This window comes from Elaeis guineensis, chromosome 5 (genome assembly GCF_000442705.2).
Source record: "Elaeis guineensis isolate ETL-2024a chromosome 5, EG11, whole genome shotgun sequence".
Lineage (NCBI taxonomy): Eukaryota > Viridiplantae > Streptophyta > Magnoliopsida > Arecales > Arecaceae > Elaeis > Elaeis guineensis.
The window spans coordinates 29144771-29273111 of NC_025997.2; the positions used below are offsets into that span (position 1 = coordinate 29144771).

The 128341-nt window shown below is 35.1% G+C and overlaps 3 protein-coding genes and 1 long non-coding RNA gene across 7 annotated transcripts in view; 1 reads left to right on the plus strand and 3 right to left on the minus strand.

Moving 5' to 3' along the window:
- Nucleotides 1–14919: 14919 nt before the first annotated feature.
- On the plus strand, nucleotides 14920–31465 carry LOC105045251 (cysteine-tryptophan domain-containing zinc finger protein 7). The gene is made up of 14 exons (XM_010923470.4): nucleotides 14920–15489; nucleotides 16124–16196; nucleotides 16294–16427; nucleotides 16554–16898; nucleotides 17002–18395; nucleotides 18623–19077; nucleotides 19230–21343; nucleotides 21439–21599; nucleotides 25469–25629; nucleotides 26660–26820; nucleotides 27977–28701; nucleotides 28854–29001; nucleotides 29106–29209; nucleotides 31066–31465. The coding sequence occupies exons 1-11, from the start codon at nucleotides 15331–15333 to the stop codon at nucleotides 28166–28168; spliced, it is 5349 nt and encodes a 1782-aa protein (XP_010921772.2). The 5' UTR covers nucleotides 14920–15330; the 3' UTR covers nucleotides 28169–28701; nucleotides 28854–29001; nucleotides 29106–29209; nucleotides 31066–31465.
- Nucleotides 31466–32431: 966 nt separating this feature from the next.
- Nucleotides 32432–53214, minus strand: LOC140858133 (uncharacterized). Of its 2 annotated transcripts, XR_012141481.1 has the most exons (4): nucleotides 52872–53214; nucleotides 44742–45856; nucleotides 35060–40894; nucleotides 32432–32952 (listed from the first exon to the last, which is right to left on the minus strand). It is a non-coding gene; the product is annotated as an uncharacterized lncRNA (long non-coding RNA). The 2 variants fall into 2 exon arrangements; XR_012141480.1 differs by lacking the exon at nucleotides 52872–53214 and having other exon boundaries at nucleotides 44742–46246.
- A 10308-nt stretch (nucleotides 53215–63522) lies between these two features.
- Nucleotides 63523–80114, minus strand: LOC105045248 (cullin-1). Of its 3 annotated transcripts, XM_073257815.1 has the most exons (20): nucleotides 79855–80114; nucleotides 79414–79599; nucleotides 79210–79309; nucleotides 72756–72941; nucleotides 72502–72549; nucleotides 72215–72418; nucleotides 72054–72131; nucleotides 71774–71863; nucleotides 71594–71674; nucleotides 71431–71493; nucleotides 66324–66359; nucleotides 66155–66239; nucleotides 65930–66081; nucleotides 65765–65820; nucleotides 65525–65645; nucleotides 65282–65443; nucleotides 64920–65063; nucleotides 64619–64837; nucleotides 64366–64533; nucleotides 63523–64121 (listed from the first exon to the last, which is right to left on the minus strand). In XM_073257815.1, the coding sequence occupies exons 1-20, from the start codon at nucleotides 80097–80099 to the stop codon at nucleotides 64020–64022; spliced, it is 2526 nt and encodes an 841-aa protein (XP_073113916.1). In that variant the 5' UTR covers nucleotides 80100–80114; the 3' UTR covers nucleotides 63523–64019. The 3 variants fall into 3 exon arrangements, with proteins under 3 accessions (XP_073113916.1, XP_073113915.1, XP_010921769.2); XM_073257814.1 differs by lacking the exons at nucleotides 63523–64121; nucleotides 64366–64533; nucleotides 64619–64837; ... (2 more) ...; nucleotides 65525–65645; nucleotides 65765–65820 and having other exon boundaries at nucleotides 65947–66079; nucleotides 66154–66239; nucleotides 79867–80114; XM_010923467.4 differs by lacking the exons at nucleotides 63523–64121; nucleotides 64366–64533; nucleotides 64619–64837; ... (2 more) ...; nucleotides 65525–65645; nucleotides 65765–65820 and having other exon boundaries at nucleotides 65948–66079; nucleotides 66154–66239.
- Nucleotides 80115–122875: 42761 nt separating this feature from the next.
- LOC140858134 (cullin-1-like) overlaps nucleotides 122876–128341 on the minus strand; it is a gene marked incomplete in the record, with an annotated part of 39216 nt that continues 33750 nt past the window's right edge. The window contains 2 exon segments of the mRNA XM_073257813.1: nucleotides 122876–123371; nucleotides 123648–123815. Of these exon segments, the coding sequence (XP_073113914.1) occupies nucleotides 123270–123371; nucleotides 123648–123815 (270 nt within the window).

The window sequence follows — 128341 nt, forward strand, 5'->3', positions numbered from 1 at the left end:
AGATCTTGTCTAATTAAGTTTGTTATTGTCAAATGATCTAATCTGTAGTTCAATGTCTACCAAATTTGATTCCGGGCAGTAGATATTGATGCAGATGTGGTGAAGACAACTTGGGCTGTAAGAAAGCCCAATAGTGTGTAAGAAAAAGGAGAGCCTAAAATATTGGTGGACCATTGCCATAACATCTAGTGGACCAGGTGATAGGAAAGGCAGCCAACTGAGGTGATGTCTAAACTGCCCCCAAGCGTGTGGATCATCATTTTTCGTTCTTGGTCACGCTATTTTATTGGCCAGGAACATTGACTGCTGCCAATGCTTGACCAGAAAGAAGAAAATAAATGGGTAAAGAAAAAGGAAATAAATGACAGGAGGTTTTACTTTGAGGGGAAAAATAGACTGGCATCCATTATCATGGGATTGCAAAGTTGATAGGGATATATAGTCACATAAATATTTAACTACCATTAAATTGTCATTAAAGAGATGGTTGCTGAGGTTTCAATCCTAAGTCCGGGATTTTGATCGACTTTAATAGGTGATAGACTTGATTGCTGGATGAGCTAGATTAAATTGTTTAGGAATAATAGTCTCGTATCAGATAGGTTAAGAATTTTTGTCGTGCTTGTCTGCAGTTAGACCCATCTATCTAAACATATGCATTTTTAAATAAGATCTTAACATGGTATCAGAGCTCAAGTCTGCGTTGTTAGATGGGACTTAACGCCTGTGTTAGTTTATGTTAACACAAATTAACACGAAGAAATATAGGGGTTGTTCGATGTGCTCTGATGTATGGAGACAGTGTGGGCTCAATTTTGGTGGCACGTCATAAGCCATCATGTACTGGGCTGTACTAGAGTTGGATTCATGGCTCCATTTTGAAGGCCTGGTAGCTACTGTAATGAGACCATAAGTGAAACATTTCAGTGTTGCAAGCAATCCATGGACATTACTAGAATCTTGGTCTAATAATCTTTTTTCTTTCACGGACATTACTAGAATCTTAGTCCGATAAATTATAGTGACAATAATTAGAGCCTACCGGCATGTCCATGCCATCATTTTCATGTGAAATCTTGGTATTATGGGAATATGGATAGACATTAGTAATATACCTCGAAAAAGTAGTAAAATAAAGAACATGCATAACAGATTTTGAAGCCATTTTTCAGTACATGAAAAAATAAATAAATTATTTTTTTACCTAAATGTTGTTAAAAAAATATTTATCTAAGAAAATAGAGATTCTCAGAAAAGTTATTTACCTTCCAAAGAATGAGCTCTTATGGTGTATTGCTTTTTTAGCTGATTTTTTTGGCTATCATGTCACTAGAGTAATTTTAAAGACAAAAGGAGAAACTAGAATCTTGATAACATCATTGATGTACATAGCATTCTAGCCATCATTATTGGACTATGCTACACACACGTTATATAAGTTAATAAATTTGCAACCAAACCTATGTATTAACAATGGTACTATGGTCTATATTCTTGACTGGGAGCATAATGATTTATAGGATCTAAATGCAAGAAATAGTTAAGCTTTTCAACAAGAAAATCATTATAATGACATGGTATACATATTAGAATAGAGATATGTTCCGACATATTAGACTCAACCAAATAGTTACTTAAAAGATTTTGAAAATAACTACTTTTATAAATTATTATAACTAATAATTAATTATTTTCAAAAGATTGTGTATGAATGGTTACATGAAAGGAAGTTTAACATGATCCAAGGTTCTAATATCACCAAAAGATTGCGTACGAATAGTCACATGAAAGGAAGTTTAACATGATCCAACATTCTGATATCACTATGATATTATATGGCTAAAGATTTGATAGTATAATAGGTAATAATCATGTGAGGATACTGAGATGATGGGGGGACTGAATTGTAAGATGTAGCTTATGCAAAAATTGCAAGATCAACTAGTTTCATCTTACCTACTAAGAGGATATGGACTCCATATCCCATGCTGAACCACGTAGCTAATACATGACAAAGTGAATTTGAAAAGATAGGTCTTTGTTGAGTAGGAATTCGAGTTAATTTATCTTAGTAATGCATCCAACATATCTCATCTATTTTTAGGTCATTTAACAAAATATTTAAGTTGATTATTCTCTCACAAGTTGGATCAAGATAGCGACTAGGCTAGGTTAGGTCAAGTAAAGCTAAACCTAAATTAATCTTAGACCACTTATATAGGATCTTACTTAGGCCCACCAAGCAGAGAAGGTTGCTGGTATCTTTGCCGAGTTGAGTGCTACCTAAATTGTGCACTCTCATTGGTAATGTGCACATTTATAAGAGATGAGGTAGCTACTTAAATGACCAACATCTTCTTAATTAGCTCTCCTATTCGGAGTCCATCTAGGAGCATAGAGGGGCATTTAAAAATGCCACCTCACCCTTCTTATTAGGACTCTAGGGAGCTTCTTATTTGGGGCAGACTAGGTTTTCTTGGTGCCTCATTTTTTTTCATAAAAAGGGTAGAAATCCTAGTGGTTCTCATGTCTTTGAGAGAGAGAGAGAAGCGTATAAGGAGATGGTTCTCCCTTTTACAAGAGTTAGAGAGAAAAGAAAACTGTAAAGAAAGCTTCTTACAAGGTATCCCTTTGGCCTATAATTGATAGAGACTCAAAGCTAGGTAAAGCTCTAGATAGGCATATAGATTAAAGTAGCTGAGGATAATATTTCAGAGGATCATGTGTTTTCATAGTCTTGGTGTCTTTTAATAGATATATATTTATCCTATTGTGCATATGATCTACATATTAATAGTGATTTATCAAAAAAATGCAATCTTGTTCCATACTTTTACATTAGTTTGCTATAATATTTCTTTATGTATCCTAATATGTCAGGCTATGAGAGTTTTGATATCCTGCTAAGATTTTACCTATGTAATAAAAAAGAAAAGAAATTTAAACATCCTCCAATGATGGCAACTTATTCTTTTTGGCATCATGTCTCTATCAGTAATGCCATGAACTTACCATAAAATTTATAAATTAACATAATCCCAAGAAATTCATCGGAGCCTTCCTAAACACACCATTTTTATGTGATATCCTTAGAAAATAAGGTCTCTAAGATGCTATAACTTAGATTTAAACTAGGGACCTCTCTGTTGAATTTTGGGAGAGTTTAGATCTTCTCTATTTTTAGATTAAAACTAAACTAGTTCAACCTATAATCATGACCATGTGTGCATTGCATGATTGCCATGATTCCATGTGCTCCATGCAGTCGCACAATACATGGATCCTGATAATTGGGTATATGAAATTAGTCAAAAAGATATAGAAAATGAGTAGAATATGTTTATTTTGGAAGCCCTTGTAACTATAATCTAGTAACAAAACTGACAACTTTTGTGGTAATAGAAAATAAGGATTGTATTTCTATTTATTAGTTTTTGGATACATATTGGCTAATCTTGTATGAGAAAAAACACACACACATTATTAGTAATATGATTATTTATATCCTATCTCAACAACTAAATTGGCTGCCATAAACAAGCGCAACATTGACTAATATTCGATTTAGTCAAACTTGATGAAAGTCAAATGATCTTTGTTGGATTTTATGGAGTTTGATCATGATAAATTTCATTATGTGAAGACATGGACTAAAAGAGAAAAATTTGCTCATTAATAAACGGGGTTGAAAACTTAAGATCTAGCCATGATCAACCATAGTATGTAGGGATAGACCAAGATGATTAAAGCAGTCTCAGAGTTACTCCCAAGTATACTATTATATTATAGGTTAAGGTAAAAGAGACAACCAATATAAGCTATCATTAATAAGATACGATCATCGATCCAATAATTAATATGTAGAGCAACCATGATAATGAATGTGCATAGTAGAGATAATTGGCATCAGTTGCTAAAACTGTCAAGAGTGGAACCAAATATGAATGGTAGTTGTTAGAGTGGGCAATTATTATATTGTAGAATAAATAATGCATAGGTACTCTGTGTGAAGAACCCTTCGGTAATCTAAATCAATGCATTTTATCTTATCTTAATTTTGAATCTACCAATAGTTTCTATTTGAAGGGTAGCCATATTTTAGAATTTATATTGTCATAGTCTTGTGCTATACCCCTTATCTCTATCTAAATTCACTTCCTTCAAATGGTGATGTGATGGTAGGGAAGATACTTGTAAAAATCAAGGCATCTAGATCTATGTTACTCTCTATTCTTCCTTCAATCACAATCTTTTTGGCTAATTATATCTATCTATCATAGTCCATTGACTTGTTACTCTTTTCCTCAACTAGTAAGTTTTTTGGCACATTCGATCCGGACAGGAAGGACAAGCAAATTTTGTAACATGCTTGATGGGTCCCTACATAGTTGCCATCGTGCTATTAATGAAGAAAGATAAGAAAAAAATTATAGAGAAAGCCATAAATAGGTAAATAGACTTCAATGTTGGAATAGGTAAATAGGTTGATTTCTATTATTGAAAGTTGATATTATGTGCCACAATATATTTCAGTGCACATAATTACAAAATCAGCAAATCCTACTATTTTGTTGGGTAAATTGGCTTATGAAGTTTCACAACATGAGATATTAGGATGCTTAAGAAACTTGTCTTACCATTTTTCAGCCTACCTAAAAAAATGGACTCCCGTTGTTGAAGCTTACTCGCACTAGCTAGATCCCTTCCAGACCACGAAGCTTGACAACATATTGGTGCATTTCATTCATGAAAAAAGTGCCAAGTCAAGGGTGAAGTTTCTAGCCGCATTCTTTAGGGGAAAGAGTAGGGATCGCCTTCTCTTTTATTGAGAAAAGACTATCTTTTGGTTAAAGACATACGAGGCATACTCATGAATCTGCCCCCTTCTCTGTAACCTATTTATTTACGGTTCTTTTTCCTTCTAACTTGAGGAATTTGAACTATTGGTGAGCTGAAGGCCTACCTGATGAGTGTTCACAGATATTGCGGGAACTCCTTAGCAGGGTAGGTAAAGGCAAGCAAGAACAACTCGTTCCTTTCTTTCCTTACTAGAGCGATTTTTTCATTTTCATATGGCATGAGGAGCAAGATGAAAAACATCCACCATCTATGGTGTAACCAAGAGTGTCAAGACCCATAGGATAAAAAGCAAAAGGATATAGTATAGCCAACATTTCCGCTACTAAGAAGAAATGCAACTAGTCTAGTAGTAAGACAGCTAGAGAGAAGTAAACTACTCTAAAGCCGGAAGGCAGGAAGTAGAGAATTTTTATCTAAAAGTTAGATTTGCTACACCAGTATCCTTAGAATCTACGGACCGAGACAATGAGAAAGATATCCCTATGGGTCAATGCAGGAGAAGAAAAGATTGAATAGGACAATTAACGATGGTTCAGTCAATATTAGGCTGGTCTTCGAGTCCACGACGGGCTTCAACCATCTTGGTTCATAGATGATTGCTCAAGAGAATGTCAATGAAATTACATCAACATGGTGGCTTTGTCATTGGAACTAATCATCCCTTTGGGATAATGAATGGAGAGTAGCAAGTCAAGCTACTTATAAAGTAGCTTGTACCTACTTCAAGGTATGGAGGATAATCACCTAGTGGATATCACTAGTTCATCATCATCAGCAGCCATCTCACTACAAAAAAATGAAAAATTGTCGACGCTATTTTTGACCTTTATCGATGCAAATCCAAATGGCTAAATGCTAGCATGATGCTTCCCAAAGCGTCGTGGGCGGTTCAGCTATGCATGCATAGAAAAATCTTAAAAGTTAACGATGCTTATCATCGTGGGATGAAAATTTTTAAATTTTTATAAGCATCATTTAGCCCCTAAAATCATAGTTGGCCACTAACGACGCTTATAAGCATCATCGAAAAACCAACCACACTCAAAAGCATCATTGGAAGCCAAGCTATTTATTAACTTTAGATGTTTCCGACGACGTTGATAACTGTCATTAGTGGCAAGGATTAAATGGTCTCCAATGACGTTTGTCATCATAGACGAAAAATCTTAAATTTAACGACACTTATAAGCATCAATTAGTTCTTAAAACCATAGTTGGCACTAACGATGCTTATAAGCATCGTCGGAAACCAACCATACTCAAAAGCATCATCAGAGACTAAGCTATTTATTAACTTTAGGAATTTCCGACAATGCTTATCAGCATCATTAGTGGCAAGGTTTAAATGGTTTCCGACGATGCTTATGATCGCCATCGGCTTTTTTTTGATAAAAAAAATTTTAAAAGTAAGACAAAACCTGATAATAATTTGAAGGGCAAACTACTTCATATGTAAGCATGTAGAAGGCTTCTTATGCGGATTTTATAACAATGACGATCTTGAAATGCTTGTTTTGTCTTTTTGAAAGTATAGGCAACCATCATTTGATATTTAAATCAGTTGCAAGATTTAACACCTGAATTGGAAAATAGGTCAAGTTTGAGCAATAAGAATTTGATGTCACGTACGCTCAAGCTACCAACAATTTTGCGTCTGGGTCCCTCCACAACAGGAAGGCCACCAATCTTGTTGTCCTTCAGACGCTTGAATGCTTCTAGGATCAATTCATCACTATCGATGCTAAGAATAATAGAGTGTACCATTTCTTTCATCTTCTTGAAAGGTGCATTGATAGGATAAGCATGGATGACTATATACCTCTAAACTTTCTACAAGTACTTCACCACTTTGAATGAGAAAAGAGATGATTTTCAATGATATGCAAAAGCAAAGGATCTCATCTACACAGTATTGTATTACAAAATGTAGAAGTCAATTATGAAAATAATTTCAGCTCAGTAACCTTGCAATTTCAACTGCATATATTACTAAACTGGTATCTCATGCATTAATATCAATGTGATCCAAATTTCATGATATTTCTTATGTTTGTGCTTGCCTGTTTGCAAATCTAATACACAATTCATCCCTCAGGTAAGCTTTCCTCTCAAAGGTGCAAAATAGTAAGCAATGGTTACCTTTTAGTAATCATTTGGCATTTGACAATGCTTATTAATTTATTTTTTACCTCATGCATCAGGGCATTCTAATTTTTAATTAATCACCCATTTTTGATCGGAAATGATAAAGCAAAAGTTGATGTCGATCGCATGTTTGATATTCAATACGTAATCATGTACCTAAAGTTCCAAATAGAAGAAGAAATTATCCATGTTTTGTTTTAAATTAAGTAAAATATGCATCTAGGAATTCATTTCAGTTTTCTTAATATGATTATGCATTTTTATTAACAACTGAGTGTTGTAATACATCAAATTTATTAGCTCTCTCGTTTATCAATTTATCATAATTTAAATTTCCCAACAACTTATCATACTCCCAACTATTCGACGTCGATCTCATGCGCACCACACTCGTTCCATAATAGTTTTCGTGGAGCAAAGCTTCAGATACTGTTATTTTTTGGCCCCTTCCAACATTCACCATGAGACCCACAAAGACCTCCATGAAAATTGAAAACTCTATTACTGTTCTAATTATTATCATGGATGCAAGTTTAACGTCAATCCTCTGCTAGCACGCCCCACTTTCATACGGAATATGCTCGAGCTGGCCTCTGCGAATTACCTTCGCCGACCAGCCAATAGCAAGGGAGAGTAGGATCACAACACCACATGTCATCAAGTAGAGTGCTATTTATTTATTTAGTTATTGAATCCAATTACTCTAAAAAGTTCTTGTACAAATAATTTAGTCGCATCTGCCATCGATACATCCTAGAGATACATTGTTAAAACCGATAAAGTATCCTAATTTCAAAAGCCATCCCATTAGCTTCTTTGGAGACGTGTTGAATCATACATGATACTGGATGTAAGTCTCCAAATATCCATCATCAATAGATGGAGAGGCCTCTACAAAGAATCTAGGAGATGATCATTGTTATAGCCCAAATCTCAGTCCACCAAAGCCATTCAAAAAAAAAAAAAACAGAGGAAAATCGGGAAGAAGACTCCCGATAGGAGTCTTCTTCTCCGGCGAACCCAAGCAATTTGGGAGTCCTAGGACCTCTCGAAGTCCTAGACCCTCTATAAGAAGACCCCTCTTCCTTGAGACCGAACATCGGCCTCCTCCCTCTCTCTTTCTCTCCATTTTTCTCGATCGAAGCCGCGGACACCGTTCGGTTTCTCGCCGTGATTGCTCGCCGGTGAGGTCACCGGAGGCCGGGGTGAGTCTTCCTTTCCTTCCTCTCTTCCTTCTCTATCTTCCGTACCTTTGCTTGAGGCGGCCGGCGACGAGTGTCGCCGATTTTCGGTCGGAAAAGAGACCTGTTTTTGAGCATCTTTTCTTTGATTTTCCGGGCCGGCGATCGTAATCGACCGCCGGCCATACTCCTCCGTGATCGGGGGAGTGGCCCCCGTCTGCCGCCGGCCTCCGCCGCGGCAGCCGTGGCCTGAACGGCCCGGCAAAAGGAGGGGACGCCGGTCCCCTGTTCCGGCGCGGGAAGAGCCGAGAAGAAGAAGAAGAAAAAAAAAAGAAAAAGAAAAGGAAAAAGAAAAAGAAAAGAAGAAAAAAAGAAAAGAAAAGAAAAGAAAAAAGAAAAAGAAGAAAAAAAAAAAAAAAAAGAAAAGAAAAAAAAAAAAAAATAATAATAAAATAAATAATATATATATATATTTATATATATATATATGAACAATAAATAAATAAATAATAAATAATAAAATAAAAAATGATGAGAGAGAGAGTTTCTCTCTCTCTCTCTCTTCTTTCAGTCTGAACCCTGACTTTCTCTCTCTGAAATTGGACTTTCTCTCTCTACTTTCTCTCTCTAGATTTTCTCTCTCTTATGGATTTCTCTCTCTCTAAAGTTATTCCTCTAGGATTAGCGTAGTGGAAGGCTTCATCTGATGATTTTGATCGAGTTTAGGGAAGAGTCTGATTTTAAGTGAGGTTTTGATTTTGGGATTTGTTAGATTTAATTTTGAATTAAAATTAATGTAAAAATATAATTTTGGATAATAGGCACGGAAGAATCTCCTAGAAGTTAGTCGATCTGTTCATTCAGTACTCCGTGAAAGGTAAGTAATGAATCATCTTCTCGAGATATTCCATATTTATTCTGAAAATAAATAATTATTCTCTGAAATTATGCATGATTTATGAAATTATGTTTTGAAAGAAAAGTGCTTTTGAAATGTTATGGTATGTCGATTTATGCCATGTTCAGTGAAAAATTATGATATATTATGATACAAAGTGTTTGATATAAATCGGATTTATGCTCTCAGCCTAACTATGTTTCTGTGGGCCCCGCCAATGGGGATTATACGTTGGTACTCAGTGGACCCTGCCAGTGGGGGTTGTGCGCTGGTGTTTGTGGACCCTGCCAGTGGGGGTTGTGCGCTGGTATTTGTGGATCCTGCCAGTGGGGTTATGCCTGGTATTCTGTGGACCCGCAATAGGGGTTAAACGTTGGTCATAGTCGAGGCTGTTGAGTTACGAGTGTTTTGAATCGAATCGGATTTATGATTATATTATATGTGAATATTTAAAAATATTGAATTTGTATTAAATCAGCATGAAATATATTTTTATGTTTATTTGCAGTATTATTCTTGAAAATTATATAATATCTGAAATATCTGGTAGAGATACTTGTTACTTATGGGCTGTCTAGCTCATTACCTTTCTTTCTATTTTTCAGATTCAGATAATTAATTTCGAGCGTGGGAAGAAATATTGGGACAGAGCTTTTAGAGGCGAGATTTAGCATTGTCAACTTCAATAAACTTAGATCTAATGTTTTATTTTAGCAAAAATTTTATTGGATGTAAGACATTTGATTTAATTACTTGAATTACAGTTGAATAATAATTATTTGAATTTATTCCGCTGTGATGCATTGATATCGTGATGAGATGCCTTGCATGCTTATGGAGAGAGTTCTTCATGAGTATGCGGCGGTTGCCGCGACCCTCATTCACAATCTCGGGTCGGGGGCGTGACATAATTAATATGGTATCAGAGCATAAGTGGATAAATTATGACACATAGAATTTGACATAGTATGAGTGTAGGTGGGTAAACATTAGGAATATTGGGACGTTAGAGTATGAGCATCATAATAAACCCATCCTAACAAATAGATAAATGAATCTAATAAGGTTTTACTACTACAAGGTTACCATGCCTCCCCGTAGAATGACAAGAACTACTCAGGGAATTGCAAGAGAGATATCACAACCACGGGATGATAGCACTCCCCATCTGACTAGTGGCACCCTCAGGAGGAGGGAGTCGTAGATCCTAATGGGAGTGCTTCGAGAGCACGTCAGGAACCAGATATGGCTCAGTTAATGCAGACCCTAATCAGGATGGTACAAACACAACAACAATACACAGCAAATGTTTGAACAACAGCAGATACAACGAGATACACAACAACATCAGCATCCACCACCACAATATGGAGAGCAACCATACAACGGAACAATATTTCAGAATTTAAAAGCTTGCTCCTCCAGTTTCAAAGGGACTACTGAACCTTTGGAGGCTGATAACTGGATAATGGAGATGGAGAAGGCCTTCGCTATCCAAGAGTGTCTTGATGAAGAAAAGATTCGATATGCAGCTTATTTACTACAAGGAGAAGCATACAACTGGTGTCAGCGACTACAGCGCAAGCATGAACAAGACGGCGAAATACTTACCTGGGAAAGATTTCGGATTGCATTCTATGATCAGTATTTTCTTCGGAGTATAAGGATCCAGAAAGAGCAAGAGTTTATTTATTTGAAGCAAAAGGGTATGAGTGTGACTGAATATGAAACAAAATTTACAGAGTTAGCAAAATTTGCTCCGAGATTAGTGGATGGTGAGCAAGAACATGTTCACAAGTTCGAGATGGGACTGAGAACTGAAATTCGAAAACAAGTGGTTCCATATGAATTGACAACTTATACAGATGTGGTAAACAAAGCACTGATAATTGAAAGGGAAGTCAATGAAGAACGCATGGAAAGGGAAAGAAGGCAAAGAAAGAGAGCAAAATCAAATGATACACAAAGGCAGAATAATAAAAACATCAAAAGATCAGCTAAGGGAGCAGTAGACAATAAGACTCAACAGATTGATGGTGAGCCGTGCTCCAGATGTGGCAAAAATCATGCAGACAAGGATTGCTATTGGAATACAGGTGCTTGTTTCAAATGTGGTCAGAAGGATCATAAAATTGCTAGCTGCCCGCTAAATACTGAAAATCAAGTTGGCCAAAGAACTTATGAAGGACAACATAAGGGTGGTGGATAGATTTCTAAAAATCAGAGAAGAGTTTATGCGCTTACTCAACAGAATGCACAGGCTTCCAATACAATGGTGACAGGTATGAAAAATTTGAGGACGAAATTTTTTTTAGGGGTGAAGAATGTTATAGCCCAAATCTCAGCCCACTAAAGCCATTCAAAAAAAAAAAATAGAGGAAAATCGAGAAGAAGATTTCGATAGGAGTCTTCTTCTCCGATGAAACCCAAGCAATTTGGGAGTCCTAGGACCTCTCGAAGTCCTAGGACCCTCTATAAGAAGACCCCCTCTCCCTTGAGACGAACATCGGCCTCCTCCCTCTCTCTTTCTCTCCGTTTTTCTCGATCGAAGCCGCGGACACCGTTCGTTTCTCGCCGTGATTCTCGCCGGTGAGGTCACCGGAGGTCGGGGTGAGTCTTCCTTTCCTTCCTCTCTTCCTTCCCTATCTTTCCGTACCTTTGCTTGAGGCGGCCGGCGACGAGTGTCGCCGATTTTCGGTCGGGAAAGAGACCCTGTTTTTGAGCCTCTTTTCTTTGATTTTTCGGTGCCGGCGATCGTAATCGACCGCGGCCATACTCCTCCGTGACCGGAGGAGTGGCCCCCGTCTGCTGTCGGCCTCCGCAGCAGCAGCCGTGGCCTGAACGGCCTGGCAAAAGGAGGGGACGCGGTCCCCTGTTCCGACGTGGGAAGAGCCGAGAAGAAGAAGAAGAAAAAAAAGAAAAGAAAAGAAAAAGAAAAGAAAAGAAGAAAAAGAAGAAAAGAAAAGAAAAGAAAAGAAGAAAAAGAAGAAAAAAAAAAGAGAAAAAGAAAAGAAAAGAAAAAAAAATAATAATAATAAAAATAAATAAATAAATATATTTATATATATATATATGAACAAATAAATAAATAAATAAATAAATAAAAATAAAATAAAATAAAAAAATGATGAGAGAGAGAGTTTCTCTCTCTTCTCTCTCTTCTTTCAATCTGAACCCTGACTTTCTCTCTCTGGAATTGGACTTTCTCTCTCTTGATGGATTTCTCTCTCTCTAAAGTTATTCCTCTAGGATTAGCGTAGTGGAAGGCTTCATCTGATGATTTTGATCGAGTTTAGGAAAGAGTCTGATTTTAAGTGAGATTTTGATTTTGGGATTTGTTAGATTTAATTTTGAATTAAAATTAATGTAAAAATATAATTTTAGATAATAGGCACGAAAGAATCTCCTAGAAGTTAGTCGATCTGTTCATTCAGTGCTCCGTGAAAGGTAAGTAATGAATCATCTTCTCGAGATATTCCATATTTATTCTGAAAATAAATAATTATTCTCTGAAATTATGCCTGATTTATGAAATTACGTTTTGAAAGAAAAATGCTTTTGAAATGTTATGGTATGTCGATTTATGCGCATGTTCAGTGAAAAATTATGATATATTATGATACAAAGTGTTTGATATAGATCGGATTTATGCTCTCAGCCTAACTATGTTTCTGTGGGCCCCGCAATGGGGATTATACGTTGGTACTCAGTGGACCCTGCCAGTGGGGGTTGTGCGCTGGTGTTTGTGGACCCTGCCAGTGGGGTTGTGCGCTGGTATTGTGGACCCTGCCAATGGGGGTTATGCGCTGGTATTCTGTGGACCCCGCCAATGGGGGTTAAACGTTGGTCATAGTCGAGGCTGTTGAGTTACGAGTGTTTTGAATCGAATCGGATTTATGATTATATTATATGTGAATATTTAAAAATATTAAATTTGTATTAAATCAGCATGAAATATATTTTTATGTTTATTTGCAGCATTATTCTTGAAAATTATATAATATCTGAAATATCTGGTAGAGATACTTGTTACTTGCTGGGTTGTCTAGCTCATTACCTTTCTTTCTATTTTTCAGATTCAGATAATTAATTTCGAGCGTGAGAAGAAATATTGGGACAGAGCTTTTAGAGGCGAGATTTAGCGTTGTCAACTTCAATAAACTTAGATCTAATGTTTTATTTTTAGCAAAAATTTTATTGGATGTAAGACATTTGATTTAATTACTTGAATTACAGTTGAATAATAATTATTTGAATTTATTCCGCTGTGATGCATTGATATCGTGATGAGATGCCTTGCATGCTTATGGAGAGAGTTCTTCATGAGTATGCGGCGGTTGCCCGACCTTCGATTCACAATCTCGGGTCGGGGGCGTGACAATCATTTTCCAGTTCACTTTCAATGAAATTTTCTCCACCTTTGGAATAGTAACGATGTATACAAGGTCCCTCCATAGTGTCCTCATTTCAATCAATGGAACTGTCACACCCACGATGAAAGAACCACGTATTGCAATAAGAACTTCTCCAGAATCTTGTATTCCTTCATGATCCATCAAATTATTCTACGGCCATTAGATTTGATTTTTAGATAATTAGGAGATGGAGGTTCTCAATTGGAGTAAAATCTTTTGGAATATAGAAACTGCATGAAGAGTATTCTAAATTTTTTTAATTTTTTTTTATGCATAGATGGTACAAAATGCATGCAGCATTTGCGATGATTTGCTCACGTGCGGAGTCGGATACGATATGTGATTTTTTTTTTTCTTTTAACTTCACGTGTGAGTCAATCATGAACAGTACGTACGATTCTGTACTGTCTATAATATATATATATTTTTAATTATCATAATTTCTCTGATCTTAACCCATGTAAAATCTAATGCATGGTATAAAGCTTACATCACAAAAAAGATTTTTATCAGCATTCCCAAGGAGTCTCCTTGTTCCTAACCATCCACGTACCATAAGCAACTCGGCCAAGTCAACATTTCTTTGGTCAGCATCGCTGCTAAAACTGGCACCCTTGACATGGCCTTCACTTCGCTTTTGTATTATTAATCAGCGGATGACGTCCGGTATATCCCCACGTGGTGTGACTCAAAACCGGTGCCGCCTTACAGCGGAACACCGATCCACATAAGCACACCGCTTCACCCCAAAATGACATTTTTACCCCTGATGCTTAAGTCGGCATGCCCACCGCCGTGGGCATTTCCGTCATTTAAATCTCTTCACGGAACTTTCGGCGTCAGTCCGGAAACTCTTTTATCTATTCCAGAAATTCAAGTCACGGATTGGGTCACTTTCCTGAGTACCTGTAGCGCAATAAACTGGACTAACCCAAAAAAACGCGGCGGTTAACCGTGAAATTCTCGCACAGCTGAGCGAAGCCTATATAAACCCTTCAATTACCCATCGTAGTTCTACGGATCTAACCTAATTAACCGTGAAATTCTCGCACAGCTGAGCGAAGCCTATATAAACCCTTCAATTACCCATCGTAGTTCTACGGATCTAACCTAATTAGTTCAATTCAGTGGGGTTTGGAACAAGTTACCAATCATACGTTGACACGTGGATACGCTTCGCTCATGGTAGGGCACGGAAGCATTTTTGGCGACGTTGCCTTCCGCCCGGCGATCCAGACCGTTCCCGACCGAGATCACGAACCTGCAAGCTTCTATCTTGGAAGAAAGCTGCGCGGTGACGTGTCGCTCTACCATTCGGCAGTGAGCTGGGCTCCACCTGAAGCGGGAGCGTTTCGGCCCCGAGGGTCTTCTGGTTAGATCGCTGCGTGTGCTTTGTCTCCCGACTGCCCTAAATAAAAGAAAAAGAAAGAGAGAGAAAAGCATTTTATTTTATTTTTATTTCTTCCTCTCCTCTCTGGAAGAAGAGAGAGAGCTTCTGTCTAAGCGGAACGCCAAGGAAGAAAAATATCGGAAGAAAACCCTCCGGGGCTTGTCGCGTTCGCGATCTCGCCGCCGTCTTTTGGCTCCCCCACGAAATCGATCTCGGAGATCTCTCGATCGCCGAATCTCTTCTCCTTCGCCGCAGGATTTTGGGGGCGGAGGGACGTGTTGATTTGGCCCCGCTGGACTCGCCCTTATCGGGGAGCGATTCTAGGTTTTGGAATCCGGCTGTGGGGTTCCGGGAGGCAGCGGAGGGAGAGGGATTTGAGCTGGGTTTCTCGAGTTGGGTGGTGGGGCGGGGTGGGTGCGGATTGGGGGGAGGGGTGATTGGATGCTGTCGGTGAGGAGGAGGGATGAAGAGAGGAAGGGGGTAGGCTTAGGGTTTGGGGGGATGGAGGAGAACGAGCTCGAAGAAGGAGAGGCGTGCTCTGAGCAGGAGGAGGGGGAGGACGACTCCTGCGTCGACCCCGACATCGCCCTCTCGTACATCGTAAGACCTTCGATTGGTCTCCCTGTCGTGCTTTATTTTGTTTTCAGAAGAAAGTTTGGATCTTTCGTTTTATTAGGACTGACAGTTTCATGGCTTTGACGAGGTTTGGCTGAAGTTTGTATTTGAAAAAGTTGCCCCTTCACAGTTTTTTCGTTTCTCGCTTCTATATTTCTGTTTGAGCTGGCTATTTGAGTACTTGAAATTGGTTGCTCATGTCATTTTCTGGAGCATAATTTTGGGAATCAGTGGAATTACAACATTGCGTGTGGAAAAAAATTGTGATCTTTTCCAAATTCCATTGAATGCCACATTTCCATCTATCTAGCAACACAAATTACAGTCAGAATTCGTTTTCAGAACTCGTTAAGTTCACCAGCGCATGTTGAAGAATTGCTATGTGTTATAGTTGAACTGTAACCACATTTTTTGGCTGAATTCTGGCTCTGAAAACTGCCTAGTCATGAAGCTCTAAAGTTATGCCTTTTGCTCGTCGAATTTAAGATCATGTGGATTTAAGCATGCAGAATACTCATGCATTTCACATTTATAATTCTCACTGAGAATGTGGTGCTGCTTTTCTTTTCTATGTGCATTTGTATGGTTCTTTACATAACTGGCTTTCATTTGCTTCCAGGATGAAAAAATTCAAGATGTATTGGGGCATTTCCAAAAAGATTTTGAAGGTGGAGTGTCGGCGGAAAACTTGGGTAAGTCAGATTATATAGCCTCCACTATGGTATCAATTTTCCAGTTTATGGTGGTTGTAACCAGAGATGAGGTTCTGAAAAATTGATTGAATAACAGGGACAAAGTTTGGGGGATATGGGTCTTTTTTGCCTACTTACCAGCGTTCTCCAACCATTCTGTCTCAACCTAAAAGTCCACCGAGGGTACCAAACCACAATGCCACAAGATCTCCCTACACCCCCTCATTCGAGGTACATTATTCAAATTCAGCATGCACTAATTTATGTGCCAGTTTAGGTTCCTATAAGAAAAAGAAAACATATAATGGTTCACTAGACTAGCTTTTACTTGATAATTACCATTATGTATCTCTACAGGGAACATATCAGACTCCTTCCATCAAAATGGGGGCATCACTCTCTAAAAAGAGCACTGCCTCGATGACACCATGCGAGAACTCGAGCAAAAAAGACATGGGTATGAGCACACAAAATAATGAGGAGTCTATTCCCCAGCATGATTCCTTGAATAAACCAGTTAATGGAAGTGACCAGAAGACATTAAAGGTCCGCATTAAAGTTGGCCCTGACAACATCTTGGCAAGAAATAATGCTGCTATCTACAGCGGTCTGGGCCTCGACATGTCTCCATCTTCATCATTGGAGGATAGCCCTGATGTGAGTGGAGGGCTCTCACCTGAGTCTCCGTGGACCATTCTCCAGGTAAATTTTGCTACGACCTTCAACTTGTCTTCCATTAAAGAGAACAGGGCCATAGAGTTTGCATCAGCTAATGATTTTTATGTTCATAAATTTAATGGAGCAGGTGATGACATGCTCTCCATTTCCTGGGGGGGTCTTGCTTTCACCTCTTCCAGACAATATATTCCAGTTGACAGGGAAAGATAGTTCTTTCATTAAAAAATGTAAAACTGGCATGCTGTACAAGGGCACTCCTGACAGGTGTGCAGTCCTAAGTGATTTGACACTGCCTGTGAAAGATGTCAAAGTTTACAATGAAAAGAAAGGAAAGTCCATGGAAGAAAAGAATTTAAAATGCGAAGATAGCATAAGCACAATTTTGGATAGGGAAATTGATATTGAAACTGCAGCAGGACAAAAGCTTGTTTCTGATGCCTTGAATATACCACTGTTAGTTGGTTCGAAGAATGCTGATAGAAAAGCTAAAAGGCAGATAGTTAGGGAGTCAGTGAAAGGTGTCACTAGAATATTGGATCACTCAAAGGAACATGAGAAGATAACAGCAAAGGAGAGACTACCAGTGCCTGATATAGTTAAGGATAAACACTTGGAGTCAATGGAAAGCATGGAAAATAATGTAGTTGGCAATTTAGAGAATGAAGCAGCACATGCAAAAGGAAAACCTAACTCAAAAGCAGTGATTGCAGAGAAGGCCTTGGAAGAACGAATTACAAGTAGCAGTAAGGGTACTTCATCTGATTTGCAAAGGGAAGACGGCAGCAAAGTTGAGAAAGGGTATGATCTAGTTAATGGCAATTCGAATATGTTCAGGGGAAAGAAGGAGCACATGGCTGGACTGGCAAATCCAGCTAAACAGATTTCTTCTCAGAAAGCTACGTCTTGTGAAGGAGAGAAGATATTCCAAGGGAAGGACCAGTTATTTGAGGGAAAAAGAAAATTGAAGGGAAGCCAAACTGATGCAGCACCACTAATGGAGTTGTCAAGGGACAACTTGAGTGGTTACTCTTCTGCATCATTAAAAGAAAAGAAGAAAAGCTCTGATGCAAAAGCTAACCATTTTGAAAAGAAGTACAAAGTTTCGAAATCCCATAAAGGATTGAGTAAGGGCTCATCTAAAGAGTCTTGTGGTGATGTAAATGCTGAACAGCTTGAGAATGAAGCTGGTTTGCCAGATTTACATTGCAAAGATAAGCTCAAGGTTCTGAAGTATGAACAGGAGAAAGATCCCTTTACATCTATTGAAGCATCAAAGGGGAGGTCAGGTGATAAAAAGGTTGATAATGCTCCAACCTCTGATGTTTCTGTTAATGAGCCCACAACCATGCCTTCGATGGGCAATGCCCCAGATTCAGGTGCAGCTGCTGCCAGCCATGCTCCTGTTGTTATAAATGAACATTGGGTATGTTGTGATATTTGCCAGCAATGGCGCCTCTTACCTTATGGTGCCAACCCGGATCACCTCCCCAAGAACTGGCAATGTAGCCTGCTTGATTGGCTGTAAGTTTTTCTCTGAATGCACTGTCAACTTAATTTTGTTTACCATTTTCTTGTTTTGTTATGCACAAATTTATATATTAAGTATCTACTATGATATTCTAATTATTATTACTTTTTCAATGTTCCTTTTTCTGAAGTTTGGCAACTAACATCTGATGTTTTTTTGCATTCATTCTTCTAGATTTATGTTGTTCTCTAACTGATTACCATCTGAAACTCTCATATAGGCCTGGAATGAATAGTTGCAATTTCAGTGAGGAGGAAACAACAAAAGCTCTACATGCACTGTACTTGATTCCTGTCCCTGAGAGTGGTGCTAATATGGAAGGTCATCATAATGTTGCTGCATCAAGCATTACTTCAACCAATGCTCTGCATCTCAATCAAAAATTTGAAAATAATATGCGAAGTCTGCCTGCTATTGGGAAGAGAAAAAATGGACCCAAGGATGCATCTAATGTACCTAATCGTTCAATTCAATTTTCAAATCCCGTGAATAGGAACCTACAAGCCTCTAACAGAAGTAGAAATTTGAATGATGCGAACCAGTATCCTTTTGAAACAAGCTCGTCAGACAAAGTTGGTCTTGACCATGCAGGCAAATCAACTGTCTTCTCTGCAGGGAAGCAAAAGCACAAACAAAAGGAGAATTATAAGAATCTTGGCTGCTATTCAAATGGAGGTACCGCCCTGTACAATTTGAGCTCTTCTTCTTATTCTTCAATGCGTTAGACCTACCAGGCAACAATTAATTGCGCCGATGTTCATTTCTTTGTAATAGGCAAACTTGGTTCAGTAACATTAATATATTGTTTCTCTTATACTTTACTGCAGGTGATTTTATTGGAAAAAGTGAGAAAAATTCAAAACCAAAGAGCAAGAGAGAGGTTGATCTAAATGATTTTAGAGCATTTAAGAAAATCAAGAAAGAGGGCTCATGTCATCCTGTCCGAGATTGTTATTCTGACCATGATATATCTGGAAAAGCAGGTTCTGGCATGGCTAATGGTCTGTCAGCTAAGATAATTGCAAAAAATCTCCAGAACACAGATGTTTCTTTGTCAAAGGACTTGAAGTCCGAGATGAAAGGCAGTTTATCTGCATCATCTAAGAGGTTGAACAATGAAAGTCAGTATCTTCCAAATGGGGATATTAAAATACAAACCAATGCGTCAGATGTGGAAAAATCTGAGAAACTGGACTTTGCTTCCATGAAGAGAAAACGGAAGGAGTGGCAAGATGATCAGCACAATCAGGAGGTCCAGGCTACTGTTAATGAAGTTTTAAGACCTGAGATGTTAAAGTTAAAGAAGGGTAGGGTTTCAAAGTCTGAGGGAAAGGGGTCCAGTACAGGCAGGATTGATAAAAATGGTTCCTTGACCAGAATTGTCTTGCCTGCTAGCAGAGAGCATCTACCTGATGGAATGGATGAGGGCAGATATGCCACTGGAAAAGAGCATCAGTTGGGGCCTTTCCATGCGAATGAAACATCTAGACAGGCATTGGACTTTGTTGATCCCTTGAAGAGGGACATGGCCTATGCACAGGCTTCTACAGCAGCTACTTCAAGTTCTTCAAAGGTATCAAGCTCCCGCAAAAGTAAAGCCAACTTTCAGGAAACAAAGGGCTCTCCAGTAGAGTCAGTTTCTTCATCTCCATTGAGATATTCAAATACTGAAAAGCTCTTTAACAGAAGAAACTCAGTGGTGAAGGATGATGCTTTACATGTTGGTTCCTCTCTCCGGGGGAGCCCAAGAAGATATTCAGATAGTGAAGCTGATGGTGGAAGTGACCGCTCTGGAAAAGGAAGGAAGGAGATAGCTTGTTCTGTCCAACAACGACTTATAGAAAATCATAGAGAAGCAGAGTCAGGAGTTTTAAATCTTACGAGAGCATCATTTGATCGTCAGGATAAAGAATCAAATCAATTATCTTGTCGCAAACCCGAAGATGGAATTCACTTGAAAGGGGTTAGCCATGATGATCTGTCAGTCATTGACTTGGAAGAGATTAATGCGGTGAGTGGTACTAGGGGTCTTATGGATTACAAATATCCTCATGAACATCCATGTAAAGACCATATTGAAGATTTAGATATGCTGAATAAAAACCACAAGGTAAATGGTTCTGGTCAACAGAAGTCTGGCAAGAACTCTTTTTCACGGTTCAAAGAGAGACCGAGGAGCTCTAAATCAGACTTGGACAAAGGTAAGCTTAAGGTTTCTGGTTTGTCTACTGAAAACAAGGATTCATATTCTATGAAGAATGGCAGCAGCTGCCAACAGAAGGTTGACCTGAGTTCGCATCAGCATTCTACTTATCTTGAAGATTTGAGGGATGGAAATTACAATTTTCAGAATGATGAGAAAGATTTTTTGGGGAAGGACTCTGCCACAAGATGTTCTACAGGTAGAAGAGATAATGGAATACAAGAACATTGGGATACTCATGGTCCCTCCATGCTTTCTAATCAGCATAAAGATCTTGGCTCAGGAGTTGCAGTTGTCGGAGGTAGATGTGGTAAGTCCAATATCTATGATGACCTACAGCCAGCATTTTCTGACAATGATGGAAAGTCATCAGATCACAATATTTCTGATCTAATTGATCAACGGGAACTGCCAGTTGGAATAGGGAAAGCACATTCAATTTTGTCTTCTGGAGATAAACAGGAAACACATAGTCAGGGCCCTCAAAAAGTCTCTTCACCTGTCAAGGGAAGCAGGTCAGAAGTACCCTCCAATGATGCAGTGAATGCTGATGCATCAAGGGCGGGCAAAGAATCCAGACAGCCTGATAGCCAGAATGGGGTGCACCACAATAGTTTGAGGCAAGGCATCCCAAATGGTCCTGACACTTCAAGTCCAATTCGAAAGGATAGTCATTCTGCTGCATATATTGTCATGAAAGAAGCAAGAGATTTAAAGCATACAGCTAATCGTTTAAAGGTTAGCATAATCATTTCATTTAATTTGCTCATCTTTGAAGCTTACTGATCATGTTGTTTCTTTACAATTGTTCTTGTAAATGTTTCATTTTGCAGAGTGAGGGATTAGAACTTGAAAGCACAGGCCTATACTTTCAGGCAGCCTTGAAGTTTCTTCATTATGCCTCTCTTTTGGAGCCTCTCAATTTTGATAGTGCAAAACAAGGGGATGCATCACGTGCAATGCAGATGTATTTTGAAACAGCAAAACTCTGCGAGTATGCTAAAACTTCATGTTAAATCACTTTTTAGGCTATACTATTTTGTTACTGGGCAATTAACAAAGTGACTTTATTATTATAAAGCCCATAAATCAGATTGTTTGTAAACTTCATTATTGCATGCCAGCCTCTTTTATTCTTGACTCTAGTCATAAGCCTATCGTGTACTTTGTGATTGTCCTAGCTGCAGCTTCTGTGAGCTGTTTTAACCTTATGGTGTTGTATGCCTTTATCTGCTTATGCTGATTTTTCAGTCTCCTTTCTTTAGCAGAAAGTGCTTCATGGCAAATCAGCATATTTGATTTGCATTTACATTGCTTGTCTTCCACTTTGATTGCACTAGCAACTTCTATGGTTGGGTCTTCAATTTTTCCTCCTGATCGAACATCTACAAAGGGTCAACGTCTTTGATTTGTAACTTTTGAACCCTTGAAAAAAACTAACAGAACAATATTTTTGCACCACCATTTCATAGTCAGCACCAAACCTGTTTCAACATCCCAAATAAATTTAATATTCAATATTCCAGTGTGATTGCACATTTGCAAGGACTTTTGGAATACGTCATTAATTTTGCTATACCAGTGCTTAAAGGTAATGATAAGAATACTAATGCATCATTAGGATCAGTTTATTACATGCATCAAACATGAAGAAGCTCCTGATTTTGAATGTGTTGTCATGACTTGATCATGAAGACATTGTTCACTGTTATGATCAGTTAGACAAGATGGGATTTTTAAGTTATGTTAAATGCATTAAGTGAAAAATAATCTTTTCATAATAAAGTCAGGGTTTGACAAGGTATGCCTTGCTGGTGCCACCTGTTTTCCATATTTGTCTAAGTGTGGACAATGTGAGGAGAGATGTAATTATTTGCTTGATATTGTTTGTGATTCGAATGTTAATCCATGATGTGTCAAATGCTTGGGAGCAAGAAATTTGCCCATATATGGACCATTTAGACTGTTGATTTCAAGTAGCAACTTCTTATTCTGAATATTCTCGAAATTCTTTATTATCTTTCACTAGCAGGCAAGGAAGGTGGGGAGGCAGTGGTCTTTTCTTCGGATATTCACATAGATTTTTTTTTTTTTTTTTTTTACTTCTGGTATCCATGGAAATTTCTTTACTGTCAACTTTCACACTTAGTTTCTTTTTCTTGTCTAGGACATTAATAATCCTTTTGTGATAAGGAAATGTATGGCTCAAAACAGAAATAATTCTGCATATCACCTTTGGGAAAGGCAAAAACCTGATGAGCCAACTAACTGGAGAGATGGGGATTGATCCTTAAAGTAGATGTGGTGGGACAATTAAATTTATAGATGCGGTCTGCGTACACCAAAGTTTGGCTCTAAGCCCATGTTATATATTACTGCTGACAACATAATAAAAATTGATTTGATGAGAATAAGTTATTTATAAGTATTTGGAATCATTACGGAATTCCTTGGAAGTTTAGGGATCTAAAGATTAAGTGAAAGAAAATATATTATATAAAATGCAAGTTTGCTGGAAATGAAAATATAATTGAGGCCCTATTAGAAAATGATGTAATGTTAATTCTATTTTCTAAGATTCATTATCTAGAAGGATGTGGATGGCAACCCAATGCCTTTTCAATAAAATGATGATAGGGCTAGGAATGTTGTGTAGGTCAGGAATAAAAGGGGGTCCAGGGCTTCAAGCTTGCAAGATGAATGTTGAGATATGAGAATTTTTGAGGTAATCTTGGAAGTCTAGAAATGATGGGGGTGAGGAATGAGTTTATTTGAGGAGGAAAAGAGTCGCAGTGGTTTTGGGCTAAGTGATGGACATTAAAAGGAGGAAAGGAGTACAGGGGTTGGCATGAAGGAGGAAAGGAGTACAGGGGTTGGCATGAAGATAGAAGGAAGCTGGATTAGAAAAACTATCTGAATTTGCATTGAAATATTCACAGACATGTGAAAGGACAAGGGGTTGCCATGCAGATCAAAGGAAGCATGACTAGAAAAGGTATCTGAAGTTGCATTGAAATATTCAGGAAGAGGAGGGAAAATTGGAGATATCATGGATGGATGTTGTGTGAAGATTTTAGAAAAACTTGAAATGATGTAGGATATGTAGCCCTCAATAAATATTACTAGCAATTAAAGATTTTTTTTTTTTTGAAAAACAAAAAATTGTTGGGAAGTGCTTGATGGTTATGGTTTTGGTATACTTGGAGTGCCTAATATAGAAATCTCAATGTGGGTGTGTGCACATTTGGTTTTTTGTCGACAAGGATATGAAGCAAGACATGATCTTGAATTTCTTTCTTTTTCTTTTTTTTTTTTTTTGCTCCTGTTGCACAAGAACCATCAGTACCTTTTGAATATAACAAAGATGATCAGCTGATCTTATGACCACCATCATCATTAAGAAAGTAGGTTCATATTTTTATGGCATCATCATGCGCTATATTGAAGCTTATACCTTGGCCTCTTTTTCTAATTTGATAGGCCAAAAGGCCAATAACTTTTCAAATGGAAATGTGAGCCATGAGAATTGGTTTTTTATTTGATAATTGGTTTAGTGATGTCTAACATCATAATCTTCCTTCTGGTATAAAGAGAAGTTGGTCATTTTGTGATCGCAGTCATGACATAGCCAGTTGTAGTTGATGAAGACAGGAGTATGAGACAGATCAAGGTTTTGGCAGGAGATGGAGACTGGTTTGATAATATGTAACATTTTCTTAACCTTTTTGATATCAAGGATGTAGGAAAAAGATATTCCCTGGTGCATGTTGACCCATATTTTGAACCTGGCGATCCAGACTGAACCACTTTGATGGCCACTTCATCGGTCATTGATTTGATTGTGTCACTGACCATTCTGCATTTGGATGGCATTATCCTCTTCTTAAGCCTAGTCCCTGCCATCTCTTCCTGCCCTTTGTTTGCCACTCATCTCATCTTGTCTCAATCCAGAAGAGAGCCAAACCTGGCATTCACTTGAGGACAAAAAGAGAAGAGCTATCCCCTAGCCAGCTACAACCAGATCTCTACCAGTGAAATTTGGACTGGAGATTATCCGTCTGATCAGCCAATTGGAAGAGGAACAATTGGATAGGGCCCAAGTATCCCCTCTGATCTCTAAAGTCATTCCAATCCACCACCATCGTCATCTTTAATACCTAAAGCCATTTTGAGAACTGGTGGAGAAACCTCAAATATACCATGACTAGCTGGGAACTTTTGTTGATTCTAGAAGCAACTTTAGTTATCTTCTTAGTGTATTACACTGGCATCAAGGCAAATAACCCCCACTTGGAACCGTTAATTGAGATATTAGAAAACCTAGGGGTTGTGCTTTAGAGTGGGATGTGAAGAAGCACTATAACTGGGATGGGGAAAAGGGGGCATAAAAAAGGTAAACCATTTCCTTTTCTTTTACGTATCTTGTCTCCATGAGTCTGTCACCAGACCTGTGTGGGCATCAGCCATTAAGACTGGGTGGTTCGCATGTTTGGACTGCTCGGGATGGTGATTCAAAAAGCAGTTCATATGGGATTTTATTTTGCGGGTCCAACCCATTTTGGCTTGTGGGTGATGGGTGCAGGCTGACCTGGTCAAATTGGACAGGTTTGGAACATTGATGTTCACAATAATGGAAAATTTTTAACTTAGCAGATAATAGAAAATAGAGCACCTATGGCTTCATGACATTCAACCACGTTCGTATTCAAGTTGAAGTATTGGACTATACTTATCAATTTGAAGAACTGGACTATCATAATCTGCATACTCTTTTGCTGAAATCTAAACTTCCCATGTGAATAAAGAAACATAAATATTTATCTTCAGTAAATTATTTTATTTGGCTGATGCTTGTTTTATCAGATTTTGTGCCCATGAATATGAGAGATGCAAAGAAATGGCAGCAGCTGCTTTAGCATACAAGTGTGTGGAAGTGGCATATCTGAAATCTGCATACTTCAAGTTTCCCAGTGCAAGCAGAGATCAACATGAATTACAAACAGCTCTTCAGATTCTTCAGCTAGGTTAGTAGATCTGCAGCAATTGTTGGGATTTGGGTCTAAAGGTTTCAATATTTACTGTACTTGTCTTATGTTTTGTTTGGCAAACACCACATAGATTTTATACTTAATAGTAGTTGTTGGCTAAACTATAGACTTAAATACTGATCATTCCAGTTAATGCTTTTAACAAACCATTTACTGGAGCTCTATTGGAGTTGTGCAAAAAACTAGAGTGAATGAGTAGATTGTGCTATGAGGATCTCCTCTGCTTGAACAAAAGGTGGAAAATGTAAGATGTCTTACATTTGATCAACTGTGATCTTGAGGGTTCATTTGTGAAGTTCCATCCACAAATGCTCTTACCTTGAGGGAATGATCATACTGTCAGTTTCCTTTGTGAATAGAGTCATTATTTGTTGGATCCTTTCTGGGGAACTGGCGGAACCTTTTCACTGTCTTCAATTATAGGCCGGTGGAAGTATGTTTATTTTATATTTTTAAGTAGTTTTTTTTGCTGATGGAGATAGTAGTGTCTAGGTGTTTGTGAATTTTCATGATAATGTAATTTAAATGTAGATGAAATCTGCTTTCGGTGGAAATGGATGCATAAACCTGCTTGGAGAGGGGTAGTGAGCTGTTGGTTCTTACTGATTTCATGGAATACATAATGAATTTGACAAAGCTTAGTCCTAATCAATGCTTAGTTCCTTCGAGTTTAATGGATAAAAGAATCCATTAATTTGCCAAAGATCTAGTTTTTAAGAGGATATATTCTTTTGATATTCTTTTGTTGATTGTTAAATCTTCTTTTTCTAAAAAAATTATCAATAAAAAATTGTCATGCATGGTATCACATTGTTGCATGTATGAATGTGCATTCTTTTCCCTCTTAGATATGGTTTGGTGGTACCATATGACTGCTTGTCAAGGTTTTCCTTCTGCATTCGTTCCATACAACCATTACCGAACATTATTTCCATTTATGCCTGTTATATGTGGTTAATGAAGAGTCATTGCTAGGATGTTGACAAATGTCCATTTTTGGTCGTAGGAGAGTCGCCATCCTCTTCTGCTTCAGATGTTGATAATCTAAACAATCAGGGTACATTAGGTAAGGCAACATCAGCCAGGGGTGTTAGTTCTCCTCAGGTTGCTGGCACCCATGTTGTAGCTGCTCGCAATCATCCACACATTATGCGCTTGCTCAGCTATGTAAGTTTTGCTAACTTTGAGTTTTCATCAAGTTTAAATGGATGTGAAATAGGCATATAACTGCTACTTGGTAATATATTATTAAATCATACTAGCCCTCCCCCCACTACAAAAAAAAAAAAAAGGACAATGGCAATAATGCACCCACAAACACCCACAGCCTGAGAATACAAACTTATTAACTCACAAGCTATACATTTTAGGAAGTTAGCAGCATCTTATGGTTGACTGTTAGTAGGTGTATCTTTGTGCAATTTGTTGATTCATTTCCAAGAGTCTGACTTGCTATAGTAAGTTGGATGAGACCTTACAATTTTGATATATGTTAGGCTGCATTGATACCTTGAATTGCATGCTGCTGCCTTATCTGATATGGTTTGGATACTGATGTTGGAATACTTTGTAGATACCTACAGGGAAGAAGGGGAGTGCCATTATTTATTTATTTATGTTAGGATGTGTTGATACTTTGAATTGCATGCTGTTTCCTTATCTGATATGTATTGGATATTGATGTTGGTATACTTTGTTGACCTCCAAGGAAGAGAGGGAGTGCTTTATTTATTTATTTTGGGATCAATATTTATTTCTTAATGATGGACAGTTAAGTTTAGAGTTTGCAATTGTGATGTTACTGTATGTGTTATGGGTTATTCTCTGGATATGTATGGTGACTAAACAACGGAATTTGTGGATTTTGATGTTATTATATTGAGTTTGAATTGTGCTACCACAATAACTTGTTATGCTTTATGAATGATTTTTACATGTATTCAGAGGTTGTATATTTGTTTGCTATCATATCTTAGTTAGCTGTATTGTATCCTCCTATGGGTTTGCCATATTCCTGATATCCATATCTTGCAATATCCATATCCATGTCTATATCCATTTTCATGCCCTCCAGGATATATGTATGTTTATGCTTGGTGTCTTTTGTGTAGTCACGAAGAAAATTCATCTAATTTTAGGATTTTGTGAAATCAGCAGGAAGAATACTTCCTTAATTGGCTTAACTGAATGTGGATAGTATGGTCAGGCTTTTTGTTTGTATTAATACATATGAGCATGTGTTCTGCTGTTTTCTCGTATAAAAGATGTGGATGATATTTATCTTTAATTTATTTAAACGTGTCATAAATAAATTTGACTGCAGACAAACGATCTAAATGGTGCATTTGAAGCGACTAGGAAATCACAGATTGCTATTGCAGCTGCTAGTGTCAGCCTGGAAAAGGACAGGGCTGATGCCATGTCTTCTGTGAGAAATGTTCTCAATTTCAACTTTCACAATGTAGAAGGACTACTGCGACTTGTGCGGCTATCAATGGAGTCTATTGGTCGTTAGGTGTTCAAAGATAGAGCAGACATTGTCCCTGTGAATAGAAACAAGAGATCATGTTCTTCTGTGTTATCCTCTGCTATGCTGGTTATAATGGGGTGAAAATGCTAGATTGGTTTCAATCTCACTTCTACAATGGGATGTTCTTCTTACAGAAGGGATTGGATCTCAGCCTCACTTCCTGTAGAATGTGTACAGAAAGATCAGCTTGCTGTCCTTGTAAAATATTCTGTGGCCTATGATGTTTTAGGCATGGAGAAGGGCTTATTTTTTGTCCCTTGCCCCATCAATTATAGAGAGTTGACAGGTGTAATGCATTTCTTATTACCCTGCCTCAGCAACAAGATGGAGATACTGCTGTAGACAAGGTTGTTTCACTTGCTTTGTAGTGGATTCAAAATTTTTGTCAGTGGAAGCATGGTGGGGAAGTGGTGCATGCATGAATTATTTTCCATTAAGCTCTGTCTACTATGAAATGCCCAATATCACCTTGTTTAAAATGCCACAAAGTTGAGTACAGACTAACGTGACCTGTCATGGTATGTAATGTTTTCAGAATTTGAGTATCTTATTCTTTTTCCTGTCTTTAAGCTATAAAAATGTCAAAGAAGCTGTTTTATAAATTTGCTGGTCAACTGCTATAGATGATGCTAATAATTTTGCATTTTACTTTTCTATTTTCTCTTTATAGGTTGTTCTATTGGCTTGTTCATACCCAGGATCAGAATAATGTGATCTGGGATGAAGCAGACTGGTACGGAACAATTAGAGTGTATAAAGACCTTTAGTATGGAGGTTCTCTGACATGAAGCTCATGTGTTTTAACCTTTCCCAAAGAGGTATGTGAAGTGGAATTATATGATTTTTTTGCCCTTTTTGCATTTTAATCTTCTAGATTTATCGTACACTCTATTAATTGCCATATGTTTGTTTTATCTGACAGTGAATTTGTTAAATATTCAATTATTATTGCTAACATAAGGTGGGGAGCAGGAATATTTGTGTGGGGTCCCTGTTGCTTTTGGTCTTCAGACAACGCTCCAACAGGTAAAACTCCATTCCACGCAGTTACACTGAATAACATCTTTTAAGATTTGATAAGAAGTAAAATACATTCATAATCAGAGAGATGGGAAGAGAGTTTTTTCTTTTTTTAAATTTTAAATAAAGATGATATGGTGATGGAAGGCCCAAGGAGAACAAAAGATAGAAGAGGAGAAGCCACTCAAAAAGAATCAAGGAAAATAAAATTCCTGTCCAGGGAGTACGTGTACACTCCTAGACCAAAAATCACTTTCCATCTAATCTTCCTTGGACAAAATCAATATATTCTTTATTCAGGGGAAAAAAAAAAAACCCTTATATCCTCTCTCCAGATTTTGCTAGAAAAGCCCTTAGATCCCCATGTCAACACATTTCTTTTAGGTCCACTTTTATTTTAAATATGTTAATTCTTCTTGAAGAAATTCTATACTTCTGTGACTTTCTGTATTTGTCAGGAACTGCCTGGCTGCTTGACACCAAGATATTTCATCTCCAATCATTGGAGATATATGAATAATAGTGTCATCATTAAAGTTTGCCGTCTTGGTACCAGACCCTGTACTGGTAAAATTCTATTGCATTGTTAGTATGCGGTTCAGTATGGTACGGTAGTGTCAGTTTGGTTCGGTACCGATATCAGATGGTACAGAGTGGTACTGCAAATTTTGGTCATCATTACATTTATTTCTACTTTTAGCAGATATGAGCATATGATAAGTTGTAAGTGATGGAGATTTTGTCGAATAAAGCATGAATACGGCTCACATCTAAAGTTTTCTTTATGCTTGATTTCTGTTGTGTTAGTACTTAAACAATCATTTGTCACATTAATATTTCTTATTTTAATGTTGGAATGCCATCACTGGAATACCAAATTTTTATGGTATTCAGCAATGACCCTTGGGACCTTACTTTTTTTTCTCCCTGCTAATGTTGTTTACGTGATGACCTATTTTAATATAGAAAATTGCCACTATTTTGTTTTTCTTAATAAAAATGTTTATTTATGTTTTAGGCATGAAATATGAGCTTTAAACCTTATGTCGTATGGTAGTAAGAATATATTTTTCTGTCATTTAGTTGAGAAATATTTTTTGGTCATTTAGTTGAGAATTCCAAGTCCCGATAATAATACTAGCTCATCTTTATTGAGAATTCATATTTCTTGCAAGATTTTCAATGCTGAAAATGCCTAAAGTCATAAATTAAATGTTTTTGAAATTTTATTTTTGCTTGAATGATGAAATGGACAATTTTTAATGACCAGATAAGTACTTTGCATTAGATTGGCATCAAATTTTGCCATTAATAGTGGGCTATGTAAACCAAGATCTCGTACAAGACATCATGATTTTATAATTTGAGACCACTAAAAAAACCAATATTTAAATTTGATAATGTCTTGCATATGCATTTAATATTATATAATGGACACCTTTTCACTGCTAAGATAAACTGTTGGTTCAATTCACAATTATAAGTATTTAATTATGTTAAATTTTGTTCTCAAGGTTTATATCTGAGCTGATTTTGGAGTCATTTGGTTGTGGGGCTGATTCAGATCAGAATACTTTCAAGTTATGAAAAGCATTATTTATGAATTTAAAACGCACATCAAGTCCAAATTTAAACTAATGCTGTTAGTGTGCAAATAGCAATATAATTGACTTGGACTAATGGCATGTTTTCCTAGGTTGTACACAGCTGCAGTGGCTTAGCAAATATATTCACTTCCATTGTTTGTAATTAAGATTGAAGTCTTGGTTTCCAAAAGAAACCAGCAAAATACAACCCTTGGGGCTTAATGTGCATGTGTTGATGTGGATGCATGCTGATTGCTTAAATTTGCTATTTTTCAGGTTGGAGAAAGATGGCAAGGTGACTGAGCAGTGAGATAGGCTGCTGTATGCTTTCAGTAGTTCTATTGAATTTGTATCGGGAATTGTACAAAAGAGCACCACTCTTTCTGAGTTGGACGTGGCTACTCCCCATGTGTTTAAATAGCAGCAAAAATGCATCGATTCAATGCATAATAAAAGTATTACTGGTAGCACGAATTATCCATTTGTGGTACCGCATCCTCTCCTTCATCTTTGTCCATGCTCGGTGCCTATTAGGATTAGCTGTGCAGCATAGCAGTATAATTGTCTAGATTTGTTAATACTTGCAGATGGTAGATGTACAGATCATTAACAGTTATTGTAATTGGGTTGTGTTCATTAATCAATAGATCTCTTTATGCAGGCGATTATGTTTCCACATGCCTATTGGAGGTCCTAAATATAAGAATAACAACTGCAAGTCCATGAGGGTTCTGTTCTAGTAGATCCATGAGAATTTTCAGGAACCTAAAACAGTGCCCAGACGTCGTTTGTAGTATCGCGTGAGGCATAGCTGTTTTCAGTTCCTTTTTTAGTGTTTTAAATTAGATGCTGGTCTGCAGGTCATGACTCAAAGCACCTTATGAGTGGTACCCGCTGTCTGAAATAAGCAAAGCTGTTTCAAGAGCAGCTTGTTTTTGGCTCGATCAAGCTTGATAAAGTCTCAGATCAATTACTAAACTGATACAGCTTCAGCTTTCGGACTGAATGCTAAATATTTTAAGATGGGCTGAGTTGGTTGATTGATTCCAGCTCGATTGAACTACATATGTATAGATACGAATAATTAAAAGTATGCTAGATCAGCTGTTCATCATTGTTATCGGTCAATGGTAATGTGTTGATCGGTGTTTCGGGAATAAGATCAGATCCCCCAGTTGTTCATCCAATAAGAATATCTGATAAGCGTTTCTGCTACTGTCTGAAACCAAAAAGAGGGGGGTGCTGAAACCAAAAAGAGGGGTTGCAGAGAAAACAACGGTTCATTTGTCTCCCACGCCTCCACCCAACGCCTTAGAAAACACAAAGGCACTTCCATTGACTCCAACTGGGCAATAATTTCAGTCTTCTTCAATGCACGCGGCCATATTCTCGGAGGCTACCTTTTTGACCGTCTAACCCCCAAAGGACACGACCCCCTTCCCCACATCAAGACAAGTATCCGGAGTTCAATAATATGAAGTTTTAATCTATCAATAATGTAGATCCCACAAGAAACACTTGCCATGAGTTGAACATGTGCATGTCATTGAAACAACACCTCCGAAATCCATGTGAAAGGAAGCTAAAGGCTACACGTCTCGAAAGAAAAGGCAAGCCAAACATAATAAGAAGACAACAGGAGTGATAAAGAAGGATAGAGTTCTTTTTATATTAAACTAAGTAGTAGCACCAATTTTATATAACACACTACAATATATTATATAGATCCCATGTCCTTTCAAAGATTCCTCTCTCTTTGCCTACTCCATTACTACACCACTACCTTCTGTTCTCCATTCATTGGACATCCAAAGCAAAGGAACTTACCATCGGTCCTGCTGGTGAAATCTGGCAGATTCCTATCCACAAGTTTTCAAGGCTCCAGTGCCGAGCAAAGCTGGTATGGGGCAGGTTGAGTTTGCCGGGTTTAAAGATTGCGAAGCTTGGGGTTCGTTTGAAGATTGGGGTTTGTGCCGGTACCAGGAGTCGGATCAATCGGCTAACAGCATGATTCGGTCCATCTCTTTCATGCCGGGCTCGTAGTAATGCAACGAAGAGGACGAAGGAGAGGGAGAAAAAAAGAGAGGGAGAGAGGGAGGGAGGGTTTTCAAATTTCTGAATCTAATATGCTTTGAGACCATCTCTGGATCTGGATCCGGCTCTCTGTTTTGAATATTGCTATTATTTTTTAATTTTGAATATATCCAATGACTTATTTTATATTAGAATCATCACCTTCTCTATCATCATGCTAGAAAGATTAAACTAAATCATACTAGAAAATCAAATGACATAATTAGAGTTTTTTTAAAATATAATGATCATTTAAAAATATTTATGAAACTTAGAGGATAAAAAATATAATTTATGATGTATGGATGATGATGTGGCATATGGGTGCTGATATGGCACTCGATGATTGGATAATTCCACATCAAATGCCATATCATCACTTATGCCACGTTATCTATGCCACGTCACCTATGGACACTGACATGTCACTCAATAATTGGATACTATTTTAAAAAATACCACATCAGATGCCATAATATCACCCATGCCATGTCATCATGCATGTGCCACGCCATCTATGTCACGTCATCTATGAGTGCTAATATGTCTCTTGATGATTAGATACTTTAAAAAAAAAATTCACATCAAATGCTATGTCAACAAACAAAAATTTTCATCCATCATGCCACGTCATCATTCGTATACCATGTCATATTCGTCAGATATTTTTCATCATGTAAATACTAATTACTGCCGGCTAGAATCTTCGATGAGAGAAAGTAGTCGGAATCGAGAAAAGAACTATATTAAAACGATTTAGAAAGTACAAAGACAAAAATTTAGGATTTTATAATTTAAATATTATTTAAAAAAATTAATTTAATTTAAGGATTGAATATAATTTATTCAAAAAATAGAGAAATGATAGAATCAGAGTCGACTGCGGTGAAGAAAGGTCACAATAAAAGTCATGGCCGGAAGCCATGATTTCATAAAATCGTGGCTTCAAGCCATGATTTCACAACATGGCAATTTCGAACGCAACATGGCGGACGGGTGTATAATGCGGAGGGTGAAATCTTGACTTGAAGCCATGATTTCACTGTTAGACGATAATTTAGAAAATAAGTTGAGGATGGGGATATTTTAGGAAATATATAATAAAAAATAATATTTAAAAAAAAATTTCTTCTCAGTAACAGAAAAATTTGGACAAGTTTGTAATAACAACAACAAAAAAATTCTAATATTTCAAAAAGCATTCCCTTCTCCATACAAATGCAGCATAATGGAATATAACCTCATATACGGCCTCCAATTAGTATGTATTTAACTTTGTAGTAAGTTCATTTTTTAAGTTTCATGTATATAAGAAACTAGTTTTAATGTTACCATCAAAAACTAGTGTGGGACTCATGCTACATGGCAAGACTGCCTAAAATGCGAAAGAAAAACAAATATATATTACAAATTTTTTTATCAACTAAAAGAGATATATTATATAATTTTACTCTCAAAACATATTCATCACAATAATAGTATCTTCAATCATAATCCACGTATAGAGCAGTAAAATAGATTGATCGATTAATTTATAAATACTAATATAAATTTATACTTATATTTGAAAGCATGTGCAGACAGTCGGTTACTATATTCTTTCTTAAGAAAAAAAAATATAAGACTATATGTAAAATTATTTGTCACATAAGGTTGCAAAAATATCTACCAAAACAAAAAAAAAAAAAAAAAAAAGGAGAAGTGGCTTTTTTCCTAAAATATTTTTTGAAAATATAAAAAGGATATAAAAGGGGAACAAATACTACTGGCTAAATAATTCATGTATGAAAAATTATGCAAATGCCCATACAGAGACTCATAAAATTGCCCACATAAGGATATCTTTATAAAAAAATGAAGACATCCGCATGGAAAGAAACGGTTTTTTTGTATAGCCGGCCCCATACTTTTCTTTTTTTTTTTTTTTATGCAGTTTACTCTTTTGAAAAATCCTAGCCATCTATTTTCCGGTCCCCACCCACCTTTCTCTGCACTGTAAGATTCAATGAGCATAACAGAAGCAAAATGGATTGTAAAATTTTACATAATCAAACTCTATAAAATCAAACCGTAATTTCAAGAATCTCTTAATGATAAACAATACATATATATATATATATATATATATATATATATATTATATATATATATATATATATATATATATATATATATATAGGTAAGTGTAGAACAATACCTGTTACGCTATATCCAAAATTTTGATAGAGTTTTCACTAAGCACCCAAATATTCATTCTCCAATATTGATCCACACAGGAGTTGATTCAAAACTCTTGCTCCTTAAAATTGGTTAATCTTGTTGAATTCTTTTTCAAAGAATTTTCTTGGGTAGACAACACTACCTAAGAACTTGGCCTTACTTCCTCTCCTCCTAGCCTTCTCCTTTTCTTCCTTTTTTTTTTCTTCTTGTCTTGGCTAATTCTCTTCCTAGACCCTTGTCCTAAATCAGATCTTTTATTCTTAAGAGGACCTTGTCTTAACAAAGAAAGGAAGAGGATTATTGGGACAATAGGGGAGAGAATGTAAGAAAGAAGAGATTGGAATGGATTGAATATCTGGGCGCGCCACCTATTTATAGGTGAAGAGCGGATGCTTGTCCGCAATTTCTGATGCCTTCCCAAGCCCATCTTGCACCCCTCCATTCATCTCACGCCCATTTGAATGTCTCATGACATGTGGATAAGCATCAAAAATTAATTCGAAGAGACATCTTTTCACAGAAGGACTCTTCGATGCCAAATTAATTCATGGTGTTTTTTTCCAAAGTGTCGCGAGGCTTGAAAGGTGCGCCAACTCCATCCAAGGGATAGAAATCCATTTGATGGCCATCCAATGGCCAAGAAATGTGGCACCCAACTAGATTAGGCATGGAGAAATTAAGAGACCTTAACCACTTGGACTCTAAGTCCAAGTGGTGCCAAGCATAAGGGGGCGGCATAGGTTCATGCTTATCTATTTGTTCCAATGACACAAGAAGTGATTAAGAGGTAGAAAGACTCTTCTGTGCCTCTTAGTCATCTGAAGTCCACGCCTCATATCAATTTTGCATGGAAAAGTTTGGATAAAATCAAGGAAAAGGCACCTCACACCAATGGTTGCCATTTGGCATTTGTGCACAAAGAGAGAACCCATGTGCCAAGAGAGAGATTCTCTGGCACGTGAAAGCCTGATGGTTAGTGCCAAACCCCTTGGCACAACCAGCTAAGGATCAACCCAAATCAGATCCAATCCATGCATGAGTCTAATTGGATTTAATTAGCCCAATCTAGAACCAAAAAATCGAATTCGATTCGATTAGGAGCTAGAGTTCGTAACACGTGCTAGAATATTTATCCTGCAAATATAATCTAATCTAATTAGATCATTGATCAATTTTTTTTGTATGTGATCCATTGGATTCCATATCTAGCCAGCAGTAGATCCGAGTGTAAGTTGATCTGATTTGATTAGAATCACTTCTAACCGATTTAGGTCCAATCATACTAATCCGATTTTAACAATTAGAATTTTTTTTAATTGATGATCGTATTAAATTTTTTAATTCGATTAAATCTATAAGATAAAATTGACGTTAACAATATATCATGTTTATCCAAAAGATATAGAATTTTGATTAAAATATCAAAAATATCTTTCAATGGCAAGTTGCTGTGTAATTGAATCCTACTATCATACTGCATTCCGAATATAACTATGGATATGAAATCTTGTCAAATCCAATTTCATATTCATATTTCTCTCAATTTTATAATGATGATTTGATTAATAAAATATTAATTTTTTTTTTAATTTTTTATTCTATTTGGATCAAAGTGTTCTTGAATCATCATTTGATTAGAGCAAGTAGGATGTGATCTCCTCTTACCAGTAGTGATCGATTCTATATGAATCTACTCACAACCTCCATATATAATCTACCATATCTAGAATATTCTGTACATGACTAAATCATGAATGAGTATGGTTCGAAATATAGATTTATATATATAAGATTCTATGAAAGTCTCAGATCAAAAGATTACTTGCACAACTCCCACTAAGAGAAACATCTTCTGACAAATAAGTAAGACTATAAGATATTCTCAAGATGGATCAATTTGGTGAACTAATTCTCTAATGAGTACCCACATTCTTGTATTAGTATCTCACATAAGTGATTATGAGATCAATCATCCTCTCCATTGAGTATACATAGGATATGTCAATCTTACCGAAAATATTGATCTCTGACTCAATAATCCATCAACTGAAAATATTTTAGATCTCACTGGCATGATCTCATCATAGTCCTAAAATCATTGTCCTAATCTATAGGGTTCACCATAATCTTAATAAATATAAAATGCAGCATATGATGAAACACAAATACTTTTTATTTATCCATAAAATGTCAAGTACATGAGTCAGAAAGAATAAAAGAAAAATCCATCAAAATACAAATTTTGATTGATTTGTAGGGTATTATTCTTTCAATCTCCCACTTGCACTAAAATCAATCGCTCTTATACTTTAACCCCATACAATTAAGATAGTGATCGAACTGCTGCTGTGGTAGAGCTTTAGTGAATGGGTTTGCTATGTTGTTCTTTGTATCTACTCGTTCAATGACTACATCTTCTCTCAACAATCTCACGAACAAGGTGGAAGTGCCTTAGAATGTGCTTGGATTTATGATGAGACCTTGGTTCCTTTGTTTGAGCAACTGCTCCAGTATTATCACAGTAAAGTGGTACTAGGTTATCAATCTCAGAAATGATATCCAATTCAGTGATGAACTTCTTCATCCAGATAACTTCTTTGGTGGCTTTACTTGTAGCTATGTACTCTGTCTAAGTAGTTGAATCAGCTACAGTCTGCTGCTTGAAATATTTTTAACTCACTGCTCCACTATTTAAAGTAAAGACATACCCTAAAATAGATTTGCTATCATCTGGATCTAATTGAAAACTAGAGTTAGAATACCCTTCTAGTTTTAAGTCAGATCCATAATATACTAGTAAAACATCTTTAATCCTTCTCAAGCACTTAAAAATATTTTTCATCGCTTTTCAATGATCCTTTCCTGGATCAGCCTGAAATCTACTGGCTATGCCTAAGGCATAAGCAACATCAGGTCTGGTATATAGCATGACATACATAATAGACCCTACTGTCGAAGCATAGGGAATAGAACTCATTCTATTCCTCTCTTCAGATATCTTAGGAGACATCTTCTTAGAGAGATGTATGTCTTGACTCATGGATAAGTAACTTCTTTTACTTTCATTCATGCTGAACCTCTTCAGCACAAGGTCTATGTATCTAGACTGAGACAAATCTAGTATCCTTTTAGATCTATCCCTATAAATCTTAATACCAAGTATATAGGATGCTTCTCTCAAATTCTTCATGAAAAACTTGCTTGATGGCTATAACTTGACCGATTGTAATATTGGGATATCATTCCTAATGAGAAGTATGTCATCTACATACAATACTAAGAAGATAATGGCACTCTCACTTATCTTCTTATATACATAAGATTCATCCATATTTTTTATGAAGCCAAACTCTTTGACTGTGATATCAAAATAGATGTTTCAACTCCTTAAGATCTGCTTTAATCCATAAATAAATTTTTTAAGCTTGCATATCTGATTTGCTCTTTCACTTAAGATAAATTTTTCTGACTGAGAATATAAACATCTTTCTCAAAGTAACTATTAAAGAAGGCAGTCTTCACATCTATTTGTCAAATTTCATAATCATGGTATGCTGCTATAGCAAGCATACTTCAAATAAATTTGAGCATGACAACATGTAAAAATATTTCATCATAATCAATACCTTGCTTTTGCCTAAAATCTTTAGCCACTAATTTGGCTTTGTAGGTTTCCACTTGATCATCTGCTCCAATCTTTTTTTTATAGATTTATTTACACCCAATAGGGGTTACATCCTCTGGTGCACCAATCAAAGTCCACACTCGATTGATGTACATGGAGTTTATTTTGAATTTGATGACTTTCAGCCATTTGTCTGAGTCTCTACTCATGACAGCTTCTGAATAGGTCAGAGGATTATCATTCTCATTGATGTGGGCTTCATTAATCTCAATAATAAATTGTATCTCAGAGGTGCATTTTGCACTCTATCCAACCTTCGGAGAGGTGTGTATAGTGGTTGTACCTCATCAATGGGTACTTCTGATTGAGGAATATCTTGTGTATCTTTTGTAGGTCTTGAACTCACTAAGTTTAATTTTTCTCTCGTTGTCCCCTTCTAGAATAAACTCTTTTTCTATAAAAGTGGCATGCCTACTAACAAAAATCTTTTGTTCAATAGAGTGGTAGAAGAGGTATCCCATACTCTCTTTAGAATATCCTACAAACAAATACTTATCTGCTCTAGTACTTAGCTTATGTCCAAATTTTTTTTTAACATAAGCCAGACAGTCTCAAATCTTAAGATATTTAAGATTAGGCTTCTTACCTCTCTATATCTCATATGAAATACTGGGCACAGATTTTAAAGGTACTCTATTCAAAATATATATTACAATCTCTAGGACATATCTCTAGAAAGAAATAGATAAGTTTGTAAAGTACATCATAGACCGCACTATATCTAATAAAGTGTGATTCTTCTTTTCTACTATACTATTTAATTGTGATATATATGGAGGGGTCCATTCAGAGAAAATATCTTTTTCTTTAAGATGATCTAAGAACTCACAAGAAAGGTATTCACCTCCTCGATCTGATCGAAGAATTTTAATACACTTTTCAGTTTGCTTCTTGATCATACTTTGATACTCTTTAAATTTATCAAAAGCTTCAGATTTATATTTTATAAGATATTGTTGCTCAGCTATGCAACCCAAGAGGAGGATGAATTAGATTTTTAAAAATTTAAAATTAATCTAGAACCACAAGGATTAAGTAATAAAAGGCAAGTTAGTTGAAGTGAGTGATTTAAGCAAAGTGAAGATATTAGATGCAAGAGTGCAAGAAGAAAAAAAAATAAGATAGAAACAAGTAAGTACATCACAAACAATCAAGATTTATAGTGGTTCGGTGCCAACCTTGCACCTACATCCACTTTTCAAGCTCCTACTTGGGAATTCAAATCCACTAAACCGTATTCAACAAGAATACAACGTCGGTACCTCTGACTCTAGCTATTCCAAGCTAGAACATTTATTTTTCTGATACAACCCAATCTAATACAATCCGATTCAAGATTCGGATCAATCTTTTCACATTTTGAAATCCTTCCAAAATTAAAGATCAACTCAAAAACAGAGTATAACAGTTAATCACACGAAAATACAAATGTAGCTCCTTTAATGAGCAAATAAAGCTTTAAATATACTTTACACAATCATGAACAAGTTTTTCTGATTCTCTTCAAGGTTGTTAAAGACTTGAATGAGCTCTTGAGGGGTTGGTGAACTTGAAATGAAAGCTTCTTTAACTTCAAGAAGGCTCTTTGCTTAGGGCTGAAATGAATGCTTGAAAAATCTTGTTTATTCCCTCCTTTAAGCGTCTTTTATAGCTTCAAGTGATGGTGGACAGTGATCTAGATAGTTTTAGAGCCGTTGGAGATCATTAAATGAGCATTAAATGCATCAAAATGAGCTAAAAAACTAACCGTTGCGGAGTTTTTCCATCGCAGGGGTTGACTCATAGGGTCGACTCATACACATGAGTCGACTTCTATGGCACAGAACAGAAAATGATTGTTCTGTAATTTTGACGTGCACAGCAACAGAAGTCGACTCATAGGGTCGACTCATGCACAGGTGTCGACTCATGAGGTCGACTCAATTGGATGTGTCAGTCAAAAAACAGCATACCGTTCAGCCCCATTTGACATGAGTCATCTCATGGGGTCGACTCAATTTTATAAACATTATTTTCTTTTAAAATACACATCCAAAAATATTGAGATTGCCTCCAAAAGATCACAAATCTTCTGTTCTTGCTCTTGAGGCTTTCGAGTTAGGACTTGGTGAAATTATGATTTTGTCCCTGAAAAATAATAAATCTTTTTTCAAGCCAAAATCATTAGTAACCCCCTCAAATACTTTATAATTATCAAAATCAATTCAAGGAGCAACAATCTCTCCCTTTTTGATGATGACAAAATACTTGAGCAAAAGCAGAGTATAATATATTTAAAGCATTGAACATAAATTTCAAATTTATGAAGATGCATCACTTAAACATCATAGCTAGTTATTTAAATAAAATACATTATGAGTAGTTTGAAGATCAATTTAAAATTTGCTTATTAGATCATTTGCTTTGAAAATTGCTGACAATTTTGGTTCTTTGACACATTTGCTTTGATAATTTTGCTCATTTGCTTTGACAATTTTGATTATTGCTCTCGATTCTATTTCTCTATTACTTATTGCTCGATCTCAATTTTTGATTCTCTACTCTCCTTTTTTGATAACATCAATTAAGATCTTAAGAAATTTTGAAGAAAGAAAAAAAAAGATAACATAAAGGACATATTTTCTCTACTCTCCCTTTTTGATATCATATTTTATTTCTTCACTCCCCCTCTTTCATTGTTTATTTCTCTACTCCTCACTATAGCAATTATAAAAGACATATCAATTTACTCATTTAGAAGATATTACTATACATGATATTTCATCACATATATATGAGTCATTTTTCATATCTTATAATTAAAATATTTTAATTGATCCCATTCATAAACATTAATCCAAAGACATTCATTGAAATTCAAAGCATAAAAAAATGTATATATCAAAATGTGACTGAATACATTAAGTCAAAATACGTAGATCATACAAAAATCATGGATAACAACTATCCAAGAGTCAATCAGCCAAAAAATACAAAGGCCATAAAATAGATCCTAGACAAAAATAAAAAAAAGATTAACTATTCTAAATCTAATAGATATCATGGCTAAAGAGATCAGAATCTGAAGAGTCAGAGATATGATGAGGAGATGTAGGATCAAATCCACGAATACGATCTTTACCACGTCTGCCTCGACCACGGGTAGAAGTACCGGTACGAGTAGAGGGACGAGAGGATCTTGGAGCCTGGGAAGCTACGAACTGTGCTAGAAGAGAAAGTCTGATGGTATCCAAAAATCCAAGGCTCTCGACACAGACTACATCAGGGTACTAAACTGAGTAGAGACAGTCTCACTGGAGTCCCTGATCTCTCTCCTCAAAAAGTCAAATTCACTCTCTAAAACTCTTCAAAGTCTAGCCGCCTCTGCAGATAGGTCTGAGACCTCCATGATATCCTCATGCAATTGGGGATGGGCTAAAGCTAATACCTGTCTCTGCAAATCTAGAACTCTGCCCGTCAGTCTCAGAACACATCCCTCAAACTCTTCAATCGTACGGACTGAGCTGTGAGCATCTGAAAAATAGTAGAGATATGAGGGATCATGGTCTGATCTAAAACAGCCTGAGAAGTCATCTCTGAGCAAAACCTGAGGTGGCAAACTGCTGAGATAAAATGGAGGCAACATGCTGGGACATCATCTCAATCTAATCGTCTACCAGTCTGATCTCTGAATGATCTACTCTGCTCTCAGACTGTGATACAGAAATATACCTCTTCACAGACTCTAAAGGACCAGCCTCGTGATCAGACACGAACTGAATATCAGGAGATGCTCTGTGATCATAAGGAGGTGAAGATGATCTCTCCTCCTTTGCTCTCTCCTCAGCACTCTCCTCAACACCCTTTGACCAATCGCCATCAGTCTTTGAAAAACCTATGCGGTGCAGTGTGCAGTGGTTGATGGTGTCGGAATGAGATAATCTAGCAACTGCCTCCCCTCAAAATTGACTCCAAACCTCCTAAAGATCAGGGTGAGTGCCATACCATAAGGCAAGTGAGCCTTAGACCTGTTCAGGGTCTCCCTCATGGCCTCAATCATCAGAATAGGAAGGTTCAAGGGGATCTAAGTGATCACATGATACATGATACAAATATCCCTACCGGATAAGAGGTCATGCCTGCCACTCCCAGGGACAAAGAGCTTGGTCACCATGTGATGCAAAAGCCTCATTTCCACTAAAAGTATCTTGGTTTCTAATTTATTTAAACTTTCAGTAAAAATTCTTTCTAAGATAACATTAATTCCTTCTTCTTTAATTAGAAGCTCCATATTAGTATAGCCTTCACAAGGCAAGTACAGAATTTATCCCAAATACAAAGGATCAAGAATAATATCGACATCTTTCACTGTAGACTTTATTGCTCCATTGAAGTAACTTAAATTCAAATAAAATTGTCTGACCATATCAACATAAGTATTTTCTTTCAATAGACAGTAAAACTCTCATCCTTGATTTTTAATCTTTATTCCAATGGAGAACCCTTCTTTTTCGAAAAACTTAAATCTATATTTTTTTCGGATTTCACTTTTCGATCAGAGAGGGGTACCTTGCTTGGGCTAATTGGAGACTGTGTAGAAGCTGAAGCAGGAGTTGGAGCTGAGATTGGAGCAGAAGAGGGCTCGACTGCCATTCTTTTTCTACGCTCAGTCTCTTCCAACCTGCGAATAAATTTTTTTCTCTGTGGGAGCTTCATTTTGGGAGCCATTTGGATAAGAAGGACTTGCAAAAAGTTTAGGAGACTAAATGAGGTGGAGAGAAAAAGATTCTAGTGGAAAAACCAAGATTTTGGAGAGGTGAAGCGTCGATTTAGAGAAGAGAGGTAGAATCTAGGGCAAGCTCGAATCGCCCAAACAAGAAAGAAAGAGGAGAGGAAGTTGGTTCCTAAACGGGCGATTTGAAGGATGAAAATTGATGGGAAGAGAGATTTGAGAGAAATCTTCGATTTGAGGGAGAAGAGAGGGAGAGCTTTTGGTTCGATGGGAGGAAGAAGAAGGGCTGAGTCGGCTCAAAGAAAATTTCTCAATAAAAAGAGAGAGTCCGAAGGATTTTGACAGATTCAAGTTTATCCTAGGATCGATCCTGGGGGTAGACTCATGGCACAGAAAATTTATAAGAATGATGAAAAAATTTGAAAAAATCTAAAACTTTGAAGAAAAAGTATCTACCTAGAGATTGATCATGTGAAGTACAGTTTTGAGCTTTTAAGAATAAAGAAGAGATAAGAATTGAGCTCAACAAATTTGGTTCAATGAATTTTTGGCATTAAGAACTTGGAATTAGAGAGATACTTAAGCTGATAGATCAAGGATTCCTAGTTCTCTTCTAATTTCATAAAATCTATCTTCACTTAAGGTCTTGATAAAAATATCAGTCAATTATTTCTCAATACATACATAGTCAAGAATTATATTATTATTTTGAACATATTTTCTTATGAAATGATGTCTAATTTCAATATGTTTTGATCTAGAGTGCTGAATTAAATTTTTAGTTAGATTGATAGCACTAGTGTTATCACATCTTATGGGAGTTTTATTAAGTTTGATGCCAAAGTCCTCAAGTTGTTACTTAATCCATAAGATTTGAGCACAATAACTTTCGGCTGTAATGTATTCGGCCTCGGCCGTAGACAGTGCCATCGAATTTTGCTTCTTGCTAAACCAAGAGATTAAGTTAACTCCAAAAAATTGGTAAATTTCACTAGTACTTTTTCTATCTAATTTATATCCAGCAAAATCAACACTAAATATCCTATTAAGTCAATTGATGAGTCCTTAGAATATCATAGTCCTAGAGTTTGTGTACCATTTAAATATCTAAGATTCTTTTAATTGCATTCAAGTGTGATTCTTTTGGATTTGATTGAAAGCGAGTACAAAGACATACACTAAACATAATATCTGGTCTACTAATAATTAAATACAATAGAGAATCAATCATACCTCTATAAAATTTTAAGTCTACATTTTTACCTCCTTCATCCTTGTCAAGCCTACATGATGGGCTCATGGGTGTATCAATTGCTTTAGAACCCTCCATTCCAAATCTTTTGAATAGTTCTCTTGTATATTTGCTTTGAGTGATGGAGATTTTTTTCTTTGTTTGTTTGATTTGGAGTCTGAGGAAGAATGTAAGTTCTCCCATCATGCTCATCTCGAACTCTCCCTGTATGAGCTTAGTAAAATCTTGACAAAGAGTTTCATTAGTAGACCCAAAAATAATATCATCAATGTATATTTATATAACTAAGATATCATCTTGATTTCTTTTAATGAAAAGGGTTGTGTCTATATTTTTTCTTGAAAAATCATTATTAAGCAGAAATTTACTTAGACTTTTATACCAAGCCTTAGATGCTTGTTTTAAACCATATAATTCTTTGTTTAATTTGAAAACATGATTAGGAAAAGCATAATTTTCAAAATCGGGAGGTTGTGCTATATAAACTTCTTCAGCAATATATCCATTTAGAAAAGCACTTTTGACATCCATTTGGAATAACTTAAAATTCATAAAGCAAGCATATGCAAGTAAAAGTTTAATTGCTTCTAATCTAGCAACAGGTGTAAATGTCTCATCAAAATTAATTTTTTCTTCTTGATTATAATCTTTTGCAACCAATCTTTCTTTATTCCTAATTATATTTTCATGTTCATCCAATTTATTTTTATATACCCATTTTGTGCCAATTACTGGATAATTTTTAGGTATTGATACTAAAGTCCATACATTATTTCTTTCAAATTGATTAAGTTCTTATTGCATTGTATTTATCCAATTATAATCCTTTTCAGCTTCATCTATAGTTTTAGGTTCAAAATGAGAAATAAATGCAAAATGATTGTATGCATCTCTAAGAGAGGAACGAGTTCTTACTCCATGTGTAGGATCACCAATGATCAATTTTTTGGAGTGATTGTGATCATACCTCCATTCTTTAAGTAGATCATTTGAGCATTGAGGTTGTTCTTGTTGTTCTTTACCTTCATCCTCTTGTTTGTTTTCACGTTCTTCTTTATTTTGAATTGTTGAGTCTTTTAGGGTGATCTCCTTCATCCCTTCTATAAGAAGATCTGCATCATCAATACTTTCATTTTTTTTTGAAGGAAGATCGTTAGTTTCATCAAAAATAATATATATTGACTCCTCTACTACTAAAGTTCTTTTATTGAAAACTCTAAAAGCTTTGCTAGAAGAGGAGTAACCAAGAAAAATAGCTTCATCAGATTTTGCATCAAATTTTTTTAATCTTTCTTTATCATTGTTCAAAATAAAACATCGACAATCAAAAATATAAAAATATACAATGTTTGATTTTCTTCCTTTCCAAAGCTCATAGGGAGTTTTCTTTAAAATTGGTCTAATTAAAGCACGATTTAATATGTAATATGCCGTGTTAATTACTTCCGCCTAAAAATATCTTGGGAGGCTATTTTCACATAGTATGGTACAGACTATTTTTTTGAGGATTCTATTTTTTTTTCTACTACCCATTTTGTTGGGATGTTATAGGTACTGAAAAGTTATGGTCAATACCTTTTTCATCACAAAACTTTTCAAAATCTTGATTTTCAAATTCGGTTCCATGATCACTTTAAATATTTTGAATTGAAAAATCTTTTTCATTAGTGACTTTTCAATAAAATTTTAAAAACATATGAAAAGTTCATCCTGATGTGCCAAAAAGAAGATCTATATAAAACGAGAGAAATCATCAATAATCACAAAGTCATATCATTTTTCACCTAGACTAGTAGTTCTAGTAGGTCCAAATAAATTCATGTGCAATAGTTCTAATGGCCTAGAAGTTGAAACAATATTTTTAGATTTGAATGAGACTCTTGTTTGTTTACACAGTTGGCATGCATCACAAATTCTATCCTTTTCAAAATTTAATTTGGGTAAGTCGGTAACCAATTTTTTTTTAATAAATTTTGAAAGTGAATGCATGCTAATATGTGTAAGCCTACGATATCAAAGCTAACTAGTCTCATTAATCTTGACATTCAAGACTACTAGGTATTGCATGTTTATTTTAGAAAGATCATTCAAATCTATCATATAAATATTATCATGTCTATGTCCAACAAATTTAATTCCTTCATCAATAGGACTAGTTACTATGCAAAATGAACATTCAAAAATGACTTTTTATCCTTTATCACAAAATTGACTGATGCTTAATAGATTATATTTCAAACCATCTACTAACAAAATATTTTCAATGTATTTGGAGGGAGTGATACCAATGTTATATTACCGATGATCTTTCCTTTGCCATTATCTCTAAAAGTGACCATCCCTCCATCTTTAGCATCAAGTGTGATGAATTGGGATTCATCATCAGTCATATGTCTTGAGCACCCGCTATCAAGATACCATTTTCGATTTATTCTTTGGGATGCAAGACATACCTACATACAAAAATCAAGTTTTGACTTTGGTACCCAAGTTTTCTTGGGTCCTCTTTGGTTAGTCACAATGGTTCTTTTGGAACCTATATTTTCTTCACATTAGAATTTTTAGATTTATTAAAAAAATATGTATAAAATTTGTGTCCTACTTTACCACATTTAAAGCAAGTAATATTTGTAAACTTGTTGCATAATGAGTTTACAAAGATATTTTTCAGAAGTTTTTGTTTCTTTAAATGGTTATATCCAAGACTGGCTTTATCATAAATGGTCTTTTGATTATCAAGTATCATTTGAAGTTTATTTGAACTTAAAGTAGACTTTTCAACCATTGGTTTTAATTTGACAATCTCATTTTTTAAGTTAAAATTTTTTTGAGACAAGATTGATTTTTTATTTGAAATAATCTCATTTTCTTTTAATAAAGATTGATTCTTTAATTTAATTCTTTGTTCTTTACTCTTAGCTTCTTTAGTTCATCAATTAGATCATAAAATGCTTCATGAAGTTCTTCAAAAGTAAAGTCATTAGGAGTTTCAGTGTTTACCTCATTTTCATGTGCCATAAGGCACAAGTTGGCTTATTCATTTGAATCTTCTTCTTTGGAGCTTGACTCATCACTTTCGCTCCATGTAGTCATCATAGTCTTTTTCTTGTACTTCTTGGGACCCTTCTTAAGTTATGGACATTCAGACTTAAAGTGTCCCGACTTTTTACATTCATAACAAATAAAAGATTGCTCCTTATCCTTCTCTTTGCTATGTTCTCCTTTTGTAAGTGGCCTCTTCCTCATTTTTTATCTTTTTTTCTTCAAAAATTTCTTAAACTTTCGAGTAATGAGGGCCATTTCTTCATCCTGCTCTTCATTTTTTATATCATCGAATTTCTCATCAAGTTGAGCAGTGGATTTGAGGGTGATTGTCCTCTTCTTTTTGACATCTTCTTCTTGATGTTGTTTCATGCTTAGCTCATGTGTCATTAGCGATTCTAGAAGCTCCTTCAAGAGTAAGATATTCAGATCATTGACTTCTTGGATTGCGGTCACTTTGGCCTCCCAAATCCTTGGTAAAGACCTAAGAATCTTTCTCACGAGATCACCATTAGAATAAGACTTACCAAGACTTTTTAAACTATTAATAATATCAGTAAAATAAATAAATATTTCAGTTATTGATTCATCATGCTCCATTTTAAAGAGTTCATATTTATGCACAAGCATGTTAATTTTTGATTCCTTCACTTGATTAGTTCCTTCATGAGTTACTTCTAATCTATCTCATATTTTTTTAGCTGACATGCATGTTAAAACATGATTGAATTCATTAGCATCTAGAGTACAATATAAAATATCATGGCTTTTATATTAAGTTGAATTTTTTTGTCAACCTCATCCTATTCTTTTTCAGATTTGGTTGATTCTACACCATCAATTATTTTAGTGAGTGTGTGTGGTCCATTTACTATGATACTCCACATATCATAGTCAAGTGGTTGAATAAAGATTTTTATTCCAACTTTTCAATAGGTATAATTTGAACCATTAAAAAGTAGAGGTCGGTTTGTGGACTGCCTCTCGGTTAGTAAAGTACCAACTTGAGTTGCCATAGATCTTTAGCTCTTTGATGGTTAAATCAAAGTAGGGCTAGAGCACCGAGCTTTGATACCACTTGTTGCCCAGCTATGCAACCCAAGAGGGGGGTGAATTAGATTTTTGAAAATTTAAAATTAATCTAGAACGATAATGATTAAGTAATAAAAGATAAGTTAGTTGAAGTGAGTGATTTAAGCAAAATGAAGATATTAGATGCAAGAGTGCAAGAAGAAAAAGAAAATAAGATAGAGAACAAGTAAGCACATCACAAACAACCAAGATTTATAGTGGTTCAGTGCCAACCTTGCACCTATATCCACTTCCCAAGCTCCTATTGAGAATTCAAATCTACTAAACCATATTTAACAAGAATATAATATCAGTACCTCTGACTCTAGCTATCTCAAGCTAGAACATTTATTTTTTGAATACAAACCAACCCAATACAATCCGATTCAAGATTCGGATCAATCTTTCACATTTTAGAACCCTTCCAAAACTAAAGATCAACTCAAAAATAGAGTATAACAGTTAATCACACGAAAATACAAATGTAGCTCCTTTAATGAGTAAATAAAGTTTTAAATATACTTTACACAATAATAAAGAAGCTCTTTTGATTTTTCTCAAAGTTGTTGAGGACTTGAATGAGCTCTTGAGGGGTTGGTGAACTTGAAATGAAAGCTTCTTTAACTTCAAGAAGGCTTTTTACTTAGGACTGAAATGAATGCTTGAAAAATCTTATTTATTCCCTCCTTTAAGTGCCTTTTATGACTTTAAATGATGGTGGAGAGTGATCTGAATAGTTTTAGAGCTATTGGAGATCATTAAATAAGCATTAAATGCATCAAAATGAGCTGAAAAACTAGCCGTTATGAAATTTTTTCGTCACAGGGGTCGACTCATAGGGTCGACTCATACACATGAGTCGACTCATGGGATCGACTTCTGTGGCATAGAATAGAAAATGATTGTTCTGTAATTTTGACGTGCACAGCAATAGAGGTCGACTCATAGGGTCGACTCATGCACAGGGGTCGACTCATGAGATCGACTCAATTGGGTGTACCAGCCAAAAAACAACGTGCCGTTCAGCCCCATTTGACATGAGTCGACTCATGAGGTCGATTTAATTTTATAAACATTATTTTTTTCCAAAATACACATCCAAAAATATTGAGATTGCCTCCAAAAGATCATAAATTTTTTGTTCTTGCTCTTGAGACTTTCGAGTTAGGACTTGGTGAAATTACAATTTTATCTCTGAAAAATAATAAATCTTTTTCAAATCAAAATCATTAGTAATCTCCTCAAATATTTTGTAATCATCAAAATCAATTCAAAGAGCAACAGATACACATATCCGAACTTTGACAAATCATCAAAAAATATGATGAAATAAAAATATCAATAAATATGATGAAATAAAAGTATCCATCTCTGGCTTGAGTTATCATAGGATCATATATATCTGTATGCACAAGTTCTAATAACTCACTTATTCTTTCTCCATATCCAGCGAATGGAGTCTTGGTCATTAATTTTATCCATAAGATAAGATTCATAAATTTTTAATGATTTATAATCATAAAGATAAAGAACTTTTTTTTGTATAACTTATTAATTTTTATCTCACTTATATGACCAAACCGACAATGCCAAAGTAAAGTATTATTTATATATTCTTTCTTTCATTTTTTATTTTCATCAATATAAAAAATATTATCATTAAGAGATAGAATTAGAAGAACATTATCAATAATGCCATCACAAAAATGCTCATTAGAAAAAGATATGGAGTAATTATTACCCTTTCCATTAATTTTAAATCCGTATTGTAATAACAATAGTACACAAATTATATTTCTAATGATCTTAGGTATATAATAATAATTTTCTAACTCTAAGATCTTTTCAAAAGATAACTTCAAGAGATATGTCTCTACAGCTTCAATCTGGATGGACTCTCCTCTAGCGTCGTAGAGCTTGAAGTCATCTTTCTTCAAAACTTTAATTTTCTATAGCCCCTGCAATGACTTATAAATATGAGTACTACAGATGGTATCCAATACCCAAGAGTTTGATATTGAAGAACTTAATAACAAAATAGTATATATCTCATATATACTTTTTGATGCAATGCTTGCACCAGCCTTTACAATTGCAAGAAAAGCTTTACAATTCCTGTTCCAATGACTTGCTTTATCACAGTGAAAATAGATATCTTGTCTGGAGGCTTTCTTCCACTTCTTTCTCTTTATGATGCCACCTTTAGGGTTCAACTTTTTCCTTGAACCCTTCTTACTTGTCTTCTTTTTAGAGATCCCATCTACAAGAAGAAGTATAGTCTTTTTTTTCTTCATGTGGCTCTTAGCTGTCTTGAGCATATTTAACAGCTCAAGCAAAGAGGTATTCAGTTTGTTTATATGATAGTTCACAACAAACTGAGAAAATGATTCAGAAAGTAATTGCAGGATTAGATCCTGACTCAACTCATCATCCATCACCAAACTTAATTAATCTAATCGAGTGATCAAGTCAATTACCATGAGAACATGATCTTGTATGGATGTATCTTCAGTCATTCTGATATGGAATAACTACTTAGATTCTCATATCTAGTAGTTCTACTCTATTCATCATATAACTCTTTTAGATTGAGCAGTATGGACTGTGTATCCATGCCTTCATACTGCCTCTGTAATTCATTACTTATGGAGGCCAGTATAATGCATTTAATTGTAAGACTATCCTCCGACATATCTTGTATGTGGCTATCTTATCCTCTATAGCATCCTCTCCTACTGGCTCAGGGTCAAGGGCATCGAGGATATAGGAGATCTTCTCCTGAGTAAGCATGATTTTTAAATTCTCAACCAGTCTACATAATTGAAACCGATCAATTTATTAAATTTTAAAATTTTATGCAATGATAATGAAGATGCTATGTGGAATTTAATCTACATAAATAAAAAATATTACATAAATAAATAATTCATGATGACATCATAATTAAATAAGATCTTCTATCTAATTGTGTCTCTCACTATTTTATCGAACATCATAGCCTACTTCTATGATGAACAGGATATTCTAATTAATTTTCTTAATAGGATTGAGATCCTAATTCCTCATAAAGGTCTTGTGGTTGACAGTAAACTTTTATGAGTTCGTAGGTAGGAAACTCTTTTCAATTGCATCTCATGTAATTCTTAACTTTATCTTGACCTCTAAAACATTCATAGCTTTATGGTTACACAATAAACTATAATATTTTAGTTAAGTCAGATCTTTCATTTTTATACAGTCAAGTTTGAATATTGCTGTCATTGTAATTGCACAACAAAGCAGTATATCCAAAAAATACTGAAAGATTTTATATGCACTAAGACTATATTACATCTGTCCCCATAGTAAGCTTTGTGGTTGCACAACAAACCTACTATAATTCTTGTTATAACATTGATCTAGATGAAGGAAGGCCTTGAGTAGTGTTTTCAATATTAAGATTTTCAATTTCAAGATCGCTTAATCAAATTGACCAGATAAGTAAATGGGAGGATCTCCGTTGTTTTTCTTAGATACCAACAAGTTGGCCAGATAAGCAAATGATCCTAATTAAATAACCATCTTTAGCATTTTTCTAGATACCAATGAATCAATTGATAAAGAATTGGTTAGCCCATAGTTGCTGTCACTACAACTTAATATAATTTTTATGAGAATTTTTCTCGTCTTATGCATAGTCTAATATGAACATATAAAATTCAACTATATATCAATTTAAAACTATGATTCTATCATATATATATACAAATTCATATCAAATAATATGAATACATAATCGTACCAAGATTATTGACATAGCATAATTTAGAGCATGCTTTAATTCAAACACTATGAGCATATAAGCATATGATTGAACCAAACAAGGTCTGCTCTGACACCACTATAGGGTTCGATGAGCATAATGGAAGCAAAATGAATTTCAAAATTTTGCATAATAAAACTCTATAAAATCAAATACTAATCCCAAGAACCCCTTGATGACAAACAATCACATACATATATATATGTAGGTAAGTGTAGAACAATACCTGTCATGCTATATCCAAAATTTTGGTAGAATTTTTACTGGGCACCCAAACGTTCGCCCTCTAACGTTGATCCACATGAAAGTTGATTCAAGACTTTTGCTCCTCAAAATTGGTTTCTCTGAATTCTTTCTCAAAGAATTTCCTTGGGCAGCCCAACACTACCCCAGAACTTGGCCTTACTTCCTCTTCTCCTAGCCTTCTCCCTCTCTTCCTTTCTTTTCTCCTTATCTTGCCTAATTCTCTTTCTAGACCCTTGTCCTAAATCAGAACTTTTGTTCTTAAGAGGACCTTGTCTTAACAAGGGAAGGAAGAAGATTATTGGGACAATAGGGGAGAGGATGTAAGAAAGAAGAGATTGGAATGGATTGAATACCTGGGTGCGCCACCTATTTATAGGTGAAGAGCAGATGCTTGTTCGTAATTTTTCATGCCTTCCCAAGCCCATCTCACGCCCCTCCATTCATCTCACACCCATTTGAATGTCTCATAACACGTGGATAAGCATCAAAACTTAATCTGAAGAGACGTCTTCTCACAGAAGGACTCTTTGATGCAGAATTAATTTATGGTGTTTTTTTTTTCGAAGTGTCTTCAAAGGTGTGCCAACTCCATCCAAGAGATGGAAATCCATCTGATGACCATCCAATGGCCAAGAAATGTGGTGCCCAACCAGATTAGGCATGGAGAAATTAAGAGACCTTAACCACTTGGACTCTAAGTCCAAGTGGCACCAAGGATAAGGGGGCGGCATGGGTTCAAGCTTATCCATTTGTTTTGATGACACAAGAAGTGATTAAGAGGTAGAGGGACCCTTCTGTGCCACTTAGTCATCTGAAGTTCACACCCCACATGAATTTTGCATGGAAAAGTTTGGATAAACTCAATGAAGAGGCACCTCACACCAAGGGGCGCCATTTGGCATTTGCCAACAAAGAGAGAACCCACGTGCCAAGAGAGAGATTCTCTAGCATGTGGAAGCCTGATGGTTACGCCAAACCCCTTGGAACAACTAGCCAAGGGTCAACCCAAATCAGACCCAATCCAAGCATGAGTCTAATTGGATTTAATTAGCTCAATCTGGAACAAAAAAATCAAATCCAATTCGATTAGGAGCTAGGGTTTGCAATACGTGCTAGCATATTTATCCTGCAAACATGATCTAATCTAATTAGATCTTTGATCAATTCCTTTTATGTGTGACCCATTGGGTTCCACATCTAGCCAGCAGTAGGTTTGAGTGCAATTTGACTTGATTTGATTAGAATCACTTCTAATCGATTTAAGTCCAATCATGCTAATTTGATTTCAACAATTAGAATCTTTTCTAATTGACAATCGAATTAAACTCTTTAATTTGATCAAATCTATAAGACAAGATTGATATTTAGCAACGTATCATGTCTATCTGAAAGATATAAAATTTTGATGAAAATACTAAAAATATTTTTGAGTGGCAAGTTACCGTGCAATTAAATCCTACGATCATACTGTATTCTAAACATGACTATGGACATAAATCTTGTCAAATCTACTTTATATTCATATTTCTCTCAATCTTATAATGATAATTTGATTAATGAAATATTAAAAATTTTTTCTAATTTTTCATTCTGCTTTGATCAAAGTCTTTTTGAATCATCATTCGATTAGAGCAAATAGGATGCGATCTCCTCTTATCAGGAGTGACCAATGTTATGTTGACCTACTCACAATCTTCATACATAATCCATCATATCCAAAACATTCCATACATGACTTAGTCATGAATGAGTCTGAACCAAAGTATAGATTCATATATACAGAGTTCTATGGTGGTCCCAGGTCAAAGGATTACTTATACAACTCTCACTAAAAGAAATATCTTCTGAAAGATAAGTAAGACTCCATAAGATATTCTCAAGACAGATCAATTTAGTGAACTCATTCTCTAATGAGCACTCATATCCTTGTATTAGTATCTCACACAAGTGATTGTGAAATCAATCACTCTCTCCATCGAGCATACATAAGATGTGCCAGTCTTACTGAAAAAATTGATCTCCGACTTAATAATCCATCGATTGAAAATATTTTAGATTAAGATTTTAGATCTCACTGGCATAATCTCATCATAGTCCTAAAATCATTGTCCTAATCTATGGGGTTCACCGTAATCTTAACAAATATAAGATGCACCATATGATGAACATAAATACCTTTTATTTATCCATAAAATATCAAGTACATGAGTCACAAAGATTGGTATTCACCTGGTTCTTTCCCAACCCCTTTCCCCCTCCCTACCCCATCCCTTCCATCCCCTCCAATTCATTGCCTTTATACCAATCCAATCCCTTCTCTCTGCCATCACCCCTCATTGGTCTGCCATCTCTTTCACCGCCTCCTTCCCTCCCCTCCTCCCACATTTACCGCAATCTGTCTGCTTCTCTCCCAATCCCATTCCCCCCTTGCCCCTCCTCAAATCTTCTCATCGATCGACCACCTCTTTTTCGATCCTCTATCCCCCATATTTGTTCCAACTATCCCCTTTGCCCGTCAACCTCTTAGACCAAGCTAGTCCGACAGCTTTTGTCGATGCCCTTCACCACTTGCATCTTGCATTCATGCCGATATCTGGATTTTAAGGGACCTCATCGGTGGAGGCTTTGGCGATGCATGATCTGATACTACCGTGTTTCTCTATCTAGTCTATTCTCTCCCATAAATTGACTAGTTTCAGATGAGTTTTCTAGGTTTTGTTTTTTTTTCCTGATCTAGACATCTATTCTACTTTTTTTTCCATATTTTTTTATTTTTTCAATCATCTCCTTCTCTATAACCTTCTTTGGAATCCTAACCTTAACCCTAACCCTAACCCTAATCCTTATACCAACCCTAATCCCAACCACGAACCCTAATCACAACCAATAATCTACTAGCACTATCCATCAACCCACTAATCTAAAACCCAATAATTGAACCCATTAACTGATTAACCCAAAATCTACAACTTGCAGACTGCTAACCCATAACCCATTAAACCACAACTCATAACCCTACTTAGCAACCTGATTACTCGAAATCTATTAACATGGATTGTTAATCCATTAACCCAGATCTGCTAACATGCTAACCCAAATATGTTAACCCATCAACACAAATCTGTTAATACAAACCATTTACTCAATAACAACAATCCATCAACCTAGACCGCCTAACCTTTTTTCTTCCCTCTCTTCTATCAGAATTCTCCTCATTTCTCTATTTTTAATCTCTAAATAAGAATGAAAGGCTGCTGCATCTGCAACAGCAACCCTCATTTTCTTACATTAGGATATGCTATTCCTAACTTCTAAATGGGAGTGAAAGGTTATTGCATTCGTAGTAGCAATTCTCCCAAACCTCTCCCTCGGATGATCTCTTTCTATGGGTGGAAGGCTGCTATATTTACGATAGCAATCCTCCCAAACCACTCCTTGAGATGATATTTTTCCATTCATTGATGAGAAATTTTCTCTCATATGATGGCCTAAAGGATTGTAAGACTGCCGCATCTTCGGCAACAACCTCCTAATAAACTGATAATGGAGCAAAGTTCTTGAGAAGAAAATAAAAAAACATTACATATGTCCTCTTCTATCAAGTTGTGATAATCCGATTGTGTCCCACCGTACAACCACCCCTATATATACACCCATCCCGAATACAATTGATCTATTCATTAGCTTCTCCATGTTTTATTATCCTATTAAGGCCAAAACGTCTTCCTTTCCATTCAAATAAACTTTGAAGGGACTCCACTCTTTAATAAAGAGGTAATGAGCGCTTTTGTCATGCCGCTCCCCGCCCTACATGCAATCGTTCCCCCTCTTTGCCTCTTTTTGTTGATTTGACCAATTGCTGATATGAATGATGATGCAAACGATGGCATGGCGCAATAGGTGGCATAGGACGCTGATGTGTAGCTCCAATGTGAGAGGTTGACATGGCGATGGTGACGACATGTCAGCTTTGACATGGCATCCATGCTGACATGTCATGCTGATCCAACATTCTTGACATGATGCAGAGTACCATGCTCCAATTACCATGACTATATACTTGAAGCACTTCGTACTTTTCAAAGGGATTGTACAGATCATGTTATGTATAATTTTTTCACTGTACATGAGGAAGTTTTGAACCCTCTTGTTCACTGTATAATTTTTTCGAGTTTGGATGCAGTCGAGATAGATAAGTGCCTTATGTACAATCACGTCTAACCAAGACATTTTTCCTTAGCTGAGACTTTGCAAGATATCATGGAACAAAAATCATATGGGGCGGCACTATAAAATATCATATGGGGTGGGTTTCATAATTTTTCATATTTTTTTTAATATCAATCTTATAGAATAAATTTAAAAAATTAAAGATTTTTTCTACTGATAGAGTTATTAATCCCATAATTAAAAAAATATGGCATTCTCTTTATCTACTACATGACCATATAATACATACTAAACAAATTAATCATTAAACAAGTTGATTCATAGCTACAAATAATCGATATGCAATTTTTTTCAAAATATAGAGCTCACTAATATATAGTATATAGTTAGGTGATACACGCTTAGTAAATTAATTATTTAACAATCCAATATATATCTTCAAGCAAATTGATGCATAGTTTTCGAAATATTATATTTACTAGTATATACTATATAGCATGATGATATACACTCTGAACTTCTTGATACATGCTGCAAGCTTCTTTGATACACCTCCAAATAATGATCTAATCCATACTTTCAAGATAAAAGTACATCTTGAAAACTATGTATTGATTTACTTATAGGTATGCATTAGATTGTTGCCAAGTATATATCAAAGAAGCTTGCAACAGATATCAAAAAATCAATGTGTATATCACCATACTACATTATGTATATTGGTGAACATGATGTTCCACAAACTATATATCAAGTGCTTGAAGGTGTGTATGAAGTTATTAAATGACTAATTTACTAAATATATATCACTTACACTTATACTATATATTGGTGAACTCCATATTCTAAAAATTTTGTATTGATTTATCTATAGATATGTTTTATGCCAGGTATGCATTAAAGAACCTTGCAGTATATATCAAGAAATCGATAAGTATATGTCACTATACCATATAGTGTGTACTACGAAATATAATATTCTAAAAACTATGTATTAATTTATTTAAAGATATGTATTGAGTTGTTATATAATTAACTTGCTAGTGTGTATCATTTGGCAGTGTATTGTATATTGGTAAAATCCATATTTCAAAAACTATGTATTGATTTATTCGGTGGTGTGTATTGACTTGTTTGAGGATTAATTTATTAAATATATATCATTTGACCATTCAATATATATATATTCATAAAAAAATATGATGAAAATAAGGAAAAAAGAATATATATCATTTTTTTATTTTTAATTATGAGACTAGCGACTCAATTAATAGGAGGAATCTTGATTTTTTTATATATTTTTTTAAAATTAATATTAAAAAAAATATGATAAAATAGGAAGCTCATCTCATATGATATTTTATAGTGCCCGTCTCATATGATTTTTGTTCCATATCATGGCATACGACAACTAATTAACAACAGCACCACCACCAATCTCTAAAGCAACAGTGGCAGGCGAACTCAATCGTGGTCTCAAAAGCTCACTCCGTATATTATGAAGCCTTTGTTTGTGGGGTGTGGGGCTGAGAATCTGAAGTACAGGAACAAATAGTGATGTTTCCGAATGACCCCGCACTAGCGGAGCAAGCTATCTGCGGGGTAGGGTGGGTATCCATTTCTACGTCAGGTATCATTCAGTGTCATTCACACGAGGCTCCGAACAAAAAAACGCAAAACCAATAACTGATATTTGCAAGCTGGACTTATGAAAAGTATGATTATTGAACGTTAATATTCTGAAAACAATTCTCTAAAGAATTATGGTGGACAAAATAGACTGTACCTGTCAATATTAATACATGCCTGAACATCAATCATTTACCAAGATATAAACACCTCCATAGCCAGAAACTTCGTATATTCTCCTAAAACCATTTTGTGCATCGTGCTAAAAGCTCCAAAGACACTATTTGGATTTCTTGATCACACATAAATATCCAAGATCTCTCTAATGCGCAACCTATGTGCAATATTCTAATCTACATTGATCATGGTTAGGTCCATTCTGATATATCTGCAACCCTAGATTTCACTAAAAAAGAACTAACGAAGAAGGTATTATCAGACCATTTTTAGACCTATATAAACACCCAAGATCTCTCTGACGTTCAACTGATGTAGGATTAAACACTATTATTTTTGAAAATCTTAGTCATATGAGAATAAATTACAGGCCAATTCAAAATTAAGATCAGGCATTATAAGAAATTTGTTTACGAAAACGGGACAATGGTTGCACCAGTACCAGGAAGAAAGAAAAATATGTTATTGCAACCACGATAGAATGGACTAATGCATGACAAGAACAAAATGGCAAAGAAAGCAGGTTAAGATCTTTATGTCACTTGCAAATGTCTCGGCCAGGTGTCTCCCTGTCCGATAAGACCAAAGCCCTAGTACGAGCCATGGCGAGCTGCTGAAATGGATTAGATTTCTTTAAAAATGATAAAATGCTGGTACGTTTTGCACCAGTTGGTATATCGCTGAAGGTGAATTCCACCCAACTAAATGACAGGATTGTCAATAGCTAAGAAAAAGTGGAAGCAAGAAGCCAAGACATATGGAAACATCGAGAAGGGACTTGGCGAGCTGAACTAAATGGCATGATAAGCGGCAATATCTAATTACCATTCTTTAGATTTATAAGGGGGCACATCGCGGTTACTGTCATTCTTTGTTGTTTTTTTGGGTAAAATTTACTGTCATTCTTTGTTGGATGGTACCAGAAAGAGCAGGTTTTCAAACCGAGGTCACATTTTAAAATGAGTTCCTGCATAACTTGACCAATTCAACAACCGAACTACGCTTCTATTCAAAATACTATTGAAAGGATCCCTCACGAGCACAGAATATGGACCCTCGCACAAGATTATAAATGCTAGTGTAAAGACCACAGGAAGAAAAAGAAGAGATACGTACAAAAGTCACAATCAAAAATAATGTGGATCAGCTCAAGACTTTCCTCTCTACGGAGCACACAAACTTTACTATGAGAGAAAAAATACATAAATACAAGAAGAGATCAAATTTTCTCAATCCCGTACATCAATCTCTCTCAATAAAAAGCACAAAAAAACTCTCACAAAGCTCTCAAAAACCTTCCAAAGAGACTTTCTGGTTGCCTTCTAAAATTCTCAGCCCGTCTAAGCCGCTGCATCTCTCTCTCAGCTCGTCTGCCTCCTTTTATAGGGCCCAAATCGAGTTCAAATCGAATCCAAAGTGCTAACAGGACTCAAGGCCACCTGATCATGCCCGCTCGCCATCTCAGCCGTCCGATCGTGCAAAAAATAGCACCCACTCGCATGCACCCCGACAAAGACTGTGCGAAGCCACCTCCTAGACCACGGTGGATTGCATGTGCACCACACGCTGCATGCTAGACCGCGTGGTGGTCCGCACATCTCACGCGCTCCTGTGGGCTTGCGCCATGGGCTTCTTCGTCTTGAACTTCGCTGCTGTGAGTTTTGCTGCTGTAGGTCGAATTTAAGACGTTCAAGCCTAACAAATTTCACTTCAACTTGATATTTGCCTCCGCCTAACTTTAAGAGCTTTTGGATAATCTTACCCCTATATCCTAGGGTATATGCCTGACTGCTCATGGATGGACAAATATAGAAGTCGAGTCAGACCGCTTGATCTCATCTCCCTCATGTGTTGTGACCTACCTAACCAAAGACATGTTTGGGATAGTCTCCTACGACAATAGAAACTTCATCCTATGGCATTACTTGTCATTCTTCCGAGTCTCTAATCTAGTGCCTAATCCACTTGTACGTGGAGCTCCATCTCGTGTTGAGCTCCCACTGTCATCTGAAGCTCCACCTCGTGCTGAGCTCTCTGCCAAGAGGTAGTATCCTCTATATTTTTTTCCCTTTATAACAATCCTACTACTATGCACAATCTTCAGGATTCCATCATCAGCTCTCCATCTATAGCTATTCAAATTCAGTTTGTTCAGTGAAATCAGATTATTCTTGAAACTAGGTATGTATCGGATCTCATCCAACTTTCTCATTGCTCCATTATGCATTTGTAAGCTGACTATTCCAATACCTTTGATCACACAGCTCGATCCATCTGGCAAATGAATAGTATCCTCACTGCTCTCTAGGGAGTCAAACAGCTCCTCTCTGTAATAAACATGATGCGAACATACTGAATCTAAAATCCACTGAAGGAAAAAAGTAGATACCTCATTTAAAACTAGAAGAATATCATATTCTTCAATGTCGCTACTTTGGACTATTGCTGCAATAGCCTTCATCCGATCCCTGAACTGTAGACAATCTCTAACTTGATGTCCGAACTCATCACACCGATAGTATCTGATCTTACTGAAGTCCCTCGACTTAGATTTGGAGTGCCCATCTTGTGATCCTCTGCTACTTCATCCTCTATCACCACCACCTCCAGTCATTGCCAAAGCCAATTCACCGCCTGAACTCGAAGTTCGGATCTTCTACCTGAGAACTTCATTCTGAAAAAGTGCAGAAGTGATCTTATCCATCTTGATAGTGCTCTTCTTCACAAAAAGAACAATCACCAAAGACAAATGAAAAAAATGATAAAAGTACGACCAACATCCTGGATTTGGAGTGCCCATCTTGTGATCCTCTGCTGCTTCATCCTCTATCACCACCACCTCCAGTCATTGCCAAAGCCAAGTCATCGCCTGAACTTGAAGTTCGAGTCTTCTGTCTGAGAATCTCATTTTGAAGAAGTACAGAAGTGACCTCATCCATCTTGATGGTGCTCTTCCTCACAAGAAGAACAGCCACCAAAGACAAACGAAAAAAGTAATGAAAGTAAGACCAACATCTTGGTCTTAAAAACCCTCTCAATCTTATACATCAATCTCTCGCTCAACAAGAAGTATAAAAAAGTCCTCACAAAGCTCTCAAAAATCTTCCAAGGAGACTGGCCGCCTCCTAAAATTCTCAGCCTGTCTAAGCCGCTATACCTCTCTCTCAGCCCGTCTACCTCTTTTTATGAGGCCCAAATCAAGTCCAAATCAAATCCAGAGCTCTAACAGGATTCAAGGCTCGTCGTCTCAGCCATCCGATCATGCAAAAAACAGCACCCCTTGCGTGCATCATGACAAAGACTGCGTGAAGCTGCCTCTTGGACTGTGTGTGGACCACACAGTGCTTGCACGGTGCTCCCGTATGGTGGACCACATGTGCATCACATACCGCACGCTAAACCACATGGTGGACCGCATAGTGGTCCGTGTGTCTCGTGTTGAGGCTGCATGCATCTGCGGGCCGCAGATCCAGAGGCCACACTTTTGTGGGTCTGTGCCGTGGACTTCTCTGTCTTCGATTTCGCTGCTGTGAATTTTACTATTGTAGATCAAATTCGAGATGCCAAAATTTGATAAATACTTAATGCAATAAATATTGTACTGCATCGAAGATTCACCCGATTGGCCTTCTACAAATTCACTTGATAGATAGGCAGCTAAAGCCAAAATAATAACGCGACAGATACTTGAGAAAAAGATGCTTTAAATAAATTTACAATCCAATTAGATTGCTGTCCTCAAGGCAGTTCAATTATAAGACTTGTTTGATACCTATAAAATTTACGTGACAGATAAGCAACTTACGAAATGCACATACTTTGGAAAAAGCACTTTGGTACACGGTAAGCCTATTTTACATGCAAAATAAACGTGGTGATAAAGAAGAACAATCTTAAATTTCCACTAAATCATTTTGCATATATTATAATCGATCTAGTAGTTTTATGCCATTAAAAAGTCAAGAAAATGAAAACAGAGAATGGATGAAGGAAGAAAAGATAGCATTTCTGATCTTTAGCATTAGCTATGCCTATAAGATGGACGTCCACCTGGTCATCCACTCCAAGCAATCCAAGGATTAGGCTGGTCTTGGAGATCTGACCGTATGCAACATTCCGGGTCCATGATGAATACATATCATGGGTGGTTGTATTATTCCCCCGACATCCATTGATTGAACTAAAGCTTTCCACTTCTTAAAGATTCCCAGATTTAGGGTTAATTGCAAAATGTTTCGGGAGAAGCTTCTTTCTTTCAGAATCAGAATTTTGGATGATTCAATTTTGATTAAATGGACTCCATTTTGATTAAACGTTCGGCAAGCCGATAAGTTTAATAAGATCAATTATAACTTATCATATATTAACACTTTTATGTGCATCTAGGATATTCAGTTGCTGCAGTATACGGCCTCCAGGCTTCCAAGATTAATTGAAATTTAACAGGCATCCAAACAGTAAAATGGCATCAAGCATGATGTCAAGATTACTCTAGCAATGCAGGATTTGCATACATCTGGTGCCAAAGTTCATCCATCAAATCTAAAAACACTTGATTTTTTTTATCTACCATGTTTGAAACAGAGTGAATATTAATAATGATTATTTAAAGCAATTGCAGTATCGAAGTAGTGCAATTTTGAATAAGATGACGGTAAAGAAAACTGGTGCGAGCAGCCTTTGTATAGGTTGTCAATAGTCACACAAGCCATATGGATACAGGAAACAAATACACTACCAAAATAGAATACACTGTACTACAAGAACAAACTAAAATATCGAAGAGGAAGATCTGGGAAGAAACATGCCTACAGTACATCAAGATACAGCAACAAGAAAACTGCATTTGAACATTTCAGATTGCTTGGAAGTTTAACTTGCCACTGCAAGGAGATCCTAGGCAGTAACCTGACTTCAAGGTAAATGTACAAGAAGGCTCATGGATCTGAGAATTATATCGAACCTCTCAAGCAACCAAAAGAGCAAAAAAAAAAAAAAAAAGAAAAAAAAAAAAAAAAAAAAGAAAGAAAGAAAAAGCCTTTTCTAATTTGAGTGTCACACGGACTACCGATATGCTTTTGCTTTATTGTTGGCAGCTACCTCGACGAAAAGGCAGACCTGGAAGCTTCTTCCATCAATAGCAGAAACTCACTCAAGCCAAGTATCTGAATAAGTTGGGGTTGTCCTTGTCCCTCTCCAGATAGTCTCTAGTGATCAAATCTTCTATTCTTTTCTTTATTGCCTTGAAGTCAGGCTGCACATAAGGAATCAGGTTTCGCCTTCAAATAATTGTCATGAACTCCTCATTCATGTTTTATACAATTAAATTGATTTAGTAAATCCAGATGACAATACAAAAGGCACAGTTCATAATGATGGATCATAATCACGAGAACACATTCCACATTGTGCAAGGAACTTCTATAGTAATGAGATTCATACCATACTGTTTAAGAGATAGTTATCTAAAAAAATCAGCCAAAAAAAAAAAAGAGTACCTTAAACATACGATTAAGCTGCTCAACACATTCCATCACTAACTGCTGATGACCCAATACTTTACGACTCTTCATTATGCGAACTATGGAGGCATCAATTGCGTATCTTCTATCTTTGTCAACATCTTCAATTACCTTCTTCTTCTCATCCACTGGTGGTAGAGGTATCTGAGTATAATACAAGCCATCTCGTCTCAAGCAATAGAGTAAGGCAAATGAAATAAACACAGCAATGAAAGAACATCGACTTTACCTTAATCCTTCTCATTTTATCAGTGAACTTGGAATTGAACTCAAAATAGTCAGTTGGAGAAATAGTTTTGGTACTCGGCTCTTTGTTAAGGATTTTGTATTTCGCACAGGAAAGTGAATGAAGTAATCTGATTACATCATCGTCCGTCAAGTTCAATTGTGACATTATCTCAGAATAACTCAATCTATCAGAAGCATTAAAAAGCAGCAATGCTGAGGCCTGTAAACCAGAAAGGCATGTAAGAACATTCTATGAATATCAATCAGATATTTATATGAGAACAAAAGGATTTAAAGGAGACCTGGTAAGTTGTCACAATCAGCTCCATGGTTTTAGGTTCAAACTTCCCATTGATATTGCAGGTACCCAATGAATATATCCATGTAAGCTTCCGATGTTTAGTTTTGGTCTGATAAAATTCTTTGAAAACCTCTACGCATTTAACCTATATATCATCAATCACAACAATAAAGTCATCATTGAAAAGCATTAACTTAATGGGGCAAGAACAAAAAATTCCGCCACATTGTATTATAAAATTCCTAACAAAATAAGGTTACTCATTGGTACCGACATCAACAAACCATAAGTATGACCCACTAAATCATGATATTTAGGACAGCAAAAACAAAAAATCAATGAAAAACATATTATGTTTATTACCATCTCAGCAGGAAGATTGAGATCAAAGGATTTGTAGCTTGGCCAGAATCCAGTAGTTAGCACAGTAACCGTCAAGTCAATTCCAGGGTTCGCCTGAGGATTACTGTTAAGATACTCTTCAAAGTTTGATTGATGTTCTCTTGCAAGCGTTAAATCAGTAACCTTTAAAAAAAAAAAAAAGACACCTCAGAAAGCATATCTATAATCATAAAGCACTAATACAACCTTACTAAATCAACTGACCATGCCCTCCATCTTCGAGGTGAACTGCCCACCACATTGCTGCTTCAGCTTTGTTAAGATACTCCTCTCATGGTCATCATTAGCACTTTTGTCAAATAGCAGCCTTCGTGCAAGTTTTTTCCTGCAAATATTTTATGATGGAATCATTAACAGAATGAAGAATTATGGAAGTAAGAACAGCAATTAGAACTAAAGTACCTATTAACAAAATAAGATGATAGGCTAGTCAAGAACCCTCACCTATAAAATTCAGCAAAAAGGTCTTTGTCACTAATATATGCGAGCAACTTCACAACCTGAGAAACAATTACAATTCATTAATAATAAGATGCAGTCTCAAAAGTCAACAGGCCTTAGCTATTAAAACTAAGAAGAGTATCCAGTGATAGAAAGGGAAGAAGTTACCTTCTCAAGTGTCTCCTCAATAGCTTCATCACTCAGTTTCTCACTTCCACCCTTTTTAAGAATATTATCACAAAATGTAGCCAGAAGTTCAGCACTTGAGCTTCCTGCAACACCCTTGTTACAGAAAACCTCAAAGGCTTCTTTCAATGCCTGTCAAGAGTGAAAAGCATTAGATAATGACATGAAAAATGTAGCTTGGACAACAATCTATTTTCGGACTCAACCTTATGAAAAGGGAATGGTTCTGGAAGCAGTTATTCACATATGCCAAGTACTTATCATGCAGCTCAATAACTTTTCTCACAAAAACCTGAAGATCAAAATAATAACTTCAGTAAATTTAAAATTCAACTAGTTTATCTGATTGAGGTAGCACGCAAGATATGGGATCTACCTGCTCTTGCAAACCAACCACATCTTTTTTCTCAGCCTGTACAAAACATATCATTAGCCAATTACATGTTACAATCAGATATTTGATGATGATACACAAGAGTATGAAAGATACGTAAATTGCTAGAAGATGATGAACAAACTGTACATCCATCTGATTGATTCACAACTTGCTACTAAAATATGGCTACTACAGACACAGAATATCAACCAATCGAGCATAAAACAAGAAGATGAGAAGATGCAATAATCTGAAAACAAAGAGCAAATAAATCTGCATGAAATATAAAATGCTACTAGTTGACTAATTATTCTTTTTCTTTTAGAGAAAGAAGGGGTGGGCACACCCACCAGAACTATAATTACCCAGGTCCAGATTTTTGGGATGCACCATTAAGAAATAGAACCCAGAAACTCAGGTTTGCTAAGCAGATGGGTGACCAGGGCAAGCCCCGGTTCACACAAGTCAACAGATTATTACAGAGGGCCTTCAGTAAGACTGAAGTCAAAATCTGTGTCGGCAAGGCTGCAGATCCCCCAAAAACTTAGCAACAAATCCAGTGCTGATGCACAGATTGAACAGCAACATCTAATAATGCAAATATGTTCTTTGTTTATATTTACAAAGAGTGCCTTTACACATTTTTACATACCATATTTCCTCCAGGTATTACTTAGCCTGTTTATTCAACATTATGAATTAGTAAATTACCAGACCATATGGAATAAGTACAAGAGCATTCCATGCAGGAAAGTATGTCTCAATGTTTGGGATCGAGGATCTAACAATAATATGGATACAGATAGATTGGATAAAAGGTTTCCAAAGGTATCCATGTGGCTCAATGACAGTCAACAGACCAGAAATTTTAACCAGAAATAGGTAAGAAGCATGAAATTCATATGTAAATAAATGAATAATGAATCTAGATAATGGTTTCTTATAGAAAAGAGGGTGAAAGGTAATAGCCAAAAAAAAAAAAGGGTGTAACAGATAGACATCATGAAGCCCTCATCACCAAAGGAGCCTATGAATCAGTATCCTCTTCATGTAGTTACAGCATACTATTAAAAGCTGAGACCCAAACTCCAGACATGAAACTCTCATAATACAATATTCTGCCAAGCTAGCATTCTTCCAAACTCCTACTAAAAGCAGAATTTGCAATCTCAGACAAACTGAAGGATTTTCATCACTCAATTAAAAGACATGCCTAATTGGTAACTTGCAGATCTTATAGGGATTTGAGTAGTTACAACAAGTCAAATAACTTAAACTATGCATGTTCTAAAAAATAAAATAAAATGCATAAATACTCCTGAATTATTTAATTTTAGCTGGGTTTTCATTCCTTCGGCAAAATGTCATTATATAGATTGCGGAATATTATGAGCAGTTGAGCATTGGAAATTGGTGTCCTAAAGTCTGTGTTAAGCTAAAATAGCAAAGCTTTTCCATTCTCAAAGAATGCAAATATGTGTTGACCTTTGGTAAGGATATAAGGTTATTCACACGTAAGCACTAGAAAATGTGATATATGGACAAAGTTATGAGGACAAAATGGTGCAAGAAGCTCCTCATTTTAAGAAAGTTTATTCATGAAAATCCACATTACTCAAGCTTGACTAATGCAATTCTCTTGTGTCAAATATTCCTCTATACCATGTGGTAGAAACACTAAACAGGGCATGCAATTACAAAGAAGAGTTGTTTGTTCATCAATGGTTAGGCTTCACAAATGGAAGCTCTGTAGTTCCTATAAGGACAAAGGAATTCCAACTATGCATAGCACAAGCATGTGGGATCAACATGATAAACAGGGATGGAACCACAAAAATTCATGGATAGTACCAAGGATAGTCCCAAACCATCCCAAAATGGAATGATTGGATACCAAGTCCTAGGACAGGTTGGAGACCCTGGTATATGAAAAAAAAAGGTTGCCCTAGTTAGTAACAACTGGTATAAGCAAGGAGACTGCTCGCCACAACTAGTAGACTCTACGGACACTTGGCAGGGCCCAACATCCTAACAATTCAGTGGAATGCCAATTTTTCTCTTGTTATTGTTTTTAACGGTTGTTTGGAGGCTTTCCATGGTTTCCTTAATCACAATTCAGAATTGAGGATGCTTTTGAGGGCATGGGTTTGGGATTTGGTATGAACGCCTGGCTTGGTGAGAGGCCTGGTGTCAGTCCATCCTCTATATACGAAGCATGACAAGAGGAAGATGGGAAGGAGAGAGAGCTTGAAATGGGCACCATAAATATCAAATTGTTGCCAACATAAGCAATTAGGCATTGCCATCACAAACCCAACACAGCTAAAAATCTTATCTAATCCTAAATTGAGACAAACAAATCTAAGAAGCCCTCTTAATCAAGGATCGCCAACTCGGAACCGGACCTTGTGCGGCCGATCGGAAGTACAAGTTAGTACTCTCCCGTAGCGGACCGTACCGACATAAACAAGGGATAAACCAAGGAGGAAAAGAGAGAGAAAGAGAGGGGAGAGGAAGGGAGAGGGGGGAAAAAAAGGAAGGCTGATGGAGATGCCGGCAGTAGTCACCAGAGGGCTGCGTAGGCCACTAGAGGGCTGCCGAGGCCTCCCAGGCTCTACGAGAGAACATGAGAGCAAAGAGAGGGGGGAAGGGATAGAAGATGAGGGGGGGGAAGACAATGAGGAGGCCAAACATGACAAAACAGGGGCTTCACCCCTGTTTCAAACCCACAGCAGCCGCAGGGTTGTTTTGGGCTATCTGGCGGCCAAGAAAGCCATGCAGCAGCTCTCCGATGGCCTCCCCACCACCTTCCCTTCCCTCCTTTTCTCTCCTTTCTCCTCTCTCTATCTCTCTCTCTTTTTGCATCTCGCGGAGGACCGCGGAGCCTAGAAGGCTTTAGCAGCTCTCCAGCGACCTCGACGGGCCACCTTAGCCTTTCCCTTTCCTTCCCTCCCTTCCTCTCTCTCTCTTTCTCTCTTTTCTTCTTCCTCGCTCTGTTTTTACCAGTGTTTCGAATCGAATGCTCAAATTCCCTTGGCTTGATGCTGGTACAGTTCCACATACCCCAAACTGCCCGGTTCAAAGTAGTTTGACGAACCATGCTCTTAACAATCATTAGAAAAAGCAAATAACAATAAAGAAAAAAAGAAAAAGAAAGCGGGCTTTCTAATTAATCACCAACATGCCAATATGCTCCATGTGTCAAGATGGCGCTGACCTAGGACCATCCTAACCTGATTCCTAACCGATACCAGGTTTAGTAGTAGGATTTATAACCTAGATAGGTATATACCCCTTTCAATAGACAAACCCTCTATGTATTTTATCTTTAGACAAAACTTTAAAAAAAAAAAAAAGAACAAAAGGAGAGTGCATTTTTCACAACACAATGTGATTTTCATGATCTTCTCTGTGTGTGTGAGCCCGCGTGCACTTGTGTTTATTTGTGTTGGCATTTGCGAGGTGGCGACTGGTCATCGACCTTCATGGCCCATGCTTGAGAAAAGATTCTGATCACATACAACAAATATTAACTGATGTAACCTGAGGCAAGCAGCATACAAAGTTCTCTTTTGACCGTGGAGGTAAAAACTGCTAAAACATAAGCAGACCACCCTCAACAACCACCACCACCACTATACACTTCCTTCAAAAAGTAAATATAAAAATATAAGACCCTGCAAACATGCAAAGGTTGGAAGATCCAGTACCAAATTCTATTTATCAGCAAAAACAACACTACGAGTAACCTTCTAACAGTAAATAGCATCACTGATGTCTCATACAATAAAAGAATAACCATCTAAAGAGCAGCTGCATAAGGATTTATTTAGATATGAAAGAGATTTATTCTGATCACGTCTCATAGTGACAAAAACAAGTCCAGGAGATTGATTCCAAACCCAAACAACAACATCCTTGTCTCCCTTGGCAAATGGTTCTCTCAAAAGCATTCACTAGCTAACCTCAATCTCCTTTAAATGTATGCCATCTCCTATAGAAGTAGTCACCAAGAATAGAATTACACACAAAAATAATCTAGTTTGATACCGAACCCAGCTGCCAACTCCATATTATCCAGCTTTATTAGATGGAATGGCCAAGATATACAAGAGAAACTCTCATCCACGGTAAGTTTCAACAAGCCTCGAGTCTAGAGAGTGAGTGTGTCTAATAAGCCATCACATTTTCTGTCGAATCAAATAAATTCAGCTTGCTTCTGTTATTTAACACAAGATTAACAAATGACTCATCTTGATTTCTTGATGAGTTCCACTGATGACAGGGATTTGTCTTCAGAGCATTAAGTTGTAGATCTCCTTCCCTCCCTATCCTCCCAAGATAGATCCATCCAACTGGAAAATTAGTCCATTAAGAGCCCCATTGCACACATACTATTTGAGTTAGTAAGCCAAAATGCAATATGTGGCCTATAATTTAATGGAGCAGTTATTTGTTGTTTCTTCTCTGTCTTGGCAAATGACAAAAACACTTGTCATAGTATTGATTTTGCATGGTTCTGAATTCAAGTCATTGACATAAATTGACCACACAACTTTAACAGAAATACTGTCCTAGTAGATCATTGCCATTCCGCATGCCAATGGATTGATCTCAAAGATTTGCAGCTCTAGATCCATATCAGAACAAACTGGAGCAAAGAAATAGGAATATGTTGCAACATGTGAGTATATTTTGACAGAGATTAGCAAGCTGCCCCAAATCTTTGATGCAACCTGTGGACGGTACCTATAGATTATACAGCTGAAGGAGGACTTTTGGATTATTCAAAGTTTCAGGACTTCAGAGATTTGGTATAAGTGCAGAATGAAAAAGATAATGAAAATTACCATAATCCATCAGCAAAAGAGTATTCATTTGCGACTCTGGTAACAATAGTCCGATTTTTATGAGTTAAATTAAATTCCACTCTCCAAGGCTAATTTTCTACAATATGCTAGTATGTGATCTCTGTATAAGACACTGTAATGCAATGTTTGCATAAGCACATTGTGAAATTTTCTAGAACATTAAAAAACAAAAAGGTTTGATTTGAGAATAAAGGATTTAGTACAGTGAGAAATGGATTTAATGGAATAGTTTTCACCTTCTTATTGCTTGCAGCATCTTCTGCTTGTTTTACCAAGGCTGTGCCTTCAGCAATAACATGCTGGATCAATGAAAATTTTATCCACCAAATGAGTAAAACAACAAGGTCAGATAAGCTCCCTATTAAATAGTTGATGGCCATATTGTGGGAGTTTCCTAACCTGTTTAAAAATCTGAGAAACAGGGTCCAGGCCGCGAGGAATTCTGCAGAACAGCCTATACATTCTTGATAAATCGTCCACCTTATTAGCATATAATGACAAGAAATCTTGGTCATCAGATTACAGTTAAAAACTCAGGCTTCATTCTGAAGATAAGTAATATGTGTCCTAAGCATATACCTTGTCATCCCGAAGCAAGGCATGGCATCCAGAGTGTTCCTTTTCAAGAAGTTGGCTTGCATATACAAAGAGTAGCTCATGTTGCACTTTCTACCAACAAAGTAAGAAAGACAACCAAAACAAGTTAAATGCAAGAATTCAACTAACTTTACCATAATACATCATTCCAGTTCTGAAAACCAAGATGCATAGGTAGACACAAAGCATCAATAGAAGAATAATTATCAAAGGTTTGAAATTATATGATCCATCACAAATTATAAGCAAAACATAAACAAACCTCCAACAACTTTTGTTCACTGCTTGAATGCAAGTAGTGGGAAACTCTATCTTTCTCCCGTTTTAAGCATTCCTCAGCCTACAAATAGCCAGAAAAATCTTGATAATCATGCTCAAATACAAACCATGTGTATTTGTTCAAGCAATTTTCAGAAAACATACTTTTAACATGTAATCTGGACATGAATCCTCCAAAATCCAGTTTGAAGCCTTCCGAGAATAATATGCGGCAGTGTCCTCGAGCATGGCTGCTTCGAAGTCATTTTCATAACATTCCATGTTCCCTAACCCAATTTCAACAAAAATATCCAATACATTCTTCAACAAGGCTCTATCTATCTGCTCCCCTTCACGCTCTTGATCAATCTGTTAGAGAAGTAAAGCTGATGAGACTAACATAATAAAAAGCAGAGATCCAGTTCATGCTGAGAAATACTGTATCCACATACCAAAGAGATCACAGCATCTCTCACTTTGGCATTAATCTCACTATAGACCTGAAATCCAAAAACAATAACAGTCAAAAGTGATTCCAAAAAGCATGAGAACCTTCCAGAACTCAATCACACAAAGCTTGACAACATAAAAAAAAGGCCATGGATGTCTATAGTCTATACACAAATTGTATGCCTGATTCAAGAGGCATCTGCAATTTGATCTTTGAAAACAAAAACTATATTAACAGGCTAGGACAATAACGTACCAGATTGCGGAAGCAAGTTAGTCCAACTTCATTAAGTGCAGGAAGTGACCTCCGAGCAATGAAATAACGATCAAGATAGTGGAAAAAACGTGAAAGCCATCTAACCATAACTTTGTGATTTGACCATCTTTTCACAAGCTCCCTCAGCATAAATTCATCATGCTTCTCTCTCAAAGATGGCAATACCTAAGTAAGAACAGAAACGTTGGTTGTAAGAGGATCACACATTGAACATGCTATTATACAGATTATTGATTTCCTTAAAAAAAAAAGAGCTACCTAATAAGCCTTAGAAATGGGCAAAGGACTGCTTATATAAGGTACAAGAAATAGGAATCAGAGTTCTATGCAATCCTATTTTTTATGGTTTAAAGACTAATTTTCCAATGCATTCATGAACGACCAGCAATTCACCATTATCGGAAAAGAAAAGACCTTTAGTAATGATACAGCCACAAACTAAAACATATACATGTAGCAAATAGAGAAACTGAGCAAATTACTCAAATTATTACAAATCTCTCTCAGAAAAAAAGGGGGTCGGATACTAAATTGTCCAATATTTTAACAACCATTTGTAAAGTATCATGCCAGCCTGCAATTGGTACAGTGTGTTCCATGCAGTGCTTGGCACATGCTAGCATGGCTGCATAATGTAGCACACAACCAGCATCATGTCAATGCCCCATATCCTTTCTTTTCCAGTGCAATGTCAATGCCATATGTCACTAAGGAACTGGCATGATATCTATGGTGCCGTATTGAGTGTACCGACTGGCATTTAAGTCCCTCATTCTAATTATCTCCATAGTTGTCAAATCGGGATTTGACTCGTGAATTGCCCATGCCTTGACTGGAATCATGACTCGAATCGTAAGATTCAGTAACAAGTTTAGTTTTTCTATAAAACGATAGGAATTAGCATAAAAACAAAATTTGCATTATAAAAATCATAAAAAATATAATAATACTTTTGTTAAAAAAAATAAGAACTGTTAATTGTTAAAAAAGAAAAGAAAAAAGACATCAAGGAAGCTCAAATAGAAGAAACAGGGATCTGAACCGTACTGGTTAAGTGGCTTGTGCTTCGGCCTTTACTTTTTAACACTCCACAATCCACTCATCTCTCTCAATCAAAGAGAGAGAAAAGTCAACGAAACAAGGGCTTCAAAGCTTCCTCAAAAGGAGGAAAAGAGAGAGAGAGAGCACGACGGCGAAGGAAAAAGGCTATCGCCTACCAGAGGCTTTGAAGCTTCCTGTTGGGGAAGAGGAACGGTGAAGAGAGATAGAGAGCAATGGGGACTTGTACAAAGAGAAAGATGTCTTCCTCTTGCCGTCAAAGCCTTCAAAGCTTGGAGAAATAGTCGCATGCACCAGTAGAAAGAGATATTGAAGAACAAAGGAGAGAGAAGGAGAAATAGAAGTTGAAAAGGCTTGAAATTGGTTTGATTTCCTTCTGTGAACCATTTTGAAAGCCAAATTTGTAAAAATTTAGACTCTTCAACTTTCAAAAATAACGACCAATAAGATCTAGGATTCTAGAAACTTAGCATTTCTAACTGGAAGGTATCAGACGATTCGACAATTCGCACGATTCAGTCAACGATTCATCGATTCAAGTATGATACTTCCTATTTCTGATTTGCCATTGCAGTTCGACTCGGCCAAGCCTTAACTCATCTCAAATCGTAAGAGCCGACTCGCAACTCATACGATTCTAACAACAAAGATTATCTCCCATGGATGATTCAGATGTATGAAGCTGCAAGCAATTCAAAACCATTCAAATTTGTCTTACATCATGTCTTCCTAGCATCAACATGTTTCTATGATTTAAGCTTTAAAAATCAATTTCACAAATCTGAATTCTCTCAATTTATTCCTGAACCTTTCCAATATAAAGAAGACTATGCATTAGGGGAAATATTGCATCACATATGTAAAAAGACTGTAGCGGTAATCAAGTCGCAAAAAACTCATTTTAAGTTTCAATATTATTTAAGTTTCATCACATACTTAACACACAACACAAATTCATAAAACATGAAAAGCAAGCCACATAATATTTGAAAATTGAAATTTATCATAAAAATTATGGTCATCCATTCATTAATATGCTCCAATATGAAAACTAAAAAGAATTAATCATAATCCTGCTTTTCTTCCCATGGATGTCACCTTGATAACATAAATACACCAAGTATTTTCCAAGGCTTGGTTGAACTGTATTATCAAAAAAAATTAAGATATAATGTGGCGAAAGCTATAATGTAGCAAATAAATTTTGCTAATGAAATTAGACTGATGCACTAGAATTCACATCATAAACCAAAAGATTGTAAGTTATTAGTCATGCTCCTGCCAAATTAATCTTGAAACACAACGTGCATATTGTATACGAGAACAAAACAAAAAATGTACACATATAATATTATCAAAACAAAAAAAGTCAAGATTAAAAACAAAATCTGTCGCATGCTTTGTTTTAAACATGCTCATAATCAGTTGATCACATTAGAATGCATAAACTGGTAAAAGACAACATAAAAGTGCATTAACGCTCCCAAATTTCATGCTAGCAATGCAAAAATAAAAGAAGGAAAAAAATAAGTGACAAAAAAGGGAAAAGCAAATCGCTCAGGTGTTGGAGTATAAATTGACTATAACTTATGGGCTTTGAAAAAAAAAAAATTTAAAAAAAAAAGACACCGAAGATAATTGAATGATCTAGAAGAATCATTACACGTGCTTGGTGGTTCCCTAAGATCTTATGAAATTCAATTAATGATAACAATCTGAATACAAATCTTCATGCCTTGGTTGACAAGTTTAAAAAGTCGGTGTTGTTCCTTCCCAAACCAAAGCATAATAAAGAAGGTTGAAAAAGTACTGGGGTGCAATAGAAACATAAAACAGCAGCCATTATAACTGTATATACTTTTTCGCTGTGCAGGACTCTGATGTCTTAGTGAGAATTTAAGATTCTTATTTTTATTTCAAGATTCAATTCTAAACCTAATAATTCATACCGAATTACAACTTAAGGTTCCCATTTACATTTGGATGGACTTAAAATATATTCCCGGAGTAATGGATTGAGCAAGTTTGATTACATTATCATTTTACGTAAATCCTTGACCCGAAGATGATTCTAGAACAATCCCTCTCATAACCTAGCCTCTTTATTTAACTTATATTTGAGACAACCCTAGGGAAGAGTGGTAATACCTACTTAACTATCTACTAGAAGCTTTATGGCAACTATTAAATCCATGAAACTTCAGTGCAACCTTAGTACCATGACATCCTCCGCCTCCTCTCTTATTTAAACAACATCATTGTTCCTTCCCTCACCCCCCCTTCTGATTTTCAAGCTATAAATATCCTTAAGTTGACACCCAAGTCCCTCATCCAAACCAAGCAACAAGATTTATCCTTCTTAAAGTAGTGAAGGCGATCTAGATGGATCCACCCTAAACTCATTGGAATGAATCTTATATATGATGGAAGCCTTTACCTTCAAGCATCATAAAATTGAAATTTTTAATCCTAACAAGTTCACTGAATCATTGATATAGAAAAACTGGCCATATGGTAAAAAACACTATTAACTTTCATTCTTACATTAATTTCAATTAAATGACTTAAAATCTGCCTAAATGACTTCTTCCATTTTCTCTTCCTTCTTCTCTTCCCTCCCTCCCAAGCCCGTCCTCCTCCATCATCTCCATCAACATTGCCAAGACGATCTCCCCCTTTCCTTTTTTGCTAGCCCCTCTTTGATTTGATACTGCCATCATGGACATCATCTTCCAACTCCAACTCCATCTCCCCATAACCTCCCCAAGTTCTTGTGAAGCTTGGCCATGGTGGGTCTAGTATTCATCATTGTCATCGTCATAAACCTATAGTCATCCATGGGTTCTGTTGTGGTCATGGGTCAAGGGGTCGAATGGCTCAAATGGTTGGCTTATGCCTTCGCCTCTGCATATGCGAGGTATTGTCCGCTTTGACTCATAACCATCTTTAGGCTTCAATGGGTCTTAGGCTTCAACGGGCCTTTGACTTCAATGGACCTTGAACATTTAGAGCCTCACGGTTTTGTCCTTTAAAAGACATCTCACGTTGGGAGAGAAGATTCCAATCCATATAAACCATATTCTCTCTTGATTCATAACCGATATGGGACTAAAGAAGCCCGCTCTATACCACAACACAGCTCTCCAGTCAAGAGGGAGTATGTGTGGATAGGAGGCATTCCCACAGACGGCACCTATGTTGTGGTCATAGGTCAAGAGGTCGAATGGCTCAGATGGTTGGCTTATGCCTTCGCCTCCACGTACGTGAGGTATTGTCCGCTTTGACTCATGACCATCTTTAGGCTTCAGTAGGCTTTAGGCTTCAATGGACCTTTGACTTCAATGGACCTTGATCATTTAGAGCCTCACGATTTTGTCCTTTAAAATACGTCTCACGTTGGGAGAGAAGATTCCAATCCATATGAGTCATATTTCCTCTTGACTCATAACCGATGTGGGACTAAAAAAGCCCTCTCTACACCACAACAGGTTCCATTCTTCCCAATCTTAACAATAAGCCTCCCTCTATTTCTATCTAGCTGTAGCAATCAAGCTCAACCTCTCCCCTTCACAACCTAATTAAGACTTCTATGCTTAGAAGGTAACAATGGTCGGAAGATATTGGCTATTACAGTGATATCACATCAACCAGTAAATCAGTAAGATCAATTTCTATTTATTGAAATAACATAGAGTGATATTAGAAAATTATAGTATTTGTGGGTGTCCAATATCATTGCATAGTGTTACTGAAACTCGGGGTGCAATCGAGCCGAGTCGAGGCTCTTTAAAATACTCAAGCTTGAAACTCAACTCGAAAACAATCGAGCTTTAATATCCAAGCTCGAACTCGACTCGGTAAGAAAAAAATAATATTTGAGATTGACTCAACTCAACTCGACTATCAATTGAACTACACTCAAAATCGAATTCGAGCCTTAGTTATAGTTTAAAAATATGGTTAAAACAAGATACAACATAACATTATATTTAAAATATTAAATTAATAATATATATTATAAATAACTATAATAATAATATTATATATATATACACACACACACACACTCGATTAGGCTCATAATTGCTCGAGTTGAGTATTTTCCTCCTCAAGCTCGTCGTGAAAAATTATTCAAGCTACTCAAGCTCGATAATAGTTAAGGAAAGATCCGAATTGAGCTCGAGCAGCTTGGCTTATTTGCACCCCTAATTGACATTTCAAATCTTAGATAGTTTGACATGTCAGGCACTTGGACATTTTAAAACACTCTAGATACTTCAAGGCACTCCTTAACACTACCATCAAATCATAATGTCATTGTCATTATATGTGTACTTTTTGGTACTATTATACCTGAGTTATAGCAACCATTTTATCAAATATTATGAACTTAAGAAACACTGCTCATTATTCAGTATATTCATATATCAGTACAAAATTGCACACACACATAATACAAACATCCCCCCTTGTCTTTATATTTTAAAGATCCCGATATTAGATTCTTCTAGACACTTGGAAACCTGATAGTGATGGTCGTGTCCCATGTTAAAGTAACATTATGATTACAAATCCATATCTCAGCATGGGGATTTTGACCAAGACAAAAAAGCTCCCAATCATAAAATTAACTAACCTTACTAAAAGTAGGTTGGGCTTTCCCAACTCTTCCAATTTAAAAGGAAAATGGTAGCTCCTCATGTTCTGCATCAAGTTTGCATACTCAATCCTCACATAATGCCTTTTTTAGCACAACCATAATATGTCATACCAATCGATACTTGTGCCTACCAAGCATATTGTACCTTACTGTTACTAAACTAGTGCACGGTACAGGAGCATATTGAGTGCTAGTATGGCGAATCAATCTCTATAGCATATCGCAACTATACGAGGATGGGACTAGTACAAGATTCGGTATCAAGATGCCAAACCTGGAGCACAACCATGTGTGGTCATTTATAGCTTAAAGTATAAAATGACAACCAAAAAAGCCGCACCAATGGGAGCTTCAGATATCAACACCAGATAAGACACAATCAACTACAACTAAGAACAATGTAGCCTAGACGGACTTCACCTGACATACGAGTATAAGTTAACTTTGTAAACATTGGTAGTTAAACCATCGAAAGCAAAGAAAAATCCAGCTTATTTCATAATAGAAAATCAAATATTAAATTCCATTCAAAAGATCTCACAAAATCCGGTGTAGAAATGTAAGATCCAGAAGCATTTATTCATGACTCGTTCATAATTTACCTGATTAAAAAGCCAGAGGGAAAAAAGATAGAGATAATAACAAGACATTGTTCCTATAAATGCTGAGACTTATACAGACATGCACATGAAAAAGAAAAGAAATTGTCCTTACCGTCAAATTGATATACTCTTCAAATGACTCCCGGTATTTGTCATACAGCTGCTGCGAGTAGTCATGTGGAGGTTTCTGAGTGCACATATTGTAGATGGTTCTGGTCCAATAATTAAGGCAACAGACGCATTGAAACCAAAATAATAGCACAAACTAGCGACAAAACCTCGAAGCAGCATCGATAAAAGCAGAGACGAAGGATACGTGTAGAGCATCATATAGTCCTCGGAGCTGAATTGCGTCTCGGGAATCCCTTCTAAGATATTCTTCAACTTGGTTATACCCTTCTGCATGAAATCCCATCCCTGCTCCAAATCTATAGTCTTTCTTTCATGCATCGACATACTTTCCCACCACGAGCCCTCCTCCCCCAAGCCGAGCCCCACACAGCTGAGAGAACCCAAGTATTCCAGTTACAGTGAGATATATTCGATTTTCAGATCTAAATCAACCCTACGGCACCGTCAAACAGCCAGAAATCAAACCCTAACCCTAATTCCGAGCACTGCTTGGAGCGAAAACACGAAAACAAACCCAACACACCAGTCCAGAAATCGAATTCCAAGTAACGCCCGAACAAAGAATTGAAACCAATCGGACAAGAAGAAATTGAAAGCAGAATGGATACAAATTCCAGGCAAGTACCTGATTTCGGACCTGGCCGAGGGAAGTCGATGGATTGGAGGCGCACCCCGGCGACGCAAAACCCTCACCCTCACCCTAACCCTAGAAATCGGAAGAGGCGGAGGAGAGGACGAGAGAGAAGGGCCGCACAGTCGGCGCTGGCGGCGTCGCGCTGATGACGATCGAGAAAATGGAAAGATTCCGAAGTATAAGATCGCGGAATTTAGAAGATCGGGAAATAGAAAATTATTAGGGTAAATCGTCATAAAAAACTTTGGATTTCATTTGGTCTCTGTCCCACAAGGTGTTCGCATCTGGACTGTGTGATTTAGGATGGAGGGTTTGATGATCGAGACAACAGGGTCCACTGACTGGACGGTCTAGATTGAAGAATATTTGATATCATTGCTTTTTTTTATATATATAAAGGCTAAAATAAAGTTTTTTTTTTTTTTTTGGTTTTCTGGTGGACAAAATAAATTTATAGCCTCAGATATATTACAAAACGAGCATCTGTGTCCAAAATTCAGACTAAAGCCTCATTTTCAAATTAGACGTCTCCCAACAACGCATAGCCTGCAACGCAGTTTGCCGCTTGATTTTCTTCGCGGTATATTGCGAACAAAGACTTTTTCCAATAGATGATGTCTTGCATCAGTGGGTGAGAGGCATACCTGCAAGCAAGTGTAGAATTAATTAATTAATCCAGTTAATAACTGTAACTAAATCTCCTTCAAGCCAAACCTTTTATGCTTTAAATAGGAACATAGCTGTGCCAAATTCTGCCAAAGCCACTACCAGTTTGCATATGGGACGCTGGCAATTGTCTCCAACCCAATGCACAGAGGAGCCTACCCTACTGATCTCTTCTTATTACAAATCCTGTTGCTGCATAATTTCCATTAAGGACCCATCTAAAATTTATTTTCAATAAACCAAAGGGAGAGGGCAGCCAGCAAACATAATTGTTAGTAGAACATAGATTGAATTGAAATAAAGCACCACCCCAGTTCCTTGACTGTGTAGTAAGAATACAATGAGAGTCGACCAATTTGAGTCCACAAGAAAACAGAAAATCTGCCTTACAAACCGATGAGGAGTTGAATTACTAGCTTGAAATAAATAATACCTCATTTCTTACCTTCCATAATAACCATATGGTATAAGCCACTATGTTCCTAATCCCCCTTTCTACCAAGGCATCATAAGATTGAGCAGCACCACCAAACTTCATAAGAGAAACAATTAAGTAATGAGGAGCTTCATTATGGTCCCGGCAAAGATGACAAGGAAGTGAATCTTCTGTTAGTATTCCCAGCTTGTAGAGATCTTGTTTAAATGGTAGTTTATGCCACAACAATTTCGAGCAGAAGAATTTTATCTTCATGGGGATTTCTAGTTTCCAAATTCACATAGATGCATAAGGCGTGCTTGAAGTATCGTATGCTGCAAATAGATGACAGAGGTCTATAGAAGAAACTTGAGCAAACTTGGTAAATCTCCAACAAAACTTATCAGCCCTTGCACTTTTTACCATTGGAATAGCTTGAACAATGGTCATCATTTCATCTGGGAATGCCATAGCAAATGCCTCTTTGTTCCAAGTCCAGTTAGGCAACAAGAAGTAAGCCACCAGCATATTCAAATTCAAATTAATATTCAGGAAAGTAGGCCATGCACTCATAGGTATATTGGAAATCAATAGATCACATAATAAGTTCACTTGGGATCCATCCCTTGTTGCCCAAATGAATTTATATTGTAAGTGGGCTACATAAGATGATAATTGGCACCAAATAGGAGAAGAATTTTGTAGCTTGCAATAAGTAGTCCATCGGCCTTTAAATCCGTATTTAGTATCCACCAGTAATGAATCCGGCTTTAGAACCTATTGGATTGCTAACTTACCATGCAATACTTGCTGCCTTGTTTTCAATGAATATAAACCCAATCCACCAAGTTTCTTTGGTGAACAAACCACCTCACAGGATACATGGTGAAACCCTCTTCATTCATAAGTATGCCCCCATAAAAATATTGTTGCTCTCTTTCTAGAGGTGGTGTTACTATATAAGTTGCAAGAAGTTCTGCTTAGGGAAAAAAAATAAAAAAAGAGTTTAGATTCTTTGGGGGCTGAAATATGGTGTAGTCCTGTATACCCAACCAATCAATGCTTAGTAATTCTATTAAAATTTCAAAAATTTTTGGATTAATTTTAATCTAATTTCTCTCTTAAAGTTAAAATATGCTAAAATATAGTGTAGCCTTTTGCGTATCCACCTCAGCAGTTTTATAGGTGTGATGTTCGATCTCATCTATAACTACCTACATATTTCAAATACTTAGAAATATCTAATCTGCCTTGTGGAAAACATTGTCCATTTGGAAAAATCCATGAAATATTCATGGACTCTTTTTTGGCTCTATGACTAATGATTGACACATTCTCTATGTTATATATGATTGTGTGTAGATAGGAGATAGCTATGATTCTTAATTATTCTTTATGTTAAATATACAATTGACTTTTAGCGCATATACTACTTTCAACAATTTCTTCCACAATTAGAAGGTTTCTCTTCGAGCCATGCCCTCAGGCTAGGGCTACCATCCCTCCTTTCCAATCAGCAACTAACGATGAGTGGCTTTGACACAAATAGCTATCAGAGGTCATCATCTTAGCATCTCCTCCTTGAATGATGATTGGTAAGGAAGTGATGAGCAACTTAGTGAGACAAGAGGCTTGTCCTACCCTTCCTTGCTTGGGAACCGACAATAAGCACTTTGCCAACCATCATCGCCTCCATCACCTTAATGGACATCCTCACCTCCATCATCTTAATGGTATCCATCATTTTAGTGCTAGCCATAATTTATTGCATCGCTAGGCAATTGGCCACCACCATTCGAGATTAACGACTATGATTAACCTTCATCACCATTCTCTACCTATGATAGCCCTCTCAATAATAATAGCCAAACGATCCAAGTCTGTGACCCTATCAGAGCTACATCCACCTCCACCTCTTTTTGAGCCAAATAGGCATAACTTTCCTTACCTCCTCTTATCTCGTCAATGTGCATAGCAGAATTATTAATTAAAGAGGATATTAGGCAATAGTATTAGGTTGTATCCATTCTTATTACTTGCATATAGCGTGAATGAATTTAGTAATGTCGATATTCAATAGTATTAGAGATTACCTTAAATGGTTGATTGGTCACTGTGCTTTACATCAAACTCGTTCAGTAATACAAGCAAGCTTTTTTTTTTTCTGACCTAAGGTTGTATCCTCATGTATTTGATCACCAATTCCTCAATTTTTGAAGGCGAACTATACATGAGTATTAGGATCCTTTTGATTTGAAGTGGCTGCCTTATAATGCTAATTTTCATGCTTCAACAAGCTATTACCGTTAGCTTCTACTTGTTGATGCCCTACTAGCTTAGCATAGGTAAACATTACCTACCCATGTTTCTTGTCTGAATTAACCAGCAATTCCAAGACCAAGTTACTGATGGATAGACCATATTGTCTTGGAGTTGTGAGACAATCTTAAGTTGTGATTTTGATGTTAATATTTATTTTTCTAGAGACTGTTATGAAAAACATAGGTCTGGGGACATATAAATCTTGATATCTTTGGACCATGAGGTAAAAGGTACCCTTGTATTTTTAGCCAAAATTTACAAATAGTCTCATGCAATGCATTTGTTATTATTAATTTTCAAATTTGCTTAAAAAAAAAAACAAGCAAAAGATGGGACATTCTAAATGCATCTGGATCAACAAGGGCTCTGCCAAGAATGAGATAAAAGAAATATTATATATTAACATTTCCTTTGTAACATAAAAGTGCATCAACCTCCATGCATTGTATTCTTTTAAAAAAATTTTGTACCGACTTCATCTTCTGTTTCCTCAGGTTTTTATGGGATTCTCAAGCATAACAAGAATCCATAATAGAAGCATTTAAATGGAGATCTGTAAGATGTGCATACCCAATTATGGGCTTAAAGAAAATAAAAAATAGAGAAATGAGTAGTTTCTAAATTACCCACACAAGAAAGTGGTGGGTGGTTACCAAACTACCCACAAGCCTATAACTCCCATACAAAAAGGAGGAGTTTGATTTCAAGTAGATTTCTCTGAGACTCTTGAAAAACTATTTATAAGAAACAAGCGATATTATTTCTCTCCGCAACAAAAAGAGGAGCAACAACAAGTGATTAAGAGGCAATTCAGGCTATGATAATTATTTTCTTTCCATTTTGTGATCAAAAATGTGATCAAAATATCAAGAAAAGTGATATTTAATCCATCAAGATGATTTTTTCTGGGCCTAGTGATTTGGGCCTACAAGAGGTAAATCAATTTCCAATGCAATTCTCTAGTTTCTACATTGGTATAAGAGTGATTTATGAATTAAATTTGTTTTTGGATATACTTGAATGTGTATTTTAATGTTTAAACATGAACTTATATATATTATGCACTTCAATTATGTCTCAAATAGTAATTAATGATATGCTGCATATCTAGACCTAATTTTTGACTATGTTGTTGCCCATGATCAACATATTATATATATAATTTGGATATTAGGATCAAAAGTTGTAGGTCTTCAAAGTTATTAAAAAAAAAGGATAAATAAAGGAAGAAGAAGAGGGATAGATCTTGCTATGGCCATCCCCTCTTCTCTTCTTCTTCTCGCCGGTATGGTGAGATCAAGTTTCGGCGACCACCAAGACGAGCCAACGATGACCCCCATGAAGTCTCATCCAGATCCAAACAAAATTAAAAAAGAAAAATACAAAGAAAAAAAAAAGAGAGGGGTGGTGATTCCTGCCGCCATGCCATCCTCCTCTCTTACGGTGACCGCATGTGGCCATCCGGGCATGTAGTGGTGATCCCAACGGACGGTGATGCAAGGCCCCGGCCCTTCTTCCTCCCATCTTCTTTTGAAAGATCAAACAAAAAAAAATTAAAAACTATGAGATCCCATCTCTACTGACAGTGGGCGATGGAGAGAGGACAACAATCGAAGGCCATGGGCGGAGAGAGGCCGACGATCCATCTATTGAGATTTCCCACCGACTGCTAGACCAGAATTATATGAGGAGGGGCATGATTTTGGCCCCCTTTTCCATCACACATTCGGGAGGAAGAAGAACCCACTTACAGGTTTGGCTTTGGATTTCGACTCAAAATCTGAACTGATTGGTTAATTTAAACTATATAAAAAAATTTTATTTTAGTCCCTACAAAAGTACATTATTTGATATCAATTTTTAAAAGAATTATATTTTAGCCCCCATAATGAAATTTATTATATAAAGATCCCTATACTATTGTTAGTCCCTAATGAAGTTTATTTTCTGAAAGTAGTTTTCAAAAAAAAAAATTTACTCCCTGAGCGTGAGACTAATAGTATTCATTGAATTTATTGATAGATAAAATATCAATTATTAGGATTAGGAAGGCTATTGGAGGACCTATTGCAAAGAATAAGTTCAATGATTTGAAATCCAATAAAATGAAAGGCAATGATCTAGAAGCATACTCGATGATGATTGACCATATAATAAAGAGATTTTGAAGAGAGTATGTAATGGGCAAATTTCATAAAATGGAACTCTTACATGATATAGTGCCAGATTTTTGAAAAAGAGTAACAAGAGAGCTACTACAAGAAATAAGATAATTAGCTACACAAAAAAAAGTGTAGCTAAATAACAAGAAAGCATAGCTAAATATGACTACCAACATAAAAAATATTGGCAAATATGCATCGGCAAAAAAAGAGTCGTTGATTTCTTTTATCGATGAAAAAATTTTTTCATCGACAAATCTTGATTTTTACTAATGCTTTTTTAGCATCATTAATTATTTACCTACGCTTAAAATAAGCATCGACAAAAAGATGTTTTAGTGATGCAAAATTAGTATCAAAAATAGTTAACTTATCTATGCTTAAAAAGCATCGGTAAAATAAGTTAGCGATGCAAATGTTTACCTATGCTAAAATATGTGACGCTACATATTATTTGTCGGCGCTAATTAGCATCGCTAAAGGATTTCACCTATGCTTAGGTTACATCACTAATTGATTTTAGTGATGAAAAACAAGCGTAGGTAAAAACCTTTAGCATCATTAATGGTGGCACGTCCGACACCTCGGCACGTCCTTTGACGATGCTACATATTATTAATCGATGCTAATTAGCATCGCTAAAGGATTTTATCTATGCTTATTTTACATCGCTAATTATCCTTTCAATAAATTAATAATTACTTTCATGCTAATTTTTTATAATTTTTCTATAAATTTGTAGACAAACAAATATATATAATATATACACAATATGTACACTACCTTCTTCATTCACACATATGTCAGAATCAAATTCATTTCACTTTAACAACAACATAATATATATATATATCAAAATATTGTGTTCATTTTTACAATCATAAAATATTGTGTTCATTTTTACAACCACACATATACCAAAATAAATATATATACAATCATATAAAATATCATATAAAAATATATATATCCATACAAAATAAAACTGCACATGCTAAGCCGTATTACAGACCTACAATAGATTAAAAAAATTAAGTTAGCAAACTAATTATTTACTAAATAATAAAAATATATAGATTAAAAATAATATAGAATAATATCAATTATAGGAGGACATCCATCATTATCATCGACGAAGTCATCATCATAGACATTAGCAGGAATATCAGGAGCCGATGGGAGAGGCATGTTGAGAGGCATGCGGCGAACCAACTCATTGAGCTTTACCTCAAATGCTGTAAGCTGGGATCTAAGCTCAATATTGTCATGCTATAGAGCCGCTATGTCCTCTTGAGATCTACGGTGGTTCTCCTCCGCTCGATACATCTCCTCCTCATGTCTCCTCTCTACCTCATGGAGATGAGCATCACAAGAAACATGTGATCCTCTAGAGGAGCTGGGGGTCGCAATCGTATATCTCAACTCTATAATATGACTGAGTCTCCTACCAAGTACCTCATCATAGATATCATCATCTGTGGGTGGGGTGGAGCCCTCTACGGTGGGCTAGGATCGTATCTCCATCATCTAATCTTAATTAAAGAAAAAAATAAATATAATTAAAAGTCAGAACTTCATAATGAAATTGAAATATAGAATTTAATTAATTAATACTTACATGTCTCTTACAAGTCCTAAGAAGCCACTCCCTCGTCGTCCAACGATGGATCTTTTGGTAGATGTCAATCTGCTAGGACAGCTGTTCTATCTTGATGTCCCTCTAAAATTTATGAATGTAAGTATACAGATACACACATATTCTAAAAAATTATTAAAAATATATGTATATGTACTTACCAGCTCATACTGATGCTGTGCAAATGACTTTGATCTGCCACAATGCATCATCATGAGCCTCGATCGGTTTTGTGCATTCTTATCGTAAAAAGCCTAATAAGCAAATGCATTCAAGATATTAGTGAAGATATTATTTTTATTATATCATATTAATTCAATAATTTATATTTTTATTATATATAATAGTTATACCTGATATACAGGGTCCTCGTACTTATTGCAGAGGAGATCCCAGTCAAGCATGAAATATTTCTGTGGGATGTCTTACGTGCCCCCTAGTCCACGTGTACTGAAAATCTCCTTTCAATGGCTATGAAGCTCATATTTGAATCTCTTAAGCAATCTCCCCATATATCTAGGGATAGCCTCCTGCATGTGCGGGATATCAATCTCCTCGATATCAAAGTCGTGCTGTAGAAATAATATACAACATATAAGATTTTAAAAAATAAAAGTTAAGTACATATCAAATTAAATATAAAATAAATAGAAAAATCTGTATTTAAAAAATATAACATAGTTTATATTTAGTTACTGATAAATGGTCGAGGAGGATCTACTTCTGCGACCTCAAAATCCTCTGCCAATCGACCATCGTCAGGGGGACATACGCTCGGATAATGATACCAACCTCGCATACATATGGATCCTTGACGTGACGCTAAACTGTAATGACATATCCCAGTGGGATGACAATCCTCATCCTCTCCCTGGGATGTGCCCTCCTCCACTCCTTAAGCTTCTCATTTTTGATGACTCCTTGAGTCCGTCTAATGACAGTATCAGCTATAGTAAAATAAAAGCTTAAAATCAGTTATTTATATATGATAAAAATTTAAAATAAATTAAATATAAAAAAAAAATATAATATATAAAATCAACCTGTCATGGTAGGAGATAATGTGTCTGTCTCGATAGACAGCTGCGGAGATGAGGTACTGACATCTCCATGTGGGTCTCTCTTCTCAGATGGTCCTCCTGATCGCATAGCATAAAATCAATTATTATACATGATTAAAAATTAAAGTAAATTAAATACAAAAGACTATAATACGTAAAATTAATCTATCATGGCAGGAGATGATATGCCTGCCTCTAGATGACCTGACTGCTGCTGAGATGGAGATGTGTCGACATCTCCATGTGGTCCTCTCCTGTGAGATGGTCCTCCTGGTGGTATAGCTTAAAATTAGCTATTTATATATGATAAAAAATTAAAATAAATTAAATATAAAAATTAATAATATATAAAATCAACCTATTATCACAAGAGATGATGTGGCTGCCTCATCTCTATGTGGGCCCACCCCACATGGTCGTCCTCTTGATGCTATGTCTGTATCAAACAATATATTAGAGATAATATAATATGGATAAAAATAACAATGATACTGATAAATAAAATATAAGATATATGAGTTTTTTTTGAAAAATTACATATTATTATTCAATATCTGTATCTTCATCAGGGAGATTATCAACATCTTCATTATCATAATCCATCAATATATAATCTTCCTCGCCATCATTTATGAAGTTGTCATCATTATCATCCTCATCCTTCGACATGTTCAGATTTAATTCACTAACATCAACATTATCAGGTTGCACATCATCCCTAATCAGAAGTGATGTGCTTTTAATATCGAAACTATATTGTCTCAAGTCAACTATATTTTGTTCTTCCTGAAAGAAATCTTCATCTGCTTTTATCTTAGAACGAATATTTATGTCATAAACACCTCTTAATGCAATTCTTTGTACAATATGCCATTCGTCTTTATATCTCATATCCTTTAGATATATTACCTGCTTTGCCTAACTAGCGACTATGAAAAGATCGGATTGGTACCATGTTCTCGCAAAATTGATGCTTGTGAAGTATGTATTTTTATGAATACCAATCCTATTATTGCTGATATCCCACCATTAGTATTTAAATAGGTAAGTAAATCATTTTGACCTATATCTTAACTGTATAATGTCCGTTAGGATACCATAATATTCAATCTCATTATCTCTGTCGGTTTCCAACGTCAAAATTTTACTATTTTGAGTCCACCTCTGCATATCAAGATCTCTTGTATGAAATCTTATGCCACCAATAATACATGAGCTACAATATGAAATTCTAGGATCGAGGTGCCATGCCAAATCATATAGTTCCTTGATTGTACCATCTTCTTTATTATGATATATTAACATTATCTGCAACAACATGTATATAAGTTACAATAAATTATCTATATTCATAAAGCTATAGTGCTCACACATTGTCTGAACTAAGTTGCGAACTCTCTTCGATGTCGTCTCTCGATATCTCTATTATTTTGTTGCAATAATATATCTCCATGCTCTCTACAATAAATACATGCTTATTATTTATTTTAGCTCATGAAAAGTATATAATGTTGATTGTGTAAAAGTACTTACTCCATAAAATGATAGATTTCTTCATAATTATTTAGTGCATAGAAATACGCTAGGTCTCACTCTTCTATGTTCATATGTTTGTATTTTTTTCCACCAATGGGACGAACATTAACCTTGAAAATAGATAATGTAGATTCAATGTCGGCTCACTCCCTATTTGCATTGCGGTCTTCATAATTGAATCATATTTCTACATCATCAAGGTACATCGAATAGAATGTAAGACACTCTATGGAAATATATGCTTTCATAATTGATCTTTTTGGACATACCTTATTTCGCACATATTGTTTCAACTTATACAAGAATCTGCATATACAAAATGATAAAAATAAATATAAAACACACGTAATTAGAATTGTAATGGTTGTCAATTAAATAAAAAATTAATTTTTTTGTAATATTGTTACTATTCAATAGGATACATCCATCGATACTGGACTGGTCCAGCAAGCAAAGCCTCTCTTGGAAGGTGAACTGTCAAGTGTACCATAATGTCGAAAAATGATGGTAGAAAAATTTTTTTAAGCTTACATAGAATTAGAGCAATGTCTAATTGAAGCTTCTTAAGTATATCAATTTGAAGTTTCTGACAACATAATTTTTGAAAGAAAATATCTATTTCAATAACTGCATTATGTACCTCTAAAGTGGAGAAGTCATGCATCACAACGGGTATAAGATACTGCATCATAATATGAGAGTCATGACTCTTCATACCTGAAATACTACTGTCTTTCAAGTTCACACGAGTTGAAATGTTGGAGGCAAAATCATCAGAAAATTTTATGATTTTTAACCACTCACAAAAATTTCTTTCCTCATCTCCATGCAATGTATAACTTATAGTTGACATTAAGTATTTCACACCATCACAGGGCACCAAATGCAACTCATGCCATAATCCCATTTTTTTCAGGTCTAGCTAAGAATTTGGATTATCCTTTGTTTTTCTCTTAATGTTAAGAAGTGTTCCAATAATATTATCATAAATATTCTTCTCAATGTGCATGACATCCAAATTATAATGATATAGGAGATGTTGCCAATAAGATAATTCAAAAAATATGCTCCATTTTGTCCAGTTCAACTCTTATTCATGATGCTTGCACTTGCGACTCTCAGAAATTATGTCAAATTTGACACTGCCAATGGCCTCTAGTTATGCCAATATGTCATCTCTACTCATCACACAAAGTGGCCCATGCATCTCTGATTTTCCATTGAAGCATCCATTATGATGGGTTCTCTAAGAAGATTAGACGGTAAAAACCAGTGATGACATATATAGGCAATTTTCCTTCCATTTTTCAATCTAACAGAGCAGCTATCATCATTGCAAATTGGATATGTCAAATATCCTTTTGTGCTCCATTCAGATAAGTTGTCATATGCTGAAAAATTATTAATTATCCACATTATCATCACATGCAATCAATTTTTTTTTACTAACTGAATCATATGTTACAACACCAATCTCTTAAAGTTCTCTCAATTCATCGATTAAGGGTCACATATAAATATCTGTCTCATTACCAGGAGCTATAGGTCCAGAAGTAGGCAATGATAAAAATATAAATGATTCTTTCATATATTTTCATGATGCAACATTGTAGGCATTAGCATAATCAGCCATATACTATAAGCATTGCTCATGGTTCCGAATGGATCGAAACCATCATATGCTAGGCCAAGACAAATGTTGCATCGATCATTAGCAAAATAAAGATATTGTTTGTCAAATTCTCTCCAAACTATAAAATCAGCTAGATGACTAATGATGTTATCCTCAGAAATTCTCATCTCATGATGCCATCTTATCGCCTCGACGGTCCTCGATGACTGATAAAATCTCTGAAGTCTTGGTGTTAATGGAAAGTATCTCAAAACCTTGTGAAACCGCTTCTTACATCTTTTGAAATCTTTAGCATATCTTGACTTACCACATTCTGGGCAACAATCCAAATGTTGATGCTCTTTATAAAATATTGCACAATCATTCTTGCATGCATGTATTGGTGTATAACCCAGTCCAAGTTCATGTATATACTTTTTTGCCTCTGAATATGATTTTGAAAGTTTTTTACCATCCAGTAATGCCTCCTTGATTAAGTTCAATGTACAATGGCTCCTTGGCATCTCTCATGAGTTTTTCAAAATGTCTACTATTTGTATTATCCACACTGTCAAAAGAGTTGTCAGGAGGGTTTTCAAAATGTACCCCTTCATATAAATCATCTAACATCTCATTGATGCCAATTGATTCAGACTGTTGACCTGTATATTGGTCTTTTGTGTTTGTAGGTCTACATTCTTCATGCAAATTCTAAATAGTATACTTTGGGTCCATACCCTAATTTAACAAGTGCTCCAATGTTGTATCTGCAGGCTAGAAGTAATTTTTGTGACATCTCTGACAAGGACATCTGATTTTATTGGGATCATCAACTCTTTTTCGTACAAATCTTATAAAATCCTTAACACCTTATCAGTATTTAGGTAAGATGATGGAGCGAGCATTCATCCAATTCTTGTTGATATGTTTCATCTATTCATAAGAAATATACATCATTAAAATATGTGTTATAAAAAGATTTTAAAAATGTATGATCCTATCCATTTCTAATAACAATAATAAGATTAATGAATACTAATTCAACCAACTCTTTCCTAATAGGTGTGGTCCTATCCCTTTCAAAAATGCATCACTTTTATTATTGCCACAGCTTTATTTTTTGTTCCATATCCATAGAAAATCTGCCAGCATCTCCCTATAGTTCTCCAAATAGACGATATAGATCGATCATATTTTAACCACATCTAATATAAATCCGAAGAACAAATAAGATAACTGTGATGAAATTTTTCATAATAGAATAAAAAACATCATGACAACAATAAAAAATTGATGCATTTTTGAACTGCCCAAATCGGAACATTTAAGAGCCATTCATAGAGTCCATTTTGGGGACTCTAGGACCGACTCTTGAATGAAAGTCTAAAGTTACATCAATGCACGCACTAAATCATGACTGGATCAGGACTCGAATCCCGACCTGGATCCGAATCTATTGTTCTATACAATACAAATTTTGTAAAAATAAACACCTAATTAATCAATTAAATTAATAAATAATTATAAAATATAAATTCATCAATAACAATAGTTCATATACATTAAAAATTCACTGGAGGATTCGGCTAATCCTAGTTAAAACATTAAATCATAATTACAATAAAATATAAGAACTAAATAAGCAAAAATATTAAATTATAACAAACAAAAGCAATATGTATGAAACAACAGGGACTAAATATAACTTAATGAAGCAAATGAGGCTCAGATTTTGGGTTAAAACCCAAAATCCAAAGAAGCAGACATTGTGGAAAGAAAGCTATGGCATGAATATGAGGGTTTGCGACAATCACAGATATACCAGTATATTTGCTTCTTCTATATAACTCACCCTCCCCTCTCCCTCTCACTTATCTCAATCATAATGAAACTGTACAACCAATAATCCGAGCCATGAAAGCATTCAGTGAGGCAGTGATATGGAATATTTTTAGGATAGTTTTATTGCTACTTTTCGATGGTATTAGTCGAGAAATGGCACATCCAATTGGTTGCGGACTGACATCAGTGCCAACTGGTCCTCCACCCCCAACCTCAACAACCGTCTCCCCACCCTCGGGCCCTGACGGTCCGCCCCTGGCCTCTGCATGACTAGCCCTCTGGATGCCGATGCTCCTCCCCCTGTTAGTGCCCCCCTCACATTTTTTAAATTATTTTTTTAAAAATTATATTTTATCATTATTTTAAAAATATAATTATTTTTATTACAAAAATTAATTTATTTTTAAATATTTTTAAATATTTTATTTTAACAACTTTATCATTATTATTTTTTAATAGTTATTATTATTTTTATTTATTATTATTAATATTATTTTATTAATAAATTATTAATTTTAAAAAATAATTTAAAAAATAATTTTTTTATTTTTTCCCCTCTCCTCCTTCCCCTACATGCCACAACCCCCCCAAACCCAGTTGCTCCATCCCCGACCGTCCGCCCCTGGCCCCGACGGTCGTCCCCTCCTCCTTGGGCCTCGGCAGCTGTCTGCGAGAACACAAAACCCCTCTGGGTCCCGATGGCAGTCCATGGGAGCACAAAACCCCCCACCCCCTATCCTCCACCCCTTGGCCACCTGCACAGCCCCTCGACCACCCACACCGTGTGCCTCCCCCCCTCGCTGCCCCCCCTCTCTCAGCCCGTGGCTTCACCCCCCCTCCCTCTAGCTAGTTGAAATGAAATTAAAAAGAAGGAAAAAGGTCTTATCTTTGATTGGCATGGATCGAGGGTGAAGTCAAGCAAAGCTGGGGAGTGGGAGCAGTGGTAGCAGCAATGGCGGTCGAGGCAGCGACGGCAGCAGCAGCAGTGGCGATGATAGTAAGGATTGATGGCAAGAGAGGGAGTGAGAGAGCTGAGGGAGAGGGAGGGAGAGAGGGAGCACGATCGGAGATGAAAATGGAGGAGAAAAAAATTAAAAGGAGGGCGTGCATGGGTTCGACAGGAGATGAAAATGGAGGAGGGAAGTGGGGAACAGCCCATTTGGCTTTGCTTTTTTTTTATTATTTTTATAAATATTTGTCGACATAGAATTTGCATAGGTAAAGAGCATAATTACCTATGCAAATATTTTGCCTCAAAAAATGACCTATTTACCTACGCTAGTTTAGCATCGACAAATATTTTATGAAAATTAAAAAATTAATAAAAAATTTAATCATTTGTCGATGCTAAGTTAGCATAGGCAATTAACCTAATTACTTATGCAAAAAGAAAGCATAAGTAATTAGGTTTATTGCCTATGCAAATTTAACATCGATAAATATTTTTTTAATTAATTTTTTATTTTTATAAATAATTTATTATTATCTAAATAACTTATTAGTATAATTTTAGAATTTAAAATTCATCTTCAGTATTTATTATCTAAATAATTATCGTTAAAGTATCATTATAAATGACCACCTCGATTTGGTTGCCTTAGCTATGTCGATCCATAATATTAGATTTCGACGTCCACGAATGACCGCATGATAATCTGATAGATAGAGATCATCGATGGATCTAAAAATTTACAATGATAATTTTGATGATATTTGTAGTATACTACCAAAATTTTACTTCAATTGGACATCATTATCATGGTCAATTTAGTATGAAATAATTTCGATCATTTAATAAAAATGAGTGCTCAAAAAGCTAAATAGCATCTAATTAAGATGATTTTTTAGATAAATAATCTTTGCTACTACCTTCATCATTTCTACGATGGTGATCGTAAAATCCAAACCATACATGTATGAACCATCCATGTTAAACATATCTTACAAAAGCACAAGTATAATTATCTAAGAACTTTAAAAATGAGTATCAAGAGACATATAATTTTAGATCGTTCATATACATGCGGTTTAAATTTTATGATCACCACCATACAAATGATCAAAGTAATAGCAAAGATCATTTATCTAAAAGATCATCTTATAATCGGATACTGTTTGACCTTTTGATCACTTATTTTTTATTTAACAGTCAAAATCATCCCATGCTAAATTGATCATGATAATAATATCTGATTGAAATAAAATTTTGATAGTATACTATAAATATTATTGAGATCATCATTATAAATTTTTGAATCCATCGATGATCTCCATCTATCAGATCATCAAACAGTCGTTCATGACTATCGAGGTAAAATTTTATTGATCGACATAGCTAGGGCTATCGAATCGAGGCAATCTTTTGTGATGATAGTCTAATGATAATTATTTAGATAATAAATGATGAAGATGGGCTTTAAATTTTAAAATTATATCCATAAATTATTTAGATAATGGTAAATAGTTTGTTAAAATAAAAAATTAAGAAAAAAATATTTATCGATGCTAAGAAAGTGTAGGCAATTATGTTAATTACCTATGCTTCTATTTTACATCGGTAATTATCCTTATTGTCTATGGTTATTTAGCATCGATAAATATTTTGCCAAAATTAAAAAAAATATTTATCGATGCTAACAAAGCATAGGCAATTATGTTAATTGCCTATACTTATATTTTGCATAGGCAATTACACTTATTGCCTATGCTTACTTAGTATTGGAAAATAATTTATCAAAATAAAAAATAATAAAAAAATTTATCGATGCTAAAAAAGCATAAGAAATTAGATTAATTACCTACGCTTCTAGTTTACATAGGCAATTACCATTATTGCCTACACTTATTTAGCATTGATAAATATTTTATCAAAATAAAAAAATTAATAAAAAATAAAAATATTTATTGATGCTAAAAAAATGTAGGCGATGACCTTAATTGCCTACGCTTCATGTTGCGCAGGTACTTATCCTTATTGCCTATGCTTACTTAGCATCAAAAAATAATTTGCCAAAATAAAAAATTAATAAAAAAATATTTACTGATGTTAACAAAGCGTAGGTAATTATGTTAATTGCTTACGCTTATATTTTGTGTAGGCAATTACAAGTATTGTCTATGCTTACTTAGCATCAAAAAATAATTTATCAAAATAAAAAATAATAAAAAAAAATACTTATCGACACTAAAAAGCATAGGAAATTAGACTAATTGCCTATTTTTATATTTTATGTAGGCAATTATCCTTATTTTTTATATTTTTTTAGCATCGACAAATAGCTTGCCAAAATTAAATAATTAATAAAAAAATATTTATCAATGCTAAAAAAATGTTAGTAATTACATTAATTACCAATGGTTCTATTTTTTACAAAAAATAAGAATAATTGTTTACAAAAATTTAGCATCGACAAAGAGTTTATCATAATTAAAAAAATAATAAAAAAAATATTTATCGATGCTAAATAAATGTAGGTAATTAATTTAATTACCTATGATTTATTTTTTCATAGGCAATAAGCATAATTACCTATGCTTATTTAGCATTCATAAATAAAAAATTAAGACCACCTATTATCGATGCTTTGGTTTAAATACCAACATAATATTTGCATCGATAATTATTTTTTGCAATGTTTATTTTTAAGCATAGCTAATTAAGCCTCTTTTACCGATATTTAGAATTTTGCGTAGCTAATTGCGCTCTTTACCTATGCAAAATTTTGTGTAAGTAAATATTACGTCGGCAAATATCCTATTTCTTGTAGTGAGCATTAAGAATATGAAAAGATGCATACTTATGAGAAGCTAGTTGCCAAATTTATGAGACTTATAGGATCTTAACAACTAGGTCAACTATTAGGCAAAATAGTATTGATCCTCGTAGTCGATATATGCAATAGCTAGAAATATTTATACCTATATTTTCTAGCTATTTTAAATTGTTGAATCATGTTTGTAAATATGGTTGTATATATGCATGTTTCCTTTTATGTTGTGTTGACTCATGCATAGTTAAATTCTTTTATTAATGCAAGTTTAACTATTTAATTATATTTGATTAAGTGGGAGCAACTATTAATTGAATAACATATATGTTGATTTAAAAGTATTATTGATAGTAGATGATAAATAATGGTGTTCTAACATAAGATATGGAGGATGATCGAAAACATCATGAACTTTCGATTCCACTAATGTTAAGATTATCATTATTTATGCATGCTACCAAGTTAAATAAATATGTGTTGGGGGTGGAAATGTACCAGTATTCATTTTGTACTAAATATCTATGTAGTTTGAGATGATATTAAAGAATATTATTGCTGACCTTAATAAAGGTAGAAAATTGGATGACAAGAACTATAATATCTAACAGACTGAGATCTACTATGTTCTTGACGAACAAAAGGCTTTGGAAGCCATCAACCATGCTATGGCTGATCCTGGTGAAGAGAATGGTGCTCAGAACAGGAGAGGTTAAAAGGCTTATCATGCTTGGAAGGCAAAAGATATAACCACACATAATGTTCTGATAAACATAATGGTGTATGATCTTGTTGATGAGTGCAAAAAAAATTTCATTGCTTAAAAGATGTGGGTGCACCTGAAAGAGAAATTTGATGGAACAACTGTGATCAGACTGAGACAACTAACCATTAAATTTGATATATAAAAGAAATGCCCTAATCATATAGTAAGTGAGCATCTGAATGAAATGTCAAAGATAATTAGAAAGCTAAAAACAGCAGGTCATGTCCTTATAGATGAGTAGCAAGTTCAAACAGTGATCTATTCTCTTCTTAATAGTTGAAAATACATGAAGGTCAATATGACCCATAATAATAATGTCAAAACCTTCACAGATATTATCTGACATGTTGAGCATGAGGAAGAGTGCCTTATATTTGAGAGAGGCACTGAGAGGGTCTTCCTAGTTAGATTAGGTTTGAAGGGAGCTTTGAGCTCCAAGAACAAGGGGAAGGGTCAAATTTGAAAGGAAAAGAGCAAGAAAATAAAAGAAATTGCTCGTGGACCTAAGAAGAACTTCAAAGAAAACAAAAAAAGGCAAACAATATAAAGGAAAGGACAAACCCAAGATGATGCATTTTTAGTTGTAGAAAGATGGACCATTTTGCTTGTGAGCGTAACGAGCAGAATAAGGTAGCACCTCATACTAATTTGAAAGATAATGTTTGTATTTCGAATACAATATTACTCACTAATTCTTATCCTACATAGATTGTTGACTTAGGAACCATAGATCATGCAAGTGCAGATCGAGGAGTGTTCATGGAGTACCATCGCATCCAAGCAGAGACAAGATAGATATATATAGATAATAATGCAAAACTAGAGGTCAAAGGCATTGGAACATGTAAGATGACTTCACATAATGAGAGAATCTTATACCTACATGATGTCCTCTATGCTTCGAGCATAAGGCACAATTTGGTCTCCGTGAAAGTTCTTCTTAGCTTAGGATATATTTTATATTTTTATGGCAATGTTGTGGATATTTACCATGATGATATTTTAACTACTTCGAATATTGTGGATGCGAATGTATGACATGCTAGACTAGGTTATATTGAACAAGAGATAATGAAGAGATTAGCTAAAGAATGACTTCTGAGTCCGATTGGCAAAATTGAATTAACCAATTGTGAACATTGTCTAGCTGAAAAAATAATTAAGAAGCTATTTGGAAAAGGAACAAAGGCCGACTATCCATTACAACTATTCCATTCAGACATCTGTAGTCTAATGCTTGCTAAGACTAGACACAGTGCATATTATTTCACCACTTTTATGGATGACTATACCCAATTTGGATATATCTATTTGATTTCTCATAAGTTAGAAGCATTGTATTGCTTCAAATATTAGACAAAAGAATTAAAACTTTGAGAACTGATTAGTGAAGAGAGTATCTATCAGAACAGTTCAATGAATTATGTGATGAAAAATGAATAGATAGATAGTTTACCATTCCTGAAACTCCATGGCAGAATGGAGTGGCTAAAAGAAGAAACATGATCCTATGGGAAATAATCAAATCTATGATAGCATATGCCAATCTTTCAATTTCTTATTGGGGAGATGCTTTATTAATGACTCTATATGTATTGAACCATGTGCCTTCTAAATCGATTATATCAACTCTATATGAGTTATGGACATATAAGAAACCTAACCTATCTAATCTGAGACCCTAGGGATTTGTAGCATACGTTCATGATCCTTCTCACAAGTATGAAAAATTGGTCTAAGAAGGAAGAAATGTAACTTTATAAGATACCCTGAACACTTGAAAGGATATGTATTCATAGATGAACATTCAAATAAAAGAATAACTAAAATTAAATCATGAGATGTCACATTCTTAGAGAATGAGTTTCCAAACAGAGAAGAGATGGATCAAAAAAATCCAATAATATGACTTGAATGAGGCTGAAAAAAAGAAACCTAAACCTTTTGATCCGAGTGGAGCAGTTCTATGCCTCAAGATGAACTTTCTCAAAATCCTCAAATACAAAAGAGTGCTCGTTAGAGCATTCCTTGCAAACATTTTGAGATTGAGGGTGAGGCATTTGTGTTGGCTTTACATAATGAAGCAAAACCAAAATCAGTTGATGAAACCTTATCTAGCTCTGCTAAAAAAGAATGGAAGATTGTAATGGAAGAGAAAATGAAGTCAATGAATGCAATTTATATTTGAGACTTGGTTGATTTGCTATAAGGGCAAAAGGCCATTGAGAACAAATGAGTTCTCAAAATCAAAATAAAGACAGATAGAATAATCAAGAGGTATAAGGCATGACTGGTAGTGAAAGGTTATACCCAGCAGGAGGGTATAGACTATGAGAAAATCTTTTTTTTCAGTCATTAGGTTTCCCTCAATTCACTTAATACTGGCCATAATAGCTCAAATGGATATAGAGCTACATCAAATAGATGTTAAGATAGTTTTTCTCAATGGAGAATTGGATGAAGAAATCTACATTGAACAATCTATAGATTTGGTGGCGAAAGATCAAGAGGACAGAGACTGTAACTTAAACATATCAATATATAGCCTGAAGCAGTCATCTAAATAGTGGTATTTGAAATTCTACAAAGCTGTATTATCCTATGATTTTGACATGATTAATGAAGATCATTATGTGTACATCAAGCATAATGGAGGTAATTTTGTTTTCATATGTCTCACCGTATGTTGATGACATTCTATTGGCCGATAATAACAAGGAGTTTGTGAATACCATCAAGAGATGGTTAACATCAAATTTTGAGATAAAAGACATGGGAGAAGCTATATATATTTTGAAGGTCAAAATTCACAGGAATCATTTTAGGAGACTTTTAGCTCTCTCTCGAAAACTTTACATCAAGAAGGTTCTGAAATGATTCTACATGCAGTATTATAATCCCATTGATACTCCTGTAGCAAAAAGTGTAGGCTTTAGTCTCGATATGTGTCTTATAATTGTAGAAGAAGAGAATGAGATGGCCAAGGTTCCTTACTCGAGTGTTGTTGGAAGCCTGATGTATGACACTATGTGCACTAGGACAGATATTTGTTTCATCATTGGATTAATAAGTCACTATCAATCAAAATCTGAAAGAAAATATTGAAAAGCAGCCAAGAGAATTATAAGATCTCTCAAAGGTATCATCGACTATTTTCTGTGTTATGAAGGAGATTGCTTGCGTTTGGATAGATATTTAGATGTTGATTGGGCAGAAGATTTAGATGAACATAGGTTAACATGTGATTATATTTTCTTACATAATGGCACCATATCATGGAGTAGCAAGAAATAAATCAGTATTGCACTATCAATCATGGAAGCTAGTTTATGGCTTACTCGTCAGTAGTACAAGAAACTGTATAGTCGGAAAGATTTGTGCGAAGTCTAGAAATAATGAGTAACTTGACCCGACCTGTAATAATGTACAGTGATAGTCAAGCTACAATAGCTTATGTCAAAGATCCAAAGTATCATGGAAGAATGAAATGCATAGATATTAAGAATAACTTTGTAAAAGAGATATTGGTACAAAATGAAGTAAATTTGAAATATATTTCTATGCAATGAATGTTAGCTGATTTCTTTACTAGGCCCATTTCAAGAGATGTATTTGTTACTCATGTAAATTCTATGGGACTATATAGAATATAAATTATTTTGTAATGCTACATTTTGTATAAACTTTAATATTATGAATGATGCATTTTCTTTCTAGTTGTGATGTTTTTGAATTATACTAGCACATGCACATATATGTTATGAGGAACAAAAATATGTCATTAGCTTGAAGGTTGGCTTTCTCATATGAGCGACTGCCTCTGATGTAAGAGTTGCAAACAGAGATGAAATGTATGTACACCTAAGATACACAGATGATTGAGAGTTAATTGCATATTTTTTATATATCATCTTGAACAAAGGGATCAAGATGATGTCCAATTTTATTATATGGACCGAACACTTTAATTCCACCAAAGTATTAGCCTGAAAGAGTATTGGATTTGGGTTTGGGCATAATAGCACTAAAAGAAGTGAATAGATGCTAAACTCAAGCTAGATATGAGAGAATATCTAGACTAAAAATCCGTATGGTAGTAATATATGAAATGATAATAATATACATTCTTTTTCTATTGTGAAAAGAAAGACTACCATCGCATATATTTCATACTATATGCGTAAAGACGACCAAAAGAAAAAGTGATATATATATATATATATATATATATATATATATATATATATATATATATATTAATAGTAGTAATAAATTTTTACAATCTCACTGTGTGAGTTTCCTAAGATAAATAAATTTTAGTCTCACTATCACCCTTATGGACTTTCGACTATGTCTTAAAGTGATAGGTCAATGTTTGCTATCTTAATATATTTTCGATGGTGATGAATATAATTAACCTTAAGAGACATGTTAGGAAAGTAGTTGATTTGAAACTAAAAGATATGAGTAGGAAAGGAAGGCCATTGGTTACATCAGCAATGTATATATATTCACCGATCAATCAATCATTTTTACATTAGCTAAAATTAGCTTCTTTTATATGATTACGAATATATATCATGGAAAGAAAATTTAAAATGACTTTTAAGGGATTGAATATGCATTAATTATTGATATATGTATTAATGCATGTAGGGCAAAAAGTGACACTCAAAAAAATATCTCTGTATCAATTTCAACTGAATGGCAATTGTGATATCCCTAACAGGGTGCATAACAATATGCCAAAAGTGTTAACTAATCCCATGACCTAATTGCCTATATGAATAATCACTAAAAAGATTATGTTTTGGGTTGAAAATATTGCTAAGCCCATCATTGTGCAAATGAGAGATGTAAGACATTATGCGCAATTATGGGCTAAAATAGAAAATAAAGAGGTGGGTAATTTCTAAACTATCCACACAAAAAAGTGGTGGGTGGTTACTAACTCACCCATAAGACTATAACTTTCATACAAAAAGAAAAAATTTGATTTCAAGTGGATCTCTCTGAGACCCCTAAAAAACTATCTACAAAAGAAAAGCAACATTATTTCTATACGCAATACCAAGAGGAGCAACAATAAGTGATTAAGAGGCTTTCAAGCTATGGTAATCATTTTCTTTCCATTTTGTGATCAAAAATGTGACTGGAATACCAAGAGAAATGATATTTAATCTATCAAAATAATTTTCTTAGATCTAATGATTTGGGCCTACAAGAGATAAGTTAATTTTCACTATAATTCTGTAGTTTCTACAAGATCTATTCTATTTTTTGATTGAAGATAAAAAGTATGGAGGCATCATGGTTTAAGAAAGTTAGCATAAATATATACATTTATGTTATGTTCATTATGTATTACATACTTATATAATATATATGTTTGAAAATAAAAAAATCATCCTTTTTTTTATTATCTTGATTAGATGACTTATATGATCGATTATAGTTGTTTCTCATCCTTGTCATTTATATGTACTCTTATGATAGAATTAGTGGAGTTAGTATTGTTTGTAAAAGTTATCTTCAATAATATAGTTCAAATCTACACTTAGGTAGAAGTTCAGATATTGTCATATTTTTTATGTGTATAGTAATTAGAGAGGGCGAAAATATATACCTCTCACGTGTCTATAGCTAGTGGATATTAATTTCTTTGTATCCAATAAACATCATAATATATGAATTTATATATTAATAGAATAGGGCATTTTCAATCTGGACTTGAACTCATGCCCTACTATGTCCAACCAATAGTTATGATCATGAGTTCTTTCATATTATTCAATTTTTATTATATATATATATATAGAGAGAGAGAGAGAGACAGAGAGAGAGAGAGAGATTTGCCATATAATATTTGTTGGTATATTATTTGCATCATTCTACTAATTTTTTATATCTTTCTTCATATATATTTGGTTATCATATGTTTCATCTCTTATAATTTGAATGTAGTTGTTGTACATCATGTCCACTAGTAGGATTACTAAAGTTGTAAATGATATAGCAGTTGACCCTATAAACAAAATGAATCGCAAAGAAAATAAAAAAGCTAAAATCTAGAGTTTGGCTTGATTTTACATAGTATGAAGAAGAAGAGGAAGTAGATGAAAAATTTGTTAAAAGTGAAGAAGCAAAATGTAATCATTTAATAGATCTAATAATTTGGGGACAACATATTTAAAAAATAATCTTATTAGTAGTTACAAATTTTTGAAGAAAGTAGATATTGAAAGCCAACTGTCGGGTTGTGAATCTGATTGGGTCATCCATTGATGGGCTAGTCTGATCATGATCATCTAAATTCAAATTTTAAAGAGATCAGTTAGAGGAGAGAAGAAACTATCAGATAGTTTCTCTTTCTTCCTCTCTCATATTATCATAATTTTTTTTAAAAAAAAATTCACATAAAAAGACTCCCGAGAGAGAACATCTAAAAAATTTTTAAATACTCATTTTTCATCTTATTCTTACAATTAAAGCACTTGAATGGTAGATTTCTTTGTGTGCTTTCTAGCATGATCGTCCATACAATCTGAAGTCTTTCATAAATGAAAAATATATGATTCAATCCTACAGATCCTAAGAGTTTCAATTTTCATGAATTTTCCAAGATAACTTTCAAAAAATTCAAATTTACATCAAGTTTTATTTAACATTCATATTAGAGCCCCAAAGGTTGAATCCGTGATCCATGTTTGATTTATAGGTTGTTGTAGAAGTCTCATGGTTGAATGTTATATTATTTTTTCTATGATTTTTGCAATCATTTTTTTCTTGAAACTTAGTTAATGGCATTTGTTTGTATACTTGATGTTAGGTCAAGATCTTATAGAAATATGCTCTTCTATTTGTGTCCCTTTAATTTAGAAAATCTCGTAGCTTAACACCCTTTACAGAGGGAGAAATATTTTTTTTTAAATTAAAAAGGCTAAATTTTTTTATTTGATATATCTTCTTATATAGTCATCATTTTGTCTGAATATCGATATCATTGGAAAGCTCATAGAACAATCTTTCTAATGGTATATTATATGCATTTTTCGAATTTGCGTGAGGAGAGATTTTTTTTCTCTGAGAATTTTATTTTAAAACTCTATCTGAGGAGGAAGATGATCACATACACTCGTGTGATCGCATCACAAGTGTAGCCCTTCCATTAGTAGTTGACCATCATTTTATATGTTTTCCTCTTGGTTGACTGCTAGCTTGACCTCTTATTCCCTAACAACAACTCCTTTTAAAAATTATTTGGGGTTGCAAGTCAAAAAGATAAGGTTTGATCACTTGCCCTAATCTTTTATTTAGTACGATGGATGAATTGAAGAAAAGATAGATGGAGATGAAAGGATGGATGAGTGAGAGGACGGATGGATCTTCCATCCATACTTTCATATATTTGATTAAATATGGAAGAATGCATGAAAATAATCTCCTTTTTTATTTGGTATAAGAGAAATGAGAGGAAGGATGGATGATATTTATATAATATTTTTACTAGACTATCTTTTAATTAAAATATCACTATTATTAATTTATAACACTTATTTATACTAAAAAAGTAAATAATATATATATAAATATATAATTATTATAATCTATAATTATATAAAAAATTATATAAATATTTAATTTTAATTTAATAAATGATTTATAAATTAAATATTAATGAATTAATTATATATAAATAAATAAATAATTTATAATTTAAGTTAAATAGTTAATCAATATTATCCAAATAGTTAATTAAAAAATAAAAAATAAAAATAAAAAATAGAAGATAATTTTACTTAATTAATTATAATTATTAAAATTATATATAAAATTAAAATAATTAGTAATAAAATTTAATAGTATATGATTAATAATATATATAAAAATATATATAAATAATATGAATGGATGTGCATAATTTCATGCAAAGTTGTGCTGTCACGCATTTTTTTTTGTATCTTATTTATCCTACATTTGATTGAGATCATAAGAGGATGGATGGATGAGGTTGAAAGGATAGATGGCTTTCATCTACTATTTTATTCTAAAATTATAAAAAGTATGAATGAAAAAGGAAGAATTATCCATCCATCCTGATCTACCAATTTACATCCATCCATCCTGATCTATCAATTTGCATCCTTCCAAATTGAAAGAACGTAAGGAAGGATAGATGGAGCATTGATGAGTAAATTTTTGTATTGATAAAATTATCCCTTATCCAGTCCTATGCGGCACAAACTTACACTCACGCATCAGTAGGCTGGATGCCCTGATCGTGCACATCCGCATGTGATGGCACACACCTGAGGTCTTGGTGTGCTATGTCTTGATCGCACATGATAGTGGGTCCCAAAAATAATAAAGAAAATCATGCATCAATTACTGGATACCCCAATCGCCTGCACTCGCACCTAGGTGTCGCATGCTTGCATGGTGCACACACCCATGCCTAGGTGTAGCACGTCTGCATGGCATGTGCACCAGAGCTTGGGTCGTTAGTTTTTTTAATTAAAGAAGGCATAAACCCTTTTTTTAAGAAAAATATGATTATGCATTGGATTAAATATAATAATAATAATATGACATACACCATGCATACTTTTTTAATATATTTCTCTTATATGCATGTAGTGTAAATTGGATAATAGATCACAAACAAATTATGAAGAACACAGAAATTATAATATGCATTCGGAATACACTATACAAATGAACTTTGGAATATTGGACAATTTAATAAGATGTCTTAGATGTGATGGGAGCAATATTCCTATTCGAGAATAATTTATTACATTGTTCAACCTATATCAATAGAATGAGAAATTGTAACACTTACTTTGTAGGAAAATATAAGAAAAAAGAAATTAAATCTTTCTATGAAATGATCTATGAGTTTGAGTTGACTGAGGAGCACCGTATACTAACTGAGATTAGGTGAACTGTAATACTATCTCAGTTTCTAAACTTTTGCAATGCAAGATACTTAGGTTATTACAGGCATAATAAGGATCATGGGGATCCATGGCTAGGTAGACTGGGACACAAGATTATCCTAGATTAGTTTTGTTTTCAACACAGAGAATGCATTGTCATATCAAGAGCATAGAAGACCTAGCATGAATTATACTTTGAAATGAAGGCTTAACTGGAATTATGCTTTATTTGGTTGTAAAGAATATATCTTAAATTTATTTATTAAGCTTTCTACTCTTGTAAATTGTATCTTGTTTATATGACTATGTTTTACTTCATTTGTGGTTCATTAATGGCATATTGTATATTATAGCTTATATTTGTTTATTCATTATTGTTATAACATGCTTAACTTTATATTGTTAAAGGGAGGTTCTAAGATTGGTAGAACTCGAAGAAAGTTCTCACCAAGAACTTAAAATTTTTGTGCAAATAGTTCTAAGTCAATAACAACTAGACATTTGAACATTGAAGATGATTAGGAACATAGCGACCTATCAATTCTGTGTCTTATATTAGGTTATCATTGGTTCAGTCCATTTTTTCTTAAAAATAATATATATGTGTATATATTATGTTGGATATTATGTTGCACTAGTATTCATTGTGTACTGTGTCTCTATGACTATGTAGTAGTAGTGAGTATGGCATCTGCATCCAAGAATATTGTGGCTCAGTTAAATATGGATGATAAGCTGAACAGTGATAGTTATAATATTTGATACTGAAGAGTTTGGTATATCCTTGAGGAACAGGAGGTTATAGAGATAATCATACGATAGCTGAGTTTGAGTAAAATATTTTTGCTCAACATAAAAGAGATCAGGAGGCTTATTTAGCTTGAAAAAGAAAGAATAGCATTGCTCACATCATGTTGTTGAGCAGTATGCAAGATGATCTCATGTGTGAGTTTAAGGAGTATGACACAGCTTAGAAAATGTGGCTTGTCCTAAAAAAAAAAGTTTGAGGGTACTTCAACTACTAAGCTAAGGAGGCCCACTATCAGGTTTAACTCCTATAAGAGGCCCCTAAATAATATTATGAGACAACATCTTAGGAAGATGTCAAACATGATAAGATAGTTGAAGGCAGTTGGCCATACCTCACTGATGAGCAATAGGTTCAGGCTATAATTAGATCCTTACCCAAAAGCTGGAAGCATATGATAATTATTATGATGCACAACGATAATGTAAATACTTTTGATGATATGGTGTGTCAATTGGAGCTAGAAGATGAGTGCCTTGAGGTAGCTAAATTTTTCGAATTAGCTTTTGTGGTTGAATCTAGCTCAAGCAGGCTCTTGGCTTTAAGCATAAAAGAAGTTGAAAATTCTCCAAAATGGGTAAAGAAAAAGAATAAGTATTCAAATTTGGTAAGACTAACCGGTGCAATAGAGGCAAGTACGATGGTAAGAAGAAAGATAAGACCAAGATGTACTACTACAAATGTGGCAAATCGGATCACTTCGTTTGTGAGTGCATTGTGCCGAAGGTATACTCTTGCTCCATTATACTAAATTTATCCTTCTATATTTAGCTGTCTTCTGCTTATCGAATCATGTCCTATGTAGACTATAGACTCAAGGAGTCATAGATCATATAGCTAGAGATAGTGAAGCCTTTGTGGAGTATTGTCGAATCAGTCTCGATATAAGGTGGATACGTGTAGAAGAAAATTCTAAAGCTAGAGTGAAAGGTATCGACACTTGCAATTTAATGCTAAATGGTGGTCATATCTTGCTCCTACATGCTGTCCTATATGCACCATATATTTGACAGAACTTAGTTTCTGTAATTGTTCATTTTGGTTTGAGATATAGTTTGAACTTCTATTGTACTAGAGTTGATATATATTTAGGGAAACTTTTTATAGCTCTAGACATTTATTAGATGATTTTATGGTACTGGATGTTGATTACAATTTTTTATTAATTATGATGATAACTATTTTTATTAATTGCATCATGAAATAATATGAATGATGATGTGAATGTATAGCATGATAGATTAGGTCATATCGAGCAAAAAAAAAAAAATAGATTAGCTAGAGAAGATCTTTTGGGCTCACTCACTAAAATAGACTAGTCCATTTTTTAGCATTACTTGACAAGAAAAATAATCAAAAAACTATTTGGTAAGAAAATAAAGCAGAAGCTCCATAGCAATTAATTTACTTCGATATTTATGGTCCAATAAATGTGAGCACTAGACATAGAGCCTTATATTTCATTACATATATAGATGACTGCATGTATTTTGATCATGTTTGCTTGATCTCCTATTAGTTAGAAGCATTAGATTGCTTTAGAAGATATTTAAGTTTGGTTGAAAATCAACTAGATAAAATAGTCAAAATTCTAAGAACTGAGTGAGGGTGTGAATATCTATATAAGTAGTTTAGGATGCTTTGTAATGAAAAAGGGATATATCGACAATTGATTGTTCCTAAAGCTCTGCAATGAAATAGCATTATAAGAAGAAGGAATAGAGCACTTTTAGAAATTATCAAAAAAATACGATTCCTTAATTATAGGCTAGAATATTTCTAAAAAATATTTCTAATTGACAACCATTTATTTTTCTATTTTTTTTATCCTTAATTGATCAATATAAATTATCAAATTTTTAGCATATTTTTCATGGAGACATAATCTTTGATTGTAGGCTAGAATCTCTAACTATAGGTCAGAAATAATTCTAATTGATAGCCATTTAGTTTTCTGATTTGTTGATCTTTAATTGATCAATATAAATTAGCATGATTGATAGTGATTTATTTTCCTAATTTGCTGGTCTTTAATTGACCAATAAACAAGCATTGATTATATTTTTTGTAATTACCATATTGGTGTACAAATCATATATATATATGTATGTATGTATGTATGTATGTATGTATGTATGTATGTGTATATATATATATATATATATATATATATATATATATATATATATATTATATATATATATATATATATATATATATATATATATATATATATATATATATATATATATATATATATATATATATATATATGGCCTGAATTCTGACCTTGAGGTAGGTAATTCCAAAATTCTCCATAATTCTCTTTATGCACTTAGTATTGACGTGGTATCAGAGCAAAGTTCTTGTGATAATTTCAATTTTAAAATTTTTTAAGCAAATTTTTGCATTTGGATATTTTTTGGCCTGATCTCTTGCCTGTTGTAAACCCAAACTATTCTGATTTGGATTCTTTATTTAGCCTGAATGATCATTCCTCTAAGTGTTGGTCCAAATCCTTAATTACAACTTTGCTGGATTGAATTAGTGAGTTTAATTTGGGATATTTTTGTCTGTGAAATTTTTTTTGGTCATTTATGCATCGGTGATTTTTTGTCTACTATGATTGTCTCTGTAACCAATCTAGCATAGGAAACCATCTCCAACAATCTCTAGCAACTGGTTCAGCATTCTCTGAAGCAAAGACTAAAATTCTTGAATTGGTTCATTCTCTTTTGCTCCTCACAGCAAGATTATACTCCATTCATTGGTTATTTGGGGTTATCTTGATTTGATTTAATCTTGGTTTAAATGGATTTTCAAAATAAATCTATTATTATTTTTGTTTGTCTTAATAGAAAAACTTATTCGCTGTAGAAATTGACACGACGATGTTTTATTATGGGGCAAAAACTATGGGGTTATGTAGATGATATTGAAATAAGGCCAAGAGAATCAGAGGTTGAAGAATTTAAAAAGTGAAAGAAAAAATAATACAAAAATTGAGTTGCATCATTAGCTCAGTAGAACTCCAAATTGGCATCAATTATACATGCATGACTCGGCCACTATATTGTGGGAATCTTTAAAAAATATCTATCAGCAAAATAATAATGCCAGGATATACAATCTCGCCATAGAAAGTAATAGATATACTTAATGAAGTAAGACTGTCCAAGAGTATTACTCTGGAGTTATGAATATATGGCTTGAATATAATTCTATTAGATATAAGAATGTATCCCCAATAGCTCTTTTGCTATATGCGATTCACAAAATATATATATATATATGAGGGATCAATTCATGATGAAGCTCATATATGAATTTGAGATAGTTTATGCTAATCTGATGAATTAAAAGCCAAATCCTAACATGGGAGATTGCTTTAAAGAAGTATTGTATGAAGAATTAAGAATTCTTTCTCAAGCTCATTAGGACAACCATGGAGAAACTTTAATGATTGCTTTCACAACTCGTGGTGCATCTAAATCATGTGATCCTCAGAATGTCCAATGTTACTCATGTAAGAAATTTGGACATATTGCAAAGGGATGCAAAAGTTTTTTTTGCAACTATTATAAGAAAGAAGGGCACATCATCACTAAATGTCATCGGCGACCTTAGAATAAAGATGCAAGGGTTCTCCATATATATATATGTATAATTATCAAAGACTTTCTTATCTAGATCCTTCCTACAGACAACCAATCCTCTGTAACAGTCTAGCCTTTAATCTCTATTGAGTCCATTCAATAAATGATTCAATTAGCCTTATTTGCCATAAAAATTTTAGGCAAATATTCCTCTAAGTTTTGATATTTCGATTCTGCTGCATTCAACCATATGACTTCTTCATCCACTAGTTTCTGAACTTTATCTTCCTATGATGGTCTTTCTAAAGTTGACATTGCAAATAGAACAAGTCTTGATACTATCGGGATTGGTAATATTACTTCACACAATCTTAATCTAATAGATGCTTTTCTTATTCCTAAACTATCTAGTAGTTTACTCTCCATTGGTTAACTAGTCGAAAATAATTGTAAAATCTCATTCTTATCTACTAGTTGTTTGATATAGGACTTGGAGTTTGAGAAAGTGATCATGAGGGGGTTGTGAGGAGGGATGGCCTTTTACTTTGACTCAAGCCATTGCAAATAACTCTGCTTGTTCTATTTTTCATGAAAATAATTCAAATCAAGTAAGGACATTATGGCATATGAAGTTAGAACATCCAAATTTTTAAAATTAACAGTATTTGGTTTTGATCTTTTAGGCAATAAAGTAACTCCTCCTAAGGAGTTTTTTTTGTTCTAGTTGTTATGTTGGAAAAGTAAGAAATTATCTTTCTCTAATAGTTCTTATACCTTTATTAAAGTTTTTGAACTAATACATTTTGATGTTTGTTGTGCTCCTATGATTTCTAGTTCAAGATACTTATACTTTGTTACATTTATTAATGACTATAGTCATTTTACATGATTATATTTGCTGAGAAATAAATTTGATATATTTTTTGCTTTTAAAGCCTTTGTTTCCACGATTGAAAATCAATTTGAAACTATATCAAAACTTTACATTCAGATTCAGGGGAGGAATATACCTCAAATGATTTTCAAATCTTTCTTCAAACCAAGGATATTTCTCTCAAAGATCATGTGCCTACACTCCTCAGCAAAATGAGGTTGTTGAGCAAAAGAATCAACACATTCTTAATATTACTTATACTCTTATGCTTGATGCTTCCATCCCATCAACTTTCTGGGATTAAGTAGCATGGACTATTATTTACCTAATTAACAGACAGTTATCCCCAAATCTTAACAATGAATGTCCTTATTTTTGCTTATTTCAAAAACAACCAAATTTTAGTATCTATATACATTTGGGTGTGTCTTGTTCACCTTCCTCCATTAGAATGAAATAAATTTTCTACACAAACCACATGATGCATTTTTCTTAGATGTTTAGCAAATCAAAAAGGTTTTTGATGTTATGATCTAGAGGTTAAACGGATCCCTATTTATTGACATGTGATTTTTTGTGAAAATCAATTTTTTTATGACACTCAGTATCTCCTAATACTTCTTGTATTTCGCATCCTTCCCATTACTCTTCTATAGATTATTTTAAGCTCAGTTTGGTTTCTAAGCAAAAGGCTCTACCTTCTCCCCTACTAACACTTTAATCGTCTAGGTCCCTACCTCTAGCCCTCCTACTTCTCATGTTCAAGAACCTATCATTCATCGATCGTCTTGTGTAAGTCATCCACTTGATCATTATGATTTTCCATCTTTTACCATCCACTTGTCTATATTGTTATCTGTTTTTGTTCCTCACTCGTATTCTCAAGCTGTTAAAGAGGATTATTGAAAGTAGGCTATGGAAGAAGAGTTGAATGCTCAGATATCCAACAACACATAAAAGATAGTGCCATGTCCTCTTGATGTTAGGCCTATTGGTTACAAATGGGTTTATGGAGTGAAACTATAAAATCTAATGGCACTTTAAATAGATATAAGGCATAATTGATGGCCTTAGAAAACCATCAAGAATCTAGTATTGATTATTATGAGATATTTCTTTTAGTTGCTAAAATGACTATGATCTGCACTATCATTGTTTTAACTACCTCATGCAGTTAGTCGATATATCAGATAGATGTTAAAAATATGTTTCTCAATGGTGACTTAACAAAAGAAGTTTATATGAGACATTCAAGGATTAGATGTACCTTTCTCTAATTCTATTTGTCACCTACAACATCCACTTTGTGGCCTCAAACAAGCTCCACAAGCTTGATTTGCTAAGTTCAAAGGTACTATTCTTGAAGTAGGATTTAATCAGAGCAAGTTTGATCCTTTAGTAATTTTTATAGAAATCTACACATGGAATCACTATTCTTCTTATTTATGTTAATGATATACTTATCATAAGAAATGATAACAGTGGCATTCATCACCTTCAATGGGTTTTGAAGCAGACATTCCATACGAAGGATCATGATCTATTTAGCTACTTTCTTGGATTGGAGGTCCATCAAACCCCAAAGGGAGTCTTCCTCAATCAACATAGGTATATACAAGATCTCATTGAGCTTGCCAGCATAACAAAAGTATCTTTCATAAATACTCTATAGAAGTGAACCTCAAACTTTGAAATGGCAAGAGCAATCTACTCTTTGATCCTACTCTTTATAGGAGACTTGTTGGTTGTTTAATCTATCTCATCTTTACTCGTCCCGATATTTCTTATGTAGACAACATTGTGAGTTAGTTTATGACCTTCCCTCATCACTTTCATCTAGCTGCTATTTATCACATTATTTGATATCTCAAGGGCACCCTAGATTATAGACTTTTTTTTTCAAGGTTCATCAATGTACTTATGTGCCTTTGCTGATGCAGACTGTAGTAGTTGTCCCAATACTCACAAATCTATATCTGATTGGTATGTTTATTTGGGATGAAGTCTTATCTCTTAAAAATATAAAAAGCAAGAAAGGATCTCCAAACCCTCTATTGAAGCTAAGCACAGAGCTATGTCTTCAGCATACTTTGAGGTTGAATGGTTACGTGGACTTATTATTGAACTTGAATTTTCTCAATTGGCACTTACTTCTTTATATGGTGATAATATAAGTGCCATTAAAATCATAGAGAATCTAATTTTTTATTAACGAATAAAGTATATTAAGCTTAATTGTCATTATATACATGATGCTTATGATCAGAAACTTATTTAGCTTCCACATATGACTTTCAAAGATCAAGTTGTCAATATCTTTACAAAGGCACTCTCATACAACCAACACCAATTTCTTATTAACAAATTACTACTGGTTAACTCCCTGGTATCAATTTAAGGGGGGTGTCCAAAAAAATATGATTCCTTGATTATAGGCTAGAATATTTCTAAAAAATATTTTTGATTGACAACCATTTATTTTTCTAATTTTTTTATCTTTAATTGATCAATATAAATTATCAAATTTTCAATAAATTTGTCAAGGAGACATAATCTCTGATTTAGGCTAGAATCTCTAACTGTAGGTTAGAAATAATTCTGATTGACAGATATTTATTTTTTTGGATTTGTTAGTCTTTAATTGACCAATATAAATTAGTATGATTGATAATCATTTTTTTCTAATTTGTTGATCTTTAATTTATTAGTGTAAATTAGCATTAATTGTATTTTTTGTAATTTCCATATTGGTGTACAAATCATATCTATACATGTAGCCTGAATTCTCACCTTGAGGCATGCAACTTCAGAATTTTCTATAATTTTCTTTATGCTCTTGATATTGACAATTAGATCAATGATGGGACAAGCGAATCTTTTAGTTTCATATAGAGAGATGCTATTCTAACTGCTATTCATATACTCAACCGTGTGCCCTCCAAATCAGTCTCTTCTATACCTTATGAATTTTGGACACATAAGAAACCTAATTTGAGTAATTTACGATCATGCAAGTCTGTTGCCTATGTCCATGATCCCTCTTATAAGTATGAAAAGTGGATTCGAGAGGAAGAAGTATATATTTATAAGATACTATAAACACTCCAAAGGGTATATATTCATTAGTGAGTTTGCAAATAGAAATTGAATTGAAATTGAATCAGAGATGTCACATTTTTAGTGAATGATTTTTCTAGCAAGGATAAGAAAGATAAAGATTTCTAATTTTTTGAGATAGAAGATCCTAATATTAGTGGCACACTTGTACAACTAGTTGAGACGATTAAAGAATTATCTCAACCAAATGGACCTAGTAAAAGTGACACAATGTATTTGCATAACAGTGCTTGTAAAAACATGTCTCGTTGTTATTTTGACATCAAAAAAGAAGCTTTTATGATAGGTTCACATGATGATGCTAAGTCTAAAATAGTCAGAGGGGCTCTTTTATGCCCTGTAGAGAAAAAGTGGAAGAAGGCAATGGAGTCTATGAAAGCAAACTATATCTGGGACTTGGTTGATCTTTTATTAAATTGCAAGATAATTGAAAACAAATAGATTCTCAAGATTAAGTAGAAGGTGGATAGATCTATAAGATATAAGACTCGCCTAGTGGTGAAAAATTATAATCAACAAGAGGGTATAGACTATGAAAAAATATTTTTTTTAATAATTAGGTTTGCCTCTATTCACCTTATCCTTGCGATCATTGTATATCTAGATTTAGAATTACATCAAGTGAACATTAAGAGAATATTTCTCAATGAAGAACTGGTTGAGAGAATCTATATAGAGTAATCTACAGATTTTGTTATAAAAGGCCAGGAATACAAAGTCAGCAAGCTTCAATGATCAATTTATGGTCTAAAATAATCATCTAGATAATAATATTTGAGATTTCATCGAGCTATAATTTTTTATGAATTATGCTGATCGATAAAAACTATTGTGTATATGTCAAATATTTTGTAGATAAATTTATGATTCTATCATTATATATGGATGATATTATGTTGGCTGGGATTAATAAAAAGTTTGTTGTTGCCATAAAAGAATAACTATCTTTCTATTTTGAGATGAAAGATATCGGGGAAGCAGTTGATATGCTTGATATTAAAATCTATAGAGATCATTCAAAAAAGTTCTTGCATTGATGTAGAAATTTTATATTAAAAAATCTCGCAGTAATTTAACATGTAAAACTGTAACCTTATAGACACTCCTATAGTAAGAGGTGAAGGCCCAAATCTTAAAATGTGTCTTAAGACTCTAGAGAGAAGAAATGGCTAATATTTTTTACTCCAATGCTATTGGATATCTAATGTATGTCAAAATGCATATACAGTCTGATATTTGCTCTGCTGTTAGATTGGTGAGTGGCTATCAAGCTAATCCTGGAAAGTTGTATTGGAAGGCAATCCAAAAAATCTTAAGATACCTCAAAGGCACTGCAGATTACTCTCTTATGTTTTTAGAGAAATAATTTATTTGAGTGGTTATTCCAATGCTGATTAAGTAGGAGATTTGGATGAGTACAGATCGACTTCAGAATATGCATTCTTGCTTAACAATAGTGCTATCTCTTGGAGTAACAAGAAGCAAACATGCACAGCCTTGTCTATGATGGAGGTTGAGTTTATTGCTTGTTCATCTATGGTGCAAGAGACAATCTATCTTAGAAGATCTCTACAAAGCTTGGGTCTTGTAGCTAGTGTTGCAGAACCCATGATGGTTTATTATGATAGCCAAGCCATCATTGCATATGTGACGGATGCTAAGTATCGTGGCAAGATGAAGCACATTAATACTAAAAATAATTTTGTTAGAGACATAGTAGCACAAAAGAAAGTAGTCCAAAAATATATTTCTATGCATTGAATGATTGTGGACTCTTTTACTAAACCGATTCCTAAAGATGTATTCTTATCTCATATTGAGTCTTTGAGATTGCATAGTATTTTACAAAAAATTGTATTATTGAGGATCATTATGACTTGATGTACAATATTTTATCATTAATGAATTGATATTTGTTTTATATTATTTTCTTTTATGATTGAATAAATTTCTTATAAAACTAGCACAGACATATATACATAAAAAGTACATCATTGGTATAGATCAGCTTTCTCACATAAGTGACCATCTTAGGCACTATGAAAACAAGCTGAGATGAGATACTATGATATCATATTTTGTGAATGTGATGTTACCAATATACTTGTTTGATATTGAAAGAGTATGTTACAATATGCAAAATGACCTTTTGGATCATAAGTGTCATCTTAACCTGAGTCAAGGTGAGGTCCACGTTTAACACACATATATATATATATATATACACAATTCATGGACCAAATATGATGGACCCACAATCATGTCAGCCTAGATGAAAGCCCAATGTAAGTACTTGATTAGGTGTTGTGGATAGTAAGTTAATAAATAACTCAAACTAGTTGCTTGTGAATGTATAATATGAAGTTTCAACTAGGTCAAGATATGTATGGTGGTAATGATTAATAGATGGACATACATTCTTTCAGAGAAACTACCATAGTATATTATTCATAGTATATGTGCATGGTTCGACCTATATGAGAAGTGAGTAATTAAATATAGTAATCTTTGCATCCTCACTGTGTGAGTTCTTTTTTGAGGTATAACATTCAAGACTAGTCTCGATTGGTGCCTTATGTGACTTTTAACTATGTTTTCAAAGTGACAGACCAATGTTTGCTATTTTGGCATATTTTCAATGGTGATAAAATAATTTAGCCTAATGGGATATATCTAGAAAAATAGTTGGTCTAAAACTAAGATGCATAAATATGAAAGGAAGATCATTATTGATTATACGTACCATACATATTCAATAGTCAACCACTTATATCGTCTTTATATGGCTCAAACATAATTATAGATATATAATAAAGAAAAAAGTTAAGCATGGTCTTAGAGAAATTGGATATACTTTAACCAATATAATAAAATGTGTTAGGAGCACAATGAGATGCAATTCTTCTAACTGTCATTTTTTCTTTTTAGATAGTAGTCACTATATTTTTCCCTAATAAATGTATAGTATTGAGCTCCCATGTACGTACTCGTGGATCACATGGTTCATTTGCTGAGGATAAATGACATTGAATTTAAATGAAAATTGAGAGTTGTTCTTGTATAGATGTTTTCAGAACTTGTTTAGCCCATCACATGCGAGTAGGAGATGTTGGGTTTTAGATCTAGTTTAGCTATCTATGATGGGCTAGTCTCCCTCTCTCTCTCTCTCTCTCTCGTATTGTCAAAATTTTTGTTTCAGACAAAATTCATATAAAAAAACTCCCAAGAGAAAATATCTGAAAAATTTTTAAATACTCTCTTTTCATTTTATTCTTGCAATCAAAGCATTTGAACGGTAAATTTCTTTGTGTGCTTTCGCATACATGACTTGAAGAGCCTTTCAAAAGAGAGAAACACATGATTCAATCCTATGGATCCTAAGAGTTTCAATTTTCATGGATTTTCCAAAATAACTCTCCAAAAATCTAGGCTCACATCAAGTTTTATTTAACACCAACAAATCTTATAATTATTATTAAACAAAGAGAATGGCACTTGTTCTTTAGATACCATATAGTTTCTTCTCATTATCAAATGTTATAATTATCTTTCCATATCATTACCAAATGTTATAATTATCATTAAACTAGCATATGTTTGCTCTCCCTAACATCCGACAAACCATGTGGCTAGAGGCCTTCGTGAGGCCAAATGACACCCGGCTCGCAACATCCACCGAACCTTCTCTTCTTCTCTCTACAATTTTGTGAAGGTTTCGGAGATAAAATCTAGAACTTCTCTTATAAAACCTAGGAGCTAATGCACAAGGTGCTACTTCACTGCCTATCAACACTAGTCAATGAAGCAAAGTAAAAGCTATGTGGAGTTTTGACTGGAAGTTCATCTTGAAGCACAGGAAGAGGTCCATATTTTCTGTCCATTGGACATCATCCTCATGGAGAAATTCTTTGTACACCACCTGCGGTGTAGAAAATCAGATGTAGTGCAAATGATTAGACCACGTAGTTATCATTTTCCAATGCATATTTAATGCTCACAGTTTTATTTTTTCGTTTGAAATTTTGAATGACAAAAATATCTTTTCTCTTTTAAAAAAATTATGGCATCCTATACCGATAATATGACATCCTGCGTTGAAATTATAACTTTCTAGGATATCATAATTTTTTCACAGGATATCATAAAGAGAAAAGGATATTTTCGTTATTGAAAAATTTCATATAAATTTTTCAATGATAAAAATATCCCTATCAAAATTATGACATCCTGTGAAAAATTATGACATTCTGTACAAAAAGTTATAATTTCAAAATAGGATGTCATAATATCGGCACAGGATGTCATAATTTTCTCAGAAGGAAAGAGATATTTTTGTTATTCAAAATTTCAAACGAAAAAGTAGAACTCCGGATATTAAATGCGTATTGAAAAGTGGTGGCTACGTGGTCCAATCAGACGAGACGGTATGCTCTACATCGGATTTTTTACACTACAGACGGTGTACAAAGAATTTCGCCATCCTCATGAGATGCCCTATTGCATGCTTAAGCCCAAATCATCACCCAAAATATATACTCTAGATATCGCCATTTATTCTCAAGCATATGCCCCGTGCAATGTCGTTATTAGAGGATGGATGGCCATCAAATAATGCATGCACAAGCACGGACCGTGGCATGCATACTACACATTGTTTAACGACCCCTTCTGATGATGACCATCCACATTTGCACCATACTGTAGTGCATGTGCAACACTACAGAGAATCCTTGCTCTTTATTCTCACTCTTTTGGTATCATTTGGGCATTCAAAAGCTCTGAAAATGTAATTTTCCCACTTCTTTGGTTTCGAAGCCAAGTTTTCTTGCATCTAAAAGCTCCGACACCACCATCTTAGTATCATAATCGAATTTCAAATTTCCGCACCCAAGAACATTTTGTTTCTAGAACACCAGCCGTTTGGCTTTTGGACTGTTTGGTGCTGACCTTTTGGTGTTTGATGTTGGATGCTTGGAACAGTCTCTTAGATGCCCATTTTTTAGCATATGAAACAAAGGCATTAGAACCACCTTTGTTTCATATGCTCTACTTCTGGCAGAATTGGGAACTTGAGTGGTGGATAAGCCGAGCTTATCCATCATTTTGGGCCTCTATAATCCGCTCCTCCCTTCTCCACGCAACACAACAGAGAAGAGAAAGGCCAGTCACTTGCATTTCACTGCAATTAGGGCTGAATAAATAATCGAAATCCGAAGGAACCCACCCAATCCGACCCAATAAACATTGGTTGCAGTCGGTTGAAAGACATAAATCGGGTGGAATCAGGTTGGAGTTTGTAAAAAATTGATTATTTATGGTTGGATTTTGTTTCTATACTTTTAAACCATATGAAATTGAACCCAACCGATGTAATATTTTACAAACTTTCATTTTAGGACGATATCGTTTAGACTTCAATATTTCATTTTAAAAAATGCCACGTCATCTATTTGGATTCATGGGAATATTAATATTGAACTATTGATAGAAGCACATCAATTTGAGACAATTCTAAAGTGAAAACTTTCATATGTAGTTACTTTCAGATGAATAATTTTTTTTTGTTTCTATTTTGTTTTGCATAGGTTCAAAAATAAGTCTAATTTTGTAACTTATAAGGTTTAAATTTTTTTTGTATTAAATTAATTAAAAAAATAAATAAGCTTAAGTAAGTCAATATTGAACTTAAAATCAAAATTGGATCAATATTAAAGCCCAAACCGACACAACCTATCCAAACTTGCTATAAACCGTTCACTTCGGTTTCAAACGGTTTATACACGATAAACAGTCGGCAACGAGTTGAATTTTCTTCAATCCAGTTAGGTTCGGTTGGATAAAATTTTTCTCTCAACCCATCCTAATCTGATCTGTACTCAGCCCTAACTGCAATCCTTGAGTGGTGAGAAGCTTTGAGAGGGTCATGCTATATTGTGAGGTGGAGAAGCCGGAGAAGCCTGCAGAGGCTCTCAAGGATTCTACAAGATTTGGCATCCGGGCTCATACTAGCAAAGGATAAGAAATCATTTTTTTATCTGGAAGAAAAACAGAATTGCTACCTCCATTCAAATTGAGAATGTTGATGGCTGCTTCTTGTGGAACTGCGGTTCTTCCCTCTTTAATTCTTTGAATGATGTTAACATAGTGCATTTTACTCTTGCTATTTAATTATCGACTCTTGTTTAGTCCATATTTACAAAAATATTGCTCTCTATATTTAATCAATTAAAAGTATATCTATTCTGACTCATCACATTTAAGTTTATACACTGAATGCTGAGATAGTTCTAAAATAATAAGAATAAAGTTGACCTCTGAACCCTACATAAGTTCAAATACATTTTTTTGACAAGAGTTAAACACATTTATATTTGAAAAAGCTATATATAAGTTGTTTATTGAAAAAAAAAAAAAAAAGTCCTGCTCACCAACTTGGCCTTCTTTTGTGGTTGTTTATGTTTGCTTTCGGGTCCCCCTTTTTTTTTTTGGTAAGATGCTTTCGGGTCCCTTTGCTATACAAATATGGTATGAAGCGAGGAAAAAACATCCCACGATACCTGTTTTCGATACAATGCAAGATTGCAAGATTTACTTGACCGATGCTCAGATTACTTGATGTCTCGGTATGACAGAACTGTAATCTGTTATACTGGATCTACAAATCTGCAGCCCTAGGGTACCAACAGCTTTATGAGCTCTTCAACCCACCTTTATAGGATTGTCTCCTGGGTACCTCCTCCTTCCAGTGTGATGAAAGTGGATTTTGATGCACCTTGGAAAGACGGCAAGGCAGGGACAAGATGCATCATTCAGGATGAAACTGGTTTTGTATTGCATGCAGGAACAACAAAATTCAAAGCTTGCTCTGTTCCAATAGCAGAACTCAATATGGCCTGGGGAGGCCTGATTACCGCTACTCAGCAGCGTAATCTTACTAAGATTTGGCTTGACGGGGACTCATTCACCACCATCGAAAGGATTAAAAAACATCGGAGAATTTCCTCAATGTACATAGCCTCAATGCATCCCCTGCTCTCAACCATCCTACAATGTGCAGCACCATTGGACTTCTTCGTATCAACAGCCTTGCAGGTTTTAGGGGTAACTGGGGTTAACGCTGCGTTCAGTTCAGGATCATCTCCACCTTAAGAAGTCTGCTGGTGACAGCAGATGCAGCTGGAATAAGTTTCATTTGGATAATATTTTGTCCTACCGTCTCTTCTCTCTTTCTTTTACCTGGGGTCTTAAACGACCCTCCAAGAAAAACAGGGAAAAGCCCATGATTTTAAATTTCAGCGCATAATCCCAAACATTCAGCCAGAATGGTGCTGCCACATTGCTAACAATCCGAGGATGAGGTCGCTATAAAAGCCAAAATGGCTGGTTGTATTTTTTGCCGGACATGTATTCAATCAGACTCAAAATGTTGATCTGACTTCGCACTTTCCACTCCCTAAAGATCGGAAACATTAAGGTCAATCGCAAAAACCTTGATGAGAAGCTACTGACAAGGTAAGAGAGTTTTGGAGGAAACGGACTCTTTTGATTAAACATGTGGCAAGCCTATGTAAGTTTAAGGACATCAATTATAACTAACATAAATTAGCAGTTTAGCACTTTTATCAGTGCATCCAGGGATTCAATGGCGGCCCCTCCAAGCTTCCGAGAATAATTGAAATTTCATAAAAGGCATGCTCGCACAGAAAAATGGCATCAAGCATATCACTCTACCTATACAGTATTTGGAACAATTTGATGCAAATTTCATCCATCAAATCTAACGCACGGTGATTTTTTTCAAGTCTCCTAAAGTTAAAAGGAATGATGAATGATAACGATTATAGACCTGGTCAAAATATACTCAGGCCATATAGACACAGGAAACAAACAAGCTGCCAAAATAGAAAACAGTATATTATCAGGGCATATTAAAATATAGAAGAGGAAGATCTGGGGAGAAACATGTCTACGGTATATCAAGAGGCATCAACAAGAAAAATGCATTTGAACTATCAGATTGTTCACTTGCCACTGTAAGGAGATCCTAGAGAGTAACAAGGCTTCAAGGTAAATGTACAAGAAAGAAAGGCTCATGGATCTGAGAATTATACCCAACCTCTCTGGCCCCGGTGGGGGTTGGGGGGTTGGGGGAGGGGGGGGGGTGCGACCTTTGGCGGCATTTTCTCCTTCAAGTATTCCACAGACAACTGACGTGCTTTTGCATTATTGTTGGCAGCTATCTCAACATAGGCAGACAAGAAAGCTTCCATCAAGAGTAGAAATTCACTCAGGCCAAGTATCTGTACAAGTTGGGGTTGTCCTTGTCTCTCTCTAGATAGTCCCTGGTAATCAAATCTTCTATTCTTTTCTTTATTGCCCTGAAGTCAGGCTGCACATAGAACAAATCAAATATTAAAGATCACAAGATAAAGAACCATCAAAAAAGGAATAAGGTTTCACCTTGAAATAAGTGTCATTAAGTCCTCGTTCATCATTTATCAATTAAATAGATTTAGTGAATCTAGAATCTAAACCAAAGGCATCATTCATAACGATCATAATCATGCGAACACATTCCACATTACAAAAGGCATCTATATCATAATGACATTCAACTGTACTCTCAAAAAGACAGTTATGTAAACATGTCGGTGAAAAAAGGTACCTTAAACATGCGATTAAGCTGCTCAACACATTCCATCACTAACTGCTGATGACCCAATGTTTTACGACTCTTCATTATGCGAACTATGGAGGCATCAATCGCATATCTTCTATCTTTGTCCACATCTTCAACTACCTTCTTCTTCTCATCCACCGGCGGTAGGGGTATCTGCAGATAAGTCATCTCATCTCAAGCAATAAAGGCAAATGAAATAAACAGCAGCAACATAAGAAATATCAACTTTACCTTGATCCTTCTCATTTTATCAGTGAACTTGGAATTGAACTCAAAATAGTCAGTTGGAGAAATAGTTTTGGTATTTGGCTCCTTGTTAAGAATTTTGTATTTAGCACAGGAAAGTGAGTGAAGCAATCTGATTACATCATCATCCGTCAAGTTCAGTTGTGACATGATTTCAGAATAACTCAGTCTATCAGAAGCATTAAAAAGCAGCAAAGCTGAGGCCTGTAAACCAGAATGGCATGTAAGAACATTTGATGAATATCAATCATATATTCAATTATATGACAGCACAAAGGATTTAAACGAGACCTGATAAGTTGTCACAATCAGCTCCATGGTTTTCGGTTCAAACTTTCCATTGATATTGCAGGTACCCAATGAATATATCCATGTAAGCTTCCGATGTTTGGTTTTTGTCTGATAAAATTCTTTGAAAACCTCTACACATTTAACCTATACAGCATCCACCACAACAATAAAATCAGTATTGAAAAGCCTTATCTCAATGGGACAAGAAACTTCCATCATATTTTATTATAAACTTCCTAACAAAATAAGGTTAGTCACTCGTACTGGCATCACCAAAAGCCAAAAGTATTACCGACTTAACCATACTGTATAGGAAAGAAAAAAACAATGAAAAACATATCATGTTTCTTACCATCTCAGCAGGAAGATTGAGATCGAAGGATTTGTAACTTGGCCAGAATCCCGTAGTTAGAACAGTAACCGTTAAGTCAATTCCAGGATTCGCCTGGGGATTACTGTTAAGATACTCTTCAAAGCCCGATTGGTTTTCTCTTGCAAGTGTTAAATCAGTGACCTTTTAAAAAAAAAAAAAAAAAAATTCAGAAAGCATATTTATAGTCATAAGGTCCTAATGCAACATAATTAAAGCAGCTGACCATGCCCTCCATTTTTGAGGTGAACTGCCCACCACATTGCTGCTTCAGCTTTGTTAAGATACTCCTCTCATGGTCATCATTAGCACTTTTGTCAAAGAGCAGTCTTCGAGCAAGCTTTTTCCTGAAAATATAACAGAAACTATCAACAAAATTAAGCAGTATGGAAAGGAAAAACACCAACTAGAACAAAAGTGTATAACAACTAGTTTAAACACAAGATAATAGGGTAAGCAAAAATCTTCTACCTATAAAATTCAGCAAAAAGGTCCTTGTCACTAATATATGCGAGTAACTTCACAACCTGAGAAAAATTTATCAATTCTTTAATAAGAGGCAGTCTCTAAATTCAATAAGCCTTAGTTATTGAAGACAGGAAGATCATCCAGCAGTAAACAGGGAAGAAGTTACCTTCTCAAGTGTCTCCTCAATAGCTTCATCACTCAGTTTCTCACTTCCACCTTTTTTAAGAATATTATCACAAAATGTGGCCAGAAGTTCAGCACTTGAGCTTCCTGCAACACCCTTGTTACAGAAAACCTCAAAGGCTTCTTTTAAAGCCTGCCAAGAAAAGAAATATTGAATAAAGAACATGAAAATTTAGCTCAAATAACAATGTTTTTCTGGTTCAACCTTATGAAAAAGGGAATGATTCTGGAAGCAGTCAGTCACATATGCCAAGTACTTGTCATGCAGCTCAATAACTTTTCTGACAAAAACCTGAAGATCAAAATAAAAACTTCAGTACATTTCCACTTATTATCTGATCCAGGTAATGTCCAAGATATGGGATCTACCTGCTCTTGCAAACCAACTACATCCTTTTTCTCTGCCTGTAAAAACATATCATTAATCAATTATACATTGCAATCTGAAATTTGATGGCGATATGCAAGGCTAGGAAAGATATATAAATGGCTAGAAGATGATGAGCAAATTGTACACCCATTTGATTCACAACATGCTGCTAAAATATGGCTACAACAGACAAAGTATATCAAGCAATCAAGCATAGAATAAAAAGATGTGAAGAAGGGGTGGAAAACCCATCAGCACTATAATTACCCAGGTCCAGATTTTCCGGATGCACCACCCAGAAATAGAACCAGAATAGTAGATTTGCTAAAGAGAGGGGCGTTACTACTTGGGGATTCCCTACTTCACACAAGTCAACTGAATATGACAAAGAGGGTCTTCAATGAGATTAAGAACATTCTGCCTCATCAGGGTCTGCAGATCCCCAACAACATAGCAGCACAAATCCAGTGCTGACATACAAATTGAACAGCAACAGCTAATAATGCAAACATGTTCTTTATTTATATTTAAAAATATACTTTAAACATTTTTACACAACAGCTAATAATGCAAATATGTTCTTTATTTATATTTAAAAATATACTTTAAACATTTTTACACAACATAATTCCTTCAGGTGTTACTCAGCCAATTTATTCAACATTATGAAATTAGTGAATTACCAGACCATATGGAATAATTACTAGAACCAAGGTCCAGCAAACCAGGACCAGCATCCGTATCACTCAGTGACCAGTATGGAAGATACCAGCTCATAAGGAATTGATACTCGGTAAGATCTAACATACTTGTTCAGGATCCATACACCTTTTTTGATGCAGACATCCTGGCTGATCGGTACCTAGATTTGAGGAACAGGACCCGAAAGAGTCGAAAATCTAGTTGACCGCATCCTGACTCAACCGATTCGACACGCCGAGCTAGAACAGCCATAACTTTCTCATCCGGTGTCAAAATCACTATTATGACCCTATTTTGAAAAGCTCTTTTTGAGCTCTACGAGGCTGATAGCTTCGCCGTCACTGCGAATTTCGAAGCCTAATTCAATTATTGGACAGGTCAACGGGAGTACACAAGAGTCCTAGTACGACATGAAGTCTAATTTTGACTTATTCTTTGTTTTATTTTGCTTCGAATTTCTTTTTTTAGTTGAATCAAGACTTTTAGTCTATAAATAAGGCCCCCGGCCAATGTCATAATCAATTTTATTTGAGTTATTGAATTAAAATTCCAAAGAAGAGAGTTTCCTCTTCCTTTTGCCGTTTTCCTTTGTTTCGTGCATCTTCTTCCTCCCTTCCATCGAAATGTGGCTCTAAGCTACGCCAATTGGTATCAAAGCCCAGCAGATCCGTGAGCGGAGTTCTTCCCTGCAGTCCAGATGGCAGATAGTGATCGCAAGAACCAACCTGCAAATCAGACGACAGCAGCCCATGATAAAATCACGCAACGAAAATGAGACCTGATGTTGGAGTGCGAAGGTTTGAGGAGACAGGTGGTAGATATGACTGCGCGTCTTACGCAGTTAGAAATTCGGGATGCAATTTTCGAGATGGAACCTGATGATCACAGATCTGAAGGGGAGCTTTCAGATTTCGAAAACCCCTTTCATAAGGGTCTTCCCACATGCTGACGAGAAGGTCGTGGTGACTTGTTCCAACGATCAACCTGCTGGTTTGATTCCATAAGAGTAGATCTACTTGAATATTCAGATGGTCTACAGACGGAGGTGTTCTTTGATTGGCTAGATCAAATCAAGTGCATCTTTGAATACAAGGAGGTACCTAATGATAAAAAGATAAAACTTGTTGCTTTAAAATGGACAAATCAAGCTTCCGCATGGTGGCAATAGTTGAAAAAAATCAAGGAGCACAGGGCAAACCAAAAATCTAGGACTGAGAAAAAATGAAGAAGGTATTGAGGGAGCAATTTGTATCCTTCAACTACATGCAGTCTTTGTACCAGCGCCTGCAGAACCTGCGACAAGATCCTAGATTGGTGGATAATTACACGAAAGAGTTTTACCAATTCATGGCTAGGAACAACCTCGTGGAGAATGAGGAACAGATGATGGTGAGGTACTTGGAGAGACTACAGCAGCAGATTCAGGATGCCTTGAGGCTCCACACCCTATGGACCGTCAAAGAGGCATACCACCGTGCTGTTGTTGCTGAGCAGCTGTGGCATAGACCTATACCCAGATCTGATCCACCCCAATGAAGTAATCAAATGATAGAAAACCAAGGGGACGTGCGGCACAATACTACAAACCCTCCTATTCGTATTGCAGATACAAGATCCTCAAATCCAAGCTCGACTGGATCATCAAATCTGCGATGTTACAATTGCGATGAGATTGGACACATGCGGAACAATTGTAAAAAATTCGTTGCACGATCGGGGAAGCAACTACCGATTGAAGAAGGGAAACCATCTAAGACCCAAGAACCTATCTATGATGGAGACGAGAAGGATGATTCTATGCTATGTGGAGATGAGGTGAGGCTCTAGTAGTTCAAAAGAGCATGCTTGCTCTGAAGGAGGAAGATCGAAGGCAGACAAATATTTTTCATACCTGCTGTACCATTACGAAAAAGATCTGCAAAATGATCATCAATGGCGGTAGTTGCGAGAACGTCATCTCTCAGGAAGCCATCACAAAATTGAACTTGTTCACAGAAAAACATCCTCGGCCCTACAAGCTATCGTGGTTCAGAAAAAAGAGCGAAGTCA

Bases quoted from the DNA above. Each gene is read 5' to 3' on its own strand.
- LOC105045251 (XM_010923470.4), top strand. From the start codon at position 15,331: ATGCTGTCGGTGAGGAGGAGGGATGAAGAGAGGAAGGGGGTAGGCTTA. The intron at 15,490-16,123 runs GTAAGACCTTCG...ATTTGCTTCCAG, and splicing joins ACATCGCCCTCTCGTACATC to GATGAAAAAATTCAAGATGT. The intron at 21,344-21,438 runs GTTAGCATAATC...TTCATTTTGCAG, and splicing joins ATACAGCTAATCGTTTAAAG to AGTGAGGGATTAGAACTTGA.
- LOC105045248 (XM_073257815.1), bottom strand. From the start codon at position 80,099: ATGACGATTTACCCTAATAATTTTCTATTTCCCGATCTTCTAAATTCC. The intron at 66,082-66,154 runs GGTTGAGTCCGA...TTCACTCTTGAC, and splicing joins GAACCATTCCCTTTTCATAA to AGGCATTGAAAGAAGCCTTT. The intron at 65,821-65,929 runs GTAACTTCTTCC...ATTGTTTCTCAG, and splicing joins TTGAGGAGACACTTGAGAAG to GTTGTGAAGTTGCTCGCATA.